Below are 104,938 nucleotides of genomic sequence, written 5' to 3' on the forward strand. Positions count from 1 at the left end.
ACATTAATAAATAACAATTTTGAGAAAAAATTGAAATGTTTCCTATTTCCTAATTATTAGAGTTATTTTTAAAAACAAAATATTCATATCCTCTTGTTGACTGATAGAATTGTACATTTTACATTGTTAAAATATCCCTCTGTTACACTGTAAATGTGTAAATCTGTAACCTGACAATCTGTGTTAATCAGTAGCTCCGAAAACTCAGCCCACATAAAATGCTGCTTAAGCAATAAAGCTGAACATGATCTTAATTCTCTCATTTTCGATTATGGTTAAGTTTTATCTGTTGCTCTTTGTCTTTGTCCCATTCTGTCCTGCTGTAATGACCCAAATTCCGCTCGAGGGTGCACAAAGATCAAATAATTACATCTAAATCTCCTGGGATTTGACCTGACATCAGCCATCAAGGGTTCTCCTGAAAACTCATTGGAGCCAGAGCACACAATCTTGACAAAAGATGCTTTATATTGAGTAAAGAGGGGATGTTTGATCAATTATTTCTGAATTAACATCAGTTTCTGTGTTTCAGATGAAAGTAGATGTCATCTGTTTTACTGACTGTCTTAGGGATTTATATCCTGTTGTTTGCCACTCGAGACATTTTTACAGATCATTTTACACAGTCTGTGGCAATGAGGAAGAAAAAGGACTTTGCACAGAAAAGCTTCACATCGTGTGCAAGTCTTGTGATGCTGCGGAAGTGTCTCTGCTTGTCACTGGGAACAGACACTGCCTGACGCCTCTAAGGTAACGATTCTACTCCAACTTTCCCTTTATGAAACCTCAAAACTATGTTTTTTCTCTAAAATGAGTAGTTATTGTACTCTTTTACACTGCTGTTAACTTGTGCGACATCCCACTCATTATGGGCTCTGCATTATTAATGTTACAACCTGCCATTTCTATAAGCTTCTGGGAAAATGTTTAGTTTCACGAGCAGATAAAATACTCAGCGGCGGTTTTAAGATAATGATTACAACAGAATGTATTGACAAGACACGACAGGGTCTGCTGATCCTCTGCAGAGAAAACGCACTGCAATAATGGAGAAAATGTCATTGATTTTTCATCTTATATATTAGGTGATAAAGCTGTTTGCAAACTTTTGTGCTGCTGTGACGGGATTGGCCATGGAATGGAAAAGTAATCTAAGGCGCACCCAGTCACTGAGGAGCGTCCCCTCGTCATGTGACAAGCCCACCTGGACAGAGGCAGGGCTTCGGGACAGGACAACATCTGTGTCCCAACTGGTTGCCAGGTAAAGGAAACATCACCCAGTTGTATGATTTAACAGCTCGGTTGTCAGAGGAAAACTTTGGCGTGTATGTTTCTGCATGCCATAGATAAATTTCATTTTTTGCATTTAAAAGGTATCATATCAAAGTATCTAAAGTGATCACTATTAGTGAGACATCACTGCATTTCTAGTGGCAACAAAATGTTTAAATTTTTTTGTGAGCCACTGCTGTTCCAAGCAGCAATTGCAGCAAATATAATATTTTTCAAACCATACATGCTTTTTTTTTCATTCTGAACAAGTAGTTTTTGTATATAAACATTACCACAGTTGGACAGTGTTGTTGAAACATAAGGAAACAAAAATTTTAACATCAACATTCTACATAATAACATCCATATATTATATATGCCTGGTTTGCAGAAACATACAACGCCAACATTTATTCTGGTGATTGGGTTATAATAAATATTGCTTTTGTATATGTAACAGGTATCAAACTACAGTGGAAGTCAGCTCATCTGTTCAAGACACTTTGGTAAATAATGGTGAAGCAAAGCCAGGGCAGGCGCTCAAAGAGGTAACCTCTGAGTCAAACACAAAAAATCGAATCATTTAAAATAAAATCATTTAAAAATCTGCATGCATTTTTTTTTCTGTGTATCACTGTCAGATAACACCATATCTCCGGGACAGCAAAGAGACTAATCTGGAGTCTCTGATGAGAAGAAATGAGGCGAGGGAACAGTCTCGAGACAAAACCAATTTGACTCGCAGTAAGTCAATGGGGAGCCTTCACAGCAGCGCTGGGTCCATTGGAGCCCTGAAGGCTCTGTTTGAGTCGAAGGCAGCTACACAAACCACAACGAAGAGCAGTTTCAGAGGTGTGAGCTTCACATCACCTAACAAGGCAGCAGACATCATGCAAATGGTGAATGGAAAGGTTGAAGAATTAGAGAGCTCTGCAGAGGAACCAAAGACCCAAATTCCTGCTGATGCTCCAGTTATTGACGCTAAAACGAATGCAAAAAATCATGTCACCCGAAAGGTAAAAATTATCACTTCTATTAATTTAAAGGCTCGATTTCAGGGACATTTCCATTGTGTAACTTCCATCATGTTACTTCCAAAACATAGACAAAGTACTTAGTAGCAGTGACAGTCCATTATTTCTCTCTCTAGGTGGTGAATCAGACCCGCACGGAGAGGAGAAAAACAATAGGGGGCATTGATTTTGAAACAATTGCATCCTCTCAAGCTGGTGAGTAGCAGACAACATTCATCAAAGTGTGCCCCGTGATGAACTGCCAACCTGACCACTATGTTTTCCAATCTACTGCCCAATAAAGCAGGGAAATAAATCTTCAAAGTGTTATCCAACATGAAAGAAAAGCAATTCTAAAGTCACTAAAGCATCTCTCTATTGAGTAGTTATCAGTGCTAATCAGTTAGATTAAAGCTTGTTATTGTTCAGTGAGGGGAATTTGATTGGTACACAGAATTAACAATTTAAAAAACACAGTTTAAACATATGAGAAAAAGCCCAGTCATAAACTACACAGCAACAATCAAAACATCCCATAATAAACTCAGTGGACACTTCAGGGACAAAGACCAGCTGATGAGACCAGTTACAGCCCTGATTAAAGTTGTGAGGAAACTGGCATTATGCCCTGAAGCTCACCCAAGACCTTGATTTACTGTAAAAGTGCAGATGGTGCAAAGAAGTTGAACATTAAAAAGACGCATTGATTAACCCCTCAAAACCTGGATCATCAGTTTTCTTGTGATGTGTTCAGGACGCCTTCAGAAGCTATTTAACCCTTTGAAACCTGATCAAATTGGTTTGATTTATTCAAAAACATGTGTGTGTGTGTGTGTGTGTGTGTGTGTGTGTGTGTGTGTGTGTGTGTGTGTGTGTGTGGGTGGGTGGGTGGGGGTGGGGGTAGGGAGCGTCGATGGGGGGGTATAAAAGGGTGGAATATTATCAGAATATTATCAGAAAAAATATATATTAAAAAAATAAAAGAGGGAAAATGTCCAGAGAACAATATTTATAGCTATTATAATCAATGCAGGCATGTCTTGTTAACTTTCTCATGGCCTTTTTTGCAATGTTTTTTCTTAAAGGAATCAAACAAACTTGCTCAGGTTTCAACACAATAGCAAATATATGCCAAATCATGTCTCTAAATCCTCATGCAACTGAAAAAAAAACCAAAACAATATTCCAGCTCCCCTGCTTAACATTCCCAGGAAAGCCGTCTCTGGCTCCCGTGACTCAGGTCAAAGCTGTGGACGGTGTAAATGAAAGCGAAGAGGTGGAATGGAGATGAATATCAGCATAGTGACTCTGCAAGAAGCCATGATTGACTCAACCTGGTGTGGACACAGTAGACCACTCCAAAACCGGACAGAAATAGCCAGCGAGCCATGAATAGGTGCAGGAGGGTGAAAGGGTCAGCTGTTACTGGGGCAGGAATGAGGCAGAGAGAAGGAGCGACTGAGAGTGGCATTACCAGCCACAAACGGACAGGAAATCAAACCTGACAAGGTCCATAAAGACTGAAAGAAAAAAAGAAGGCAGGTCAGAAGGAACTTGGGCTGTTTATTTTCTGTGAGTATAGTTTGTATTTTGATCAAATCGTGCAGCTAGAGAATATTCTGCGTGTCTGCTGAGTGCAAACAATCTCACTCACATGTAAAACAGTTTGTGCATGCTGTTTTGCCAGCATCGAGTAAGGGCTTAAGTTTTCTCTTAGCATTTAGGAGACCACATACGAAAATCAGGGGCTTGGTGGTACTCCTCTAGAAAATTTTGAGCATCAAACAGTTTGCTGTATTATGGGGAATTATGATGCACCAGTTTGTGCATTTTCTTCCTCAATTTATGATGTAAATATCTTTAATTTACAAAATAAAAGTCCTCTGCTACCACTTTGTTGTAGGAGACAAATGTTCTTAATATTAAGAGGGAACGTTTCCTCTGCTTCCCTTCTAAAACCTATACCTATTACAGCTATTGGACTTTGCTTTCTTTGCTTCTACAAACAAGTTTAAGACATATAATGCTTACTTTAGCTCTTCAGTGCTTTGTCAGCTGTAGTGACTTTCCTGTCTGTTTAACTCTCAGTATTTGTGTCAGCGGAGTCAGGTGTCTGTCCCTCTCCACCACAAGAGGTACATTTATAACTTGATCACACAGCAGCTGTTAAATATTAGCTCATAAAGTCTCATTACTAGTGACCCCTAAATTTCTTACTCCTAACATAGTTTGGTGACATGGATGTGAACTTTGAAGTATGTTATTAAATAAGTCACTTGTTAAAATTTGTCACTCTCTCAGTCACATGACATTGTGACTGTCTCCAAAAATAGCGCTTTATTTTGACACCACCTGCCCCTGTCAAAAGCTAATGTTACCAGTAAACAAAGTGAGACAAACTTCCGAATACTTTTGTCTTTCCACCAAAATCCCATGTGAAGGATTTGATATTTGTATCAAAGAAAGTTCTTGATACCGTTATCAACTTGTACCTCAGCCAGCTCTGATTAAGGCCATATTCTAATAACTATACAGTATATGTCATAAATAACTTAAACACACTGTTGTGTTGGATGTCTCTGTAGATGAAAAGAGGAGGTCGATTGCAGATTTTAGAGACAGCTCCTTCATCCAAGCCAAGGAGAACCTGAGTGTCTCGGTCAAAGCTATGTCCGCTCTCTATCTGTCAAAGGTTGTACCTCAGGATTCAACACACAGCCTTTTAAAACTGGTAAACATCTGTCCATTTATTAAGTGTTCACCAATCAAAAATGTTTTTATTTTGACCTTCTGAGGTATAATATGCAGTAGGAATGATCTTGTATATCATTATTTGTATCTGTGTCTAAACAAATTATATGTACTCTGAATAGGCCGGCATTGGTGGGGTTTAGGCAGAAACAGGTGGGGCCTATAAAGTTATTCTTTAAAACTGATATGGATTGATCAAAAGTTAGCGTTTATTACCAATAAGAAAACTTTTTTTAAAAACTGCCTCAGACTTGAGCATCTGGTCATTTTTGATTACATGAGAAAGAGAACAAAGATACCAAAATAAGACAACCTGAAGGTCATCTTCAGATTTTCACAGTGACCTTTATACCTTTGATCACCAAAATCCAATCAGCTCATCCTTGAGTCTACTTGAATGTTTGTGCAAATTTAAAGAAATTCCCTCTAGTCATTCTTGATATGTTGTATGACACAAGAATGTATGAATGCATAAACAGACTGACGGACAACCCAAAAACATAATGCCTACAGTCTCAGCCATCGCCGGTGCACAGGCAAAAAACAGGCAGAGGGCACCATCTCTGCAGAAAACTGCACCACCACACACTCATAAATGATGAGTAAAAGTGATTAGCATTGTTCGAGTTTACACATTGTTTTTGGTTTTTTTTAAGGGAAAATTCAACACAGTATATCATTAAACTTCACTGCAGGAGGGGAATGATGGACAAAACACATACAGTATATCCAGTCCACCAATGCACGTACACTGTGGCAGCATGTTTCAACAAGTAGTTTCGTATCTACACACGGCAGTTTATTATCTTTTATACTATCATATAACACAAAGTGTAACATTTCATCATATAATGATTGATTATCTGATCAGCCACCATATCAGGTTAACCTGACCTGTTTTGATTATTGTTTTCATCCAGGAAAGTGGTCAGTCATCTGAATCTGGGAAAAGAGTCAAACAGGTAAGTTTTCATTTCACGAGATATTTTGCATCACGGTGTGCATCTGATGTGCGGTAACCAAATGCTTGTTTCTCTGAAGAGATACACATTTTTCTTTAGCAGAAAAAAAACATATTGGATGCTTTTCTCTCTACATTTAATTTTACCTAATTTGCCATTGCGGTTGCTTTGGAGCTCGGCTAACCCACTGACACCTGGCATGTGGAAAGCAAATAAACCGGCATGATTTGGAAGGTAACATAACTTTCATTGCACACTCTGGAGCATGACTTTCACTGGATAACTTTCAATCGACTACTTTGTTCTTCCAAGATGGCTGAAGACTCTCAACAAAGGACGGATGACTTCCCTCCAACTCCTTCAACCAGACATCAGTCAGGACCAGAAAACATCTCTGAGGCACATTCCCCACAGTCCATGCCAGCCAAACTCTCCAAAGAGAAGCTACACCAACAGCGGCAGAAATGTGAGCTGAGACGGCTCCTGAAACACACTCACCCAGAACTGAAGATGTTGGATGAAGTTGTGGATGAGGAGCTTGCTGAGGTTTTGAGCTCCGAGACTGAAGTGACAGCTGGTGAAACTGGATACGAGGGAGAGGTCCTTTCCAGATGCCTGATATTTGAGAACTGTGCCCTAAGCAACAAAGTAGCTCCTTCCACCCCCAAGATGCACATGGCAGAGGGAACAGTGGAAAGAGGCAATATCAGTAAAACATCAGCTGTTTTTGAGAAGCATGACAATAGTCCTTGTAATGAAAGTGATAAAGGAATCATGGAGGAAGAGAAAATGCTCTGTTCTAGTCCAGATCCTAACAGAGAGTGTGAGGAGGAGATGATAAGAATAGATGTTCAGGCTACCAGAAGGATGTTTGAGAGTCAGTCTGTGAACAAATCTGCACCACATCTAGGAAATAAGTTCCATGGGAACGTTTCTATACCTGGGGATCCGACAGAGGCAGTCCAAAAACGAAAACAGGGGTTGGAAATATGTAGCAAAGAGAATCTACCAAGTGAAAACAAAAGCAATGCATGTTCCAAAAGTCTTGATCAGCCCAGTAAACAAAGCCCATGTGTTAATATCACTGGTCAAAGCACTGAGTTTACTGATTGGGAAGAGTTTTCTACTGGTGAGACAGTCTTTGACAGTGAGCCTACAAGCCTTCCTGATCCAGAGGAATGCGGGCAAATAATCAGAACGAGTGGGGCTCTTTTACAAAACAACCCATTTATCCCAACAAACATAGAAAAAGAGCATTCCTTTGTGCATGCATCAAACTCCCAAAGCCCAGCAGGAGACGGTGGGGCAGCTCAGGATTATCCGATAGCTAATGTCAAGAACAGAGCCCACTTGTTTGAATCAATGCCATTTGATAAAATTAGACATCAGAACAAGGATGAAATTGAGACGATGGTGGAGAACATCAAGGAAACACTGAATTCCCTTTATCATGCCAATGCCATACATTCAGATGGCTCAATCATTGAGGTTAATGAGACAATGATAGCCAAAAAGGCCAAATTCACACTATCAGAGAGTGGGCCTGAGATAAAATATGATGAGGTGTCAGAAGGTGGTGCACAAAACTTCATACTCCAGTTACTTCCACGGACAAACCTAAAGCCTCAGATCACATACCTAAAGGAGGGTAGCAAGGGAAGTATGGAGGCCACAGTGGTGGATGTACCCTTGCATCAGCATCACTTCACAACCAACCAAGACACAGAGTTTAAAACTGCCAATGTGGCTCAGCTTGTTGAGGATATTCTCAATCAGGATAACTCTCTGAGTAAAGGAGTGATAATCCAGCAGGATGCAGACAGATGTGCTGAAGTCATTGTTTACTCCCTCTACAATTATTTTGATGAAGAAGATGTGAAAAGTTACTGTCCCTCACAAGGTGCAGAATATGATGAACCGGAGCCAGAAAGAGGTGATGTGAGTAAACCAGACAATCGAGACCTAAGGAAAGGCCTTATTGACTCAACCATAAGCTGCCTTCTAGAAACTCCTAAAGATCAAACCTGCCAAGGATTCATAAGGCCTGAAATCACAGTAAAAGGGAATGTAAAACTGTTCAAAAGTTGTATTGAAAAGGGAGATTTGGAGTATTTGAAAACTCTTCAGGTTGAACCAACAGTCCAAGAACAAGAACTCCCTCCTGACCAAAATGTTGCTGGACAAGAAAAGGAGCTTCATCATGAACAAGGAGGTGATCAAGCAGAGGAGAGTGCTTCAGAATGGGTGCCAGTGGATGTAAAGAGACTGAAAAACTTGTTCTCTGGAGACCAAAGACCGGTCCAACCACAGCAAAACGTTTTCTTCCATGTGCAAGCAAAGAGGACTTTTCAGGAGTGTGGTGGCCAAACACAAGAAGCATTTAACTCTAAAGCTGTGCCACAAGGATCATATCTACACCTTGAGGCGCAGGTCCACCAGGCTGAATTGGTTGAGGTGGTGGATGATAATAAGGAAATGTCTAACCTCCAAACTGCAATTCATAGCCTCCAAAAGGCAACAGCTGAGGCCAAATCTTTGCATGACCTATCACAAGAAAAGGAGAAATTCCTTTTTCAAGAATCTTCTAAGGAACTTGACATCTCAGTTGGGGCAGGTAATGTCAAACACTCACGAACTAAAGAAGAATTACCTCAAGAAAATGAGGACCAAAAAGATGACCCATGCACTGAGCCAAGGTGGGATGAACTCCCATCAGCCTCCAACATCACCTCAGGGCATATATCAGACCCCCAACATAAGAATACAGACACATGCCTTAAAGCCACTAAGCCTGAAGAAGTACAAACTGCTGAGACGTTTGGCAAAATGTCCCTAAAAGGCACAGAGGTGGTCTCAAAACAACACTTTCAATCGACTTTGGAGTCTGTACACAGTCCAGAAACAACTGCTGCAGAGCAAGAGGATGAGGAAGTTGTTTTTCAGGGTAAACTTCAAGCAGCTTTGGATTCCCTCGAGAGATCCAACATCAATGTCAGTAGAGGGGATTTCAGAGCAGCTATGATATACAGAAACTCATCCAAAACTCACACAGAAAGATCACAAAATGTGGATGCAGTGTCTGTTCAAAACCCATCTAAGGAGGAGTTTTGCCCTGTGACTGAACCTAAATCAACTCAAGCACAACTAAGAAAAGAGGTCTCCAAAGAACAAGTGACTGTAGCAAATGCACAGCCCCAAAGCCAAAATGACACCCTAAACAAATCGGCTACAAGTGATGTCACAGAGAAAAGCAGAAGGCCTGTTGGCCCCAAACCAACTATCCCACCTAAACCAGAGCATTTAAAAGTGAAGCAAAGTGACATACAATCAGCCAACAAAAAGGATCCTGAGTCAACCCAAAGTAATACTGTGAGAACCAAAGAAACCGTTTCTCAACCATTGGCAGTGTCACTGATTGATCATCAAAGACATAAGCTTTCTGATGAAGCAACACAAATGTCTCAGGACATTGAAGTAAGGCATCAAAGTAAAGGTTCAGCTGTCATTTTAGAAAGTGATAAAACAGATATCAGTAAGCAACAACAGGAGATAAATATTTCAACAGAAGAGAAAAGTCCACAAGATTTCACAATCAAAGATAATATGAATGAAGCAGATGAAAGCCATGTAGATTTTCAAGAAGCATGTAAGAAATTTGGGGGTAAAAAGGCAGCTAAAAGTGCTCCTGTAAAGCCGAAAAGAGTAAAACTTGCTCATCCGGACAACAAAAACCCAAAACACATGTCTGGAGATAGTTCCTCAGTTCTTGCACATGTGGTTGAGGAACCACAACAAACTCTTACTGGTCCACTGTGCCAAAACCCAAATGTCTGTGGAAAAACTGCTGAAAGCAAAGATAAACATGGGAGAGAAATGAATAAAGAAAGCAAAGTTGAGATGAGGGAAAAGAAAGGTCGAACTGAGACAGAGGACGAACGCCGACAGCGGCTGTCAGTTCACATGGATGAGATCATGAGAGGGAACATAACAGCAGCCATGGAAATCTTTGACAACTTGCGAAAGCAGGAAGAACTGCAAAGCATTCTCAGTCGAGTTGAGGAAATCGAACAGGACACCAGCAAGGTCGATGTAACGGCCCTGAGGGGAGTCTTTGAGAACGTTCCTGACTGGGTTGTGAAGTCCAGCAAAAAGAAACAAAAAAAGCCAAAAACAGAAAACAAAGAGAGGTTGCCGTTAATGAGAAACAACACTGAAAACAAGCCATCAATGGCTCATGTTTTTGGAGATCTTGAGCGCGCCAGTGAAGAAATCATGAATCTCAAAGAACAAACTTTAGCAAGACTTATGGACATAGAGGACGCCATAAAGAAGGCTCTTTATTCTGTCTCTACCTTGAAATCTGACTCAGATATTGCTGGTTTATCATGTCTGTTCAAAGAGTCACTGGGGACGGGGCAAGGATCCCCATCATCTGGTAATATTAGCAAAATAAGCATTGGGTCAAGCAGAACAAAATCACCGCAGACACAGGAAAGCCCCACAGCAGAGGGAAACGCAGCTCTGCCAGTCAGCCAGAGTTATAACATAGAGGCAGCCTCTGCGAAACAAAGATCAAGTCCTCCATCTTCACCTGCCTTTATTTCCATCCAATCAGCTGCTAGAAAGACAGATAAAACTGAAGTGCTTCCACCAGAGACGAGAATCTGCCAAACATGTCAGCACAGTACAAAGACGGAGGAGAAATTCTGCACAACTAAAACATTGACATGCAACAGTCCTGCTCAAAACAGAAAAAGTGACCCTAGAAAAGGGGGTCAAAAACAATCCTCTCTCTCCCCTAAAAGAGAGCTCAGTGTACTTGAGGTGCAGACTGACCATGAGGGGAACAGTATCACCGGCACTAAAACAGTCACGGAGAACTATGAGAGGACCGATAACTTTGGAAACCGGTTTTACTCCTCCAAAACCTCCACTGTTGTCAATGCTCAGCCAGAAACAACATCAGTCCAGGCCGGTCCTGCTACGCACCAGGTGACCAAGTACCCAGAAGTTCGACTGCCAATCAATCAGAAACCCTAAAACATTCACATTCATTGATGCAGTTTGTTACCTAAGTGTTTTCATGCATTTTATCGCAAAGTTATGTACATAATTTTATTAGCAAATATTTGAATTATGTCAGTTATTATTGATTGTTTGTATTTATAAGAGGTTATTATTGGTTATGATTTTCTTAATGATGTTTGGGGATTTAATCTTAGCTTGTATTCTTTAAAACTGTTTTTGACCTGCATTTGACATTAAAGATGCAATATAGGTTTTCATTTATGCTTTTGCATTTGTTATTATGAATGCTCATGACTAAGTCTTTTTGTTATAACTAAGCGCAGTCTCATTTCTCTTATCAGTTTCAATCAGTTTGTCGAGAGATGTGTTCGGCCTGTTTGAAGCCAGTTTATCCGATGGAAAAAATCACTGCCGACAAACACATTTTTCACAAAACTTGCTTTTGTTGTAAGCAGTGCAAGAAAAAATTAAGGTGAGATACTAAATTGTTTTTACCGAATAATCACCTACGACTTTGCTAATTATTTCCAATATTAATTTCTTATCTGTGCAAAAAAGAATTATTTACTCTGATCATTTTAATATTGATAAACTTTGCATTGGCCTGGTTATAAGATAGCACTCACAGAGAGCTGACCCACCACTGTTTGTATAGAAACACAACTTATTTCACTATATTTATGATGTGCTTCTTAAAAAAAACCAAAAAAAAACCCCAACATTTTTCACATTTGACCACCACCTTTTGCATTAAAAGAATCATTTCCAACACCTATCAAGGTCGGACATGACAGTTTTCATTGCTCAATTAGTATGACACAAAAAAAAGTAACACTTTATGGTATATGTAAAAACAAAAAAATCGACTTTCACATTATATGGACAAATATAACTGATAATTAACATTTGAATTTTGATTCAAAATATGCAAATTGAGCAAGAACTGATGTAATTTCCAACTTAACTGTGCAAGAGTAGTATACAAACAAAGGTTACCTGACACTGTGCGTTACTGTAGCAGTGCTTGGTTAGCACCTGGTTAGATGGAAGCTATCATCTGTTGTTTAGATGGGAAACTCTTGCAAACTCTTGCTCTCAAATGGAGTGTGAGGCTACAAATAACCCATAATGCAACACTCTCTTAAAGGAGCAGGCTCATGGTGTTGGCTGGTCCTGGTTGAATACATCAAGACGATATCTACTGTTCAATATAATGCAACCCCAATTTTTCAAACATATTTATTAGAAACCTCATCTTATATCCAGGCCAATAACTATAATAAACTTAATGTTTGCCAAATATATTCTTATAAATCATTCATTAATTCACTGACTGATTGGTTGAATGACAGAACCTATAATTTTTACAGGCTAAAAATGATTGCATGTTTTTTGGAGCACTGGTTCCCAAACTGGGAGACATATGCCAAATGAAAGGTTGAAACGACCTTTTATCACAGGAGAAATTTTCATGTATTACAGTTGTAAGCAGTGCCACTGTTAATTGCTGCTTTTAATTGAAGAACTGAAATTGCTGAAACCAGAAGTGATCATAATGTCCACCTGTGCTTTTCATGCTATAACAAGTAAAATTCATGGCATAACATGTCTGGTAACCACTGGCTGAAAGAGATACGACAACTTTTAAAGGAGAATTTACAAAACGTAAATGAAATACATGTCTACACAGTTTGTAATTGGTAGTAAACTCTAAATGTGCCACCTAACTATAGCTACAACAACTACCTCTAACCAAATACAGTAGTTATGCTTAATTGTGACAAATTGTGCTCATTTGTAGCATGTACAATTACGCACCTTTATACGAAGAATTCTACTGCATATTTCACTACAAACAACTGTTCAGAAGAAAAGGGAATTACGATGAGGGCTTCGGACATGCTCAACACAAGGACCGGTGGCTTCTAAGGAACACTGCTGACATGATGTCCAATGAGTCTGAGGCATAAATACTAATGTGAGTTGCAGACAACGCTTATCTTTACTGTGTATTCTTGCTTGTCATATTCATGATCATTCATTAACCTGGCTTCTCTTCATTAAAACTGTGAGTTCTTGTCCTCAGCTGATCTGATGGTGACTGTGACAACAAATCTTCGAGATGTGTTCGAGACACCATGCTTTGTCCAACTGCTGTCATAACTTTTTACAATATGTTCATATACTGACTGGTAATGAATCACAACCAACAACCTGACTGCAACAATAGCTAATCATGCAGTCTGTGGTGATCTAGATTCTGTTGGGGATAAAGGTTATGCCTAACATTACATAGGTATAGATTTCAGAGGGAACACGGGACACTTCCCCCTCAATATTTAGAATTTTGGATAATAAAAAGATGGAAGTACTAGAGGATATTTTTATTCTGACAAAATTTAAGACATTTCCACTATAAATTGATGCAGAAAATGCACAAATTGGTGCATAAAATCCATTATCCATTGTCAGGATGCCAGTCATGAATGAGTACGGTTATGTAATTGACTTTGATTGACTTGATTTATTCTAAAAAAATGTATAGTTATGTTGCATGTTGCTAAACCAGTGTAAAGGTGATAATTTACTGCAACTGTATCAAATATTAGAGTGAAAGGTAAAGAAAAAAGTAATAGTGATTGAAATACATGTTGCGATAAGTGCATTTCAACTTCTTTGACTTGAAGCAGAACAAATTGTGAGTGTGAATACATTTACTACAATGTGCCAATTCTAAAATACAATGCAATGAAAATACATTTTATGAAATTGTGACAATAAACCATTATTTCTCAATAAACTTTTCTCTTTCTTAATTATTTTTTTCTCTTTGTTGATAAGCTCAGCATGGCTTGCTGTAACCCCAGTCTGTGGTTCTGTGAAATAAAAAGCAGAGGGATTAGTGAATAGAATTAAAGCACTTCAATAATACAGCATTATTGTTTCCTTAAAATCAGGAAACACGTTGAAATCCAGAGTGATCAACAAGTTCTTACTGATGCTATTAAGCACCTCTTTTTTTTCTTTGTATCCTTAAAATTTAATAAGCATTTATCAATATGTTCCATTAGACTAACTATTGCTACTTAGATAATGAAAAAAATCATACCTGATAAGAAAAATGGTAAAAAACAAACAAACAAATAAACAAAAAACAACTAATGTGCTATTTGTTTAGCACATAACAAATCCTCTGTAGGCCCAGTCTTTAGATTTCTGAAATTAAAACAGAAGCAGAATTATAATAGATTTAAAGGTAATACTGTAACCATTGTTCTTAAAATCAGATAAGACTCATTTACTTATTATTACTATATTACAGTATTCCTTATCTGTGCTGAAAGGGTTCATCACTCACTTGAGCTCAGTGTGGTCCTGCAGTTCAACATTGAGGGTTTCGGGCAGTAGCAAACATAAACCTGCAGTAGCAATGGGGATAGTGCCATATATCAGCATGGGGATGGTGTGATGGTAGACGTCCAAGAGCCTGATCAGTGGAGCGAGGATGCCCGCCACACGAGCACACATGAAGTTTACTCCTAAACCACTCTGCCTGCAAGAATGCAAGACTGATTAATCAGGATCTCATGCCGATTATTAATCATTAACATATACAGCATGTCATCATACATCATGGTTTCAAGTGAACATTACCTTAAAGTAGTAGGGTATAATTCTGCAGTATAAATATAGGCTGTGCTTAAAGAGGCAGTGCCTGAATATTTCCCCAGTACAGCTATGGCTATTACCATCACAGGCAGATCTGATGAGTAAATGATATACATGATAAACAATGGCACATTAAAACCTCTACAGCAAAAGAAAATAAATTATTTTTCAGCATGCAGTACCTTTTGGGATAGCAAGGATCATGAGGAAAGCAACTCCTCCAAAAAGCAGGAAGCCTGCTTGACAGATTCTCCTTCCAAAGTGTTGAATTAGAGCCAAACTGCTGAGCTGCGCAGGGATTTCCACAAGACCAAAGATGAACTGTGTGAGGTAGATATTCAGGCCGAAACTGCCAACGTTCAGGCTCATTCCAAAATACAGAAGACTTGTTGAAAACCTGGCATCAGAATTGGGGAGATAGCAGTTTCAGTTTACTACTTAAGAATTATAATAACAACAAGAGTTATGTTATATGGACATTTCCCTATTTTTATTATTATTTTCTCATAATTTAATCTTTCTATTTCTTTAAAAAAATAATTTTCAGGTCTTTTTCTTTTCCTATTATATCACTGCAGCAACATGAGACATTAAACCATTTGAGATCAGCATAAACAAGAATTTCAGGAGGTGTTAACTTGTTCTTGACAAAGATGAAATATAGTGGCATAAATTAATTAATTAACCCTAATCAAAAGAGAAAACAAATACATACCAGTTGCAGCCCATTAAGAGAGTATGTTTTCTCAAATATGATACCCTGAAGATATCCAACATGTTCTCTTTTCTGCAGGGAACCTCCATCTCTACCTAAACAGGAAAAAAGTAGCTTTTAGGTTATATGATTGTGAATTTTAATTTATTATGGTTAAAGCTGAAATGTGTCTGATGCAGCCGACCTTGTCTAGTAGATCTTCTGGTATTGTCCTCCCATTCACTCTGGCTGCCCTCTGAAGCTCCTTTAGTGCCTCCTCCTTCCTGCCCTGGGTCATCAGCCAGCGAGCTGACTCTGGGAGATACCTGATTGAAATACAGTTCCAAAAGCAGAGCACGTTAGGTTTATAACATCTCTGGTACCTTTATTAGAGAGAAACACGCGTCTAAGATATTGTGGTCCTGAAGGCTGCTTACCAGTACAGTATTCCCACAATTAGGAGAAGAGGGCTGAATAGCACCAGCTGCAGGATCCTCCAATTTGGGATCAAATAGGCAAAGCCAGGTAACACCATCAGTCCAACAGGGGCGAAAAGCAGGATCACTATTGTACAAACAGCAGACTTGGAGGGGCTGGTCCACTCCACCCCTATAAAATCAGTGAGCCAAATATTACAATGGACTCTAGTCATTTTAATTACAACATGCTCAACTATTACGTCACACAGTGCTGCTTATCCCTAAAGACAAGTTAAAATATGTATGTCTTGATGCCACAATTACTGTAGTCACATAGTTAAACTAAACAATTTTTGATGATCAGTAATATCAGCCTTTCAGTCATCCTATTTTTGCCACTTTTACTACTGTCTTTACCTACAGAGTATCAGTGTACCTACCCATCACAGATGTGTTCATCATAATGACACCTCCCGAACTCCCACAGAAAAATTTTAAGACCATGTAAACATAGATATTTGGTGTGAATGCAGTACCCAGAGCAAACAACAGTAGGAGAGAGAGGCAGAGTAGGATTGCAAAACGACGCCCAAACCTGCAAACAGGAGAAAGATTATTTGTTTATTATTTGTAGTTTTTCAGTACATAGGGAAATACGGTCCAGGTTAAAAATTAACAAAGTTTTACCAAAGGTAATTTTCTGCTTCATTTTTTTAATCAGAAAAGGCAGAGGAGAGAGATCGAATGGCATGCAGCAAAGAGCCCGGACCACTCACATCCAGGCCACTGCGGTGAGGCATCAGCCTTAAATGTGAGCACGTTGAACAGTGAGCTACTGGGGCACCATCACATGCATTGGGGAGGAGGTAAAAGTGCATGTGTTATTGGTTCTTACCTGTCAGAAATTGCCCCAAACACCAACCCTCCAACCATGAAACCTGCCATGTAGATTGACTGTGATGCTTCGATCAAACCACTCTTGTCACAAACCAGATTGAACTGAAAAAAGAAAAGGATTGTGAAACTAAAGGGAGTCTATAGAGATGTTAAGGGGTTTGCTTGCTTACCTCTGACATGATGCTGGAACCACCTATGGGTGCCTCGTAGTTGTATCCATCTATGCATCTAGTTGTAGTGTTAAGTCCATATGCTTCAATGGTTTCCAAATCCAAATCCACAGGTGTGAACATTTTACAGCTTTCAAATCTTCCATCCTTGTTCACCGGGATGGTGAGATTTCTTTTTCTCTCATCTGTCAGGTTTGGCCCACGCTCCAAGATCCAGTCAGTGTTACAGTGATGTGGAAAGCTCATTCCTACAAACACTTGACCAATTAGGTCAAAAGCAGCAAACAAACTGGGGATGCATAACCCCGCGACTAACCATTTCTGAAATAAACCAAACTCCCCAATTTCCTTTAGGATCTGCCCAAAGTTGCTCATTTTGACATGTAGCTTAATTTGTGGCGGTTCCTCATCAGAGTGCCATGTGAGGTATGGATGAGCTCAGCTCAAAGTGCCATGAATCTTGCAATATATCTCGTCTTGCCAATTAATCTTTGAACCAATAAAACCAAGGAGTGATATGGCAGTCACAGTTACTTTGGCTTTACCTTTTAGTAATTGTAAGATTGTACCAGTTAAACTTTTAACAAGTGTCAATAACTCAGTTCAGCTTTACAGTGCGGAGAAAATAAAAAAATATTAGAATACAAACCACATGTTCAACAATATACATGACATAAAGCTTCAGACAGACAACAATAAAAGTAAAGTCAAGCATGCCCTTTTGGACTTGTGGCCTTTACAAACTGTCTGCCAGGTAACAAAACCTGTTACTGTCAAGGACCCAGTAAACTTTGCTTTTACATTAGCTGCTCTGTCTGCAAGTCATGACACTAACTGATTGTCCAGTAGCTTTAGCTGTCATACCTGATTATAAATGAGGAAAAAAATACTATGACTTATATATCATATTTGATTTCATTATAAATTCAAGTTTAAGTTCTTGGATAATTTGTTCAGCACTGTATTTGTTCTCTGTGGGTCATAGTGTTGGTTTTCAAAACTTAAAAAATAGAAAAACTTAAGTTATGGATGTAACTACAGGCCTACGAATCCTAGATTTCCACCAGAGTAAGACTGAATATCTTCCATCTTGCATATGCGTAGGTCAAGTATTTGCAAACAAAGTCACTTGTGACCTCGGATGACTGCGGCTCAGGTATAACTTCTGGTGTCATCCACGAGATCATTCCTACAGATTCTTCTTTCAGGTTCACGAGATTCCACGCAACCTAAAACACTGGTGGTCATCCAGGATTCACAGATCTGTTACAGCCATAACTTTTATTGTATATCATCCTTCACGGCCACTAGAAGCAGTGCTTCAACACTGGATGACATAAAACCCACTGAATCTCAAGGAATCCGCAGGACCTATACCTCACAGAGATGAAGCAGAAGAGCTCAGCCGAAAAACCACACCCAATGGATGGATGGAGGCCTGCAACATTCACTCTGTAGTATCTGGAGAATGTGCTCTGTGACACCCCTCTCAGGATCGCCCACAATGTGGAGACACTGCGAGCAGAGAACAGTTACAGCCATTTGCTTCGTATGTGTAGGCAGTGTCATCCATGATATAGTCTCCGTTATTCACGTAGGCAAAAAACAATATATGGGAAAACAGGGCAGGAAAAGCAACTAAGTCTCCCTTTAAGTCTCACAAATAAAGTTAGAATTTCCATGTGTACTGAGCAGGAGGTGGAAGTGCATGTGTCATTACCTCGACTGTGTTGCCTCAATCAAACCACTCTTGTCACAAACCAGATTGAACTGAAAATAAGAAAAGAATTGTGAATCTGAAGGGAAATCGAAGGAATAGATGAAAGAGAGAGAACCGGGCCATGGCAAGGAACTTTCTCAATATAGAAACAGACTTTGTGAGTAAACATTTGGACCCTGAGGGTCTTGAGTCTACAGAGATGCTGAGGGGTTTGCTTACTTACCTCTGACATAATGCTAGAAGCACCTATGGGTGCCTCATAGTCCCATCCATCTATCGAACCAATGGTGGTGTTAATCCCATATGCTTCAATGGTTTCCAAATCCAAATCCACAGGTGTGAACATTTTACAGCTTTCAAATCTTCCATCCTCGTTCACAGGATGGTGAGATTTCTTTTTCTCTCATCGGTCAGGTTTGGTCCACGCTCCAAGATCCAGTCAGTGTTACAGTGATGTGGAAAGCTCATTCCTGTAAATACCTGACCGATCACATCAAAAGCAGCAAAAACACGCTTGTGATGCATAACACAGCCAATAACTGTTTCTGGAACAAACCAAACTCCCCAATCTCCTTTAGGATCTGCCCGAAGGTGCTCATATTGATATGTGACTAAATTTACAGAGGTCCCTCATCAAAGTGCAGTTTTGGAAATGGCTTTGCCGAGTTTTAAGGGTTCTAAGATATGATGTGAAGTGGTAATATAAATTATCTAATTAATATTTAACCAAGCACATGAAGTATACTAGATAGTATATGATGTGGCATGGGGGATTTACAGCTCTGTTCTTTGAGCAGGAAACAACAGCTCCACCACCAGTTAAAGTTGGGATGGATAAAATAATAAAATGAGTAATATAACACAGACAATAACAATACATTGAACTTAGCTAACCTCAACTCAACTGATTTAATAACAAATACAAATATGGAGACTTTAGCATATAAAATGTTTAGTTAACAAATTATCTAAAAGTAAAAGGAAAAAATAAGTTTTAAACACACTGTAAGCAAACAAAATTATTTACAAACAAAATATAATTCAGTTGACGTTTTGCATCATTTAATTTCATCTTAACAAACTTCCAGCCTTAAAATGCACCAGTACTAATATTTAACAAGGTGCAAAACTAAAATGAAATAAAATTAAATCATTCAGTAATGTTTGACAGTTGAGAATAATTGAACAGTTTCACAACTCCATGCAAAACTTAAATTAAATCAACAAAAGTCGGAGTTGACAGCTTTCACACGTGATTATTAAATGATTTTACAGATTAAAAATATTTTTCAGTAATTTGATTGCTCTATATCTATTCCATGTAGGTCCACTTATTGTTTTACTCTTATCAAAACAGAAAAAAAGAATATCATATTGAATCATGTAAAGTTAGTTAATGCGTGTTATAACAGCAGTAAATGTTGTTCAAAAAAGGTCAAACAAATCACAAACTTTGCTTCAGTTAATGTTAGTTCAAATGTGGTCGGCCTTTGGGATTGTTTGCTGTAACTGATTGTCTCTCAGGTGACAAAACCATTGTACTTTGGGAACAGCACTGAAGTTGATTTGACAAATTAAACTTACCATTTTCTGTCTGCAAATGAATTGTCATTACTTCAGCTATAAAATGAACGAAAGCTAATTCATTTATATATACTAACTTTAAGTTAAAACTGAATGTTTTGCATTAACAGCTTCCAGATTCTGAATGAAAAAATTAACCTATGAAAATTTGATTATGATTTCAGTAAAAACTTAAAGACTGTGCTCTTCGGTAATGTGTTCATCACTGTATTTGCTCCCAGAAGTTCCATTTACTGGTTTCCTAAAATTAAAAAAAAAAGAAGAATTATTAATATATTGAATTATTTAATCATAATTTATAGTAATTTGAATATGTGTTTTTTTTGTTTTGTTTTTTCAAAATTCAGCATTAATACTCAACTCACTTGAGCTCAGTGTGGTCCTGCAGTTCAACATTGAGGGTTTCAGGCAGTAGCAAACAGAAACCTGCAGCAAAAATGGGAATGATGCCATATATGACATGGGGATGGTGTGATGGTAGACGTCCAGGAGCCTGACCAGAGGAGCGAGGATGCCCGCCACACGAGCACACATGGAGTTTACACCAAAGCCATTTTGCCCTAAGAAAAATGGAAAAAAAAGAATTGACAATAGGTAAGTTCATCAGAATCACACACTAATATTGATGAGATATCTTGGTAAGCTTTATGAATACTTTATTAAGTCAAATATGTAAATAAAGGGGAAGAAGAGATCAATGAATAGGGCAATAATAAATAATTCACTTCATCATTTGAAATGATAATTAAGATTTTAATGTGCAACAATGGAATTTAAGGAATTAAGATGTAAACGTTTAGTGCTTAATATCAAATAGTTGGGTATCCAGTCTTCAAAGTCAAATTTCTAAGATAGTTGAAGGCTGAGTATACTGCAAATTTCCCCAGTACACATTACCTTACCACCATGGTCGGGAAGATCTGCATGAAACGTAGGCTGTGTATGAGAAAAACGAATTTCCCAAGTACAGCTGTACCACTGTCAGGTAATCTGGTGGGTAAAATATAAAAGCACACAAAACACCACACTTTCATGACATTTTTGCTTTTAGATCATAAAAACATGTAGGAGGTTTTGAAGATACCTTTTGGGATAGCAAGGACCACATGAGGCAAGCAGCACCCCCAAAGAACAGGAAGCCTGATTGACATATTCTCCTTCCAAAATGTTGAATTAGAGCCAAACTGCTCAGGAGTGCAGGAATTTCGACAGCACCAAAGATGAACTGTGTGAGGTAGATATTCAGACCAAAACTGCCAACATTCAGGCTCAACCCGTAATACATAAGACTGTTGAAAACCTACATCAGAGTTGAAGAGTCAGAGAAATGCTTTCAGTTTTAACAGGATTGTTGTGACAAATGTTATCTTTTTGCTGTAGCATATAACTAGTACACATTAATGATGTATTTCATATATAATGATTTACTGACTGACAAAGACATTGGCATTAACAATTATCTCAATTAAAGAAGACGCACCAGTTATAGCCCATTATGAGAAAACGTTTTCTCAAATACGATATTCGGAAGATGTCCAACATGTTTCTTCTTTCGACTGTACCCTCGATCTCAAGCTAAACAAAAAAAAAATTCAATTTTAGAAAAGAGATTTTTTTTATATTTTGGTTAAAGTCAACATGTCTTTGTTGCAGCTTACCTTGTCCAGCAGATCTTCTGGGACAGTCCTCCTGTTCACCCTGGCTGCCCTCTGAATCTCCTTTTGTGCCTCCTCCTTCCTGCCGTGGGTCATCAGCCAGCGAGCTGACTCTGGGAGAAACCTATTTGAACACAATTTTAAATTCACAAAGTATGATTTAACAGTTACAATTAAAAAAAAAAAAAAATTAGCAAGTAGTACTTTCACAAACTTGTGGAAGTATTTCAGCCTGAGAGGCTGCTTACCAGAACAGGATTCCCAGGACAAGAAGAAGAGGGCTGAAGAGCACCAGCTGCAGGATCCTCCAGTTGTGGATTAAAAAGGCAATGCCAGACAATAACATAAGTCCAACAGGATAAAACATTATGATGACATTCGTGCATAGTGCAGCCTTGGAGGGGTCAGTCCACTCCACCCCTGTAAGACAGTGAAGATTGCGCATATCGAGTCATTTCGTTTTAATGATAACAAGATTATTTAGTCAATAGCCTAGCAACTACATAACTGTTTTACAAATGCACCACCCACAGCAATTTTTACAGGATCATATCCTGATTTGTTGCATTCTTCGGTCAATCTGCCAAATAAGTGCTTTATGATTCATGATTTTGTTTTACTTTATTCTAGGCCATGTTTCCTTTTTTTTTTTTTTGGAGTTAAACTGTATTTTGAGGTTGTCAGCTCAGTTTGACATTCATTAGCATGTGGAACTGTGGAAAAAGATGGTCAATTCAAGTCTTTCAGACTTATGATGACCTTAAGGTTTATGTTGACCATTAATAGGGGGAAGTTTCTTTGACTGATGGACCTAAACTGATGCAAGCTATCCATGTCAACCCATTTTTTAGGCACTAATGTTGATCTACTTACCCATCACAGATGTGTTCAGTGTAATGGCACCTCCTGAAGTCCCACAGAAAAATTTTAAGACCATGTAAACGTAGATGTTCGGTGAGAAAGCAGAACCCATACCAAACATTAGTAGAAGAGAGAGGCAGAGTAAGACTGCGATGCGTCTTCCAAATCTACAAATATGGGACAAAGAGTGTTTGTTAAGTTTCAACAGACACAATCTAGATGTACTGTATACTGTTTATCATTTGATGATGTGCGCCTGTTGACTAGGTAAATTGTAGGGTAGATGTCCCCTGAATAGTTTGGCCAGAAATCGGACTTTCAGAAGTCAGTCTTGCTGGAAATGGAAACTCCACTTATATTGAACTGCATGTGTTATTGGTCCTAACCTGTCAGACAATGCCCCAAAGGCCAGCACTCCCACCAGAAAACCTGCCATGTAGATGGACTGTGACGCCTCGATCAAACCACTCTGGTCACAAACCAGATCAAACTAAAAAGAGAAAAGAACTATTTAAAGGGGACAGTATATAAAAAAGCCAGCAGGACCATGGTAAAGTATTACAGTCTTTATACAGAGAACTAATGGACTGTTTGAGCAGTCTTGAGTCTAGTAGAGATGCTGAGCCGCTTGCTTGCTTACTTCTGTCATGATGCTGGAAACCACCTTTAGGTGCCTCATAGTCCCATCCATCTATACATCCAGTTGTAGTGTTAATCCCATACACTTCAATGGTTTCCAAATCCAAATCCACAGGTGTGAACATTTTACAGCTTTCAAATCTTCCATCCTCATTCACAGGGATGGTGAGATTTCTTTTTCTCTCATCGGTCAGGTTTGGTCCACGCTCCAAGATCCAGTCAGTGTTACAGTGATGTGGATAGCTCTTTCCTGTAAATACCTGACCAATCCCATCAAAAGCAGCAAAAATGCTGGGGAGGCATAACACAGCCAATAACTGTTTCTGGAACAAACCAAACTCCCCAATCTCCTTTAGGATCTGCCCGAAACTGCTCATATTGATATGATGGTGAATCTGCTGTGGTCCCTCTTCTATGTGCAGCTTGGGATATAGATGTGTGGAGCCTTACATACTGTCAGTCAATGTGCAGGTTAATATATTTCATCTCACCATTAATATTTAACCCAGCACGTTGTATGGGAGGCACATGTCCTCCAACTGTAAAAGTTGTTATGCTAAAAATGATATAATTAGCAATAACAAATAAGATTACAATAAATGTAACTCCACTCCACCTATATAGCCATAAAATGCAATTAGACCACCATCACTAACATATATCTGTTATAGAGCCTAAAACAGGAAAAAAGCATTAGGTCAGGTACAGTCAAAATTCAGACAGCAAAAATGCTTTATCATGAAAGCATTGATTGACAGAGATGTGGCTTAAGTTGTAATGATTCTTACTGAAAGGGCAGTGTGAGTGAAAACAACAATAATTAATATTTGTTATCAATATTTAACTAAGCATAATTTTGTCTGGAATGGCACTTGCCTTGAGTTGGGAACAACAGCTGTCGCTGTTCTGCCAATTGTAAAATTTGTGATTGCTAAAACAATAATTGGCCACTAAAAAAGACAATGACAAAAACTCTGCTTTAAGAAAAACACATGGTGTTAGCATAGAGAGACCAAAATAAAATAAAGCAAACAACAATGGAAGAGAAAGTACAAAGATCACACAGACTGTAATATAGAGTTCAAAACTATAAAACATGAAGTCTGGCCAAGTCAAAAGCCAGAGCAAAAGTATGAATGAAAATTTGAAAAGACTGCTGAGGCTGTTAGTGTAATCCCCAAACTGCTAAAATATAGAAATACAAGTTAGTCAGAATCCTATAACATAAAACCTTTGGACAGAAGCTCAGTGGACAGTGGAGTTCAGTAATTAGGAGCAAGTTACAAAAACAAAAATTTAAACAATATGCACCCCAAAAAAGTAACAGTGCAAAGCACAAATTTGGGAATATAATTTGAAATGGTGCTATGAAAAGGGAACTGCAGTTGTCTGGGTGGCTATGGAGAAAACCCTATAGAGTTCCCAAGGAATGAGTCCTAAAACCCAGAAAATTTGTCAGGCTGCAGTTTGCTTTCCATCTTTACATTAGCGGCACAACTGACCTTCATTGTTCTTGTGAAAATAGTCCAAGCACTATTTTCACAACAGCTGTGGTGAATGGGTAATACATGACAGGTTGAAGGGTGTTTTGAGGATAAAAATAAACATATTAGTTGCGTCACATATAACTTGTATTGTCAGTGATTTCAGTCAGGAAGTAAATTGTTGCACCTGATTTCATTTAATTAAGGGGTCAACCATAGACTTTTGCATGATACCTGATTATGAGTAAGAATTAAAAAAATGAACTATGAATGTCTGATTATGATATCAATGCAAATTAAAATTGTTTAAATTAAATGTTCTTCAATAACTTGTGCAGCACTGGTTGCAGCATGTCCATTCATTGGGTTCCTAAAATTAAAAAAAAGAGAAAAAATATATTTATTTACACTCATACAGTTATTGCTTTTTTTTTTTCAAATACAGTATTTATATTTTGCTCACTTGAGCTTGGTGTTGTCCTGCAGTTCAACATTGAGGGTTTCAGGCAGTAGTAAACAGAAACCTCCAGCAAAAATGGGAATGATGCCGTATATGAGCATGGGGATGGTGTGATGGTAGACGTCCAGGAGCCTGATTAGTGGAGCGAGGATGCCCGCCACACGAGCACACATGGAGTTTACACCAAAGCCATTTTGCCTGTCAGAATTCACAATGGACTCTTTAGGAATAACACACTGACTGAGATAAGTTTGGTAACTTTATAGATTGTAAATTAAGATCTCAATAAAATACTTAATGGATACATATACAAAGAAAAGAGATAAGGAGAAAAAGACACTAGTAAGTTTGTATTTAGAAAATTACAATTCAATATTTTTTTTATTACTGAATAATAGTTAGGGAGACCAATAACGGCCTAATATTACTGTGCAACAAGATGTTAAGAATTTTTAAATATGGAGTACTTAATATTATTAATATAGTGTTTGAACTTTGGTTTTAAAAATATATCTTTTTATGTAATCATCACGAGCAGCAGAGAAAGTAACATTACCTTAAAATAGTTGGGTATAATTCTGCCGTGTAAACGTAGGCTATGTTGAAAGAGGCAGTAGCAGCAAATTTCCCCAGCACGGCTATGATAGTTACCACCACAGGAAGATCTGATTGGTATATGAAAAATAAAGTTACTTGTTCATTCCTCATTAGGTCCTCAGTAAATACTTGTTTTTTGTGAACCTAACTGTAAAGTGTTATCAGTAAATATATGCTGTGCCTTTCAGATAAACACTGAATAATTCAAAGCTTTATAAGAAATGTTTTCACATTATAAATACATGTCTTTAGTTGGCAGATACCTTTTGGGATAGCAAGGACCACAAGGCAAGCAGCACCCCCAAAGAACAGGAAGCCTGATTGACATATTCTCCTTCCAAAATGTTGAATTAGAGCCAAACCGCTCAGGACTGCAGGAATTTCAACAGCACCAAAAATGAACTGTGTGAGGTAGATATTCAGACCAAAACTGCCAACATTCAGGCTAAATCCGTAATACATAAGACTTGTTGAAAACCTGGAATCAGAGTTGGAAAGTCAAAGAGATATGTTTAGTTTAACATGTTCATTGTGACAAATGTCTTCTAATTGCTGTAGCATATTGTTGATTCACATCACTGATGTATTTCATGTGACTGACAGACAAATACAGTGGCATTAACAATTATCATTATTATTAAAGAAGACGCACCAGTTATAGCCCATTATGAGAGTACGTTTTCTCAAATACGATTTACGGAATATGTCTAGCATGTTTCTTCTTTCGGATGTACCCTCGATCTTGAGCTAAACAAGTAAAAGTTAACTTTTAGAAATGTGCACATATCACAGAGATTGTGGTTAAAGTCAACATGTCTTTGTTGCAGCTTACATTGTCCAGCAGATCTTCTGGGACAGTCCTCCTGTTCACCCTGGCTGCCCTCTGAATCTCCTTTTGTGCCTCCTCATTCCTGCCGTGGGTCATCAGCCAGCGAGCTGACTCTGGGAGAAACCTATGGGAAAAAAATTAAAAATCACGGAGTACGATTGAACTGATACAATCAAAACCTCTCTGGTGATGATTTTGGTGTGTAGGACTTTATAAACATGTGAAAGGTTTATGGTTTTAGAGGCTGCTGACCAGTACAAGAATCCCAGCACAAGGAGAAGAGGGCTGAAGAGCACCAACTGCAGGATCCTCCAGTTGCGGATTAAATAGGCAATGCCAGACAACAGCATCAGTCCAACAGCAAAGAACATTATGATTAACATTGTGCAGAGAGCAGCCTTAGAGGGGTCAGTCCACTCCACTCCTATAAACAAAAAATATACTCACTGGGTTACATTATTTCAGAGGTAACAACAGATAGTAGCCTAGATCTTACAAGAACCCCCCTGATCATCTCCTCTCAGTAGTTCAATTTTTGGCACTTCTACTCATATAGTATGACTGGCCTAAGTCACAGATAAACAGTGTACCTACCCATCACAGATGTGTTCATAATATTGACACCTCCTGACGTCCCACTGAAAAATTTTAAGGCCATGTACACATAGACGTTTGGTGAGAAAGCAGCACCTGTACTAAACATTAGTAGAAGAAGACAGAGGCAGAGTAGGATTGCAAAGCGCCGTCCGAACCTACAAACAAAGGAGAAAGGGCATTTGTTTTTTTTTTTTTAAAGACACAAAGTCAATCTAGATATACTGTTTACTGTTTATCATTTGTGTGCCTGTTGAGGAATGGGTACAATTGTTGGGTAGATATCCCCTGAACGGCTTTTGCAGGAGTCAGCCTTGTACTGACTTCCTCTTTGTTCAATCTAAAACATTGAGATTTGAAGAATGGGAAATCTGACTTTTATTAAACTGCATGTGTTATCGGTCCTCACCTGTCAGAAATTGCCCCAAACACCAGCGCTCCAACCATATATCCTGCCATGTAGATGGACTGTGATGCTTCAATCAAACCTCTGTTGTCACAAACCAGATTGAACTGACAAGAAAAAAGGGATTGTTAAGGAGGACAAATGAAAGGAATAGATCAAATAAAGAAAGCAGGGGATACAAGTCTCTGTACACAGAAATGTTTGACTGTCAACCGATTGGACCCTGGGTCTTGAGTCTAGCAGGGATCCGGGGTGTTTGCTTACATACCTCTGTTGTAATGCTGGAAGCTCCTAAAGGTGCCTCATAGTCCCATCCATCTATGCATTCAGTTGTAGTGTTAAGTCCATATGCTTCAATGGTTTCCAAATCCAAATCCACAGGTGTGAACATTTTACAGCTTTCAAATCTTCCATCCTCGTTCACAGGGATGGTGAGATTTCTTTTTCTCTCATCGGTCAGGTTTGGTCCACGCTCCAAGATCCAGTCAGTGTTACAGTGATGTGGAAAGCTCATTCCTGTAAATACCTGACTGATCACATCAAAAGCACCGAATATGCTGGGGATGCATAACACAGCCAATAACCGTTTCTGAAACAAACCAAACTCCCCAATCTCCTTTAGGATCTCTCCGAAGGTGCTCATATTGATATGTGGCTAAAGTTGTAATGGTTTTCTAAGGACAGTGTCGGAGCAAACATGAATTTGACTGACCTTTGTAATTAATATTAAACTAAGTAAGATATGACACTTGCCTTAGTCGTAAAGTTTAGGGAGGTTGGGCAAGGTTGTAACCTTGCTGACTGATATGGCACCTGGGCATGCCACACTGTTTATACTGTGTTATGTACATACAGTTCAGCTGCTCATTGTCATGTTTTCTATGTGAAATATAGTACAAATTCGTAAATTTGTAAACATAATTACATAGAGCTAGATATTCAATAGCACCTCTAAATTTGCTTTCTCTGGTGCGCGTTAAGTCTGTTCATGTGTATACACAGTAAACTCACCATCTTCTTAGCCTTTTCCTAAGTGTCGCTCTGCTTCTGGGCCAGGTTTATGGTTTGACAGGCACGTGTTACAGGCAAGAGATAACTGGGCTCCCAGTTAATTCAGCTGCTGGTATCTGAGAACTGCCAGCTCATTGCCAGTAGATCAGGTTCATGGATAAAGTTTGCCATTGTGTAAAACAGTTAACACTACTTTTTCTCATGAGGAGGTAATTTATCATATTCATCTCTAGATATTTGCAGATTAACCATCAACAACAATAGCTGTTTTGTTATCTAACAATTCAGTCTTACGAAATAAGCTTGCGTCACCCAAAAAGCTTGTGATGTCATAGACTTCACATTTGCATTAAAAAATGAGTTGTAATAATCAAAAAGACTTTTTACATTTTTAACATACAAGATAAGCAACATTAATCTTTTTTTTGGTTGTTGTTTCCGCATAGGAAAAGAACTCGATGATGAAACATTACACACAAAAATAATGTTGCTGTCGCTTATTTATACATCAAGCCAACATGGAGCAACAATAGCAATAATTTGGAGGTGTGCTCATGGCTACAAAACAAATGCACATCCAATCTACCAACTCAAGAAAAACAACCCAGCTGAGAGACGATGATTGATGTAATTTGTTACATTGTGCTATGACATATCAAGATTATGCATTATATTCATTAAGTTCAACAGTCAACTCACTGCAACTGAAATACATACAGAGGGAATACATCCATGGAAAAAGACAAACACACTTAGTGTCCATTATTCAGAGAGAGAACCGGGCCATGGCAAGGAACTTTCTCAATATAGAAACAGACTTTGTGAGTAAACATTTGGACCCTGAGGGTCTTGAGTCTACAGAGATGCTGAGGGGTTTGCTTACTTACCTCTGACATAATGCTAGAAGCACCTATGGGTGCCTCATAGTCCCATCCATCTATCGAACCAATGGTGGTGTTAATCCCATATGCTTCAATGGTTTCCAAATCCAAATCCACAGGTGTGAACATTTTACAGCTTTCAAATCTTCCATCCTCGTTCACAGGGATTATATATATATATATATATATATATATATATATATATATATATATATATTGCATATAATTGCTCTGAGTTTCTTGTAGGCAAAATAAGCACTCTGCTGTGAAAGAGGTCATCAACTCACCTGATCTCAGCATGGTCCTGGAGTTCAACATTGAGGGTTTCAGGCAGTAATAAAGAGAAACCTGCAGCAGCAATGGGGATGACGCCGTATATGAGCATGGGGATGGTGTGATGGTAGACGTCCAGGAGCCTGATCAGTGGAGCGAGGATGCCCGCCACACGCGCACTCATGGAGTTCAGACCTACGCCATTCTGCCTACCAGTATAGATAATGGACTTGTCAGCAATCACATAGCAAACACGGTATCTCCTGCCACACTGTCTCCATGAGCAGCTCAGGCACATCTCAGTTGCGACACATCTAGAGAAACAGAGTCTCTGATTTTTACCACATGACGCTCGTGGTTGTCAGCAAAAATAGGCAGTGAAAATGGTCTTTTGTTATTATACATACTCTATACCACCTTTTACCACAGTTTCAGTGCCTTTATCTATCACAGACATGAGGAAATAAAAATATTTTTTACTCAGCCTTTCAAAACAAACTTCAAAATAAAAGCCCTCCCACAATGTTTCTGTTGACAGAATCCCTTCAGTTGACAACAAAAGGCATTTTACAGTGAAATACTCTATATAGGACCATGTTGTTGACAATACAACGGCGTACACGGCTCCATTAATGAGTGAGTTACAGCAGCAGGCAGCTCTGCAGCATCGCTGCAGCAAAGACGAGCCGCAGCAGTTCACTGAGGTTGCTGTAACACGCTGGTCACGCATGCAGTGTGACCTGGGTGTTAGGTATAATAACAGATTCATGTTTTACCTCTGGGACAATACCTTCCTTACCTTAGAGTAGTAGGGTACAATTCTGCAGTGTAAACATAGATGATGGAGAAACTGGCAGTGGCGGCAAATTTTCCCAGTACAGCTATGACTGTGACCACCACAGGAAGGTCTGATGGTCAAATAATAAATCAGACAAAAACACACACAAATTCAATGTTGTTGAGTAATATGATGTTTTTTGAGCTTGAAAAAAGTGATATGAGTGAGTATTTTAATAACCTATCAACTATTCATCCAGATTAAGAATCAAATCTCATTTAATATATGTAATCTGTCCTTGAATTGATCTGTAAGTAAGCTGGTGCCAATATAACCAGTTGGTTTATCCCATTTCATTCCCATCTCAAGCGCTTTTAAATAAACATTTTCAAAAACCCAAGGTCTTGTTACCATTATATTAAATCTTTCAAATTATTTTGTTTTATTCTTTTACTGCTCCATCTCTCTCTCTCTTTTAATTATATTGTTTTAACTTTGAATTGTGTTATTTTTAACCTTGAACAGAATTGTTCTTTTGCATTACTGTATGGCATTGTCGTATTGTTTACAGTCTCTTTGTGCAGCCCCATGAATCTACCTCTGTATAAAATAAGCTAATGAAATAGCCTTGCCGCGCCCATTTACACCATTAAATAACAATGGTTAACGCCCTAACGAGTCCATCCAACACCATCTATTTTTTTCTCTCAATTTATTTAACATATTTTTCTTCCGTTGTTTTCTGTTTTTTTCTTGTGATTTTTTCCCTTGAATTGTGATGGTATAATTACAATAAAATAAAAAAAAATATGGTAATAATTAAACATATGTGAATGCTGTACTCATTCTGCTTTCACAAATATATAAACAGTTATTTATATAAAAATTACCTTTGGGAATTGCAAGTATCCCAAGACAAGCAGCACCTCCAAACAACAGGGTCCCTGCAAGACATAATTTCCTCCCAAAGTGCTGAATAAGCGGCAAACTGCCCAGACGTGCAGGTAATTCTGCTGCACCAAAGATGAACTGTGTAAGGTAGATATCCACACCGAAATTGCCAACATTCAGGCTCAGTCCATAGAAAAGAAGACTTGTTGCAAACCTGTGAACAGAGTTGAAGGGATATTTTTAGGTATGGCTGTACATGTGGCAGCAGGTTGTGGCTAAAACGAATACTCACCACACGTAGCTCATTATGATTGCACGTTTTCTCAGATATGATATCCTGAAGAGATCCAACATGGTTTTTTTTTCAGGTGTGTCCTCAACCTCCAGCTAAACCATGCAGATGAAATGTCTTAGAGTATATTTATTACGGAGCTTTATTGTATTTAATTTTGATCAAAGACAAAGTGAGTTTGATGCAGCTCACCTTGTCTAGCAGATCTTCCGGGACTTTCCTCCCGTTCACCTTGGCTGCTCTGCGGATCTCTTTTATGGCCTCCTCCTTTCTGCCCTGGGTGATGAGCCAGCGAGCTGACTCCGGGAGAATCCTGATTGACATACAGGCCAAAGATCACTGAATACCTGGAGTAAATATTTTGTTTCATTTGTTCTGTGGTTAAAGTGGGGATCAGCATCTAAAACATTAATCCAAGTAGTCTGAGTGGCTGCTGACCAGTAAAAGAGTCCCAGGACAAGTACAAGAGGGCTGAAGAGCACCATCTGCAGGATCCTCCAGTTGGGGATCAAATAGGCAATGCCAGACAACAACATCAGCCCAAGAGGGAAAGAAGAGTGGCAGATAATGGTGCAGAAAGCAAACTTGGAGGAATCACTCCACTCTCCACCTTCAAAGCAAAAATACAGACAGAAATGGCATCATTTCTACAATACCATGTTATGCAGTAAATAAAAAGCCAAAAAAAACAGGAGAGCTTCTGGTAATAGTACAACAAAGTACAAAAAAGATGGTGCTTTTTGGTGAAGGGCATTAACAAACAGAAAAAACAGGAAGAAACCAAGGCACTCTTCTAAAAGCAGACAGTTAAAATGCCTTTATTACACTGGCAGGTTCTGAAAGTAGAATTAAATTAAAAAAAAACAACAGATTCTTCCAATGCATTTCGGCATCCAGCTTTCTTCAGGAAGTTAGAGACAAAGATGTGACGAAACAAATTTATACTGAAAGGGTAAATCCATCAAGCAGGTGAAATCATTCAGAAATCAGAGTCCATCAGTCTGAATTTGGCTCCTCCCTCTCAGAAAAGTTCAACAGGGAGCATTTTTTCAGGAAAAAAATACCAAAGGTCAGCAGGGGCAACCTCTGAGATGGTGTAAAGATAAAAAAAAAAGGTTAAAAAAGAGAGAATGAACATTTTATCATACTGTAGGATATACAAAAATATCCTACATATACAAAAAAAAAACCCCAAAAAACAAAATATGCACATATATAAATGTATGTGTACATATAAGTGCTTACATTTTCTCATCACATTTCATAATCTGGATTTTAAAGCAGTTTTTGAGAGTAAATAAAGTGCCAGAGAGCATAAACAATCCAAAAGAGCTTCTTAATACAAAAAATAATTTAATCAATTAAAAAAAAAAAAACAGGGAAGGATCCCCATACTAAGGTCCAGGCTAAGACCCTAAATTTCTCAAATCTTAAAAAACACTCTTGAAAATAACCACTTCCACATGCATCTTGCAAAATAGAAACACTTTGTGGTGCTGATTGTCTTGTCTTCCCTCTTTGAGGCTGCAACAAGAAAACAAGTCACAGCCTCATTTAACAAACAAACAAATAAAAAACACCAAGTTGTATATAAAACTAAATTCAAATTGTTGAACTTTGTGATGGATTTCAGCTGAAAACATCAACACATATATAATGATCATGCCCTGGATGATTTCAGTTCTGATTTGGAAGCACATGTACTGGTCTGAGGATCCATGTCCATCCCTAAACTGTGAAGAAAAAATAAGCATGTAAGACATAATCAACATATGACTACAAGCTCTGCATTAGAGATCGTTGCTACAAATGCACTTTCTCCAGCTAGTAGCTTTTTAAAGTTTGTGTTTTCACACGAGCCTGGTAAAATCTATCAAACATTGTAAGATGCTGGCCGTATGTAATAATGTCTGCATTTGGCAGCCCCCAGTGGTACTATAAAAAAGACACCATGGTTGAAAGTAATGTAATGCAACCACTAATATTAGCAATCTAAAGAAATCTGTAATTTTAATGTAGCTACTGTTTTTAATAACAATGAAACTATTTAAATGGCACAATATTCCTAAGGAAGAAACAGAGAAAGGTTATTCTGAGTTTTACCTACCTATCACAAATGCGTTTGCAACAATGCCTGAAATGGAGATACCACCTAAAAATTTGAGAACCATATAAACATAGATGTTGGGTGAGAAACCAACACCGACACCAAACAGCAGCAGGAGAAAATGTGACAGCAGGACCACGAAGCGTCGACCGAACCTACAAAGAGGAGAGAGGAGCTGTTACACTGGTTACTGAGTTTTGTATGTGAATGCAATTTTTCCCTCCTGTAAATACAGCACAATATAGGTCATTTCAATAAATACAATATACATAGAAGACTAGTTTCTGTTCATTATTTTAGTAGTTAGTAAGTGTGATATTACTAAAATGAGATTATGAGCAGCTATTAGGGAATAATATACTGTAAAAAGGCATGTGACACCCACTAAAAATGAATGTTATTAAGTCATGTGCAATATTTCAGTAAAGAATATGAATACATCTTACAATAATTCTCTTTTTCGATGAGGAAAGGAGGACATTTCATTCTATAAATCACACTGTTAAGGTACATAATTTCTGTTAAAACAGCTTTAAACATAACATGAGATGTTATATTGCTCATACATGCCCCCCAAAAAAAAAAAAAAATCACATGAAAGATTTATCACTATTACTTACAGTTCGAATGAAAAGAGGATCTGAATGTCTCTAGAAAATGAATAGTATTTTTTTTTTTAAATAAATGGAAGTACTGTTGTTACTGATATGATTTTCTTATAATACAATTATCTTATTATGTTTGGTGAATATTTATCTCAGGAGCTTTTTAACACACTGTTTTCAGGAGATAGTTCAGAAATTAAGGATATTTAATGTCATGATGAAAAATTCAATACAAAATTTATATATGATGTGTTTTACAGCATCATTTTATTCGTTGGTATGAGCTGACCAGTCATAAAAATGAATAAACTCTTCTTTTTTTTTTTTTTTTTGGAAAAAAAAAACATCTTTTAATATTTTTTAAAATTTATTATCATTTAAATATTCTGCAATTTCTCCATTCAGACTTTTTATCCATTGGAATGGATAGGGGAAAAAAGAAATGAATCAAGTATCAATTAATCTTTTTTTCGAAAAGTGTATTTAGATATTTAGACTGGAAATCCAGCATTTCAATATTTTTGTTGTGTTATGAACATAACTGGGTTCTGAACGGGTTGATCCAAGTTCTAGTTATGCTAAGTTGCTGCAAAAGAAAACAGCACCCAGCTCTGAATCCTCAGTGTCAAGTTGTTTTAATTAGGGTTTGGTTATGTGGTTTGACGTTTTATTTGTATTTATTGCATCTTTCACACTTTGATTAGCAATGGGACACCTTTCTCATTTTAGTTTTTATCCTTTTGTCATGTTTTATCCTGTATGTTGTCTGTGGTCTCTGAAACTGTATCAATGGATGCCTTGTATTTTCCCCTTCAAACCAAATCTGCCTACAGGTACAAATAAAGCAACCTGAACTTGAACTTGACCTGATGGAGTAAAGGTGGGAGAAAATGTGCACCTGTCAGCCATCGGCCCCAACACCAGCGCTCCGACCAGAAGACCGGCCATGTAGATGGACTGGGATGCTTCAATCAAACTGCTTCTGTCACACGCCAGGTTGAACTGATAACAGGAGGCGTGGTGAAAAGAGACCAAAGAAAACAAAACAAAGGCAAGAAAAAAAAAAAATTTGAACCTGAGAACAGTGGTGATTCAGTCATTTTGTACTTTCTCGTACTTTAACGTAGCTGATTATTAATTCTAATTATAGTTTATATTAAGGTGTGTGGTGGCTCAGAAGGGATACAAAGTCAATGTGAGCAACTGAAATGTGACACCAAACAGCTGCCACAGACTTAAAAACATAGTAAATAACAAGAATTAAGAGATTTATCTTTTGGAACAGTTAAATGCTCTGTGGGTGTGTAAACAAGCGTCACTTACGTCTGTGAAAATGCTGGCGGCACCTTTGGGCGCCTCAAAATCTGTTCCATTTATGCACCCAGTTGTAGTGTTTAATCCATATGCTTCAATCGTCTCCAAATCCAAATCCACAGGTGTGAACATTTTACAGCTTTCATACTTTCCGTCCTTGTTGACCGGGATGGTGAGATTCCTTTGTCTCTCATCTGTCAGGTTTGGTCCACGCTCCAAGATCCAGTCAGTGTTACAGTGATGTGGAAAGCTCATTCCTGCAAACACCTGAACAATGACATCAAAACCTACAAACATGGTAGGGATGCATAACAAAGCCACTAAACGTTTCTGGAAAAAACCAAACTCCCCAATCTCCTTCAGGATCTGCCCAAAGGTGCTCATGTTGGCATCTGAATGTGTGCAGAATGGGACACAGAGAACTCTGGCAATTAAGCAACATCCAGCCACAAAAAGTCAACTTGACTCCCATCCTGAAAGTTAATGTTTAAACTGACAATCACTGGGCTCTTATGACGTATGAGTTGCTAACAGACGACATTAAAACATAACCTGTCAGGATTTCTCAGGCTGAAGTCCAGCTGTTGTGCAGGTCAAGATATGAGACTTCATCCATGCATCATTTATACTTTTAGCGCAGTACTATTGGTCATTACTTAAGTAAAGTCTGTACTTTTAGAAAGTATGTGTTATCAGGAATTTATTTATTTAAAAAGGATCCCCATTACCTGATGCCAATGACACTAGCTAATCTTCCAGGAAGATCAGCTGTACAAAGTCTGAGCTGAGGGGACTTTTGTCCTGTAGATGTCAAAACCGGCAGCTTCTCTTTCTGATTGGTCACGAGTGTGTAGCACCAGACATCTTTATATGGCGTCCCTGAGATGCAAAACACACAGTAGAGAAAACAATAAAAAAATTTTTTATTGCAATATACATCTTGGCTGTACTTTGCTTTTACATCAGCAACGGTAGTCACCCGAATCATGTCACGTTCTTTCCCCAAACATGGAACGGCAATCACATTTTATTTTTTTCATCTTATAAGTACACAGGCTGCAGCAGAAACAGGTACTGCTGCTGCAAAAACCCAAAGTACAAGTCTTTTCTACTCTTCAAGTTAAATAATATGGTTTAATGTGATAGATGAGAATTAACCAAGGCAGAAACTGCCTATAAGAGGTGAACATCTTGAACAAAAACAGTGGACTGTCAGTTATGTTGTCACCTCAGTCTGAAAACCGTGGAGTGTAACAGGCTTTGAGTTATGTTTTCTCGTTTGGTGGGTGTGTCTGAGGTGTTACCCAATCAGAAATTAGTTATTGCACATCTTTTTTTTTTTTGTTTTGCAATGTCAACATGTGTCTCCCATAACAATAAAGCCCCTGTGACTTGAACTGAGTCAAACCCTGCTGTTTTAAAAGACAGTGTGCTTGCGTAATACAGCAGCGTGTTTAACATTTCTATTTAAATGAATGTTTTGCTTTGTTTTGTAGAGGCAGAACGAAGCCCAGACACCGACCTTTACTGGTTTGAAAGATGCTGTTTTTGGCTTCGAATTAGATCTCTAATATGTTGCTGCGTTTTCTTACATTTAATCAGCTCTAAATGTCCACTTCAGGGCCACATATTAACCAGCAAGACTCCTTGGGACATACTGTATACGGAGTCCAACACAGGCTGCACCTAGTTGTGATAAGATAAATGTCTTTGGATAATTTTTTTTTTCCTCAGTATTTTTCTGAGATCACACAGTTCTAATTTACAGAGCCTGGGAGTTGACATGGATGTTTTTTTGTGTTTTTTCTTAATTTTTGAATTAAAATTTGTTAAAATTTGTATTAGTGAGCACTTAGTATGATTACTACAATAGGTCTGGTCAAAATAAAAACGCCGCTGTAAAGCGAGCGGTCTTATTTTGAGAAAAATATTTACTGGGATTTGACATGATGAGGGCTAACTGTCACAGACACCCTGAAGAGTCAGTCAGTAGTTAGTGTTGGTGTAAATACATGTGGTCATAAGGCCGGTTGGATGTCCTGCCAAATTCACAGAAACGACATTTGAGACATCTTATGGCAGTAAAATGAACATTACGTTCACTGACAACAGCTCTGGGGTAAATTCCCTGCAGTCAGAATGCTGATCAAAGTAAATCTTTTGGGAGCATAGAAAAAGTCTACATCTTTAATTTAAATATGAGAAAAATGTTAGCAAAAACCTGAGCGTTGCATTTGGATTTTTGGTAAGTATGCAATAGAAAGCCTGTGTAACAGACCGGAGATATAGAGCTTGACAGATTTGAGTATATACCAGTTAATGAAGATAAGTTGTTAAGATGCACTATGGGAATTGTAGGATCCAGGGCTTTTGCAGTTTGATCCAAACTAGGGAAAATTAGGATATCTTTAACCATTTTTAATATTTTGTTAAATGGAAGCCCCCCCACCTTTATAAAAATGCTTAACTAAATGGCCCTTTAACTTTTAGAGCACAACACGGACATAAGGACTTTCTGTGGTGAAAGCCTTGTAAAAGGGTAACTGTAGCAGTAAAGATAGTGAGGCCAGTAAACTTGAAGGCAGAGGAACAAATCCTTGAGTCTGAAACAGTGACAGCTATAAAGTAAGAATTACTTATAAAGAAATATAACTTAACAAAGAAAAAGAGAAAGAATGCACCAAGAGTGAAGACCGCAGACCATGAAAAGCCAAAATGACAACTTACCACAAGCTGCTCTGGAGTCAGTTGACTGGTTCTCCCTGTATATATTTTTATAAACACATATTTATTCACAATAAATCAACATTAGATGTAATGGTGCACATTTTAAAAATAAAGTGCTTGGAAGAGGCTGATATGCTCATTCTTTATTGATTAAAAATAATCAAGAGAAACATGCTTTGAACTCCAAAACGATCAAAAAATAGAGCAAATGAAAGAATGAAAAAACTAAAAATGTGGAAAATTCAAATATTTTACAGCCTTGATGAGTTATTGCCTGGACAAACGTGTTTTTGCCAGTCATCTGTTCTGTTGCTACAGCTTTGTTAGACTACATGTAAGCCGGACACAGGAGACTGTTGGAGAAAGGATGAGAACAAAGCCATGAGATCTTCAACTCCGTTAGAAGCAGGGCTCAATCTACGCAACACACACACATGCACACACACGCACGCACGCACACATACATACATACATACATACACACACACATTATCGTGTCCTCGTCTGCCGTTGGCTGCAGACTAAACCAGGAAAATGGCACCAAATACTGCAGTTGAGAAACTTAAAGTAACTTCGGGTTGCTGACTTTGTCACCTCACTTTGAGGAGAACACAGGGTCGACACACCTGTATATCTTTATTTCAGGTATCTTCACGTGTAACAAGAACTACATTTCAAAGACACTGAAAATCTGAATCAAACCTCAACGTTACGTCAAAAAAAGAAAAAAGAAAAACACTTGGTCGTTTTCAATTAAGGCTAGCGTAAAATTTAACAAGTTTAAAGTCAAAATACAAAGACTTCCTCGTAACATTTTATCTGCAAGCAAAAAAAAAATCATTTCCATTCAATATGGCATCTGGAGGGTTATGATATTATCACATCACCAAATGAAACAATAAAACCTCGCTGGCGTTTCAGATCTACACATTAGAGCTGTAATAAATGAACCTCCCACTGCCGTCGGTGCTAAAAACTGCAAGTTGCACATTCATTATCAAACCATGTTGCTAATGCACAAAAACATCCAGAGTCTAGGTTGTAAGGATGTGACTGCACTGATAACTGTCTTTGTCATCTGAGACCAAAATACATTTCTGATCGTTCTTGCAATCGTAGCTGAGCTTTTTCAACACTGTAGGACATAACATCTTCATTTAAGCCTTTTAAAAGTTAACAAGTGATAAAGCAGCTGTATGACTTCAGATTTGGGTTAAAATAAATTCTGTAAACAGCCTCCACTTGGTTTTATTAAGAGTTGGAGACAAAGGTGCTGTTACTCAGCTCACAACTTGGGGGATTTAAGGTGGCATTAAAGCAGTGCATCAGCCGTGGCTCCACTGTAAAACAGATTGAACTTTTCAAAGGCAAAAAGTGAAAAGCGGTTTGTGTTTTTTTGTTTTTTTTAAAGCGTCATACATGACTAAGTGACAGTATGTTGCGCAGAATGAATTCAGAGCCAAATTTGCAGTGCTGTTGTCTTCCTTCACGCAGCGCTACAACCCACAATCGTGTCATAGGACAGAAAAAAGGCCAAGAGTGAAACACTCAGTATAAAAACAAATCAAAGCCAAATGTCATTATTTACATACTAGAGGTTAAATCAAGTACTTATGTTTCATCCACATAAACAGAAATGCACTTAAGTCTTTTTTTTCTTTTTTTTGAGAGAATTTGCAAAAACTGAAACAGACATAAACTAATACCCACAGACAGACACATCTGCTCATACAACACTTGTGGTTTCAGCTGTCATAAAACTTTTTACTTCACTATAATTTATGACATATAATCAAATTTGCAAGAAGACCTTGGAGCAGCGTACTGTGTAAAACGAGTGGAGGCAGATTTGGCAATAAAAAAATAAAGAATATCTTGCATTCCTTTTATCTATCCAGTTTTATCATTAGATAAACTTGTTGAAATGTATTTCAATTTGAAGTCCTGGATGATCTGAATATGTTTTATTAACTTCGGATCAGCTTCAAATTGTCTCACGCTCTTCTCTTTCATGGGGAGAGTTTCCCCTCTAATAACGCTGGTTGTATCAATACTTCAAAGGATAAGACCGGTGATGTTCATTGTTTTTCATATTGCCTTCTTGTTGCCCTAAAACTATTAACAATACAGAATTAGTTATTTTTACACGCATGCTAATATTCCCCTGTTATTCCCAATATGACAAAATTCCGAATTTGTATACAGCGCATTGGGCGTGCAGTTTGCAACACAGACACAGAGTCACCGTTTGCAGGGCTAGGGTCGAAATGTATGCCTAAAAGAAACACTTCTGGTCGGAAGAAGAAACTACTGCTACTTTTAAACCTATGAAAGACTTGGATATAAACAGGTTTTTGGATATGTTCAAATATTTAACAATGCCAGCCTTTTCAAGTAGGTGGTTGAAGGAATGAAAGAGGGAGGCTGTGTTTGCTCGGTCCAACACGGCTGGAAAACTTTAAATAATCCTATCGTGATGCAAAGAAGCAGTTGTCCACTTTCCAATTTATTTTTTTACATGATAAACAACGTTAAAGCCCATTAACTGATAAATGAATGGCTTCATGTAAACGTGAAATGTTTTTTTAGTTAGCCACCTAAATAGCTTAGTAGTGATATTGTATTTTTTGGAATAAAGACAAAAACTGGAATATTTTGTGCGTTCAAATGTAGAGATTGAGCCGCACCATGTCGGTGGGTGTCATTTTCTTGTTCATGATGAACATGGTCACTGTAATACATTGAGTAAATCCCACATATTTCGGCCTGCAGTTGCCTGAACTAATAACAGCCCCAAATGTGTTGTGATCCATCCTGAAAATAGTCCCCAACAAAAGCACTATTTACTTCTGTGTGAGTGACAAAAGCAGTTCAAAGCGGTTTCAGAGAATTATTTTGCTTTTTTTTTAAATTAAATTTTATATTACTTCTAATATCCTATATAACAATAAATATATTGTGATTTTTACAGTGACAGGTTAACATATCTGTATTTTCACCGCTCCTGCTGACAATAAGAAAAACAAAGAATAAAACTTGCCTTACCTTTTAAAGATCGCTACTGATGGTATGTATGTCACATTATGTTTGGAGAGTGTAGAAGTATCTAAAATTTAAACTCTAGTTGCCTTAGTTAGCTGCATCTTACCTCCTCTCAAAATGAAGTAAAAAATTTGACACAAGCAACTGAAACCACATTTGTACATTTCAGACAACATAATGCTCCATATGGTAACTGGGGACGTCCCCCGAAAAACGTGCATTCAGTAGTTTCGATGATTATAAGGCATTGTTACACTTATCAGGTTTCAAGGGCGTTAGTTCAGATTGTGCAAATGCGTCACATATTAGAGAGAAAAAGAATAAGATGAGGGAGACCAGAATGAAAACTGTTTGCTGTATTTACTTGCATCCTTCTACATATACGCTGTAAACTTTTTTGAGTGATTCTTATACTGTACGCTCTGATACTTCAGCTGACCACATCATTCAACGAGGCGGCATTGTATAATCCTACGGGTGACAAAACGGTACTGTTTTCTTTGGCAGTAGTGGTTTCTTTACAGCCATAGAAAGAAAAAAATGCATTTAACTTTTTTTTTTTTAAATTTTCACATTTTTTAGGCAAGTCACGGTCCCAGGTCGAACAACAGTTTAACTAATGCTGAGCTGAGCAAAGCCCATCAATTTGACGTCATCTGGTATTTCAGATCCCTCAATTCCAGAGGCCTGTGAAAATAAGAGGGAGGAATAAAACGTAGTGAGGAGCAAGGCAGGGAAGAGAAAGACACCAGATGCAAAGTCTGAGAGCTGCATGCAGGTTTCAAAATACTGTAAAAATCAGCTTTGAAAATATAATGTGAGAACGAAGCCACACTCAATACATTAGTGAGACTACAAAAATACACAGATTGGGTGAGGAACACTGAATGTAAACAAAAAGCTCCATACAGGACCAGCATCTTCAAAAAAATACTCGATATAAGAAAATGCTGTTTTTAGTGCTGTTTTTTTTTTTTAAACAAGCTAATAGTGAAAAGTAACACCACTGAGTTGATGACCAAAAATCAAAGTGTCTTTTTCAATCAGAAAGTTCTGCCACATTTTCTAGAAATATATCTCAAGATTCTCTACTTTAAGGCGCTCTATCACTTCTCTAAACTAGTGCGGCTGGGCCGCACTAGTTTAGAGAAGTGATAGATCGATTTTTGGGCATTTCCAGTTTAATTATTGTTTAATTATTGCTCCTCTAGCTAAGAAGTCTGGTAAAAACAAATATTTTTAAAACATGTAACTTATTCAGAAAAAAAGCAGCATATCAGTTTTTTTTTGGAAACAATTACTGTTTAAAGTTGAAGCACTCACCAGTTTGAAAGTGACATTTTTATTGGCTTGAGGCTCATCGACTATTTTCTGCAAATTTGCAGCAACTGAAAAAAAGACAATGTTTCAGCCCAATGAAAACAAACAAAAACATACATGTGCTGTGTGTGTTCAGAAGGAGAGGGGAAATGTTTGTGTGTACTGCAGGCTTTTTTTTTTGCATGATCCAAAGAGAGATTTTAAAGGAATATTTCACCCCCCCCCCCCCCCCAAATGACAATTTATCAAGTACCCATCCTGTATTACTGTGTATGTTGAATTTGTGAAGAACTTTTATTTTGAATCCAGAATCAAAAAACTTCTTGAGAAACTTTCTTAAAGACTTTAAGTCATCGGGGTCCATGTTTAACAACAGCAAAACTATATCAAAACATCCATTTACAAACTCTCTCTCTCTCTCTCTCTCTCTCTCACACACACACACACACACACACACACACACACACACACACACACACACACACACACACACACACACACACACAGAGGTAAAACCCACGTTCCTGCGCTAATTTTGATGGGAAAGGGGTATATGACTTAAATTCATCAATAATTTTGTTGTTTTTTTGATTCTCTGAAAATTTTAAGAATTCAATGTTACATGGGGCAAGTAACTGACACACAAATGGTCATTTGGGGGATAAAGTACTCCTTTAACCTTCAGGTAACTTTTCTGATGCTGAAAAAAATGTATTTTGAGTAGGAAAACCCCCCCCCCCCCCCCCCCCTTTTTAAATTACTGACCTATTACTAAGTCCCTCCCGTCCACGAGGCCTGCTGACACCAACTCCTGGGAAACACCATCTGCTGTGTCTGCAAAGTCATAAGAGACCAACTGTGACAGGTGAACTAAGACATGCATTTCTTAAAAAACAACTATAAAACCAAATATTAACAGCACATACATGCAGCTTAAACATTCCCACAACACTCTGATTCCTAATGAAGTTGTCTTAATAGCTGGTTTCTCTTACAGTTTTAGGAAAAATACTGCAGTTCTTGAAAAACAAACAGCTGAGTTTCACCACCTTGTTCTCAGTGCTAAAAAAGCTGACTGATTACCCAATATGTGCCATTCGCAGCCAAGAAGCCTTTGTGGTGAAATCGACAAACAAAGGTTGGCGTTTTGTTAATACAAAAGCTCCACTTACCTCTCCCTGGCATAAATTCAAAGCGGATATCATTTAGCTCCTTCTTCGAATTTCTGAAGAGATGAAAAAAAAGAGGGACAAGATCAGAAGACTTGAATTTATTAATCATTGGTTGATAAAACTTTTTTGGTTGATTTATTCAATTAGGCTGAAGTTGCAATATACATATATATAAAGATATCAGGTACATAGAAATGACTAAGCTTTCACTAAAAATTCACCTGCTGGTTTACCAATTTGTAAGTTGCAATGGGGTTGACATACCTTAACCTTAATACCAAACTAATGGGAGCCTTCACATCCCCTGAGACAGCTTGTGCCTGTCGAAATACAAAGACATCTGAGTAGAATGAAAGCTTAAAAAGATAATTTGCATTTATAACAGGAGTAAAAGAGGGAAGTAATACCAGAAAAAATGAAGATAGACAAATTTTAACAGAGTGATGAAAAAAAGAAGCCAGGCAAGACTGACCAGTGTGGGGGCGGCAGCAGCAGCGGGTGGGCCTGGTGTGGGAGATGTAGCCTGGGCAGTGGGTTGAGTGTTGACGGGCTGCAGTGGAACCTGGCCTGCAGCCTGAGGTAGATCTGCCTGACCTGCGGCCGTCGGCTGGAGTTGACTACTTAAAGGCTCCGGAGTCTGGAAAACCTTAAGGAGAAACATAATTGATTGGTCACTACTACAGTTGCTGGTGATCTGTCTAAGTGTATGAATGTACACAAAAACAGTAAAATTTTGACTTTCTGATCTAAGCAAACGTAAACAGCTAACCCCTACGGAAAGGAGGGGCTGGTTGTATTACCAAATATTCCCATATAAATATCCCTATAAATATTCCAAAATATTCCTACTCAGCACTTTAGGTGGCTAATGAAACTTAGTATCCCTGTTTACATGCAGCCGTGCATTCTCAGATTAACATGCCTCGACATGTCACTTATTGTGTCAAAATACAAAATGGCTGGAGCAGCTTGTGCCACTTTGCTCCTTTGTGTCAAAATAGGAATATTTTTCCAAACCTTTTGACTTGTGGTGGTCTTTGTCCACCATGCAAACAGTCTCCCTATTTCATTCCTTCAACTATGTCCTTGAAAAGGTCAGCGTTGCAATATTTGCGCACTTTCAAAGTCCTTCATAATGTTTATCTCCACCTCAGCCTTGCAAACTGTTGGCTTGTTTGTGAACAAAGCAGAGAGCTGCCTGTGAACAGGCAAGAGGCAGTGTGTCATAAACTGTGGTGAAACCCCAAACTGAGATGCTTAATCCAAATGTGCTTTATACATGTCCAGAGAAGTGTTCAAAAACCTGAACAATATCGGCATATCCCACACGTCTTACTCGGAAAAGGCACCCTTCAAAATAAGGCCTAATGCATGTTTACATGACCCATATCAAATTATTATTATCATTATTATTTTTATCTTTAGAATAATAGTGGAATATTAGCATGCATGTAAACGTATGTAAACCTATGCCGGTGCTACTATGAGGTAAGAACTTCTGAAACTCACCTCCGAATTCTGTGATCCTTCCTTCACTCTTGGTGACTGTGAAAACAGATCAAAGAAGATTACACGCAGAGAAGGATATCACTGTGATGGCTTTAAGCAAAGCAAAAACAGCATGCATGACTGCAAAGAACACACAGAAAGCAAGAAAGGTAAGTGGATTAAAACAGCTCACTCGTTTACTTTCCTCATTTATCGCTCCACTTAGCTTATCATTATCTCCGTGAATGCAGTTATATCATTGGAGTTGGAAGAGAGATGTCAAATGCTTATAAAACTTCAATTACACGTCACTATCTGGAGATGATATGGTCGGGTGATATGACGATGAGATGATGGAAATATGTCAACCAGTAGAGCTTTTGCTATGTAGTGTCTGGCAGGGTAGCAATCCTTTTAATATGTATGAGTCTGTTTCAGCAATTCTGCCAATCAAAAATGAGGTCTGATTTATGGGATTATTGCATTTACAGAAATTTTGCACCAATGTGATGAAGTACTGTGATCTGCAAAGTATGAAATTAAACAGATAAGCAAATAAAAAGTTATTTCTATCTGATAACTTGATATGATTTTCAGTTTGACTTCCCAAAATTTGTGCTGTCTACTGTGTTGTAAATGAGTGAAAATGTATTTTCTACGACTGCAGATTTCTTTAAGTTTTAGATTTGAAAAGCAGAGAAGCGGCATAAGTCAACACAAAATCAGGTGAAAGTCTCACAGTTATGTTCATACTATTTATCTGCAAAAGAAAAGTTTAAAACAACTCAGAAAACGTAGAGTTGAACAGAAACCCTGCAGGCCAAAATGAAGACAAACTGACATGACTGAGAGGACATGATGTGTATCAGCTCAGGGACTTGCTGTCTGATGCAGACAAAGACAGCATGTAGTCAGGCTGTTAATGAGTAGACTGAATTAGTCTTTAACGTACAGACATTACACAGGTACTCAACCAGGGTTCCTGTGTCTAATTTCCTGAGCAGAAAAGTACAATGGTGTATTGGGACAGCTGTAGGTTTAGAAAAATGCTGTTGGGAGATTGGGGGTAATATTTCGAGTGAAAAATTAACAAGACAAAAACACAAATTAATGAGAAAAAAAAGAATATTCTCTGACATTAGAGAGTCACAAATTTGTGAGAAATTCTCTGAAAAAAAATCATAAATTACGAGGAAAAACATTTCTGTCAAGGAACCACACATTGCTTCACTTTGCAAAGTTGGATCAGCCTCATCACAATGTCCCAGCAAACATAGGGACGATTAACCGTTGTCTGAAAAACTAAAAATAAATGAATCAACTTAAATAATAAGCCAACATTGACTCACATAGGACACAAACCCCCGTCTCCTGGGTGAAAGTTCTGTGCTTGTCCCATTCATCTACCACAGCTTTCTGGGATTTTGTCACTCTATACATTATGCCACCTCACTTTGGGGCAGAAAGCATTGACAACATTTTTTTTAATCATTAAATTATGTTGTTTTTTTTTTTTCAAAAATACATGACTTTATGATCTAAGAGATTTTTTTTCCTCAAAAATTTGTGGTTTTTTTTCTGTAGAGTTACCACTTTAATTTCAGAGAATATCCACTTTTCTTTTGTTTTTCTTGTTATTAAAGACTTTAATCTCGGAGTATTTTTCTCTGAATGTCAACCCCCTCCCACAACTCTGTTTTAACACATACACACACACACATATATGTGTGTGTGTGTGTGTGTGTGTTACCTACAATAGCTGTAATATGCAGTAGTAAAAGGGTAATCATTTCATATTGAGAGAAAAATAAGCAAGAGTCTGTGGAAATTTTGAGCAAAACATCCAAATGAACTGGTGTAAGAATTTTAACTTCAGTTTGCCAACAAGCAGCCAGTAAAGCAGCATCAAAGCAAAAGAGATATGGAAAAATCTGAATCCCGTGATGGTCATTAGTGCTGTAATTAAAAATCACTTACAGGGTTCATAAGTAATTTGCCTTGTGTTGATTAAATGTGATTTGGTCAGTATAAATAAAAAGTGATTACTAAAGAGAAATGTAAATACAGATGGCTTCCAGGAAAGGTAACTCTCACTTATGATTGAATAATGCTTCCACAAAGTAACTTATAAACCTCTAAAAACAAAAGACACATAATATCTTAATGTTTAACAGGACGCTAAGTAATTGGTCCTAACAATGTTCATCTGTGGCCCAAATTAGATTCTCATGTCATATACTGCATGCAAACATTTATGGTTAAAAAATGATGTTGTAAACCTTTCCTTCCAACAAACCGATTGCACAACATAGTCTGATAATTGCTAGTTGTCTTCTGACAGGTAAGTGTAAAGTTACATGATGCAAGAACAAAGTCACTACTATCTGGAGGATAGTTTGGACAGGACCAAGAATCATTGGTACAAAGACCTCTAGAGTGAAGGTGCATTTAAATAAGTCAAGATAAGACCTGATTATCGGGTTCAAAACTGTAAAGATAAACTTCAGTGTCCAAGTATCCGTATACAATATCTGCATGCTTTCCTGAGGGCATGTCTACAGCCCTCACTCTGACAAAAAAGGTAATTCTCCACCTTCTTGTCTTGTCTTTCTGCCCTTAATAGCCATCACATGCTCCCTAGCTAACACGTGCAGAGAGAGCCCTTCCTTGTTAGGGGAATGCCATCTGTATTGTGGTGGCAAGTGAACAACCCTGGACGCAGGCAGCTCGAGTGGGTAGGAGAAGCGCACTTGTCGCCTGGTGGCACTAACAGGCTTCACCTGCTGCTCCTTGGCCATCAGACAGAAAATACACACATACGGGAGACTCAGTGGAGAGACAATGGACAGAGATGCTACTGCACAGACATGAGAATGATAATTGAAACATTGTACAGCGATTAAAAGACAAAGACATGTAGAGAGTAACAAAAGTGTTAATGTGTGCACGTGAGGGGAGAAACGAAGTGTTGCCTTATCTCACCCTTAAGGCAGCAACGGCTGCTTTGCCTTCTTCACTCTCTTCATCGAGCTCGTCATCACTCCATTCCCATTCGCCATCCTCAGTTTTATGCAGCCGACCACTTGAACCTGGCACTCGACGTACCTGAGAACACATATGCACAAAACGGAGTAGGGCTGTGTATCAACAAGAATTTGGCAATATGATACAAATTACAGTACAGGGGGTACTTTTTACTTTATTGTGATATTCTGCGATACAGGTGTTTCCCCACACATTTATTCATTTGTAGCAGTTCACCACAATTAAAACATCTGCCGCCATAAATAGATTTTCCATTTTTATATATACCGTTTGGTTATGCACTACAACACACTATTGGAGCGCAGAATGTACTCTGAGCACAGATGGAGCAGCAGAACGTCAGGCGCATTGAAAGTAAAACTCAACTGTTCATTCTGCTGGGTCTCAAAGTTTGCAATCATTTGCAGCAATTTAAAGAGGGTAAACAAAGAAACACAAGAAAAAAAAAAGTTTGCTGTTGTTTTTATGCAATCTGAAAACAGGAATAAATGTTCAAAAATCAATTAACAATTACAATTAATAGTGTTTTTGAGAATAAATTTAGTATAACAAAACACAACATTGCGATACTCAAGCACAAAGTGTAAATTTAAACTTTTGACAGCTTACCCTTTTCGACCTCTCTGATATTGTAGGCGCCCTCTGAAGCAACTTCTCATTTAAAAAATCATGGGTCTGCAATTAAAGGAAAGAAATAAATGGCTTATTCAAAAATCCTCTACATCAGTTTATTCTGTTCTGTTTCATGTATTATTCAGAAGTAGAGCTGTGACCCATAATGGGCTTTACTTGTAGCTACACTGGCTTATTGTTAAATGTAGAATTATATTCAAAATCCATATAAGTAAGATATTTTGTACAGCGAGCAGGTCAATACTGAGAAATGAACCCCAACATGGTGATGCAGGACCCTGATTTGATACAAACAAGTGATTTAAAAATGATTTTATGCTTTGGCTGAGTGTCTATGATCAGATCTGCATCCAAAGCAATGTTGTGTTAAAGTCCTCAGAAACATACTATGCTGTGAATAAGCTGTGAGTATTCAACAAAGCTGTATAATAATTACATCTAAAGTCTTACACAACTTAACTTCACAGGCACTGGGCCTCTCAGGTTATATAAATGAGTCCTGGTTGTGCTCAGCACAAAGTGCAAGACATGTAGCCACCAAGAAATTGCTGTCCTGGATGGTTATGTAAATAAATTGCTGAAATCTCATGTTAAGACCTTTTTACTTTTTAAGGCATTTTATCAATGCTGCTTTTCATTCCACATTTTTTATCTATCTATCTATCTATCTATCTATCTATATTTCCCGCTGTACTTTATTAATGAATTTTAGAAACATTCTGCAATAATTACAAAAAGAGCTACCAAGACATATAAGTTATTATATTTGTATGACAATTATATTATGATTATGTAACACAAAGGAAATGTGAATGTGATGTCAGGGTTCCTACATATTTCCATGGACAAGCTATGTTATGTCGACAGCTATAGAAAATACATTTGCCGTTATGTTACTTTACTTGGAAGGTTATTCACGAAAGATTACTAAAAATTTCATTAAACACAACAAAATTCAATGACTTTTCGAAGACTTTCAATGATTTTTACAAACCCCATGACTTTTCCAGGCCTGGAAAATGTGATTGTGAAATTCCATGACTTATTCAGATTTTCCATGACTGTGGGAACCCTGTAATGTTTAGGTTTAGTCCTTTTTTGTCTATGTATCTGTATGTGTTTCTGTAAATTAACTTGTGTAGAATAAATAACATTTTTTTCCACATTTCACCAACAGAATCACAAATCATTAATCACGTCTGATTGATTATCATTTAATTTCCTTTGGCAGGCTGACACAGGCCTGAAGTTCCCTCATTTACACCAGAGGTGTATCTAGTATAATATAATCACAGACTCTGCCCTCTGGTGTACATACACAGACCGGGATCATGTACAGCAAACCATCCAGGTTGTATTTAGGCGGTGTGACATGCTGAACCAGCACTCTAGTTGTTCCTGTTGCTATGGTAGTGGGCAACCAGAGGCTGGAGTTAGACTGCTTATCCCCGCTTTTGTTAGAAACGGCTCTGTATGGTCAATAATGAGAAGAATGCTACAATGGCCTCAGCTTGGGTCATTCACACTGACAAGTAGAGCCAAGTGAAAAGTGGCCTTGCTCACACAAACACCTCAGGGAGAGAGACTATATTGGCTTATTTTATCTTCATGCCTCTCTTTCCTTCATGAAACCCTCTTTTAATTGTTTCAAACTTCTGGAGATAAAAAAAACCTATAGTCATCGAAAGTGGCTTAATTCTAAAAAGACGCCACACTAAGGCCATTCAGAACCAATCACTTCTGCAGGCTCAGACCTTTACTCATCAACCAGCTCAGCTGTTGCCTGAAACAGGGATGATGCTGACTCACTGTGTAACTAATTGAGTCTCAGGCCCAGAGGGAGCTCAAACACCTACCTTTGCTTTCTGAAAGAATTTATGCTTCAACAACTCTGAGGATGTCGGCCTGAAAAACAGCACAATGACAATAAATGAGTTTTTGTTCGTTTGAGCTTTTATACTCTTGATAATAAAGAAAACAGAACCAGGGAAGCATAATGAAAAAAATCTTGTAGTCGGGACAATGTGAGCAATCATATGCTGCTTTGCTTAACATGTGCTAAGTAGTGCAAATCAGTTCCACTTACTGTAAATTGACTGTTCATAACTGCACATATCACATTTTTTTTTCATTAGTTCATAATTACCATCTTGCAGATAAGGCAAAAACACTGATGCCTGATATATCTACTGGAAGTAAAGTATCATGTTATATGAGACTGTTTGGCCCTTTTTACAGAAAGGTTGCGCTATAGGGCTGTTACTAAGTCACTTCTTTATGCCTTTTTTGCATTTTTACACAAAACAAAACTTCGGCGGCATCATGCCACTCCAGTGAGTTATTTAAGATAGCATGTCAACATCCTGGAGCCAAAGGAGGTTGGCAGCACTTAAACGTCCTGTTTAAGTGCTGCCAACATGTTTTTTATTTGTCACACTAGAGGCCGATGCTGTTGTGTTAATAAACAATTACAATGGCAATAATATGCCACTAACAATCGTTTACCATTTCTGTTCTATGGTGGCTGATCTCATCCTCTGCTCAGATGCCAAGGAGCAACCTAATTGCATTGTTTTCTCAATTTGTCTGACGACATTTTGTTCTTGCATACTGACGTCGATGGACGAAGTTTAACAGATCCATGTAACACAGTGAGACTTGCACTAACCTTGGTAAGATTGCTAATATCTCACAGTCTGCCGGAGGCATTACTCAGAGCGGTGAGGCAGCATAACAGTGCAATATTCCCGCCTTGAACAGGTAGTGTAAAAGGGGATTTTGTAAAGGCTTTACTATCAACACCTTTTCTCTGGGTCCTTCTGTAGACACATGGAGATCATCTTCCTGAAGGATTTGCCGTATTTCTTTACCATCTCCTTGTCTGTGATACCGGTCTCCAGGGATGGGGGGTCGTTCTGCAGCGTCAGCATCAAGACCTGAAGACACCAAAAACACTTTCACACAAATGTCACAAAACTTTGTTACGTCATAAGCCGTGTCTACAGATGTCAAAGGAACGGATTACGCATTTGTTTTGTGTCATTAATGGTTGAGTAGGTAAGTTTTATGAAAATAAGGTTTTGTCATATTTGCTGAAACTGTCACTGTATCCTGAGAGTATATGAGACAGTGACAAAGTCAGGTTCCTCTGGCTCCTCATGGTGCTCTTAATGGCAATTACAAGAGTCCACCACACCTAAACGAAAAAACACCCCATCAGAGCCAGGAGGAGTCTCTAACGCAGTATTAATCACTGCTTGTGTAAGTTCTCACCTTCATTGGCGGGTATTTGTGATAAGGTGCGGCTCCTGTAGCAAGCTCAATGGCTGTGATCCCAAAACTCCAAATATCTGCTTTGAAATCGTAACCCCTCACCTGTGAAAACAGAATTACACATCATCTCCATCTTGTATTGACATGAGAGCCACAAATTCTTACATCAAAAACATCAACTGTCTCCATAGAAGAACCTACAACAACCAGAATGCACTGCACTGCTCTGTAAAAATCCCCGCTGGTGACATAATGCTCACTAGTGCATTTTGACACAGGAGACAAGATGGGGGGCTGCCTGGCTACAAACAATCCTGAATTGCTGTTAAACAGAACACTAAAATATGTTTCTGGAAATATTTTAAGCCGAGAATTAAGCAATGCAGTAATAGAATCTTTGTTTTTTTCTGATCAGTGCTGCTATTTTCACCATCCGATCTCAGTATGTTCAACCTTTTTTTCCCCCTAAATTTTACAATTTAGGAAACAGTATGGCACCCACTTATTGTTCACAAATTCATGTAACATGACCAACCTGCTCCATGACCTCTGGGGCCATCCAGCATGGCGTTCCCACAAATGTCTTGCGCACTTTATTCCGAGTCATGTCACCACCTGTGGCTAGAAAGGCACTGACCCCAAAGTCTGAAGGAAGACAGAGGAGACCAAGTTAGACAAACACACACAAAGGACCCAAAACAGTAGGTCAATAAAGGTATTGCCAAGTCAGTTAATACATCTCCCCAGATCGGGCCTCCTGTACGTGAACACACTGAGATGTTGCACACAACAACTACTTCTTCACACCTAGTCTGGGTCACTTGTGAAAGGTGCTGAAAGGAGGCTAAATACCTGCAATTTGCACTGAACCATCGTCCCCGAGGAGTATGTTTCCAGCCTTAAGATCTCTGGGAAAAACAAGAATTTATGCATTAAATAAACACCTCACTCAAGGAGCGATCATATATAAAGAGATTGTCCCAGTAGTTCAAACAGTGAGTGCGAACAATAAAGACATTTAAAGTCAGTAATGACACAGTTATTAATATTTAAGTTTTTTGAACCAGTACTTTAGCTCTACCCCCAGCTAATGCAAACTTAGGATCTTAACTTTACTGATAACTTGTCAAAAAAGATTTCATTTATTGGTAAAACATATAGGCTTCAAAGCTTTTATCTCTCTGCCACTCTGTTTTTCTTTTACTTTATTGGCATCACACACAGTCTGTAGTTAATTTGTTCATCCCCGTTCAGCCTCCCCTGGTGGTGATAAGAGGATTCAACAGGGATAGCTGTCTGACTGCCTGCCTGCCTCCGTGCGTACTCGCACACAATTGCACCGACTTGCCACACAGAGTGAATACCGCCACCTCTCCAGCCAGACAGAGTTGTCATAGCAACAGACTTTCGGAGATAAAGTCGAGGGGTCAAGTGAAAGGCGAGGAAATAAAAAGTGAGGATGGTGGCAGTGTCACAGAGGACAGCAGTCAGCTCTTTCTGCTGTCTGAGCTTTCAGGAAGTGAATGTACAATTTTTACAGAGAATAATGGGAGAAAGACTTTGACATGACAAAGAACACCAAAGTGGCGCAGCCCCAGAACACCGTCAGGCTTTACAACACCTTCAGCAACTTCTTACAGATTTCATTTGCACAAATTACCCTGAGACAGATCTTAAAAGTGTGCTGACGGGCAGACGAATGATTGAAAAGAGATGCAGTTTCATCAGCAGAGCAGTTCACCTTGCTACCAGATGGGGGCACTGGTGTAAAAAGCTTGCAGCCTCAGCTGAAACATAAATGCTGTTGGATCATTCCAGCAAACAAATTGGTCTCAATGAATGTAAAAATAGACTGGTCTTTGGAGTACCGGTTTGGAGATGAGACATGACTCAGCTTCCAAGAAACAAAGGCTCACTTTACCACTTTATGGGCATATAATTCAATCCATATAGACTATAAACCAATGCCAAATGCCAGGTACATGGGGGGCAAAAGCTGCAGAGATAATTGTAGTTGGAAGAATCCTATGCTACCATACAAGAATACTGCTGAGGCATGCTTACAACTTGAAATGCATGCTGAAACTTCCCCTGGATCACCATAAAATCCATTACCTGGGTGCCTACACTCTTCCTAAGGTTTTGCAGCAAAACGAAGTGGAGGAGGTGGAGTCTGCAGTCTGGCTAAAGCACCCCTTCTCCTGCAGCTACAAGTACAATCTCTACAAGCAACCCACTTAAGACACACAATGTGGCAGAGGGACTCGAGAGTTTGCAGGACGCAGTTCAGATCTTTGTTGAATACTCGAGTGTGGAGGCCTCTTTTGCTAAGAGTGCTCCAGTAAAATACGGCAGATCTTGTAGCGACAGGGGCAGGGAGTGGCAGACAGTGAGCCACAGAGGGAGGAATGCAGCATATGTGACATATTAAGATCATGGGCTGAAAGAAAAACATGGGGATTCCCACTGGAGGACAAAATGACTGCTGGGATGACACAACTATCCAGACCGTGATACGACACAGGACAGGGTGTTAGTTGACTATCAGTGCCTTCTCTAAAAGTGTTTTCAGTAATCAGCTCGGGCAGAAAGAGCTCTGTGTACTACATGTGCTTAAACTTTGATGTGCATTTCTGTCTAGACGAGTTCAATTGCGTAACTGTCACACTGGGGATGATGCAGAGGAAGGGAAAGGGTGGATGAAAAACGGACCTGACAGCCTTTGCTAGTGGCTTTGAAAGACCGCCGTTAGAAATGTCTGGTGCCGTTCAGACGTCTGCACTGCTCGGCTTGTCCCACTGTCACTCTGCTGCCCTGACATAACAGCTAGGTGGTATCAGGTCACAGTATCTTCCAGTTTCTTCAACTCACTAGTTTTGCTTTAAAAAAGCATGCTCATTCTCCACCTTTGGTGTTAGTGCATATAACACGGATGATTTACGTGTTGTAATTTGAGATGTTGCTTTTTAAGGATTAGAGGGGAGATGCAGAGTTGACCACCTGAGGGAGGGTGAAAGGCAAGTCTGAGAGTATCCTAAAATACTTTTCCTGGTTTACACAATCACTGTCCCCTCTCTCAGTGGGTCCAGTGATATCCTCTGGCACTTGGGATTCAGGATTTAGCCTGTGCTAATAATGTACTGTATTTTAATGAGGTATTGTGGGTTCATTCCAGGCCAATTTACCACTCTGGCCATGTCACAAGACCTGCTGACTTATCATCTCACTTCCCACATTTGTCCAAGAAAAAAAACTGGACTGCATACTGCTTCAACATCTGAGAATAAGCCACAAGGTTAAAAAAAATCCACCCCAATGGAGAATTTACGGTAACTTATTAGAATGATTTTTGTCTCACAAGATTCTACAGTCATTAGGACTATGCTGTTGTTTTTTTTTTTTTTAATTACGATACCTGTAGCCCCTTGAAAGTCGGAGATTTGAATCATCTGTCTGAGACCCCTCAGTTGACTGAAATTGCCTCAAGTTAAGCAGTCATATTTTTTTTCTTGCTCATCAGTGTGTTGTGCAGTGCAATAATGGAGACGTTTTGGTCTCTAAATTTCGCTGTGGAGTGAATGCTCTTGACTTTTATGACACACTTTGATACAGGCTGCAGATGAAGTGATGCAGAAACACTGAGGGGAAGAAGAACTCTGCACTGTAAGGCTCTGAGAACACATTATCTTCTCTCTTCTGCTTAAGAATGGTGGCTTTACAGAGCACAGCAACATAAGATACAGTCTACAGACTGTCTGATAACTAGTGCTGGAAAAAAAAGTTGTTGCCCACTTTCAACCTGTCGTTAGCACCTTTAGCTTGTTCACTATATGAAGTGAATGCTGCTGTCAGACTGACTGTCCTGCTGTTCAAGCATGTTCAAACTTAAAAAGTTTATACAGGAAAAAAAACCACCGAATTGTTAAATATTTGTATTAAGCCGCCAATACTGATTTGACTTGCAAAACTCTTCGTAAGTTACAGCCCTAGATACCTGTACCAATGCCAGTAGCTTTAAAGTGATACCAATACCACTAAAGTATCTCATTTGATATAATCCTCTTTTGACTTGCCACTTCACAGACTGCATGTACAGTAGTGGGCCGATCACGTCACATTAAATGGAAGAATGCTTTCGGTGATTGGCTGTAAGCAAAACCATACAAATAGTCTTTTATTTCTAGATCTGGTTACAAAAAGAATTGAATACAGGTATCATCTGACTGGAGAAGGTTTGAGACTACTTGGAACTTAGGTGTTTAGGTGGATTCATGAAAGTTATCGAGTTAGATGACTCTAACAGCCATGTTCGCTGCTCTGTGAGGCTTTACTTAGGGACAGCCGTGCTTTAAGCTTAATGCTAATGTTAGTATGCTAACATACTCACAGTGACAATGCAGACAAATGCTGATGTTTGATTTTAACCATGCTCACCATCTTAATTCAGTGTTTTAGCTTTGCTGGTATTTGGTCTAAACAAAAGCAATGTCATGGAAATAATAGTCTAGTGATTGTTAGATTTTTCACACAAAACAACAAATGTGAATCTCCTGGTAGTGCTAGATGAAAGTCAGAAAAACGCCCAAATCAGAAGGACTATCCTCTAGGAAACATGAATGTTTGTACAATTTTTTGTGCAAATCCCTCTAATGAGGGTTGAGATATTTCACTGGAGAAGCGCAAACTTTGACCTGCTGATGGCGCAAGATGAAGTGTCAGAGGATAACTGACGAAGTGGTGGATCAACCAGTAGTGTGGCTAATATTTAAGATCAAGACTTGAAAGGGTCGAGTCATCGGAGGGCATTTTTTTATGTTGTTAAATGAATAAATCAATGAGTGACTTTTGAGCAGACAGAGCTTTTGTTTGACATGCTACCTCAAGAGTTTTATGTGAATTAAGAGCTTACAACTATTAATCAGGCGCTTTTTACTGCTGTAGTGTCTTCAGATACATCTCTATGACATAATCGGAAACTACTCTCTGAGAAACAATACTTGATTACTTCAAGGTGGGTTTTTGATTTAAGATGCTGCACTCTGATAAAAGACCATGAAGCTTCATGATCATTCACAAAGAGCGATCAGGTCAATCTGATTGAGTCCCTCCTGCACTCATTCAAGAACCATGAAGGCTTTGGTTCACTGCAGCAGATTGAAATGCTCTGAGAAAAAGGCTGCAGAGTGCAGACAGTCATTAACATTCACAGGAGAGGAAGAGGAGGAGGAGGGGGGAGGTGGTGACACAATGCACCATGCAAGTTCAAAGAAATACTGTAGCGGAGAGGAAAAAAGCCAACCTGCAGTTTGAGTCCCAACTCCTACTAGTGAAGCAGCCATATTTTACATTACTAGGTGTAATGTAAAAACTGCCATTTTTAACTCATCTCTGTATTAAATCACATCAAAGCCTATCAATAACATTTAGAAACTACATGATTGTGTGTTACGAACGAGACACGTGTGGTCTCTTCATATTTATGACCTGCTGAAATGATAGCCTGGCAGTAGTCAGGTGGGAACAGCCACAGTATAAAACTGTCAGGAAGATTGATCATTCTCATCTGGCAGCTTCCGCACCTTGCAGCTCCGGCGGGTCACCTCCTGTGACATCACATCCTGGTGCCAGGCTCACAGTGCCCCTAACAGGGCTGTAAAAAGAAGGTTTATGAGACGCCCTGTGGGTCTCCCATGAGGGCGACATACCTCCCCTCTTTTAGCCGTGCCTTTTCTTGACAACAAAAATATCTTCCCTTTGCTTCTCTATATTGATTGCTTTCTCCAGACTGCTGATTTTCAATCTCATCTGTTTTTTTCAAATCAATTTTTATTTCTTATTTTGTCAATTTTCCTTTACCCAACAGCAAGAGGTTCTCCCAGACGCTCCCAGAGGCGGCATAACTACAGCCATTACCTTCTCATTATTCAACCACATACCAAATAATTTGCTGGGCAGAGCCCTCTTATGTACCTTCAGACGACTTGCAAGGTTTCAGAGATGAGTAAGGCAAAGAACACCCCACAATTTCCAATAATTAACTTGGCTAACAGGCTGATTTTCTGGGATTCAACTGACAAAATCCACACTTTTCTTCTTCTACCTGCTCTTCAAGTTAGAGAACAAGTGTCACCTTTGAATCACTGACTTTCCGAGCTGCTGTGAATGTGGAGGTGGAGCAGTTCGCCGTCTTGTGGTAAATGTCTCCGGTTGAGGCCACAGCCCGGGCCGCAACGCTCTAATTGCTTTTCTGCCGTCCTGGGCTGGATGGAACATATCATGTGACACTTTCTCTCCTACTCCCTCCTCGTCAAGCCTCACCCCCTTGACTCTCTCCATCACCCCTGCCCCTGAGGCTCCCACTCATATGATCCAGCTTACACAGGAGGAACACGCGCGGCCATATGTGCACGTTTACATCAGCAGACACTGATTAACTCAACAGAGCCCCTTCAGTCTCAGCATGTCAGTGATTTTCAGCGCTGGGGGGGTTAGCTCACAATATCTTTTTCACAAGTCACACCTCAAAGCCTGGGGTGGACAGAAGTGATAAATGATCTATTAATGATTCTCAAATGTCTCCTTAGACAGGGCAGAGAGTTGAGGCCAAGTTTTACAGTGGAAAAACATTTCCGGCTCACCGGCACTGACCGATAATCCTGTCACATTACACTGAAAGTGGATACTTATATGCTGCAGCAGAGGTATACTGCAGTGGATTTTCCTTATAATTAACACAGTAATTGAAACTGTGCAATTCTTCATGTATCTCTACCTATAGTTTCTATAGGAGACAGCAGCTTTCTGACTCAGCGCTTAATGAGTTGACGCTTCATCCCCTCATCCAAGCTCATGGTCAAAGTCTTCAATCAAGCCCCTCTCTCTGTTTCTCATTGCCATGCTACTGTGAGTGCTGCTGAGCACTTAACCAAGCCGAGAAGCGATGCATTATTTACACATGTAGCCTGTCCCGAGTTATGTGTGTGCCATTGGGAGAAAAGAGGAGACGTACGAAAGAGTAAGTAATGAATATTAGAAACAGAAGAGGCAGTGCAATGACTTCTACAGCCAGTGTGTCAACTGGGTTTACTGTATCAGTTTTAAGTGCGGGGACTTAGCCAGGTCTTGAACTGGCTTAGAAGAAAGCTTTAAGGATCAGATTTCCTGTGGCACGCAAATCTGCCATTCACACATTCCACTAATGCATATTCATACAGTAACTCTTGGAGATTATCAGCCAGGAAAGGGAAGTCTACTTACAGATTTCTTGCAGAAACTTAAAGTAATGTTTCACCGATGTAAAGATAAACCGAGGCCGTCTCAGCAGTAGAAAGATGCAAATATTTTTTTAAATTGGTGCTACATGACCCGAGAAAACAGAGAAAAAGGTTGCTTTAACTCAAGAGGTAGAAAACCTACAACTACTAAAATACTGTTCCCGCTGGTGGGTGACGTAATGTGGACTGGTCTGTGTGAAACAATGGCAGTCGGATGAATCTCTACTACAGTTAAGTGGTAAGCTAAAACATTTTTCTAAAAACATTTGAGGCAAGAAATATGCAACTCAGTAACAAAATCTTGGTTTATATTTGATCACCGCCGTTTAGTTTTACTGTTTGATCTCCCTTTTTTCGGCCTCAGATTTCACTGTGCAGGAAGCAGTGCGGTGCCCACTCCTGTTTACTAACTCTCGCCATTTTGGGCAAGAAATATGCAGTGCAGTAAGGTAACCTTGATTTATATTTGATCACCACTGCTTAGTTTTACCGTTTGATATGAGTCTGTATGAGTTTGAAAGAGCGAGCGAGGGGGGGGGGGCAGGTCTGTCTCTTGATCTGATGTATACTCTTTGAGGTGGCAGTTTGCAGCGCACAATACAAAAATATGGAAGTACGACCTGTAGTTTCAGCAACAGCCCCAAGAGCCATCAAAACTCCTTCAAATTACGTAAATTACACCATTTGCAAGGGGTGAGGAGGGATATCTAGGCACTGTTTAGCTGGAGAAAAAGTCTACCACAGTTCATCTACACAAAAAACCCACATTGTTTTGACACAGACCTGGTGAACATCAGCAAAGTATTCCTTTAAATGTTTTGCCGTTTTAATTAAAACTCCGAGGGCTTGTATCATCTGTACGGCTTTAAAATTTATAGTAAAGATAGAAAGCGAGTTTTTGTTTTGTTCATTCATAACCATTCTTTAGTGCTAAGCTATAAACAAATCATTACTGCTTCTTCTTCTGGAACACTTGTCGCATTGCCATCGGGGAAGTATACTGCCTCGTCTCAACGCAGATCCTAATAACAACCCTGACCTTTAGGAGTGAAAGAGGCTGTCTTAAATGACATTTTCTTGGTACAGACGTCTGTCCAGAAGAATACCAAGCACTTCTGTGTGTTAAACTTTGCATTAAACTGTGCACTATGACCATATTTGCTCAGGTTACTTTTTTGACTAAAGGAAATATGTAACTGAAAAATGGAAAGTTGTGCCAGTTAGGCTAATGAGTACATTGGTTGGTTGGTTGGTTGGTTGGTTCAATTCATTTGTAAAGATGTCTCCATATATCACATGTATTAGTTAATGTGAAATATTAATATAAAATGTGTATCTTAAATACATTTAATTTTGTAAGTCTTAAAACAATGCTCATTAAAATGCTCTTTAAATCTAGAACTGGGTGATAAAATGATAACGACCTCCATAATATTTTCCTCAACTGAAATATGACAAATGTTTGATAGATGTTGGACATTATTAAATCACCAATACAGCAGAAGGGGGTGCTATCAAATGCTAGTTGTCAACTGGCACTAAACAGATCAATAAGTAGCAAAAGGAATGAGACAATATTAGCCACCAAGCTAAAGCGTGAGGTAACGTTGTAGCATTACAACAACACAGAACACAGACATGCTTTTCCACAACTTCATTTTCCACAAAGAAATAATGTATAAACATTTATTGTGGTTAATTATCAATATTGACTGATATGGACATTTAGTCGTGATAACATTTCAGGCCATATCGCCCAGTCCTTCTTTACTCCAAAAATGTATCTCGTGTACAGCAATCTGCTCTATATTGAGACCCTCGGTGCTCCAGATATAAAGTATTAAGTGCTCACAAAGGGTGCTCGCAAAAAAGTGTCAGCACAAACACAGATGGACACAGACTCCACTATGATAACATAATGTCCCATTTGGTCAAGGTGGGGGACATAATATTAGTATGACACCTTTTAGGCGGCAACAAAGAAGACAGAGTTTCTGCTTCATAAACCTTCAAGGTGAAGTCTGATAACACCACTGCGCTCGGTGGTAATAGAAAGTTGTGTCAGTTTTATTGCAGCACCAGAGCGGAAGGCCGTGAGTCTTGTTACCTGTGGATCTGTCCGTTCTTGTGTAGATACTCCAGGCCTTCAAGCACATCTTTCAACACCGTGGCTATGCTGGCTTCGTCCAGGACGCCTGTCTTGTGTTCGCCTCGTGAGATGATGTGCTTGATCACGTCCAGCACAGAGCCTGGATAAAAACCACAGGACAGCGGTCAATAAAAGGAATTACAATGGCATGCTCCATTTTTCTTTGCTGAAAACTATATTTGTCAACATCAATGTCAGAGAGAAATGAAAACCATCTAGCAGTCGACCTCTTGGAGAAAATTAGTAGGTAAATTGTTTCTGGTGATCTCGGTCCTGCATCAATGTCAAAGTCCCCTCAGGCTAGCAGATATCATCTGTTAAGCCTTATCTAAACTAAACTTATTTACAAAAACACATACTTCCTGTTGTATTAGCAGACATTCAGTTAAGATGATTTGTATATAATATGATAATGTTTGGATGAATCAGACTGTGGGTAAGCAAAGACCCTTTTCCAGTTTCAGTTAGATGGATTCTATTAACGGAAAAAACAAATGATATAGCATTTTTAAAACAAAAGTCCTTCAATCATAAACATGGGAAAAAAGAAACCAATAGCTGATAGAGAGATATCAGAACATTTGTTACCATGTATTCTTTGAAGGGTAAATCCTCCATCAAAAATAATTTATGATACACAATCTATGATATTAAAAAGTTATGTCAATATTTACAAACAGACAACTGTCATAAACAGCAGCAAAACTTGAATTTATGATATCATTCGAGGACATTTTTTTGGACTTGCTCCATTGACTTTAAATTATACTGACTTTGTAAGCTCACAGGATTTTTGTTTGAGGTTTTCCATTCTAATTAGTTTCATTTGGGTGTTGAGCTCACAGCCAGTAATCAGAAAATGTGCCCAGTTAAAATCGGCATGGCTGCTGTAGTGTCATGTCATTACCCACCGTCTATAGAGCAGCTCCAAGTTTTGACTCTTGATGACGACATCATTGCATAACAGTCAGTCTCTCTGCAGTTCAGCTTAACTTAAAAAAAATCAAATCTACAAACTGAGCTGAGGTTTTTTATTTGCTGCAGTGTGCACGTGCCTTCAGTGCCTTTGAAATTAGCCAACGACTGCATGAAAGATAAGTGTGCAGTCGAGGTTACAAGTTCAACTGCTGCTTTGTCTTCAGTTGCCCCGGCTGAATGGAGGGCTACCGTAGCTGTGCTCACTGACCTGACAGGTCACCATGTCTCCCTCAGCCTGGCTCCTGCTGAATAAAAGGAGCGCTTTGGTTGAAAAGTCAGACTGCTGTCAGTGTGTGATCTCCTTTGTGCCACTTTCCACAGAATAAAGAACATCTCTCTGAAAAGAGGTCCAGTATTTGCATTCGGTATGACAGAAAATTGGGCGACACTGGTGAACGGGGGACAAAGCAGAGAAGCAAAAAGAATGCCACTTGCTTGTCAAGCTGTATTGTGCTGCAGTGATACAGAAACACACTGCCACACTGTCTGTCCCTCCCTCACACACCCTCACACACACACATACACACACAGCGGCACTTGCAAACAAATGCTGGAAATGGCCGTTTCAAGGTCCTGAAAGACTGTCCGTGATACAATTCCAGGATTAAATTGATTGTGTTTTAGCAACACTGCCAGGCTAAGGGTGCAGATATATCAATTTGCTCAATCACTTCAGGATGTCCTCGCCTGCAGTGCTCAGAAGAGCTCAGCACTACCCAGGGGAGCCGACGATGATGGCCACCTGAGACTAGACAGTGTTATTGCAGAGCCTTCGCCACAGCACAACACAGTGGCAGAGTGAGGGGAGAGTGAGGGAGAGGCGGTGGGTTCAACGGGTTCGTCGTGCGGTGACAGCGCACGAGCATAAATGTGATTCAGCAGTGCGGGAGAGAGACCCTTTCAGAGAGAGGACAGATGAGGAAAGGCGGGAAAAGCATGTGTGTCTGAGTGTGTGAGATAGTGTATGTGTGAATGAGTGAATCGGCAAGAAGCGAGAGGAGAGTGTAAGGAGAGTGCAGCCTCGTGTCTCTGATGTGACAGCTCTTTGAAGCTCATTGAGAAAAGGCAGCCTGTCTGACGTTTTTTTTTTTTCTTCTCTGTTCTCCCTCCTCTCTCAATGCCTCTGTGCTCAGTCTGATGCTCATCTCCTTGTCTGAAATGGTGGGAGGGAGGAGAGGGAATGACAGGTGACAATGGAGAAGGTGCTGAGGGAGGGAGGATAAGTGAACACATAATAAGTGAGTCACAACCGAGTGAGGGTAGGATGTGGTCCTAATGAGCCAACAAATGAAGGTGTGATGAGGACGTTACAGTGAAGATAATGTGCAGAAACTTATCTTTGCTCACTCAACTGGATTTTAGAAGTTAGAGCCCAGCTTAATCTATAACCACTAAAGGAAAAGTTAGACACTTTGGGAACTAAACATATGATTTCTCACCAAAAGATGGATGAGACGATTGATTCTGACATCTAAAAAGAGAGTGCTATCCATCTTCTCATCCAACTCTCGGCAAGAAAGCAAATATTCCCCAAAAAGTCAAACTTTTCTTTTAAGAGAAGAAAGAAAATGTGGATAAAGGAAGAAAAATAGTGTATAGTTCCTTCTCCAGATGAGTCTCCTTTAAGCTGAGGTGGCACTGAGCGGAGAACACACACAGCATGATGTAGGCTTTGGGGGAGATCACTAAATGCCACTCTTGTCAGCCTCTTTCAAATCCATCTGATTGAACTCTTCACGCCTCATTAGGCTGCTTCAACGTGCTGACACTGACTGACAGGTTAACAATCCAAAAGGTTCATTTTGCATGGGAACGACGACGGCTTCCAAGACAAATGACACCTGTTGGCCTGGTTTGAACGGCGCCTGTCCAAGCTCCCAGAGGAAGAGTTTATACAACTCACAGGGGATAAATTAAGTCTTGACAGTGTGGCATACTGTAGAGCATGCAAAAAACTCTGGGAAATGCCAAATCATCATCGTGGTTTCATGCTGGATTAGTCAAAGCTCAAAAGGAACTCAAACAAAACTTGTGAAGGTGTTAAAGTCATGAATTGAACTTCAGCCTTTAGTTCTCCTGGTCAGAGCGGGAGGTTTGACACTGAGCGAGAGGATGAGAGAGAAAAAAAACGGAGGAAGTGGACGAAGAAGATGAGAGCTAGTGCCACCTGTGCTAAAGGCCGAAGGGGAAGGCCAAGCAAATTTAGAGGGGGAGAGGAAGGGCGGAGCATGGGAGAAGCTGTGAAGAGGCATGTGAAGAGAGAAACAAGGTGTAGAAGAGTGGACTGACGGATTTAAAGATGTCTGTTTTCTTAGGGGAAAGAAAGATAAGATACAAGAGCCAACAAAGGAAATTTAGCATGTCAGCATCTAGTTTCATTTATGCTCCCATTATGTATGAAAATAGTTACGTCTGTTTCAAACATAGCAAAAGTCCCTGCCCTCATACTTATTTTTCCTTTAAGAAAGGCATACATCCCACCAATAGATGGAACTAGAGGACAGTGTCAAAAATTTCAGACAACAAACATGGCGCTGGTGGAGGAGACCCGTGATAATATACCTTTAAACTGGGGCAGCATTGGTCGGCGGTCTGCAAGGCCATTAAATACATTACGACATGTGGACGGGGAGTTCTTCTAACTATATTACTGATTTGTTCTGTTCGCCATTTTTCAAATATCTTCGTCGTCTCCAAAAGTCAAATTTCGCTACGCTACACTGCCCCCATGATCTCTGGTGGTACTGCTCTGATTTATCTGTATCCATAAGCTTTCAGGACACAAATATGGACAAAATGTAGATGAAATAGCACTGTATGGACAGAAAGCTCCATCTAAACTAAAGTAGAGCATAAATTTGCCCTTAGGGGTGTAAATCACATTATAACATGATCCGATATTTCATTATATATATTTTCAATGGATGCTCATAGTGACTATCTTCTTGGGAAACTTAGTGGCCTGGGTGTTGGTCAGCAGATTTAAGAATTAGTGTTTAAAACTATGGTTGAGAGAGTTTTTACTTTCCACCTTCCTGCCTGGCATAGTCACCTAAACTGTACATGTAGGACTTACCTTTCTAGGAATGGTTCAATGGCAGGAAAATTTTTGGCAAGTCACAAAAGCCCTATGAGACAACTTTTTCCAAAAATTTTTTAGGTTGTCTTTTGTGTCTGGTGAGCTGAAAACAACATTTCCACCCTGGTGGACAAAACAGATATATTCTATTGATTTTTGTTGGACAATGGTGCTATATCTGCTAAAATTACAATGATTAGAAGGTGGGATTTTGATTTGACTCAATTCAGGGGCCTACGGTCAATATGAGTTGATATAAAAACATTTTTTTTGTCTTTTTCTTGACTGCTCACAATGATCTACCCAGCACTAGGCTGCTAGCACTGTTTAGAAAGAAATTGCACTTGGACAGCAATGGGGACATGGAAGTGCCATGAGAATTTCAAAAGAATGGTGTATCTTTAAGATAAGGATACGTATCAATGCTTTGCCCCTCTGCATCAATCATATTGGATCATCAATGATAGAATTGATCCAAATCGATGTACTGTTAAACCCCTTGCTAGAATTTCATTGTCTTCATTCTGTAAACCTGGAGTCACCAACAAAGCTTCTTGTCAGCATTTTGGCAACAGTTAAAGGCCACATCATGATGTGACAAATCCACTGGCTCCAAACTTGACAGAGTCTTTTCATATGCTAAATCAGAACAGTCAATAACAATCTGCCTTTAGCTAGATTCCACTCTGAGTGGCATTCGATTGAGCTCGGCAGCAGTGAAGTCACTTGGTGAAGGCTGCACATTAATCTCCTGGGAACACATTCCTCCGCTTGCTTTGGCATGACTCATATTCTGTCCCAGTGGGTTTCAGTGGATGTCTCTCCGATGTGTATTCAGTCAGTGACGGGCTATGTGGCGCTTTAATGAAACAGTTGTTCACATGTCACATTCAGAACAGGAATTTCCTGAAAAGCTCTGCACTGTGCACCTAGCACTAAACTTGGCTCTACAGGTTTGGCCTTAGATGGATTTGCCAGAAAGGAGAGCAGTCTCAATTGGTGATTAGGGTTTTTAGAGAATTACTCATTTGAATGAACAACGTATGACATTAAGTCACAAAGACATGATACCTATGAGGCATTGCTTTTAACTTACTGTTAACAATTTGCAAAAAGGGCTCAGTAGTTCAACAGTGTCAAAGATGACAGTAAGAATCGTACCTAGGAGATTGTCAAAACTTTAAACCCACTGATTCTGTGTAATATGTACCAGTATATATGCAACTGTGGCCTTTTTTGATGTTTAAGATTAACAATGTAAAGTCACACGCTAGATCAAAAATGATTCATGGCATGTTTCAATTGCATATGTCAATTATTTAGGCCCTGATACACAAGGCCCACAGTCAGTCATCAGTCAATGTCGAGCTGTAGGTGAGCGTCTGTCACCATAGTTTTTGCAGCATGTCCCACACTTTTGGCACTAGTTTGCTCTTGCTGCCAGCTTTTCGGCCAATTTAGCATGAGTTATTGGTGACAGAGTCGTCACAGCCCACTGATGAGAAAAATCACTCCGATTGGTAGATCAGCTCAGCGCACAAGAAGAGAAACGGAAGTAAGGAAAGCAAACAAATGACTAAACTCAAGAGGGCGTGAGGTCAAAATTAACTTGTTATATTAGGTTTATTTTTAGTTTTTCTTTTAACCACTGAGCTCTTTAGAGGAACCAGTTTGCAGTTATTTTTGTTATTGTTTGCTTGCTTTAATAAATATAATTTGCTATTTCTGTTGTTAAGGTGCTAATTGGCTAACTAGCGTCTCTTGAATCCTTCCCGTTTGTCTCCTGGGTTCCCTTTTTGATTGATGGATACAGACTACTGCTCACTGTTGGTATGGAAAGTTATTTCCACTCAAGCAGGTGCAGAACGTATGTGCTAGTTGACCATGAGCTGTAGCTTTTGCATGTATGTTCAAGTGCAACTTTTTGACCAGATACAGTGCACACACAGCCTACATCAAGCAATACAACAAATAGCCAATAGATATGTCACTGTTACCAGACGGCATTAGCGCTTGCCAGTAAAAGACCAGTCAGGTTCAGTCAAAGTGGGTATTCAGTCTGTTACTACTTGGAGCACCAGAAGACAGATATTCTTACCATTTACTCCTTTTTGTTTAGTTATCTTTTTGACATTTTGCTTACTTGCTAGCTGGCCTCGTAAAAGGAGAGTAGTGATTACCGACACAACTTCATCTGCTTACAAGATGCATGGAGAAGAGAAAACGTCTGACGAGATTAAACTCCAGCAACTGTCAAAACAACTTAAAGGCCACAGGCCTAAACACCATGGTCTAACAGTAAAATTGTTCCGTATAACTGCAAGTCTCGCTCCCTAGTTTTCACATATTGTAAAGTCCTACATGTGTTGTTAAGGTCTTATAGCTTACTTAGTGGGAGGACTGTCCTGTGCGTTGGGCCTGTCATAGCTGCCTCACACCAATTTGTAATACTATTTGTGGGTTTATCTTTCCCTCATTTTTTTTTCTTTAAATAAGCTGAGTTACTCCACAATCTATCCGCATACCCCACAGCAATTGCTGAAGTACGCACAGGGGCACAAGTATCATGCTGCATTGGTATCTGCCAATGCAACATGAGTGACATACCTACTATAAGTGGCATACTGACAGTCAACCACTAAGACACTGTATCTGCCAAAACAAGAGTAGCATACCATCAGTAAATTCTGTATTGGGGCCCAGTGAAATATTGCTTGTCAAGACATCTAAGGGTCTTGGAAAAGTCTACAAATTGTTTAGCAATTTTTCTGCAAAACACTGAGCTTTCAACTACAGCAAATGCAAAAATATTGTTAAACCAATGTGGTCTAGTCTAACAACATTCTACAACTGAATGAGACCTGTGCTATAGGAATGTGCTCCCCTGCTTCATCATAAAGCACTTTACAAACAAACCTTGTTGGAGCAGAAACATGTCAAAACTTTGTCAGCTCCGCTGTTGAGCTGTTAACAGTCTTTGAATAGCAGAAGACACAAGACAGGATGGAGCTGGAGGGTGGAGGGTTTCTTACGCTCCATCAAGCCAGAGGAGCAGACAGTGGTTGGCCTTCCTCTGAGATGGTATGCTCTGCCCTGTGGAGTCATGGTCTATAAACCCGACCTCATTTGAGGTCTGTCTCCATGGCAGACGTCGCCATGGCCATCATTTAATTACTCTGCACAATAAAAATCAACATCAAGGGCCTCTGTTTAACTAGGATAAGGGGAACGGGAGAGGCCATCTTAAGTGGTGTCAGCTCCCGCTGTGAGGCTGGCCGTCTGCTAAAGCGTCGCTTGGCGGGCACTGTGCCCCCGGGCCCAGCTGCAAGTCGGCTGCCAAGTGGCTCATGACTTGAGTGTATCCGTGGGAGTCAGGCATGCCACCTGGGCACTATCTGTTACAGTGGGACGCTGTTTACTCAGGGGCCCTGAGAGGAACAAGGGAGGGTAGAAACAGTGTAAATGTTTAGCGTGTGCAAGTATTTATGTACACTTGGGCCTGTATAATTAGTGTGTGTGACTGAAAGCAGGATTAAGAGAGAAACAAGTGGCTGTTTTTGACTCTTTGTAAACAGAAGGCCATTATTCTTATCAGGCAGTCTTCATCTCTGAAGACAGTGCTTGTCAAATGTTTGGTACAGGACACTTTAATCTGCACGCTGGATGAGTCTAGTAGCCCTCACAGGTCTGCAGCAAAAGCTCCTCTCCCTCACAGGCTGATCCAGAACCACAAATATCTCACTTGTTGGTTAAAAATAAAAACGAACAAAACAATAAGAAGCAGATGCAGCCGTTGTATTTTGAGGTCTTTCTCTCCATGGTGGCCTCCTCTTCATGCTCCTCTCACTAGTTAATTGCAGCGCTGCCAGATGGGTGCCATGACGCCGGCCCGCGGGCTGTTATTACCTCTGCCCTGTCATTAGCTCCTGCACTGTTACTGAGTTAAAGCCCGGAAAGAGCTGCAGCTCACATGGGACACAATGAGGATCAGTGCTGTCACATTCCCTACAATCACAGTTAACATCACCGGAGGAAAGTAGCCCAGCTCTTCCTACTGCCCTTCTCTCATCATGAGGCGCCCTGCCAAACATTCTGGATCCCCCAATAGGACTTATGATGATAACCATATTTGATGCATTCAAAAAGCTAATCGAACTGTTAATACAGTGCTAAAAGCGACTCTCGTTTTTTCCAATTTGTTTTTCCTTGTTTGTGTTTCTTGTGTCATTCTGTGTCTCCTCTCTAAATTCGGACACTTTTGCAGGTCTGTGGATGCAGAACAGGTGAAACTCATCATGAGATTTTTTTTTGTCAGCAGCACATTGTAAAGCTCGAGTCCCAAGGTGGATAATTGATCAGCTGATTTGATCACAGCTGATCAGGACAGATGGATGGATCAGAGGAGCAGCTGCTCCAGAGATGAGGGAATGCAAACTTTTAGACCTGGTGCAAACAACAGTTAAGTTTCACTTTCACTGCACCTGGTGTTCTGCTGCTCTGTGTGTGCCCAGCAGGGGTTTGCCTTATAATGTCATCCACGATAATATCAGTATAATTTTTTTATATAAGAAAATTTCACATCATGATAATGGCAATATTTCGACTTTCTGCGTCATAATGTTATATACAGCAAAAACAAACATGTTTTACCATCAGCTCCTAACTTTCCTTTTTTGCAACTTATTGCTCAAAGTTAACTGTCAGCAGCTCTGAGCAGCACAGCGGCAGCAGCACGGCGTCTCTTGCCGTACGCATTCCTGTCCTAATGTCAACCTACGTGACGGTTGCGGCATGTCAAAAAATAACAATATAGATATGAATGTGCGATTTTCATCGTAACATAACAGCCTGTCAAAATAAATGCAGGTCTGTGTGTGTGTGTGTGTGTGTGTGTGTGTGGGGTGGTGGGGGGGGGGGATCTGATCGCTAGCGCTGAGTGACACACGCCACAACACAAAGAGTGGAGGAGAAAAAGCAGTGCACACAGGTCCAGGTGGAGAGAACCACTCAGTCATTTCTATATATGTACTATTATTACATTCATGATTTTGTTTATTTTTATTAAGGAACTGTTCAGATGTGTACTTTTTGATTGATTTTATTTTTTATGTAATATTTATATTTTCTATAGAATGTGACAATTAGTTACTGTTGTTGTTCACAAACTACATTTGCATTGACATATACAACTATAACACTGATTTTGTTGCAGTTGTATGTTCTTGAAAATAATAACAAAATATTCTTGGTATTTTTGTAATATCAGCAATAATATCACTACTGCAAAAATACCCTGAAATATTCAGGTATTATTTTACAGCCATATTGCACACACCTAGTGCCCAGAGTATGCTCTGTGCTCTGAGATTGTGGTTCCATGAATAACCAAACAGTATATATGTTCTTATAGCACGTCTAATGACAGTCCAGCTCAAAAAAAATAAATAAATAAATAACATGGCAGCATTCATTGTACAGATAAATGAATGTGTGGGAAACCCTGAGGTCATATGCACTTACCCCCACTGAGCAGCTTCATGACTAGCCACAGCTCATCCTTTACCACAAATGAGGTGTAGTAAGACACGATGTTGGGGTGGTGGCACTGGCTCATGGCCTGAATCTCTTTCTGTTAGAGGACAAACAAAATGAGAAAGACAGAACTCAATTAATTGGAAAGCAAAGTATTTAGATGATATAATGACCATCTGACATGACAGAGCTGGTGTAATCTTACACTTCACATAATGATTTGGTGGAAATGGATTAAAGCTGCATTTCCAAACTGGTGGTACATGACCCAAAAGTGAGTCATGGTCCACTCTCAATGGACCGCAAATGAACATGTTAAGACTGAAGTACAGATCTAAAGATTTTTTAAGAGCCTTATTTATCGCACCAACCAGTTTTTTCCAGTACCGCAACTATTTCATTGCCCGTTTCTTGGAATTATTTGGCCTTTTAACATGCTGTGCCTTTGCAGAGTCACTGGAATAATATGCACTTTTTTGGTTGCAGTGCTAATTAAGTTTTAAGTAATTGCATTTCTTGCATTAAATATTATTTCATTATGTTTTAAGCTAACATTTTGTTTACATATTGCATTATAATGAAACCAAATATGTGGTAATTTATCTTAGATGTGGACCTTGAGCTAATGTCTAAGGAGAAATCTGGACCACGTGGCTGGACCAGTTGGAAACCACTGGATTAAAGTGTTATTGCAAGGCCAATGTATTTTTTGAAATGTCATCACTAGTGTTATTTCAAAGCAGCAAACAACCATTTTTAAAGCCATTATCAGTTGTGGTGGTTGTGAAATGACCCATGAAACACAATATATATTTTCTTATGTTTTCATCAAAGACAGATAGTGCCGAACTATTCTTATTTGGCTCCCACAAGAAGGTGTGAGAGAAGCCTGGAGGAAATAAACCAAACACAGTCACAATAAATGTGTATGCCTTTAAAGCTGCAGCTATTCTTGAGATTTAGTGCAATACTCAAGATCCTAATGACGTCAGTAGACAGAAGAGAAATAGGCTAGGTCAATATAATGCACATCTATGCAGAAGTGAAAAAACAGCCGCTACTCAGCCCTTTATACAGCTGTAAGCTCTCTTTCCATGTGTGTGTGTGTGTGAGAGAAACAGAGTGGGAGCGAGAGAGAGAAAGTTTGGAAAGCAGGAGAGCTGAGGTAATGCTGGCACAGAAGTCTAATCTGTCACTTCAGCAACAGTCCTAAAGTCATTTGAGGATAGACAAGCTTCCTTAGAAAAAGAAATTCTGACTTCAGAGTTGGGACTTCTGATTCACGGAGGGTTTGCTTCTGTTTCTGCACTTACTTGACAAATGACCAAACCTGTTACTGGCGCTCCATACTAATGCACAGTATCTCTGCATTTGTGTCAATAGCTGCGCATATAACTGAAGCCGATACCGACGATACCAGTACGGTTAAAGTGATACTGTTACCAAGAGTATTTCAGTCAATACCCATAATGTGAATAGACTGTATGGGTTGGAGCTGCTGCTGCAGGAGTGTGAGCTCCATGCCTGGGACAGTCGTGAGAAACTGCCCAGCCAGGGCCAACTGTTAGTTAGCATCACACAGCAAACGTTACCTAAAGGTAATTAAGGGGTTTGGTGTGGGTTTGTGTGACCTTTAACAGCTTGGTGTTGAAGGTTAGCTGCTGCTGTGTTAGCTTGTGCTAACTGGTGTTAAACATTAATGAATGACTCTGTTCACTTGCAACTTTTAGTCGAATACGTCTGTGGTTGTCGAGGTGACGACATTTGTTGAAAACAGGAAGAGACTGAGTAGCTGTCCTTGTTAATGCCTCTTTAGTTTTTTATTTCAATGTCAAAACATTCTGGGCAAATGTTGAGCTGACATCAAAAGGAGACGGCAGCAACAGAAAGTTTGCTGATTCGACCAGGAGTCGGGACAGGGGATTAGAACCCAGCATAAAAAGGATGATATATATGTTTATATCATTTGACTGGAGATTTTTTGTTACTACTTAGACTTACATTATTCTGTTTGTTACTATAAGGTATCAAATTACCCAGCCCTTAATGCTATTGTCAGGAAAAGAGAACTATGATTTACCAAACTGAAAATCACTTCTTTTTTTTTTTTTTTTAGTTGAAAACTCAAATACAGTCTAATTGAGAGTTGAAATTAGGTGGTGATTGATAGATTGGTAAATTAATTTATTTTAGGTTGTGCGCTGTTGGGTTAACAAAATGAGCTATTTGAAGATGTCACTTTGGGCGGTGGGGAAAATGTGATGGATACTTTTGAATATTCTCTGATATTTATATGCAATTTTAACAATTAACTGATCAATTGTGAAAACAATCTGCAGATTAATGGAAAATGAAATGAAATGAATAGTTGAATACCAAGTCCAATCACGAATGACATCCCTGCTTAAAAGGCCATAAATCAGGATGTGCAACATTTTTTTACATTTAGGGTTGGTAAAAAAAAACTAACTTAACATCAAAACCTCATCTAAGGGGGATCAAATTCAAATTCACCCTAATGTCTCAAGTTCAGAGAGGTTCAGAGTGTGTTTTGCATCTTATTACACATTTTCCCCTTCTTCCACTCTTTGCGCTAAGCTATGCTAAACGTGCCAGATCTGCGGTATCTCTGTATTGGATGAGCTGAGGTGAAATCAATATCCACCCTCTTATCTAATTATGTGTTTCACCTCAAATGACCGCATTTACCCAAATTTCAGAGCGCTATTTAAAACAGCTTTTGAGTATTGTACCGTGACAGGTGCGCCACAAGGCTGTTATCTGAGGAACCTTAACGCTCCGGCTGAAAACATTTGTTAAAGGCATTAATCAATAGATGCTTGTGGGTCAAAACGTAAGCCTGATGTTCCATCAGCATAAATGCTTAGCTTACACAATGTGCATTAGCAGCAGTATGCCTGGACTGCAAAGTCATCACTATTGGACCCTCTGGCCTTCAGTGAGTGCCTTCGCCGCAAGGCAGGTGACATCATGACGCCATTTAGAAAGCACTTGACAAAAGAGGGTTAAGAACATGAACTGACTCATAATAAGGGTGGATACAGCCTGTGCATGAAACTGTCGTTGGACCATGACATGTATAGACATGTTTAAATGCACACAGATCTGTGGAGGACAACAGTGTCAGTCAAAGATTTTCAGAGCACTGGGGTTTCATTCAGATTGAGCAGCAACAGCTTTTTGACCAACAGGTGAGCCCACACACCGCACTGCTTCGAAACTAAAGCCGTTTTTGATTATCAAGCAGTCTAATAACTTCCAGTCTGTCGGGCCAGACGGCGAGCTCTGTGGGTCGTCTCCCCTATCATTCTTTCTCTGGATACTACAGGCTGAGAGAGAACAATAATGATATAGCCTGTTGGCTGCTAACTGGCTTCAGTGGAGCCTAACCCCCCCTCTGTTCTCAGCACAGTGGAAGAGGAAGGTCATCATAGCTCTGTGGGCCAGGGTAACCCCAGAAAAGAAAAACAATGGGATAACAGGGAGGATATCGTGCTCTGGCAGTTGGCAGGTTTTCCCATCTTTTCCAACAGACAATGTGTGAATCAGAGAGACTCTTTGTTGTGGGGATTAGGTCACTGTAAACCTATGCTGCAGCAAAGACAGTGGAAACGTTCCCATCACTCAAAGCCATTCATACTTCTTCTTTCTGTATAACCTTCAGTGTGTGACCTTTGACATTTACAGTAATTTTGCTTTGTGAAAATATTTTTGCAGGACATCTCAGTGCTGACTGGAAAACAGAGACACTAAAAAATATTTCCGCATGATGACACAGCTATGAACAAAGACAGGGAAATACTTCTTCTAAGCACTCTTTCTTTTGGCCTTTGTGTCTGCTTGTTGCAATGACCTCACCATAATAAACAAGGCATTTAGGTCAGTTACATTCAAACCATCTAACCTGCAAACCACAGGAGACACACCTATCTGCCACAACACTCAAAGCCACCTGCAATACAAATGGTTTGACTATCTCATGACTAAATATACAAGTCCGTGATGACAGCGACAGATGAAACACTTATGGGAACCTGTGTAGGACATCATTGTCAAGTGATTTTTAAATAATGGCCATCTGTGTTACACTCATAAGCTGCATACCATTAGCATAGTATATTCCTCCCTCCACACTAAGTGGAGCAGTCTAAGTTCAGAAAATGACATCACCTTATTATAAAGCATCCTTTAAAAGCAGGAAAAGACAATACTTAGGATAATTTAAGATGATATCTTGTCTCCTATCACGTTGGGCCAAGCGATAAATCGATTTCATCGATGATTTGAATATGTGGTTTAAGATGATTTTTTAAATTAAAAATCTAGATTTTCTCCTCTGCCGCTTCCCTTTGGACCTCTGTAGTTCTTAGTTCCCTGCCAGAGATACACACGCAACAACATGACAGCAAGAGTGAATAACAATGAACAGTACGTTCCCAAATCTCGTCAGTCATTTGGAACTGGTTCGGTTGTGCAGCGTCAGATCTCGAACAAACCACAGTCCGCTGCAAAGTTTGTTTACAGGCTGCTGCAGCACGATCAATTTTTTTAACTTCTCAGACAGAGGTATGCAGCCGAGCCGGAGAAATTTGTCTCACTCCGAGATGCGCAAGACTGCATCAGCCCACAAACACCCGATATAAAGCAGCCAACATTAGTGAATGCATTTTCCCATGTGTCCCGTATGACAGGAAAGCGACTCAGTGCAAAGCTGTTACTGATGCAGTCGCACTGCATATCGCTAAAGATACAGTGCCCATACATACATTAGAAAAGCCTGGATTTATCCACATGCTGAAAACTATCCACCCCAGGTATGTGCTACTAAGCCGCAAGTATTTTGTTGAAGCTGTCCTGCCTCATCTGTGGTCCCCATCTATGGTCCAGAAATTTGAACACAACCAGTAACATTTTTTTTAACATGAAACTTTTGTTGATCAACAATGATTTTAGAATTAGTCATTTTCAGATGCGAAACTGCACAATATGCAATTCTGACTTGAAGTCCTCTACATTTTTCATTTTGCCTTTGTTAATTTGTATTGCTAAAATCAAAGCAACTTTTGATTTGAGTAATTTCCTTGTCGTTTGTAATTTGTTTTTAAAAGGGGGAAAAAAACATTTATAATCGTAGTTTGGTGTGAAAAAAATTTGATTTTTTATTTTTAGGCCATATCGCCCAGCCCTCTTATCAAGATATCGATATGACATGTATTGCCCAGCCTTATTTGAGTCCAACGAATCAGCCTCAGTCTCACCTCATTTTAAGTCAACACTCTTGCGTTGCCATGCCAACATACTGTTTTCCCTAGGGGTTTCAGAGTAAAGCGGACAAAAGTGAATTACAGACAAACTACAATGTTGGGTGATATTGAGAAGACAAACCATCTATATTAATCAATTTAGAAAAGCCATTGCAACGTCTACATTTTCTAAAGCTGTCACCATTGTTGTTATTAGTCCTTCTTGGTTCCGGTACACAGCCTGACAGCAACATTAGTCCCGCCCATGGCAGTGATTAGCTAATCAGTAATCCGCTGTTTCATATCATGATGCCAGATGAATCAGTCAGCTCAGTAAAGTGGGCAGATTCGAAGGTCTGGATCCAGGCGATACATACACCTGTTAAACAACACATGCCAAAGGTTGATATATTTTCTCTCAATCTTAACTTCATCTTTTTTGTGGAGGGTAGACCCAGCAGGCAGACTGAAGGCAGAATATTCAGATCAATAATATCAGACCAGACATCCATCCCCTCATTTCCACCCATCTAATGAAACGATCTTTCTCTCCCTAATGGAAATCACATTGGTTTTAGAGTCAGTAACCTCTGTCTGATACCTCTCCGACATGTCAATTCAAATTACTATTTTTTTTTTTTTACAAAGCACAAGTAAAATAGAGCATTGTGACACGAGTGATGCTTCTTTGGTTTAATTATTAAGCAGAACTGAAACCGAAATAATCTATATTATTCTGGGTCTACTGTATACATTTGCATTTATGTCCTTTGAAATCCAGGCAAAACACTAAACCCCTTCAGAATTTTTACGCAACAAATTCTACACCAATTCTCCATGAAATAGACTACACCACGCCAATAGTTTTTTTAATGTTTTTTTTTCAGTATTAGGGCCGATCCATGCAGTGTTTGGCGCATCGGAGGACCTTGAAACTGAGCAAAAAATAAATGACCTATTGTCACAAAGTGAATACAGTGCTGGGTCACAAACTGGTGCCACAGAATCACACTGATGGCAGACACACAGAGAAGCCACTATAGAAGCAATGTTACGTCACTATCAGTTACTCAGAGCCTAACACACACTCAGTATGACCCAATCTCACTGCAGCACGCACACATAAACACACACACGCGAGAAACTATTGAGGAACAGAGACACTGCCGATCTGCAATAGATGGGGAAACTGATGAATATGTCATCTTAATGCTGAGAAAACAAATATGCATCTGAATCAGTTCCTCTGGCGTGCTTTAGAGTTCCTACACCATAAATAACTATTTTTACTTCAATACTTATAGTATCTTTATAAGCTCACTTTGATCTTTAGGTGTTTTCAGGTCTTTTAAAGCCATCAATTGATTGTTTTTGTGTTGTAAATCAGCTATAACCACACAGAGATACTCATAATTTATCTCATAAGTTTTAATGAATAATTAAAGCCAATAGTTGTAACAACTGACTAATTATGCAAGAAGATATTTGAACTGCTGCACACAAATTGTAAACAAACCTCCTACTCATCTGATCCAGCTTCAGTCACTCAAAAGCGCCTGTCCATCAAACGTCTGTGCCAGGAATAACCACAACATACCACTGCATTTGGAGAGACAGAGAGAAATTATTGCCTCTCTGACATTTAAGAATTTCACAGGTGAGATTAAAGAACTACTTCTTTAAAACTCATGGCATCCTCCTTAAAAGCTGCTACTTCAGAGGAGCGATCTGGGTTCAATTTAATGCTTCCTCACCACTTAACTGGGTACCCAGCAAGCTGTGGAATTGGGGGGTAGGGTGGGGGGGACCGCAGGCAGGAAATCTGACCTCGCTGTATTCCATGTGACCGCCTGCTCCGAGAATCCGGGAGCAGCATTCCCCTGATTCATCCTCCAGAAATCGGAGGGTGGGGAAGGGTTGTTCCTCGGTCTAGTGTTGCCAGTGAGTAGTGAGAAATCTGCCAGTGATCTCTAGCCGTGATCTTCCATGAACACAGATAGGCTTACACAATATTTATTTCACACAGGTTACTTTCACAGAATTTGGGATGTTGAACTAGGAGCGAGGACTGGAAAAATCCATTAATCACACTTCTGGTTTAAGTTACAGCAGCTCATTTCCCAGTGTCAGACAAAAACCTGACATCTGGTGTGTGTGGTGCTCTGTAAGAAAAGGGCAGCTTCCGTGCAATTTTGCCGAAGCTAAGTAGTGTGACAAAAATAAATTGTGCATAAGAAACTCCTTGCCATCTCCAAACCCAGAACACAAGCCACAAACGAGCACCTAATCATCTCTATGTGCAGGAGTGTTTGATATAATCCTTCCACCTCTGGAGCACAATCATAAACCACGTCATACAGTAGATGATGTGCCGAGCTCCGGTAAAAGATTGCATTGAGGGTATAAAGACACCATACAGCCTGCAGGAAGATGTCCCACGGTGGTCTAATAGTTTCCTGGCAGTAAGTGGAGTCCTTCTGCAGAGAACAACCAGAATAGTGTTTGAAGTGACAGAGATGATTGGAGGGAGGGTTCGGAGAAAACGAGTAATGAAAAGCAGAGGTGGAACTAACTCCATCCACACGCGCAGACCGCAGAGACAAAGCCCTAAATGAAATCACGTGCTGTGAGGTTGTAGTTCCCTTTGATCACAGATAAAAACTTACAAGGTCACAAAAATGTTCAAAGTCCGACTGAAATCAAATTCAGTCATCCCTTTAGGAGTCTAAAATAATGTCAGTGTGTTATTAAATGTAGTTATTTGCCTTTTTTTATAGAAGAAAAAAGGTCTATGGAGAAATAAGGAATACTCTTTTTTTTTATCTTGGCCGGGTGGAGAGGTGTGTCGCTGTTTGACTGACAGCAGCTGGCAGGTTGCCCCAGTACCAGTGTTACACGGTAGGGTACATGAGACAAAGTAAATAAACTTTCGCTGTAGCCTGCATGTCATCTGCAGACAGCGTGTTGATAGTGGTATTAAAGAGTGGGGGCCACACCGGCATCTAACTCGACCGATGTGACATTTGCAGGAACGTTTACATGCTGTTTAATGTGCTGCAGCTGAGCAGCTAAGTTAATTAGCCATCTAGCCTGCAAACTGACGTTGGCTGTGCACTTTCCACCGCTGAATGTTTGTGTGGTTGCTTGTTCAAGGAGGTGCAGAGCAAGACGTGTGTTCATGTTTATGAGTACCATAAGAAGGAGACTTTTGCAGGAAAGAGTCTGTGGCTCTTGTGTTGAGTAGCTGGCTGCTGACTGGCTCACTGTGACCGTCAGCCAGTGTCTGAAATTAACTTTTTGACTGGCCAAGGTGGCTGGTAGATGAAGAAATCCACTGGCCCCAGTTTTTTTTTTTTAACCTCCCAATAAATATGTTTTACATATAGGCATACATTTGTTTTAATACATTTAATTGAGACAATAATGATTATGTTAAAAGCAAACTTAAAGAGAGGCGAGAGCAAAATCTTGAGTAAAATAATTAAAATATATTGAACATGTCAACATCACAACCTAAGCATGTGAATTTGTTCACTCTGGTAAGCAGTGCATATGTACTGGGTTTTTATTGTTAAAAGGTAGGAAGGGAAGAATCGAAGCTAATGCGTTGTTGACAATGTAGGAAGCAAACAGAGTTTGCCGTCTTGGTTAAACTATGAGGTCTTCATGTTAATATTTCATGAGATTTATAGATATGGCATTTGCATTTGGTGGGAGTTAATTTCTCACCCTGCTGTCAGCTCTACTTAAAACATTACTACTTTATTCAAGATTTTATTGGCTGTAGCAGACAAAGCAATGCAATTCAATTTCAGTCGGACAATCAATCTAATATGCATTCACTCAGCAGTGTTGTGTGTTACTTACCAGAAGTTCGTCCATACTAGTCTGGCACTTCTCGAGGTTGATGCGTTTGATAGCCACCTTCTCCTTGCGGGGTAAACAGTAGGCCGCTTGAACCACTGCTGTAGCCCCACTCCCTAAAAACAGACAGGAAAATGACATATTATCACCTAAATTTTAATATAGTAGCAGTTATCCCAGGCAATGCAAATGCTTTTGTGGAACCCAACTTTGGCAGATACAGCACATTCATTTCAGTTTCTATCCTTCAGCTGTCTGGGCTTCTTATAATTGCATCCCTCTTTCCTGACCCCTGTCTACAATCAAAAATAATGGCTACTGTAGGATAATAAACCTAACTTTTATCATTACTTCAAAACCCTCCTGAGTTCAAGAAGGTTAAGCGGAGTTCTGCTTTGACAGTTCATCCGATTTCTCTTTGGGCGCAGCTTAACTGTCTGTTCATCAATTATGAATCAGCTTTCCAAAATCCTGCATGATGAAGCAGGTCTGATTGGGGCCGGTGACTCTGCTAAACGAGACATCCCCAAGGAGGTTTTGCCAGAGAAGACCTTCTTATTCAGTTTAGAGATTTTCCTTTTTATGTCTTTGGCACAGTTTGAAGATTTTGTTCACTGTTGATTGAAAACAAGCAGTTATTCTTCACAGCACCAAATACTAAGATCCAGAACATCATGGCAGCTCTAAAATTAGGAGGATTCAAGGATCCAAAGGTTTATTTGCACATATACAAGTAGTAGTAAAATGCAATGTGGCCTGCTCCTAAGGCTGTGACAAATGGGGAACAATATTGCCGATCACTACTTTTCCATATGAGCATTTTATTAGCTTTTCGAGACCTGGACACTGTAAATCAGCTTTTTTTTCCATACCACCTTGTCTAAAAGCTAGATCATAGCATGTGTGGGAAGTCTAGCTTTTACCACAACTACTATTTTGATGTACCAGAATACAACACATAGATTACATTGTGATTAAAGCTTAAATCCCACAACAGAGGGCTAATCTGTATTTTGAATAACGTGTGATAGTCGGATAAAAGCTTGTAATATCCTCCCCAGGAGAGGTGCGCCTGTTGTTCCTGTTTCGTGTGAGGTCACTTCACTGCCCCCTCATTGCTCTTATTCAACGCCGTGCACGCACACACACCACTGTTTCCACAAGATCTCTGGAGTATACATGACGCTGAGCAATGCTGGGAGCACATTGTCCTCTGGCAACAGGCTTTGGTGAGTGAAAGAGTGAAAGAGTGAGCGGTGAGTTGGTCCGCCCTCCAGTAAGCTTTTCCTAACCTCCTGTGCCCTCATCTTAGCTATGCCCAAATATTAACAAAGTGCTCATTGTTTAGAGTTTTCATTGAACCAGTGGTGCATGGAGGTTTCAAAAAGGGTCTATATTAAAGAAAAAACACAGTTCTCTGATTTTAATTAAAAAGTAAAGTTGTCCCTGAAGACGTGACCGCTTTTTATTTAACTGTTTTCATTCAAGATAATTATGACTTCGGGGTGTGTGAGAGAAGCAGAAAATAAAACAGCAAAAACCTATTTAATGTAGCTGAGAGTGACATTAATCACAAACTCTTGCTTTCTGAAATAATGTCTTGTTTGTTATTATGTGACTATGACGAAATACCAAATTCAGATGGAGGGCAGGACATGATCAATCCATACACAGTGAATAAGAAATAGAGGAAAGTGACTACATAAAATGATTTAGATGAACCTGCAAGAGGTGGGAATTTCAGAAAATTGAAACTGATATTGGATGTGATAAATATACAAAAAAAGACCAATTAGCCCAGTGTGGATGCAGCCATCATTACAAATTACCATGTCGTCCAGACCCCCCATTACACCACTACCCAGATGAACACATACAAGAGTCTACTAGCTCTACTAGCAACTAGCTTATTTTGTGTGCTGTTTGGTCCTCAACCTCGCAACCAAAGTAGTACTTAACGAGTAGTATTGTCTTGTTATGGCCGTTCGAGTAAATGTGCTAGATAATTACTGTCTTTAACATTTAATAATAAATAATAATAATAATAGCAATAGTAATAAATTTTATTTGTTGGCGCCTTTCAAAACACCCAAGGTCACCTCATAAGGCAGAGTTAAAAAACACAAAACAACAACAGTATAACAACAGATCAAGTACATTAAGAAGACATTTCAACTCTTTACATGGCTGCACTGCCATTGTCCTGCTACAAGCCTGCTAACCTTAGCTATTCTCTAACCAGTAGTTCAGTGTTTCTGAAAAGGTAAGGGTCACTTTGGAGTAGTACATGAGATATAAAAATATAAATCACACATAATTCCTAAAATAAAAGTATGAGTTTAATAAAAATATTAATATGTTTGATAAACCACATTTTCATTCAATATTCCTTCTTTCAATGCAATCGTTAACTGTCGTAAATGGTCGACTGTCACACAAATTTATGTTTGCTCACGGTGGGTTTCATTTCAACCAAAAATGTTTTACACTGGTTAAGGGGTGCTTGGCTTAAAAATATCTATTGACTGGCAGCCTCTGATAATGTGTAGTTGGCTTTGCTAAACTCTGCAGCATCCCAGTGATCACAGATCACTCGGCCATTGCTAAAAACTAAGGGGCTGACCGGGGGTGTAAATATATCCTTCAGCCCCCTCCTGCCTCCACCACCACCAGCAATACCAAACAAACCTCTGGAGGCTGTCCAGTGATGGGGAGCTCAGCCCTGGTCTGACCACAGGGAGCCAGTTGCCCTGTACACATTAGAGTGTAAATTCCTCCACACAAACAAACAGTCAGTCGTCAGGGGTGGCTGGACGAGCTGGAGAGCATGTGTGCTTGCATGCATGTGTGTATCGGGGGAGGAAAAACGGGGAGATTGTTGGCTTTGCAGCAGGCAAGGTCAAGGGCCATCAGGGCTCCACGAGCCAATTACACTGAAGAGCCCCAATCTACCAGCCAGTTGGGACCTTGAATTAATATGGACCTGATGCTCTTTGATATTTGCTACTTCCAAGCTCAGCACAAGGTTATTCTGCTCAGAGTAGTCACGTCTCCACCATTTGTATCCAGTTACATGATTATCAATTACTTTACAAGGCCGTTGAGGTTTTAATCAAAGCTGTAAATTGAGTAATTATGTTATGATGCACACAGGCGGGGAGCAGGCACAAGTCAGTCTTAACTTAAAAAATTCGTCACACATCATCACATCAACAACATTATCACTACTCTCTCCATCCCAATGAAAAGGAAAACAAAAAAAGCTATCCTCACTAAAGCTAGCACTGCAGTAGTGCTTTTTAAAAAGTCAGGCCAACACCTAATTTGCCAAACACTTTGGCACAGACATAAGGGCTGCATATAAAGCAGTAGTTTTTTCTCCTTTGTAAATTTAAAAATGTACAGATTACGAACAAAGCAGAAGTCAACTCTTTACAAATACAGATTTAAAACTACTTTTGTCGGGATTCTCTTTTTCCAGAGGCCCAGCAACAAGATATAACTTGTTTTGAAAGTGGATGGCCAAATCAAATCTATATATTAAGTTACCACATTAGGCGAAATCAAATGAAGATGATCCAGCTGAAAATGCGCTGTTTTGACATAGCTGAGGGATACCAAGCTGTGTACACTTTTTGGTTTGTTGATTCTCATTTGTTTCCATGTTTGGTTTCTCTTTTTTAATTTCCATTTTATTTTTAATAGTGTTGTTAACATTTTAAGATAAACAGCCTGGAGAAAAAAGATCTTACTAATTGCAGTACGCAGCTGTTCTTATTTCTTTTTGTGTGTGACAAAAGCCAAATAAAACCAAAAAACAAGTCAAGAAATCCCCTAAAAACTTAAGAAACCTCTTTTTTTCCCCAGCATGATTCCTTTTTCTTTCCGGTACTTAACATTTAAAACCATCTAAGCGATTACTCAAAAGGTAGTGCTGATCCCCAGAGTTTTCTTAACTGATATGATTACGAGTTTTGCAAAAACCAAGACCTTCATTTACCATGCAAAACTCTGATTCCTAAAATACATTTAGCAGCAAGTTTCACTCTATAATTTGTATTCAAATGCAACTTTTTTTAGATGCAGTATTCTTAAATATATACTCTATGTGCAACAACCTGTTACAGCTCTAGATGTAAAGGTCCACTCTAGATAGTGAAAAAGTTGCAGACAGGGTGAGACAACCTTTGTTAATCACTCCTGTGGGGGAAACATTGACAAAACAATCATGATCTTTGAAAAAGCAGCCTATGTTTTCTGTAAGCATGTTTCCTCAAAACAACTCCAGCTTTGCATGAGAAGCTTTATAAGCATTATACTATAAGCTGGTAATGTGTGAATGGGACATGCAAGAGCCTTTTCTTCACAATGTACTTAGCTGTTTAACCCTAAATACTCCAGTGGGGGCTTGCCATTAACCCTTAAACTGGGGTGTTTGCTCTTTAGGGAGCTGACATGCGAATATGAAATGTCTGCGTTCCTCCTATTCTGGTGAAACTCTATAAGTCTATTTATTACATAAGCACGATAGCACAACACAAAGGAATAGTAAACGGCATAATAAGCTTACCTAGGATGCAGACAAAGCGACAGCATTACGCTTAATTAAAATCATTAAAGCAGCTCAAAGACCATTAAAATACCAAGAGGCAATTTAAATCTCAAGGTTTCATTAAAGAGCTGTCGCTCATGAGATGCAGACTCCAAATAAAATGATACATCCTGAAAATGTGAAAATATTGAACTAGTAGGTAAGGTTGAGACATTTCCTGTTTGATTTTATTTTTCAACCACAAAAAGGTACATAGTGCACAGCGCACACAATAAAACCCACAGTATCTTATCAGATTAGCATAGCCTTGAATAAGCGTCTTAATGGAGTAGGTCACCAGCAGAGTGGCAGCAGCACCCAGTTTCCTGCCCTCTCCAGGCCAGTTTGGTGCCTGACGTCAGTCATCTTTTATTACATTTCCTCTGCATACCTGGCTGACATTCCACACATCATTCAAAGGTTCAGTGAGAAATGTCAAACATGAAATCCTAGGATGCAATATAATAAAAAAATAATCTGACCTTAACTTTGAAGCAGACATTAAACCAGATAAATGTTAACTTTTGGATTGCTTGCAATTGTGATAACTTTCTAAGAGCAGAATCATATTGAAGCTTTTCAAAACCATCTGAAGGGCAGGACAAGCAACAGGGAGGAAACATGGTTGCCGGTGGATACAAACAGTGGGAGCAGAAAGTTTCCAGTCCACATTTGCCAACATGAATGATCCAAAGTCTGATCCAGAATGAGAAAGCAAGCTGTGCTCTTTTTTTCCTACGGGCCCTGTCCAGTATGATCCAATTCTCAGTGCAGTAAAATGAGTGGGTGTGAACCATGTAATAACAAGTCCTCTTCCCCAGGGGAAGTTACCAAAACAATAGCTCTGCTGGGCATGCTGGGTATGCAGTGCCATCCTCAGAGCACCAACCTTCCAGCTGAGCAGATGAGCTGGAGGCACCGTCAGACAGTATCTCCCCAACAGGAGTTTCTGTTTGACTGGGGAGCAGAGGTGGGTTGAGGTCTGGGAGCCTGTTGTGGTAGTTTAACTCAACTACTGGCTACCTGTTGAGGTTTTAAATGCCGCATACTCAAGAAGAGCTGACACAATCAGTCGTGCTATTGATGAGTCGATGAAGAAAATAAATGTGGCCAGTATTTTGATAAATGCTTGTTTGTAGTTATAGTCAGTCTTTGAAGCAACATGTCAACATTTTCTGTCCAATGAGCAAATCATGTCCAGCAAACTGCTTTTAAAAGCCCCATGGGCTCGTCTTCAAAATATGCTATATATGGCACACCAGACAATATTGGTTAATCAAGCAAGATCACTTTGCATTTTTTTCTGTTCACCTCATAATGGTGCGACTGTCATACAGTTTGTAGACGTAGGAACTTCACAGGTTCAACTATTGTGTTTTCAAATGGAACGGTTAGTTAACAGCAGGTATTTCCTGCTAGGTAGTATGGGTTTAGACTTCCAGAGGCCCCAAGACACGGCATTATCACAACACTTAAGTCACGATACAATATTGTTGTGATTTTAAATGTGTTGCAGTATGCTGAGTATTGTGATAACATATGTTGAAATATATTGCAATTTAATGCCGTTTTTCAACTGCAGGGTATAACCCCAAAGGAAAATTTCGTCAACAGCTGTATCATCTAATAAGTAGGGTTGCAACGGAGATTTTCACGATATGATAAACATCACAGAAAATATCATAGTTTCACTGTAAATCATATTACACTATTTGTTTTATTGGTATCATTTGTTTAAATTAGCCTTAGAGGAATAACAGCAGTTGTGTTTGGTTAAACACTTCATAATAACTGAACGTTGAGACTATTTTTTTTTTAATGGAAGTATGTGTAAAACACAGTCGATGGGGAAAGAGATTCTCCGTCTGATTGCATTTTTTTCAATACCATAGATAAGTAAAAGTATGCGATATTAAACCTGCAACATTAATATCACAGTTGAAAACTGGTATATTGAAACTGGTATATTGCTTCAACCCTACCAATAACATAAAAGTTTGTAGTCTGTTCATCTCATTTTAAACATTTATATTGCAGCAAAATGTATCTAGTTGACAAAATACACACAAACACACACATATATTATTCTAGTAGACTAAAATTATATACTTGGAGTCTCAAATCAATACAATATTGCCACACAAAAATACCGCAATACTATACAGTATCAATTTTTCCCCCACCCCTACTGGGTAGCAGACATGGTCACAGCCAAGACGTGTAAAGTTGACAGCAAGGGCCACTGCATTAAGAGCAGTGGAAAGATAAATTATTGGTATTTAGGTTTCTGTGATTTGAATATATACATCTTATATTTGGATTTCTTGCACTGAGTTTGTGCTGGAAAGATATCGTAACTATAATTACATTTTTTTATGAGCGTGTGCTCGTACTGTACTGAACGTTCTGGTGGGATATTATCTGGCTGTGAGGAAAATTACTATTATAATAAAGCCCACTTTTTTATTTGATCAGTGATGCTATAAGCAGTTAAAACATCACTGCAGGAAAAGATGGAGAGACACAATCTGATTAAGATCTAAATTAAAACTCTATTTATATTAAATCCCTAATATAAACAGCAGCCTGTACTAATTTGGAAATTTGAAGTGCTCAGTACTGTATTTGTGTTTACCCACGCTCCTCCCTGAATACACACTCCAAAACACCACAGCCCACCCCTGACTGTTGTGCAACCTCAAGAATATGCCATCCAAACATGAACACACACACTGACAGCAAACACTCCAGCAATTTCTTTGACAATTTAAGTTTCCAAATCCTCCCTATTGAGGCTGCTATCTTCTTTTCCCCAGAGTAGCTAAATTCTCTACTGTGATTTAAGAGGGCAATATGTTTAAGGAAATCCTGACGGCACATATCAGGTTGGTAACCTGAGGAAAACGGTGTCAGGAAGGGACTGATTCAGTGCAATCCTGTCTACATGAAAGGAACAGCCAAAGCTCTTCATTTTGACTAAAAGCCTATTTCCTCATTGTGAACTTGACATGATAAATAATTGAAAGAAACGGATCATTGATCTAGCAGGAACCCTGAGAAAGAAAACTGCAGCAACTGAGACCTAAAGCTCAACTTTTTAAACAGTGTTCCTAAAACTTTTAAAGACTCTTTCAGTGCCACTTCAATTGAAATTTAAGATATTTTTTCAGTAGCCAATACTGAAGGGGAAGAAATCATATATCGACATAAATTACTCAAGGTTAAGGGGGGTATTTTATTTTATATTCCAAAAATTTATTGTAACATAAAATGCAACTCGTTGGTGATGTTAATGCAAGAGGCATTTGGGCTAGATTTTTTTTTAAAGTTACCCCTAATTTTGAGCTTTGGCAATTCGATGTCATAAAAAACAAGATTCATAACAATCTTACCTCCACTGTCTAAGCCTTTATGAGACTTCTGAAAGATTTTAAAGACATTTTAATGACATTTTTTTGGTTTTAAAGCCATTTTATTGCCCTATTTTTAGATCTATGAATTCAATGCCTTTTAATACTTACTGAGGATCCATAAGTACCCTGTTCAAAAGTTGCGTTAGTAATATGGCAATCAAGCATAGGCTGTCGGAGAGGGAAAAGAGTGATTAAACTCCTCAGGACTGCTTGAAAGGTTTAATATGAACAGAAGCAGATGCCAAACAGGAGCTTTTTTGTTTAACTCGTATTCACAGGGAGCCTGGGAACACAGCCTCATGCAGAGTTTTCTGCTAATTTAGGTACAACGTAGACCAATTCCTTCACATTTAAGAGCACAACTCGTAATGAGCTTTCGGCAATTTTATAAGGACTGCACAAGTCGTTTCCAAAGCTAAATTGATAATCATGACCCCTTGCCCTGAGCATGCCGCGATCCAAACTTTAAATAGCCTTACCAGTTTCAAACCTATGCACATAATTTGTCTCACACACTGCGTAGGAAAATGCCACAGAACTTGTTTCTGTACAAGAGGGGCTTTATCTGTGTGCATGCTAAACTGCAGGGCGTTATCTTGCGGAGTGCCTCAGATCACATTTTCCAAGAAACCGAAAATGTAGAAATGGGTTAAAGTTAAATCCAAGACTTTCAAAAATATACAAAAAAGGTTAATTAAGGGCCAGCAGAATGGACCCTCTATAAACACACAGATTCCCTGCAGGGGAAGTACGCACCACTTTAGGTAAAGTAAACCAGAGGCACAAACTAACTGATTTAAGAGGACAATACTTTGCTTATGTGTTACACACTCCTTCTTATTCTCCTTCTTCCTCTTAAAGAAAGTCAGCCAAAGGTGGGTCCGGGTCAGGTATTTATGGAGTGGTAACATTTCAGAACCTCAACAGTAAAGCTGTCATTCGTCAGGCCGGCCAACCTGTAAGCCATCCTCAGGGCTCTCTAAAGGGCTTGACACTGCACAGGAAAGGTGTTATGCCTCCTTTCACTCTGAAAGAAATGTGGCCATACAAATAAAGCAATCATTGTGCTTTAACAAGAAACATTAGCCTAAAAACCACTAGCATACTTGTAAGTTCAGTGCAGACTGGTTTGAATAAAGCGTTATTGATGATGTTACTCAGCAAATTATCAAATGACTTTTCCCATTTTCTGTGAGGGATGTGGTTAGAAGCTCGTTAATACTGATTAATCCTCTCCAAAGAGCTCTCGCATAACTGGATTAATTCAGGCAGTAAATTGCCCAAAACAATACCGTACTCCGGGAAGGACCCTGAAGTCTAATCTCTGGACTCTGCATTGGAAACATGAGTGTTTTGGAAAAAGTTCAGTGCTTGAATATCCAGTATATTTTAATTGGGAATGGGCGTGAACACACACACACGCACACTGTATAAAAGTTTACCATGGTCGCTGTTTTACGTAGTAACAGATTTTGCTTTAGCATTTGCAGTGTCCCACCAAATGAAAAGGTAACTTTGAGAATCTCACTTGTAGTGGTGGAGGAAGTATTCAGGTCCTTTATATAAGTAAAATTAATAATACCCTGTGAAAATACTGTGTTACAATTAAAGTCCTGAATATTAAAAGTATTAAAAGTAAAAGTAACCAATGCAGAAAAATATTCAAATCTTTATCTTTATAGAAAATAGCACCCCAAAATCTCATCATTATTTAAATAATAATAATAATAATAATAATAATAATAATAATAATAATAAGAAGAAGAAGAAGAAGAAGAAGAAGAAGAAGTTAGAGAAAAAAAAAAAGAAAAAAACTCTTCAAAAATGATTAAAAGGTGGAGGAAACACAACTACAATAATTTAAAAAAAAAAAAAAAAACTTAAATTAACTTAAATTAAAATATCTTATGTTATAAATTCTTGTGTTTATGCAAAAATCTTAATCTGCAGTAACTAAAGCGCTCAGATAAATGTAGTGGAGTAAAAAGTTCAATATTTCCCTCTGAAATGTAGTGGGGTAAAAGTATAAAGTGGCATGAAAAGAAAATACTTAAGTCACGTACCACTACTTGAAATTTATACTTAAGTAAAGTACTTGAGTATGTGTACTTACTCGTACTTCACCACTGCTTATTTGTAATGTCACTTTTGTTTAAAACCGACTCTGCAGGTTGGGCTCAGTCTAATATACTGACAGATGAAAACGGGATGTAGCAAATATTCATGTTATTTCATAGATATGACGCCGTCTATGCAGAGTACATCAAACAATACTAAGCTAGCTGTTCAAATAAATGACGACTGCTAAATGGAAGCGGTTCTTTTCCAGCAAATAGTCAGTGCCTGACCAGACTACCGTTATAACGCTCGTTTACGACTCCGGCATAGCCCCGGTGGACGGGGTAACCGCTCTCACTGGAAACATTCCACTGACTCACAACACCGCCCGGCTAGGATTGCCAAGTTGCCGAGCGTGATGAACTTAACCGAGCTCCAGAGAAAGAAGATGCCTTCTGCTCGCTGTACACTTGGAAGATATTAGCTAGCTGTGATAACCTCATTTCCATTAAGCTAGAGGCATAAATTCCCACACTGTCGGTTGAAAACATATCGTTACGTTAAGCTAACAAGCTAAGGATCACATACCAATCACCTCGTGTAGCTCATAATCATCTTTGTTGATGGACCAGGTTTGGGAGCTCAGGTCCTCCGACATGGCTGAGGAGTCTGCTGGGGCCGTGCTATCTGTAGAAAGGTGTTGAATCCAAAGACTGTACGGAAAAAGAAGTCAAAGTAATCCAAACAGGACCAACAAGGGCGACACTTCCCCTTCTTTGCGAATCCTGCAGCACTCCTGTCATTCCCAAAGTTTGACACGAGCGTAACAGCCCCGCCTACCGCATTCCTACCGAGCTAATGTGGACCTTGGCGGCGGACATATTGAGTGTGGGACGTTAGACCGCACTGCTCCGGAGTAATTGTTGTTAGTAAAGCGGCACGCGTTGGAGTTTTAAAGCTTTAGCTACACAAAAAATGGCGATTTATATGTGAGGATTTTGAAAAATAATTATATCTCTTAACTGTAATTTCTAAGTAAAAACAAGCACCACGTAGAGTTTTTAGGTGTTAGGTAAAACTTGCCCAAAAAGGAATCAACCCGTTGTGCGTTCCGCCACACTTTTAATGGCGGGCTGCTGGATTTTTAAAGAGCTTTAACGCCCGGAGTTTGGGCTGGTAGGCTTTCGATCGTTCCTTAAAACAAACAAACCACACATTTTTTACTCATATTAGCACATTACACTCTCAAATCCTCTTTCTCGAGAAGAGTTTAATTGATCTAGCACGTTTCAGTACTTTACAGCCCGGCAAATGCTACCTGACAAGCTATACTCAGGGACCATTATTACACACAAAAACGTGTAGGAAAAGAGGCGTGTTGCTTCAGGAGCGTCCTGTTCTATGATTGGACAGCACCACATTAGCTGTTCTGTGATTGGTTACTCATGTGTTAGTTCTGTATTCAATTAGCGACACCTCTGTTAATTTTATAAAATGTACAACTTGCACAAACGCGACACACGCTGGAGAAAACCTGAACATACTGTACTTTCATGACTGTAAAACTGCTTTTTAAATAAAATAAAACTACCCTTGATATGTGAGTAAATAAAATGAATAAATGAATTATTTAAAAATAATGATTTTGTGAAAATAATACACAAACCATAAAAGGTAGAATACATTCACTTTTATGAAAGAGTCCCAAAATCACCATATCAAAAGTGGAAATTTAAATGTAAAGACAACATGATGACAGGTGGAGAAAGTGGAAGAGATAGAATGTCAGCAGTCAGAAAAATTGAACAAGCGAAATAGTCACAATATCTCTTCGTCTTTGGCTTCAATCTCACATAAAAGTTGTTTCACAAGAGGAAGTGGTGAGTGCAGAAAAAAAGGAACAGTTTTTACAGAGTATGTGGTGCTCTGAAAACAATTACATCCTTTGCACCAAAATACCTTACAGAAATACAAAACAGCCGCAGGCACAACTTGTATTACTCTTAAAACATAATAATGGCTGTGTGCAGTGAGAACTTTGCTGATACCCTTGTGCAGCTTGTGTTTCGCAGTGACAACAAAAATCAATGTCACCTCCATGAGAAACACAAATAGTAACACTTTATATATACTGTATACACACAGTACACGGTGAGTGCATTCAGAGGCTGGCAGGACGTAGATCACAAGCAATAGCACTTTCACCTGTGATGTTTGGCCATTGTCCAACATCCCCTTTGATGGCAAGAAAACAAATCTTTTAAAGACAATTAACTCCCTGGCCCATGATTATGGCAGTGCAAGAGCTTTGGCCAGCCGTACCCAGAACCAGCCCTTTGTCAGAGGCTTGGTGTAGTCACATATGGTGAGGAAGCGTAGGATGCTGGGGAACGGCTTTGTCATTGGCTTGTACTTCACTGGAATGAGCCGTTTACTTCGAGCTCCTGAAACAGCAGGAATAATAAAAGGTTAATGTACACGCATGCACTGGAAAAAAGAAAGGTAGAGCTTTTAATTTTAAGCTTTTTAACACAACAAACTATTAACTTACCAGGACAGAGGCTGAGAGCAAACTTTGTCTGAAAGTCACATGCGTCGCTGTCAAGATATTCATCAGAAACCACCACAACCATCCGCTTACACCTGCACAAATGATCACATATTACAGTCATTGAAAGAGCCAGAAATAAGGGAGATTTTAAGACAGGAAAACGTTTATTTCTCACTTTCTGTCTGCTTTCTAAATCTAAATTTAAAATGAAACCATTAGCAAAAAAGTTTAGTTTTCTGCCATGACTGAAACCTTCACGTCTTTTACATCTGTGAGCTTTTAATTTGTTTTTTACCATACAGATTATAAAAGGAGGCACAGATTTTAAAGGTCTCATATTTTAAAAAGTTAGATTTCCAGATGTTTTTTTTTATAAAGCAGGCATAGGTGCTGTGTAAATACAGAGTAAGTCACAACATTCAATCCACAGAGAAATGCACATAGCCTATGTACTGAAAGTATGCCTTTAAACAAGCCGTTAGGACTTCCGTGAACTTGTGATGTAACAAGGGCACTATACTAAGGTAGAAACTGCTGCTACAGTGCCGTTACAGCCATTCCCAGGCTGCAATGATGGTGCAAAGACAGAGAAAACAGATGAGAAAGACAGGGAAACACTGACCAAACACAGCAGTATGGGCTTTTTTGGGAGGGGGCCTTAAAGAAACAGGCACTTAAACAGAGTGTTTTAGATGAAGGGTGAATACAGGTATGTTCAGGACGACAATATGAGTAAAAAAATGTGTGTGCTTAGGTTTTTGTTGGGTTTTCTGGGTGTTTTTTTTTTACATTAACACATGCAGACATGTTCTAGTAGAATAAAAACATAAATATTAAAATGAGCATAATATGGGTCCTTTAAGATATATTTTGTTGTCTGTTAATAAATGCCAGTGCTTAAATTCATTTTGAGGACTGTGTACAAAACAGTGTGTGCTACATCAGAATATTAAGTTATGTTGCAAGCCAACAATACCTAAAAAGCACAGGATCAACCCAAAGTGTCCGTGACCGGACATGGTTAACCTGTATTGGCATCTCACCTCTTCTCAATGAGTTCACTTGTGATGGTCCACACACAGGAGCCTGGGAGGACATCTCTGTCAAACACACATAGCTTCAGCTTGCACTCTGTCTGTTCCAGCTCGCGGATCATCTCATGGACAAACACAAAGTCACTCTGGCAGTAGCAGATGAAGGCATCAAACAGCTCAGGAGCACCTGCATTCACAGTTGGATTCAATACGGTAACTTAATATGTTCTTGTGAAGTCACTAGTCACTTGCAACTGAGGAAAAAAAACTACTTTTCATCAGAACTGATATGTATTTCACAGAAGCAAAGCAAGAGCATGATTAGAAAAACCGCAAGACTGTGCAGAGAACGTTCCAGCGGTGCAGCCATGAGCGATTCGAGCTTTAGATAACTTGTCAGATAAGGAAGTGAGCTGGACCTTTTCCTGTGTGATGCCTCACTATAAAATAACGCTGCTATCACTATCTCATGGTTCATAATTCATATACATATATGTAATATATGCATACATAATTGGATTATTATTACTGATGCGTTGACATGTTTGCAGAATTTTATGGTTGTAGTTGGCTATGGTCGAGCTAATTTGCAACGTTATATACTACTCATATTTCAGTCTATTTTTTCTGATTACATTTGTGTGTGGAACAAATTACTAGAAACTTAAACTTTTAGTGAAGTGAAAAGTACAATCTTGTAGACTAGAAATACTCAAGTAAAGTACAAGTACTCCAGCATTGTTCTCAGTACAGTAATTTTGTGAATGTATTTAATTACTTTTACCACTCCTTGTTATGTCTTACCAGAATTTGTTGGTACAATGTAACCTACAAAGAGCATTACTGTGGAACAAATTTGTTTAATGAAGCAATGATTAGCTGCATTGTGCTGAATTATGAAAAGTATGCGTTTCCAAAGTGATGTAATTAATGCTGGCAAGAGTTGGACGGCAGTTTTTGTTTGGATAAATCTTTTTTTAATGAAAACAAAAATAAAGCTTATAATAATACTGACCTTCAGGGTCGTCCTCCAGGGTAATACCAAACCTCTCTGGCGTGCGAGGGACACAGCTGTCCACCTCAGGAACCTGAAGTGGGGGCTCAGCCTTCTTCTTCCTCTGGTTCTCACAATACTTCCTGACATCCTCGTCTGGTACAAAACAACACACACAAACACATTGTGTACAGTACATTGAGGAATATCTTACGGGAAGTGGACTGAATTGTCTGAAATCACTTTGAGGACAAATTTAGCCTTTGTACATACATACCTTACCCACTTTAAGTTGCAGTGATATACCGGTTTTAAGGTATACTGTGACATGAAAGTTCACAATCATTAACCTTGCACAATTGCTATCTTTTTTTTTTTTTGTTTTTTTAAAAAGTGCGACTGGACGGAGAATGTGACCTTTGCTCTGGCTATTTTCAAATGGGAAACTTTTTACACCTACTTCTATTTAAAAATGGTTTCAAGTATTAATGATAGTGATAAAAATATTTGTTCAACCAAAACTACCTCCTCTGTTTTCATTCCTTTATGGGCTACTCTCACGGACAAAGTTAATTCCACAATATAGTAATACCTTGAAATCGCGATATGTTTTGAAACGTTATCGTACCGTGAACATCTCATACAGTTGAAACGCTATTCACACGCCTAGTATATTTGTGCAAACATTTCTTCATGCAGTACACTCCAAATTTATCGTGCATATATACTTTTTTGCAGTAAGGGAGCACAAGCGTGTGAATCACTTCCTGTGGTGCACGGGGACAGGACAGAGTGGTAAAAATAGGCTCAATCTATAAATAAACAAACACTATGCACTTGTACAAAACAAAACAAATCATATAATGACACAAACGCACCTATCAAAGGACGAATATCCTCCACAATGTCTTTCCTCTCCACCTCCTCTGACAGGATCGACAGCAGCTTTCCCACCGTCGCGTCTGTGGATCGAGCCTGCCAGTCCTCCAGCACCCTCTCCGTGGGACTTCTACACTTTTCATAGTTCTTGATCTCCAGGTAAGTGAAGGCCATAGCCTCCGCAACAGTCATCCAGTCAGCGGCCACTGTGTTTCTGGGGTTTAGGTACAGTCCCAACTTTTTCCTCACATTCATATTCAGTGCAATGAGAGGAATCGCCCATAAGTCCTCTCCTGAAGCGGCACAAGCCATGTTAAAAAGTTCCCAAAAGTTCAACTTAGGTTAAAAATACAATCAGTGAGACATTGTAGCCAAACTCAGCGTGATCTGACGTTGAGTTGTTTCACAAGCCGCCGAATGACAGAACAAGGAAGTGATGAAGTGAATAGTGCGTCACAGAGGGGAGGAGAGTTTTTTTTTTTTTTTTTTTTTTGGTTTACCTTCCAGTGACCAGTGTATTTCCACAAGATTATAGCGGTTATTTTACTGGCATCGCTTTGGTGACCAGAAACGAAACAGATTCTCATTCAGATGAGTAAAATAGTTTGTAGCAGTGGGCAATGCAAGAAAATGTTGGTGGAAACACAGATTGGTGTTGAAGTGTTTCTGTTCCCCTTTATCTATATTCATAATTACCAGAACAAGCTCAGCTCTACTTCCTTTAAGTAATATTTCATATGAAAGCGAAATCAAGATGTCAAGGTCCAGTTTAATGTGAAAATAGGTTTAGACTTATGCACCACATAACAAAAACTCTATTTAGCAATTTTATTTTGCAGCTGCCACAAAAAGGCAATCTCTGAAAAGAAAAAGAAAAAAATACATATCCAAACAGACATAAGAAAACTGCAAAACAATCTGCACAAAAATATGAGCATATAGCCGATCCACTGCATCAAAACTAAAAACCCCAGCATGGCTTTTACAGTTGCTGCAGCCAAACAGGAAACAAGTCCATAAAAGGTGCTTTAGGGGGCCTATTTTTTAGAGAACTGATGGCCCACATTTAGATCAGACATTTCTCAAGTATTTAGTCAAAAGCAGGAACATACATTTCCTCAATCCTCATCAGACAACTTCCCTCTATCTGCACAATAGTGACAGGTTTTACAGCGACAGTCCACGTCTGCATCACGGGAGCTTTATTCCTCTGAGAGTCCATCCACCTGTTGAGTGTTTGCTGTGAAGCGGATCACAGGTTTTTGCTCCTGGAGAAATAGAAGTCTATGCCTCTGTTTCCATGTTGTTTAGGAGTGTGAGATGGGCCCTTCTTTCCTCTTGGTGAAGGCCCCGTGCCACTCTGGAAATGAAAGAACTTAAACATTTACTGACTGTGTAAAATTTAACAGTGAGGCAACATTAAATTTAAAACTAGTAAGTATCATTGTTTGCCAGTTGTGCAAGAAGTAATTATATTCTTTAATTAAATGTTTTCTTTAACTTACCAATATTTATCTGTGACATATTCCATTACCAGTAACAGTCCTGCATTCAAAATCCCGCTTAAAGGAGCAGTTTTTAAGCTTTAGCTTTGAAAACTGCATACTGCAACCAGCTGAATCTTTTCCCTCTTATTATTTCTTCAGTGTAAACTCTTCAGGTTTTTACTGGGAGCCAAATTATCCGCAGAGGTCTCTTTCTCCCCAAAACAAATGGACCAAGTGATTAAAACACTGATTGAAGAAGTTTTACGCTACAAATCAGTATATCTCCTGCACCGTTCGGCATGTTACAGACGGGCACTTGGCAACATGGTACTTTCCAAAAACGAGGACCTACTCCTTAAGTAGGTATTAACAACTCTTAAAAAACCACATTGATTATTATTTTCTACACTAAAGACAACATACTTACTACAAAAATGTATTATTTGCTATTTTTAAATATTTTTTCCAGTATATATGCCTAAATCCTACAAACTGGACCTTTTCTTATCATAAGTAAAAGTGCTTATTCTGCAGAAAAGTCATGGCACATGTGAGTGACTCATTATATTACATTGTATTACATAACATTTCTGCATCGATGAATAAGTAACACTTGAAAAAATAAATAAATATGATGGGTCATGGCCTCTTTGGACATCGAAAATTTCTTTTATTTGAGACATTTATAGGAGAAATCTCTCTTTGGTGGAACTGCTATCGAAATACAGACTCAACCAGATTTTGCTCTTTTTGTCAAGGGCTGCAAGGAAAAAGGTTTGGGAACCACAGGTTTAACATCTAAAGGTAAAATACTTTAGTGTCACAAAACTGTAATTACATTAAGTACAGTATGTGAGTAAATGTATTTACATCCTGTCAGTTTTGTTTACAGCCATAAAGGATGAAAAAAAAGCAATTACAACATCAGCACTAAATCATACTACCCACTTCCCTTTTCTCAAACACCCACCGTTTTTTTGTTAACGTGTCTGCTCCATTCAGGCGCCATGACGATGGGGGTGGGGTAGGTCTCACCAAGGGACACTTGAGCGTGTGACAGTGAAGCAGTGCTGAGGGTCCAGGGTGTGTGCACGTCAGCTCCTCTGATCTTCTGCAGCTCAGGAACCCACTGTCGCACATAGTCACCCTAAAGCATCAATAAATCATTCAGTGAATGCATCTTCCATTTCGCAGCTTTCTACACATTTATATTAATTCCACCACCACCATATGACCGCGATACCATCGCAAAACCACTGTGACTCAGACATCAATAGTGCAAACATTAGTAAGCTCCAGATAAAAGTCAAAGGGGACTGAAAACAGTTCATGCATCTTACAACACATACATTGCCATCATAGTCGAGGCCTTGCTTGATCATGTTGAACTTCCTGTTCTCTCTGGGGTCATTTCCTACACCAGCACTGTAAAGCCAGTTGCCATAGTTGCTGCTGACATCATGGTCAACCTTCGGAGGAAAATTTAAAATGATGAGGGCAAGGCGAAAAACTGACATTTCACCTAAGGACTAAAGCAGGGACACATGCACAATGCTGGAGTAAATGGACAGAGACAAGAGAAAAAGAGGAAGTTCACGTATCAAAAGTTGCAAACTGAATGCAGTGGCACCCCCTTTTATTCTTCGTGTATGTTTTGTTGCCTGAAAACTAATTAATATAACATTTTTTAAAAAATGATGAGGTCAAGGCACTTGTGAGGATTATCATCTATGTGTGAAAACAAAATTATTAAAATGCTTAAAAGTTTACTTTTCCACAACATCTACATAATGAAATCAATTTATTACATAATTAATTAATTAATCACTTACTATTCATTTTCAGTTTTTAAATATTAAAACAAATTTATAATCTACTTACCAGAAGGGATTCAAACCACTCAGCTCCCATCCTCCAATCTAGGCCCAGGTCCTTTGTGAGGAAGCTTGCAACATTTTGCCGCCCCCTGTTGGACATGAAGCCCGTCAGCGCCAATTCTCTCATGTTGGCATCCACGAAGGGCACTCCTGTCCGCCCCTCTGTGATGACACATATTCTCAGTGACTGACACACACACTGCCACTTACACTTCCAGCGCACCACTTAAATTGATTTTTGTTTGAGAATATTTTGTGAAAAATGAGGAAAAAAAGGCACAGACCTTTCCACGCATTGAAAAGCCTCATGTCCTTTTTCCAGGGAATAGATTTGTCTTGAAGTCCTAAGATAAAAATTATCATGAGCTCGAAATTTACATACAACACACTTACATTTAAAAATTTAAAAAAAAGAAAGAGTTGAGAACTTGAGCTCATTTTACCTTGAATCTGAAATAGTCTGTTTCCGTACTTAACGGCTACAAACTTAAAGTAATCCCTCCACAAAAGCTCAAAAATGACCCTGAAAGAAAGACATATTATATTACGTGTGACTAAACAGTGGCCTATGATAGAAGAGATGTTATTTTTATTGTTTTGTACCTCACTCATCTAAGTATTTCAGTCTTTTCTGACTCCAGACTCACCAGTATGTGCTCTGATTGGCTGTTCGCTCCCTCTCATACTGCTGGATTTGATGATAAATATACCTGGGGGAAATGCAGCCCATCGCCAGCCTGTAGATTACCAGAGCAGCCCCGTTAGAGACATATTTATAGGAATGGAACATCAGACTCTAGTAAGCAGTCAGCAGTAGAGGAAATGATACAATAACACTCACCATGGGGCAAATTTAGTGGAATAATCCACACCAATCAAGCCATTACGAGTCTCCTTGTAAGCTGCAACTGCATTCTGAAAAACAGATAACACATACTCATCACACCAAGTAGATAACATCACCATGAGTTTTTTTTAAATCAGCAGCTTGTGCCTGTTTATAAAGGATTTTTTTCTGTTCTTGTACATCTTAGCATTGTCATGTCACTGTGCTGTGTATTTTTATGAGCTGCTGAGGGACCGTAGATGTGAATTAGCTCAAAGCTATAATCTGGTACAGTGCATGAAATGGTAACATTTATGTTACATAAAATAAAATAAAATAGTACTCACAGTGTCCCAGAAATAGTGTTTTAGTCTAGCCAGAGCTTGACTTTCACCACCACTGCAGGGGAATGCTGAGCGAGGATCAGCCACAGGCTCTGTAAGAATAAAACAAGAGAGGCATTTCAGCATTTCACTGATCTTATAGATGTTAAATACTCCCTGATGTGTATTAAGACACAGAATCGTAAAAGCTTAATCATAAACACGGAAATTGAGGCAGTGTGCTGCTGCTGGCAGTAAATCTGTGCTCAGCAGTCTGCCTATTGAATTCTGGAAGTAGCAGCAGTGTGGATTTACTTAATAGAGGCGCTGAAGAAAATGAGCAATTTGTGCTTTCTCATTGCCAGCAGCGCACAAAGACATTTATACAAAAGTCAATTTCATAAGCGCATAAAATAAATGTACAGGAATTCGTCTTGGTGATACTGAAAGACATTTCTGCAGATTCACAGAACACAAAGACACAAAGGGAGAATTAAACCACTTGGATTGAGCAGATAAAACATTTGGATCACTCACCTGTCTGTTGCAGGTCTTCTGCTGTAGGAATGGCTCCGTCCTCCAGCCCTTGTGGGAGAGGCTTTAGCTGCTCAGGGGTTGGAAACAGAGGCCTCACCCTACTTTGGGTTTCTACTGCCTTTCTGAACTGAGTGTACACATCAGGCAGCCTAATAAACCAAGAACAAATGTTACAAGATGTGCAAACCTTTTTAAAGCTCCAGTGTGTAAGATTTAGGCAGATTTAGTGGCATCTAGTGAGTGAACACAAAAAAATCAACCCTAAGTTGAAGTATTTTTCTTATTTTAAAAAGGATCAATATTACATACACAAAAGCACTTCATTTCATGTCTCCATCTGCTGGTGGGCCATCACAATAAGAGCATAATAAGATGCATAATGTGATGTGAATTTGGTGGGTGTACAAATGGAGATATTTATATCAGAATTAGTTATTGTAAAATCAGTATTTCTACTATGTTATTTGGCTTGTCAGAGACAGGCAGCTAGTCCAGCGCCTACTAATGTGTGCTCATTTTTCTTTCTGATAGCTTAACATTAAGATGTTCAGGAGGTTTTTACCAGGAACCAAATTATCTGCAAAGGTCTCTTCCACTCCAAAACAAATGTACCTGGTTATTTAAATCAGTAAAACACTGGATAAAGTAGTTTCAGGTTAAAAATCATTGTTTTTCTGACACTTTCTGTCATGAAGGGACTGCTAACAAGGGTGGCTGACATTTAAACGGTAAAGGCTCTATCTAGAGCCAGTGTTTGGTTTGTCAGTTTTTGGCTGCTGTGGAAATATGGCAGTACAACTTGGCGATCGCTGTGGGCGAGGACCCATTTTAAAGATATAAACTGCTCATTCTAAGGTAACAAATATTACTTATTTTTAGGTGATTATACCCTAAACAAAAGAAACATACTTATTATGTTATATTCAGTTTCTGTTGATATATCCCCCTAAATCCTACCTTTAATCTACACCTCTCATAAAACTGCCAGAATCAATAACAAGCAGAACTTGATGCTTTGTCCCACAGACTAGCTGTATCCTCTCTCACCTTGATATGTGGTTAAATGGAATATCGTCCCTGTGGTACAGTGTGGACCCCCAGCAGGTGTGAACATTGACCTTCATCTGTGCACAAACATCCTTCACTCGTTTCTCGACATCCAGTTCTTCTGATGTTACCTGCACGCAAAGAAAAACTGTCAAAATCTACAGACGGTGCAATATAATCATGATTATTACAAAGAAAAAAGAAAAACTCAAAAACTACCTCTTCATGGAAAGCTACAGTGCTGACAGAGCCCAGCTGCTTGATGAGGTCTGCAACTACCTCCTCTGGCTTACCCCGTCTCACCACGAGGTTGCTGTCGCACGCACATAATAACAAACATACACAAGATCAGTCCCGGGTAACACCATGTCAGGCAAGCTGCATCCTGGGTAGAGAGCTAGTAACTTCCCCTAGCTGGCCTGTAAAAACGACGGGAGCAGTGTGTGCAGCACCCATGTTAACATAAACATAACCCTCTATGAGCTCAGGTGTGTCCTGATCCTGTTACATCTGTGACTATAAAATCCTGCAAAGTGTAACATTTGTTCACAAACAGAACTGTGGAGAAAGTCAACATTGCAAATAAAGCAGAGAAAGACATAACCCGAGGTCACATACAGGAAGACCAGTCAGTGACCGGCTGTTTAGTTACCTGCCCTTGCTGAGCAATGTGTTTCGGAGGTCCCTGATACTCTCCAGTAAGAAGCGCAGGCGGAAAGGCCCAGTCTTTGGTAGGTTATAGTTGTAAGTTCCCACATAATGCCTGGGGTCGAAGCAGTACAGAGGGACAATGTATTCCGCATTTCTTTGGGCCCAGTGGAAAAGCTGCATACAAAGATGACAAATTCTGTGTTATACCATTGTCTTTTAGTCATCATCATCATCATTTTTTTAGTTTTTAAAAGGGGGAGTTTGCAAAGTCTCCCACTACAGACCCAAGCGTTTTAAAAACTCATTCATTCCTATCTCTGACTAACTTTTAAACAAACCTGCTTGAGGAATTGTGTGCTATATAGTCTTATGGTGTTTTAATTACTGGGTGTGTTATGCACAATGTATGTGCAATATGTGCAATGGTACATCTGATGTTGTTTTTGTTTAGACCATAGACTGTAGTCTATGGTTTTGACTGATGTGTGTGTGTGTGTGTGTGTGTGTGTGTGTGTGTGTGTGTTTTTTAATGTAAGGGTTTGACTATTGTTTTTATCCTAACCCTATGGGCATTATCTTTGCAATACAAGACAAATGTCCCTACAGTGACAATAAAGTACATTGTATTGTAAATGTAACATGGCATGATTACAGCCAACAAATCAAAATATAAAATAGCACATTTGATTCTAGGAGCAAACTGTTTGGGAACTACAAATATGGCTGCTGCAAGTGCCTCTTACACAACTACAACATGCCAGAGAGAATTAAAAACATTTATTTGTTTAATGTTTCAAGTCATCACATGCATTTCTCTTCTCTTCTCTATATTTGGGGAAACAATGCCCTCTTTTATTAAAAAAAAAGATCCAACCAGAAGCTGAAAGTACCATTCTCCAATATGGGTGGCTAAAGGCTTTTAGTGTTTGTCTTAAAAATCTAAACAGAAAAATGACAAGGTGGGGACAAATTGTGGGTCAGGAAAACAATTTTGACATATAAATTTGAGCAGTTTTTGACACAAATTCAAGCTTTCTGGTCATTTTAATTTGAAGAGGAGGCCTTTATTCTCAAGAGATGTAAGGCGGAAGTGACATTGTTGCTGCTGCTGCGGGCGAAACAAAAGTAGCTTTATGTCAACAATGCTACATAATGTGCTCAAAATGTTCCCGTAATGACAAAGTAACAAAGTAACAAAGCAAATACTACATCTAAGGCACATACCATGCAACAGGCACGTTTACTTATATGTTAAATAAGTAGCCTGAAGTTAAATAACGACGAATTTCATTCGACTTTGGGTTCGTAACAGATTCACAGTCTTACCTCGTTGTCGTGGAGACGCAAGTCGTTTCTCAGTAAACATATGATTGTACGGGACGCAGACATACTTGTCGTTTTCAGTATAGCAGCAATGGTCCACTTTTGTGTGTCAGAAACACGAAGGCTGCTGCGGATCTACAGAGAAGCGTCCCCCGGGTCTGTCGGTCCTCGCTGCCCGCCGCAGCTCGTGCACGTTTTCAGACACGACGTTACAAAACGTCAGGTTTTGTAAGCTGGTGGTTATTAAACAGCTGCGACGCCCTCAGCTAAAGCGTAGAAATACAGTTTTCACCAATAAGAAGCGATATCGATTAGGAACTCTTACCGTCATGAGCATACTTTTTAATTTGCTCCAATTATTTTTACACAATACGTCGCAGTTTGTTTTTTTTTTTTTTTGTTTTTTTTTTTCATAAATGCAAAATTTAGTAAGCGAATAGCTCCGTTTATGATGTATCACCAAAGATTAAGCGACCCGAGTGGACATAAAGTATTTGAAATTAACGCTCTTTATAAGTGAAAATTGTCAAAAAACAAAACAAAATTGTTACTAGAAAAGGCTCTGCAAAAAATATAGACAAATAAATAAAATGAAAGTCACTGAAACAGTAGGCCTAAATCAGGGAAATGTAGTTATACAGGCAATTAAAT

The 104,938-nt window shown here is 39.2% G+C and overlaps 7 protein-coding genes and 1 pseudogene across 9 annotated transcripts; 1 reads left to right on the forward strand and 7 right to left on the reverse strand.

Moving 5' to 3' along the window:
• The first annotated feature begins 1,133 nt into the window (after positions 1-1,133).
• LOC121960928 (xin actin-binding repeat-containing protein 1) lies at positions 1,134-11,203 on the forward strand. 2 transcript variants are annotated; one of them, XM_042510832.1, is made up of 7 exons: positions 1,134-1,261; positions 1,733-1,820; positions 1,914-2,288; positions 2,423-2,501; positions 4,871-5,016; positions 5,957-5,998; positions 6,311-11,203. In XM_042510832.1, the coding sequence occupies exons 1-7, from the start codon at positions 1,134-1,136 to the stop codon at positions 11,036-11,038; spliced, it is 5,586 nt and encodes a 1,861-aa protein (XP_042366766.1). In that variant the 3' UTR covers positions 11,039-11,203. The 2 variants fall into 2 exon arrangements, with proteins under 2 accessions (XP_042366766.1, XP_042366765.1); XM_042510831.1 differs by lacking the exons at positions 1,134-1,261; positions 1,733-1,820; positions 1,914-2,288; positions 2,423-2,501 and adding an exon at positions 3,774-3,857.
• Positions 11,204-14,380: 3,177 nt separating this feature from the next.
• Positions 14,381-17,250, reverse strand: LOC121960930 (solute carrier family 22 member 13-like). The gene is made up of 9 exons (XM_042510833.1): positions 16,876-17,250; positions 16,704-16,807; positions 16,249-16,403; positions 15,827-15,998; positions 15,595-15,715; positions 15,411-15,505; positions 14,878-15,092; positions 14,681-14,789; positions 14,381-14,579 (listed from the first exon to the last, which is right to left on the reverse strand). Exons 1-9 carry the CDS (start codon positions 17,248-17,250, stop codon positions 14,381-14,383), a joined length of 1,545 nt encoding a protein of 514 aa, XP_042366767.1.
• Positions 17,251-20,540: 3,290 nt separating this feature from the next.
• LOC121960975 lies at positions 20,541-23,711 on the reverse strand (annotated as a pseudogene).
• A 1,406-nt stretch (positions 23,712-25,117) lies between these two features.
• LOC121960353 (solute carrier family 22 member 13-like) lies at positions 25,118-28,347 on the reverse strand. Its single transcript, XM_042510013.1, has 10 exons — positions 27,973-28,347; positions 27,708-27,811; positions 27,299-27,456; positions 26,957-27,128; positions 26,708-26,828; positions 26,528-26,622; positions 26,139-26,353; positions 25,835-25,943; positions 25,282-25,476; positions 25,118-25,188 (listed from the first exon to the last, which is right to left on the reverse strand). The coding sequence occupies exons 1-10, from the start codon at positions 28,345-28,347 to the stop codon at positions 25,125-25,127; spliced, it is 1,608 nt and encodes a 535-aa protein (XP_042365947.1). The 3' UTR covers positions 25,118-25,124.
• Positions 28,348-29,879: 1,532 nt separating this feature from the next.
• LOC121960659 (solute carrier family 22 member 13-like) lies at positions 29,880-36,251 on the reverse strand. Its single transcript, XM_042510467.1, has 9 exons — positions 35,866-36,251; positions 35,441-35,544; positions 33,938-34,092; positions 32,269-32,440; positions 32,023-32,143; positions 31,831-31,925; positions 31,538-31,752; positions 30,669-30,777; positions 29,880-30,078 (listed from the first exon to the last, which is right to left on the reverse strand). Exons 1-9 carry the CDS (start codon positions 36,238-36,240, stop codon positions 29,880-29,882), a joined length of 1,545 nt encoding a protein of 514 aa, XP_042366401.1. The 5' UTR covers positions 36,241-36,251.
• Positions 36,252-39,165: 2,914 nt separating this feature from the next.
• Positions 39,166-91,854, reverse strand: oxsr1b (oxidative stress responsive kinase 1b). Of its 2 annotated transcripts, XM_042510307.1 has the most exons (19): positions 91,347-91,854; positions 80,700-80,812; positions 79,250-79,309; positions 71,557-71,665; positions 61,938-62,079; positions 53,409-53,464; positions 53,092-53,201; positions 52,557-52,658; positions 52,086-52,219; positions 51,140-51,188; positions 49,260-49,325; positions 48,588-48,710; positions 45,627-45,662; positions 44,590-44,763; positions 44,382-44,437; positions 44,118-44,170; positions 43,711-43,779; positions 42,949-43,013; positions 39,166-42,312 (listed from the first exon to the last, which is right to left on the reverse strand). In XM_042510307.1, exons 1-19 carry the CDS (start codon positions 91,414-91,416, stop codon positions 42,238-42,240), a joined length of 1,662 nt encoding a protein of 553 aa, XP_042366241.1. In that variant the 5' UTR covers positions 91,417-91,854; the 3' UTR covers positions 39,166-42,237. The 2 variants fall into 2 exon arrangements, with proteins under 2 accessions (XP_042366241.1, XP_042366242.1); XM_042510308.1 differs by lacking the exon at positions 79,250-79,309.
• Positions 91,855-92,433: 579 nt separating this feature from the next.
• myd88 (MYD88 innate immune signal transduction adaptor) lies at positions 92,434-96,632 on the reverse strand. The gene is made up of 5 exons (XM_042510290.1): positions 96,216-96,632; positions 95,359-95,493; positions 94,353-94,530; positions 93,310-93,401; positions 92,434-93,202 (listed from the first exon to the last, which is right to left on the reverse strand). The coding sequence occupies exons 1-5, from the start codon at positions 96,526-96,528 to the stop codon at positions 93,048-93,050; spliced, it is 873 nt and encodes a 290-aa protein (XP_042366224.1). The 5' UTR covers positions 96,529-96,632; the 3' UTR covers positions 92,434-93,047.
• Positions 96,633-97,070: 438 nt separating this feature from the next.
• On the reverse strand, positions 97,071-104,507 carry cry-dash (cryptochrome DASH). Its single transcript, XM_042510288.1, has 14 exons — positions 104,291-104,507; positions 102,966-103,138; positions 102,533-102,626; positions 102,314-102,444; positions 101,267-101,415; positions 100,754-100,842; positions 100,422-100,495; positions 100,228-100,317; positions 100,024-100,103; positions 99,865-99,924; positions 99,585-99,742; positions 99,053-99,172; positions 98,674-98,850; positions 97,071-97,576 (listed from the first exon to the last, which is right to left on the reverse strand). The coding sequence occupies exons 1-14, from the start codon at positions 104,351-104,353 to the stop codon at positions 97,469-97,471; spliced, it is 1,566 nt and encodes a 521-aa protein (XP_042366222.1). The 5' UTR covers positions 104,354-104,507; the 3' UTR covers positions 97,071-97,468.
• Between the last annotated feature and the right edge of the window lie 431 nt (positions 104,508-104,938).

Source organism: Plectropomus leopardus, chromosome 21, assembly GCF_008729295.1.
Source record: "Plectropomus leopardus isolate mb chromosome 21, YSFRI_Pleo_2.0, whole genome shotgun sequence".
In the NCBI taxonomy this organism is placed as follows: Eukaryota; Metazoa; Chordata; class Actinopteri; order Perciformes; family Serranidae; genus Plectropomus; species Plectropomus leopardus.

Bases quoted from the DNA above. Each gene is read 5' to 3' on its own strand.
- LOC121960928 (XM_042510832.1), top strand. From the start codon at position 1,134: ATGGAATGGAAAAGTAATCTAAGGCGCACCCAGTCACTGAGGAGCGTC. The intron at 2,502-4,870 runs GTGAGTAGCAGA...ATGTCTCTGTAG, and splicing joins AATTGCATCCTCTCAAGCTG to ATGAAAAGAGGAGGTCGATT. The intron at 5,999-6,310 runs GTAAGTTTTCAT...TGTTCTTCCAAG, and splicing joins CTGGGAAAAGAGTCAAACAG to ATGGCTGAAGACTCTCAACA.
- LOC121960930 (XM_042510833.1), bottom strand. From the start codon at position 17,250: ATGAGCAACTTTGGGCAGATCCTAAAGGAAATTGGGGAGTTTGGTTTA. The intron at 16,808-16,875 runs GTAAGCAAGCAA...TTCTTTTTTCAG, and splicing joins GTTCCAGCATCATGTCAGAG to TTCAATCTGGTTTGTGACAA. The intron at 15,999-16,248 runs GTAGGTACACTG...CTGATTTTATAG, and splicing joins GATGAACACATCTGTGATGG to GGGTGGAGTGGACCAGCCCC.
- LOC121960353 (XM_042510013.1), bottom strand. From the start codon at position 28,347: ATGAGCACCTTCGGAGAGATCCTAAAGGAGATTGGGGAGTTTGGTTTG. The intron at 26,623-26,707 runs GTAAGCTGCAAC...TTACTTGTTTAG, and splicing joins CAGAAGATCTGCTGGACAAT to CTCAAGATCGAGGGTACATC. The intron at 25,189-25,281 runs GTGAGCAAAATA...TTTTAATTTTAG, and splicing joins CAGGACAACACCAAGCTCAA to GAACCCAATGAATGGACATG.
- LOC121960659 (XM_042510467.1), bottom strand. From the start codon at position 36,240: ATGAGCACCTTTGGGCAGATCCTGAAGGAGATTGGGGAGTTTGGTTTT. The intron at 34,093-35,440 runs GTGCACATTTTC...TCCTCTTTGTAG, and splicing joins TTGGGGCCGATGGCTGACAG to GTTCGGTCGACGCTTCGTGG. The intron at 32,144-32,268 runs GTCAGCAGCCAC...TATGTCAATCAG, and splicing joins GTCCTGGGACTCTTTTACTG to GATTCTCCCGGAGTCAGCTC.
- oxsr1b (XM_042510307.1), bottom strand. From the start codon at position 91,416: ATGTCGGAGGACCTGAGCTCCCAAACCTGGTCCATCAACAAAGATGAT. The intron at 53,465-61,937 runs GTAACAAGACTC...TGTTTTTCCCAG, and splicing joins AAGAACGGACAGATCCACAG to AGATCTTAAGGCTGGAAACA. The intron at 49,326-51,139 runs GTAGGTGTTTGA...CTTTAATTGCAG, and splicing joins AATTCTTTCAGAAAGCAAAG to ACCCATGATTTTTTAAATGA.
- myd88 (XM_042510290.1), bottom strand. From the start codon at position 96,528: ATGGCTTGTGCCGCTTCAGGAGAGGACTTATGGGCGATTCCTCTCATT. The intron at 95,494-96,215 runs GTGCGTTTGTGT...GTTTTGTACCAG, and splicing joins GGATATTCGTCCTTTGATAG to ACGAGGATGTCAGGAAGTAT. The intron at 93,203-93,309 runs GTAAGTTAATAG...CTGCTGTTTCAG, and splicing joins TGCTCTCAGCCTCTGTCCTG to GAGCTCGAAGTAAACGGCTC.
- cry-dash (XM_042510288.1), bottom strand. From the start codon at position 104,353: ATGTCTGCGTCCCGTACAATCATATGTTTACTGAGAAACGACTTGCGT. The intron at 102,445-102,532 runs GTAGTTTTTGAG...CTTTGCGTGCAG, and splicing joins CTGTAGCTTTCCATGAAGAG to GTAACATCAGAAGAACTGGA. The intron at 100,496-100,753 runs GTGAGTACTATT...TCTGTTTTTCAG, and splicing joins AACACTATTTCTGGGACACT to AATGCAGTTGCAGCTTACAA.